Source organism: Manacus vitellinus, unplaced genomic scaffold, assembly GCF_001715985.3.
Source record: "Manacus vitellinus isolate BGI_N305 unplaced genomic scaffold, ASM171598v3 scaffold_9_pilon, whole genome shotgun sequence".
NCBI classification, from domain to species: Eukaryota; Metazoa; Chordata; class Aves; order Passeriformes; family Pipridae; genus Manacus; species Manacus vitellinus.
This window is the reverse complement of record NW_021940917.1, coordinates 18,678,119-18,819,242: the sequence shown is the minus strand read 5'-3', so window position 1 is coordinate 18,819,242 and position 141,124 is coordinate 18,678,119. Positions and strand designations below refer to the sequence as shown.

Here is a 141,124-nt window from a genome sequence, read left to right as displayed (position 1 = left end):
TCATAATTAAAGACAAATCTGGATGAGAGGAATATTTAGTGTAGTTAGGCCACCACACTGATTTCCAGTGGAAGAAAGTAATCTGTAGTTCTTGAAAAGTCACATAAAACTGTCATATTTATCCAAGGAACAAGGCGTTAAGGGAAATGGATTTACATGTGCAAAAATCCCAGTTCAGCATGTGTTTGTGGATTTACTGTGATTCATCAGTCATTCATGTTAATTGACTGTACAAATAACAACTTACATTTTAAATTTAGTATTTGTACTTGGAGTTATCACTACTGTGTAACTCATCATGGTATTTGTGGTTTCTTTTGTGCACTTATTTATGAACACTTGGGGTTTAAATATAATGAAAATCATAAAAATACAAACAAATAATCACAAAAATATGACAATCCCAATACACAGAAATGCAGTGGGACTCTTGCAGAACTATTTAGTTTTCTTTATTAAACAAGGAAACAAACTCTGAAAATAACAACAAAAAAATATCACATAACTTCATGTAAAACGGGATTGGGAGAAAACACACAAATATTTAAGTACAAAAGGTTACACTTGCAGAAGTGCTCACCCGCTCCCATTCCTGAAAATGAACACCAGACCCACTGGATGCTGAGTGCTGTCAAAAATCTAACCACTTCACTGAAGAGCCTAACTGGGAACTGAACTGCCTTTGTAATCTGATCCATTTGGGACATGTGGCATACCAAATTCTTTGGAAAGAACTAGATCTTATCGCTGCCGTTCCTGAATTAATAAAACACAGTTGAAAGAGCACTTTGTGCAACATAAATAATTTTGATAACAAATTTGCATACCGCAAAAACAAACAAGCAAATGAAACTGTTGAAGAATCAAAGGTTTTATTTAGCAGGTTGTCCTTACATTTGATAGGGGACTTCAAAACAGGCAGTTGGGTAAATCCCCTTGTGCTTACAAAGCCTGGGCACTTCACTGGACTTCTCACTTCCCTGACCTCCAGGGCTTCTTCTTCCCCTCATGCACAAGAGCAAAGGGACCGTGCTGGAGACTGTAATAACAGCTCTGTTGATTGCTGTGCTGTCTTCCAAAGGATGGTGCAACCATTCCTTCAGTTCTGCCATCCCTGAAGTTGGTTTGTAAGGAGAAGCCTGTATTAGACCCCTCTTTGAAAAGCACTTGAATTCAGCCATACCACTGGAAATGCTTTCCAAGCAAGGTGTGCTACCAGTCCCCTCCATCACTCCAACAGATCTGTCTGATCTCACAACTCTCATCATCATGGCCAGGCTTCATGAACGAAGATTTAGGAAGGTTCTATCCATATTTGTTGCAAGCACGCTGGTGGCTAATGAGGCAAATACGAGATAGACATGTCCAATTGCAAAAGGCACAGCAGAAAGACTCCTTAGGTGGTAAATTCTGCAAGACATGATTCTTTCTGCGTTGTCTTTTCTCCTCAAGGGTGATCCTGCTGTGTTCTCAAAGGCATCAGCAGCGTTAGAGATGGGGTGTCTCCAGAGCTCCCGATTGGAGCCCAGAGTAGACCAGTTATGGTGATCAATATGGCCAAGGCTGAGATGCTGTTTCAGGCAGTCCTTGTATCTCCTCTTTGGGGCTCCTCTCTTGCAGCAGCCGGTGGCAAGTTCACCATAAAGCAGGATCTTAGGGAGGGGGTGGTTGGACCTTCATCCTGGAGACGTGCCCTGCCCAGCACAGCTGTGTTCTCAGCAACATGGTCTCAATGCTTGTGACTGCTGCTTGTTCTAGAACAGATGGATTGGTCACATCATCTGACCAGTGGATGTTAAGGATTGTACAGCTCTAAGCAACAGGAAACAGAGATGACAACGACTGTACTTTCTTGTCATTCTTAGGTCCTTATCCCTAATATTGTTGGCGACTGATCACCCACTTTAAAATGATCACTATCTCCATCCATCTCATTAAATCTATCTTCTACCTATAGCTCTTCATTTTGCTCTGCTCTCCTACAGACTCAGTTCATTCTGCATTTTTTCTCAGATCACAGTTCTTACAATTACTTCTGCAAGTGTCCTTCCTCTTCCTCAGCATCACAAAAGTCTGCATTATATTTTCATTGTGTGACAGGCCTTGATTCTTGAGGGTCACAAAAACTGCATTTGCAAATTCCTTGATGGCTACAGCAGAAGCCTGTACACCACCCTTTGTGCTGTACAAGAAACAAAATAATAAAAGCGTCCATTGTGCAGCAGGAACTTCATGTTCACCTTTTAAAGGATTTGCCACCCTTATGGAGTTAATTTACATTAACATAAATATTCCATTAGTAGAAATGTTTATAACATGCTTCTCTCTCAAGAGGCATTCTGCAACATGATTCTTCAACCACTTATGTTTAACTAATGTGTGTCACATTTGAATAATATAAAAAGACAACTGAGTTAAGTGATTGAATGCCTGGAGAAAACCAATGTTAATTTCCACTAAAAGCAAAGCACATTCCCTTCATTTTGCAGCTTAATTACTGCAGTATTTGGCTCACAAATAAAAAAACGGTTGAAGAAAAAGCCTCCAATAATAGGTTGCTGAAGCTTATTTTTCCCCTCCCACGTAATTCTAAAAAGTATTTTTCTCAAGCATTATTTCAAGCCTCTTCCTGTGACGCAGATCAAGGCTAGTACTCTTGAATACCTGCTTCCCAATATGTTGTTAATGTAATCTGACACCCTTGCAGGAGTTTGGCCTGGGGTGGCTTCTACATCCCAGGCTACATTACTGCCAAAAATCCACACAAAGAATTTGTAAAACAATGCCCTTCTCCTGAATTCTGATGGGAAATTCTCCATGGTTCTCTGGAATTTTTCAGAATCAAATTTGAGATATCAGCTGATACCCATGCCAGTCTGCTACTGAGCTAACTTGTTGGCCATTTGCTTTTAGTAATAGTAGCAGTGACTTCCTCAATGTAGTTGGTCAAGACAAAGGACATACTGTGTTTCATATAAATTTCACCTCAGTGATATCTAAAATAGATTAAGTCAGTTTTCCTGCCACATAAAAGGTAATCTTTAAAAAGTTCCACTAAAATGAACAGGAGACAGAAGTAAGTCAGTAAGTAAAGATAATATTAAAAAAGCTTAACAAGCCTTCTAGTTTATGCATGGAAAATGTATCACTGACAAAGTTCAGAACAAACTCATGGACACGAGCGGGATTATTGCTTTGATTTTGGTAAGAAGAGGGTAATTTACTATACCTGGAATACAGTAGTGTCCTGATGTCTTACATTATTGCTCAGTGAAGTAGTGACCCAGATTTCTACTCCAGGCAGCTGGAAACTTATCATAAGGGTCAGTTAAAGTGTAGTTATTCCTCCTTTATCATGGTTACAGAAAGTTGACTTGCTTTGTGCTGAAATTCTGTGAAATTTCTAAAACCCAGTTGGCTAAAAATTTAGTTCTAGAGAGTCGTGTTCAAGCAGTCAGATGAGTACACCACAGAAAAACAGAGAAAGATTTATTTGAGCTTTGTAAACCTTTTGTTCCTTCTTTTAATGTCCTGCCGGTTAAGTATCTCTTTCTGTAAGTAAGTAATAAAATCTTTGATTCTCCACCAAATTATGTGAAAAAATCTGCAAAACGTCATTAGCAGGAAGAGTGTGTTTAATTTCAACTCAAGCTCCAATGACTTTTAAGAGCAGAGGGTATATTTCCCTGAGTAAAACATATGATCTCATGTGCTCAGCCCACTCCGATTCTCTAGACTCTTAACCCTGTGTCCAGAGCGCACACAAATGTACCATTACAGGACCGTCCTTTCACCCCAGTGGACATTCACCTTCTAGCAAGACTTTTTAAATTCCTGAGACATCTACTGTTTGTGGTACACTGAGATGGCTGCCTTATGACTGATTTCTGTGGACAATGTGTAATTGAGAACTGGCAGAATGGCAGGTCTCAGAGGGTTGTAGTCACTGGCACAGGGAGAAGTGACACAGGATTGTAGTTGGAGGCCTGTCACTACTGTTGTCCCCCAAGGTTCCATACTGGGCCCAGTATTGTTTAATTTATTCACCAATGACTTGGATGAAGGGGCAGATGCCTCCTCAGCAAGTTCACTGATGACACAAAGCTGGGAGGAGTGGTCAGTACCCCAGAGGGCTGTGCAGCCCTGCAGAAGGACCTGGACAGGCTGGAGGGAGCAGCAGAGCAGAAACACCTGAAGTTCAACAAAGCAAGTGCAGGGAGGAACAACCCCAGGCACCAGCACAGGTTGTGAGCTGACCTGCTGGGAAGCAGCTCTATGGAGAAGGACCTGGGGGTCCTGGTGGAAAACAAGCTGTCCATGAGCCAGCAGTGTGCCCATGAGGCCAAGGCCAGTGGGATCCTGGGGTGCATTAGGAAGGGCACTGCCAGCAGGTCAAGGGAGATCCTGCCCCTTTACCCACTCCCAGGGAGAGGGTGGAGAGCTGTGCCCAGTTCTGGGCTCCTCACAATGAGAGAACAAGGAGCTCCTGGAGCTGGTTCACTGGAAGGCAATGAAGATGATTACCGGATTGAAGCCCCTCTCTTACAAGAAAAGGCTGAGAGAACTGGGCCTGTTCAGCCTTGAGAAGAGACAACTGAGAGGGGACCTCATCAGTGTCTGAAGTATTTGAAGGGAGGGTGCCAGGAGGATGGAGCCAGGCTCTTCTTGGTGGTGCTGAGCAATAGGACAAGAGGCCATGGGCAGAAACTGATGCACAGGAAGTTCCACATGGTCATGAAGAAGAACTTCTTCACTGTGTGGGTGACTGAGCACTGGAACAGACTGTCCAGAGAGGATGTGGATTCTCCCTCACTGGAGATATTCAAGAAAAGCCTGCATGAGATCCTGTGCCATGTGATCCAGGATGACCACAACTGAGCAGGGAGGTTGGACCAGATGCCCCACTGTGATCCCTTCCAACTTGACCCATTCTGTGACTCTGTAATAGACTTATGCAGCATGGGCATATAAAAAAGGGCACAAGGATAATACCCTCAGGGATAAAGGACCGATTAGAAACAGTGCTTCAAGGACTGCCTTGAGGATCAGCCAAACTTAAGTCATTGTATTTGAAGCACAAGAATGAATGTTAAAAGCATAGCTATAATTTTATTGCAAAAGCCTGCCACTTCTCACATCTAACATTTGAGGTCATGATTAACACAAAGGCATAGGTAATTTAGGTATTTGCCTGTTCATACAAGGGGTCATTTGAAACAATCAAGCAGTGGTGAGAATAACTACTATGCCCACGGAGACACTGCCCACAACTGTGCGCTAAAGCAAAACACCTCTTTAAGGGGATTAAATATAAAGGTTACTCTAAATTATAGCTTTTGTGTACGTGAGTAGGAATTTTTTCTTATTTGTACAGGGTTCCACAAGTTCAGATATAATTCTTATCTCCAGATGTCATGCCAATTGTCTGCTGGGTGAAGGAGGTGCCTTATTCTCAACAGCTGTTATAGGAAACAGTTATACCTATGTCACACCTACTTGGTATTTTTGTCTTGGGCACATTAATCACATTGGAGCCCAAACCAGTTGAGCTGCTCTTCTGAACATTAATCCAACAAGGAATTTAAGTTTATACCTGACTTTATACATGTAAGTGTATTAATGAAAACTGCTCACATTTTTGAAGCTAGACAGGTACTACAATTCCTTATGTGAACCCAATTTCTTAATGATGATGAACTGAGACTAGCTGGGGAGGAAGACTTGGGTGTGTTTGTGGACGAAAAGCTCAATACATGTGCTTGTAGTTCAGAAAACCAACCACATCCTGAGCTGAAACAAAAGTAGCATGGCCAGCAGGGTGAGGGAGGTGACTCTCCCCCTCTTCTCTACTCTTGTGAGACCCCACCTTGGAGTCTGAGGTCCCCAAAAAAATGAAAGGCACGGACCTATTGAATGGGTCCAGAGGAGAGACACTAAGTTGTTCAGAGGTCTGGGGCACCTGACCTAGCCTGGAGAAGTGAAGGCTCCAGAGAGACCTTACAGCAGCCTTCAAGTACCTAAAGGGGTTGGAGAGGGACTTTTCACAAGGACAAAGGGGGACAGCTTTAAGCTGAAGGAGGGTAGGTTTAGATTGGATATTAGAAGAAAATCTTTACTGTTAGGGTGGTGAGGCACTGGAACAGGTTTCCCAGAGTTGTGGGCTCCCCACTCCTAGAAATGTTCAAGACCAGGTTAGATGGGGCTCTGAGAAATTTGGTCCCAGTGGATGGTGTCCCTGCCCATGGCAGTACCCATGTTTCATGGCACTTCTGTGGACTTCAGACTGTCAATCTGCTAGCGGGGTAGTAGATGAATACTGCTTTATTTTGCAACTGCAAACATCCTTTCTGCATCAAACAGAAAACACAGTTTCTCTAGTGATTACCAGACAAGTCACACATGATGTCCAAATTCACTTCCTCATCTTCTCAACCAGGAGTCATCAAAAAATGTTGCCCCAACAATGAACAGTGCTACTTGCACAAAACTTACGATATCATTGAAATTAAATAAAACCTGTGATGTGTGTTAAAGGAAATAAAAAACTGGGTTATAGAAAGGAAGAAGTCCCGAATCTGATTTGGTAAAACACAGGGCAGCAGAGCAGAGTGGAGGGACTTCTGAGTGTGCATGGAAGTAATCTGCATGAAACTGTTGTGGTGAACTTCTCATGCTTGGAGAGATTTCTAGCATCCTACACATCAGATCAGAAAACATGATGACACAGCAGGGAGCTGGGGAGGAATGATGTAGTAAGCCTCAGAAGAGCCGTGGGGCAAGAAGATCTGTGCCCACATCTCTGCACCATGAACCACACTCCCCCTTCCTGAGAAAACTAACAGTGAGTTCCCTGTCATAGTTACAGCACCATCCATCAGGTGTCAAAGAAAACACATCTGAAACATATAAACATAAAATAAAATGGCAATTCTAGTAGTTAAAGGGTACTGACACCTAATTACCTGTAACCTCATTCAAAACAATAAACTCCAAGCAGCCAGACATTCACAGTACCCTTGATCACACGGAGCAGAGAAGTAGTGTCAAAAAAGATGAAGCCTTCCAGAGGACTCTGTAAGCATGCCTGGTGAAGGATGCTTGCCACCCATGCCTGATAGCTGTGTGAAGGATTTAAGCCCCAAATTTCTTTCAACAGTGCACAGAGGTACACTGCTGTGAAAGTTCCACTCTTCCCTAGATGATGGGAATAAATGTGATAAAGCAGAAGCTACAGTATGCTGAAAGGACTACACACATTTGAAACCTCTATATAAGTATATGCATATATATATATATATATATATATACACACACACATATATATAACCAACATTATCATGTGGAGTCACACTCAGCTCTGCCCACAAAAGGAAAGGATAGAGCTACCTGACCTTCTTACACTTTCATATATCAGCATAAACTTCGCCACTGGAGAATCATAGTGTTAAAAAGAATCACCAAAGTGCCCTCCTGGACAACAGTATCTACAGGGAGATATCACCGAGAAGCAGTTATCTTCCTAATAGGCATATTTCTTTTTTTTTTTTTTGTTCTGTTTTACAGCAAAAATATATTCTTAGTATTCACAGTAGTACTTTTTCAAAGACAGGTTATATAAAGCAATACAACACACACACACACACAGAGGCACGCAAAAATAAAATGTGAATGACTCATTGCACTTATGCAAACTAAGTTGCGTAAGCCTGTTTTTCTCAGCTCTTAAAAAACCCAAAACAGCACATACACAACCCTAAAAAATGAGCTGAAATTCTCAGTTATGAAAGTTAAAACTGCTGAATAAAAGCAGAACTCCCTCAGCTTCTCAGGGTCCTTCACACCCACATCTGGTGTAGTGTTTACCGATGGATAAAAATAGAAAGTTGAAACTTAGTAGACCCTAACATTTATCACAATATTTAAGAGTCAAAACAGAAAAGAGACATTCACTTCAGGCAAAATAACCCTGAACAGGGAGACATCAACAGCTACATTTTGAAGGGGATCCAGTTAATCCTCTCTGAAATACCACTCTTAGGTACAGGGTAGAAAGAAAATAATCAGCTATATTTCTTCAACAAGTAGGTAATTATAACAATGCAAACTGAAAAGAATGTAATCTTTTAAAAAAATCTTGCAGAATTTCCTCTAAACCATTACATACCACCCATATTAATTGTTGGCAGATGACGTCACAGGAGTTGGCTTCTTTAGACGTGCATAAAATCCATCTTTCTTGCTAAAGAGCAGGAGTATTCTCTTATCTGACAGAACCAGCAGTCAACAGCAGGAATGATAGAGGTGGGACACGAGCACGTGGGACACGAGCACGTGTGTCACTGTTCAGGGGTTCAATAACCATCTGTGGTGGTTTGGGTTAGGCCTTCCTTGGTGACCAGTTTTTAAGCAAGGAAGGGCCCAGATTTACCCAGTATTCCCTACGATTTTTACGTAAGCCAGGCTATAAGAAGAAAGGAGGAGAGGCCTTCGCTCTCTTTCCTTCTGGTGGCTTGGAGGTGCAGGTTCCCTGCTGTTGAGTCTGCCGTGTTGGGGAGTGAGGCCTGGTTGGGCCTAGTGAGGTGTAGTGAGGCCTAGTGAGGCCTGGTTAGGCCTTGTCAACCTTGGGAGGTGGAGGTTGCCGGTGATCATTCCGGAGCTACTCTCGGTTGTCCCAGGAGAGTAGTGAGCTATCTTCTTTGCTAACTCTTTTAGTTGTTAGAGATTGGGTCACTAATTGGGAGATATATATATATATTATTTTAGTTTTGTTCCCTTTCCCTTCCCCCTTCCCTTTCCCTTGTGAAATTGTATATTTTAATTGTATATAAGTGTAAATATATATATCACTTTGGTTCTCTCTCATTTCAGGTTTTCTTAGTTTTTTTTCTCCCTCTTCTCCCTGAGGTTTTTTTTGGGGGGGGGGACACTTCTGGTGGTAAGGTTTGGAGACTTGGCAGGGAGCCAGCTTCAAACCATATCACCATCATCTATCCCAGGCACATGGCATCCTTGATCAGCCCATAAACAATAGGTCTTTGACTTCAGATTTGGAAAAGGCATCAATAGTTTGGCACACCAGCCTTTAGAGCTGCCAAATCATGCCTTTGAACAGATAGGCTGCCACAAAATTTAGATAAATTAAGCCCTGGATTAAGGAAGGTGTGTAGCATAAATGAACCTTCTAATGTCTTCTCAGAAGTGTGATCCACAATAATTTAAGAGAGCATTTGCAAATAATCCTTCTTAAATTGCAGTAGTAGCATTACTTCGGTAAATTATTCAAATCTACTGCTGATGAGATGATATCGGGCCAGAAAATTATATGAGTCAGCTAACACAGTCTTACAAGATCCTGTTCTCTCATACACAGCACACAGACACATAGGCAGGGCATGTGACTGCTCAGCCATTGGATCCTATGAGCACCTGAATGTCATAGAATCATAGAATGGTTTGGGTTGGAAGGACATCTATTTCCAACACCCCTACCATGAGCATGTTGCTCAGAGCCCCATCCAACCTGGCCTTGAACACTGCCAGGGATGGGGCATCCACAGCTTCTCTGGGAAGCCTGTTCCAGTGTTTCACCACTCTCATAGTAAATAATTTCTTCCTAATATCTAACCTAAATTTCACTTCTTTCAGTTTGAAGCCATTACTCTTTGTCCTATCACTACAGTTCCTGACCAAGGATCCCTCTCTGGCTTCCCTGTAGGCCCCTTCAGACACTGGAAGGTTGCCATGAGGTCTCCACACAAACTTCTCCAGGCTGAACAGCCCTGATTTTCTCAGCCTCTTTATAGGGGATGGTGCTCCAGTCCTCTTAGCAACTTTTTGGCCTCCTCTGGACCTGCTCCAACAGTTCCATGTACTTCTTGCACTGGGGGCAACAGAACTGGACACTGTGCTCCAGGTGGGGCCTGACAAGAGCAGAGTAGAGGGGGAGGGAGGCAGAATCCCCTCCCTTGCCCTGCTGGCCATGCTCTTGTTGATGCAGCCCAGGATTCCATTGGCTTTCTGGGCTGCAAGCTCATGCCAGCTCATGCTGGCAACCATCAACCATCACCCCCTAGTCCTTCCCCACAGGGCTGCTCTCAGTCATTCCTCTGCCCAGTGTGCAGGAGTGCCTGGGATTGCCCTGACCCAGGTGCAGGACCTTGAACTTCTCTTTGCTGGACTTCATGAAGTTTGTATTGGTCCACCACTCAAAGGTGTCCAGATCCCTCTGGGTGGCATGCCTTCCCTCCAGTGTGCTGATTACACCACACAGCTTGGTGTCATCAGCACTTGCTAAGGGTGCACTCAGTGCCATGTCCTGGGGATGGCTCACAAGCTGCAGCCCTGTTCAGTAAGAGGGAAAGCAGCAAACCTGAGTGTCCCACTGCTCGTGCCTATGCCTCCAGTGCTGAGCAGAGCCGTAATGACAAGGTGAGGCAGGAGGACCCTGGGGTAGGGTATCCCACAATGGGGTGGAACAGAATGGAAGAGAATGCCGCACTGGGAAAAGACAGCAAAGAACTGAACAGAGGAGGGAGGCTGGGGGTTGGCTCAAAAGGAACATGAGGCAGGGCAACAAGAAGTTCAAAAGGTCAGGCTGCTTTACCGAGGACACTGAGTAGGCACTAGAACAGTAGACATTATAAGTAAGAAGAAAACCCCTAGCACACTTTGAGTTAGAAGCTGCAACTCTGTCTTAGGGTTCCAGCACCTCCATTCCAGCTTTGTGACTAGGACACCGTGATGGTATCTCTCACAAGAGAAAGAGCTGCCTGTTCTGTTTTACATGATACACAGGACATGAGTCCTGGTCCTGTGCCCACTGCCTGTTACTTATTCAACATGACAGACACATGGAAAACAGAGCAGAGTATATTTAGAGGAAATAAAAGCCTAGACTCCAAGGCCACAAGATGCAGCTCAGTGGTTCTATAAGATATCTTTAGAAAATTACCATTTTCTGTGTTGTGGTAAATTAACAATTTCTATTTGAAGAAAATATTGACATTTTTCGAACTATAGAGTTGGTGCTAATGATAAAAAACCAAATTCTTGCTCTCTGTCCCAAGAGCAATCAAAGCAGCCCTGATTGATATCAGAGAGCTCATGGATGACCAGACTTCAGTTTGAAACTGTTGCCAGTACATCAGCTTTGAAGTACAGGTTTCGAGCATACTGGAAACCCAACAATCTGCCTGCTCTATTGCCTCAGCCACAGAGACAGACAGCATTCAGGAACCAGTTCTGTCTGCTCTGGAAGACAGCCCAAGGCAGAATCAGCAGTTCCACCGCCTTCAAGTTAATCTCAGTTAACACTAATGACGCCAAGAAACAGCTACATTCATGGACTCCACTTTTACCAAGATGCTTGTGGTGCTAGGGTGAAATGTCCTTCAAAACTGAAAAGTAGCCTAGGTTTGGCTTCAGAAAAGACTTCCAGGTATCACACAGAGTCAGCTGACGCATGGCTCTGTCCTCCACTCCATGACATTTTGGGTCAGTGCAGAGTGAGGTTGAGCTGGGGGAAAGTACCCCATGCTAGCCATCCTCAACACCAAATGTCTTGCTAAGGACCTATCAGTAAGACACTGATGAAACAAGTTTCAATATCAAAGCCACTGCAAAACATTCCATTCTGGGAAACCAAATGAGGACAGTTTGCATCTCTGACTGTTTTAACACGCTTTAAGTAAGTTGCTGCAGGTACCAGAAACTTCGAGCACTGCAGCACAGAACTTTGCATGGGTCATTTGTGCTGCACTGTGCCACATAAACTGGGTCCAGAAGTTATATAACCTTGTCAGCTAAAACAAACAAAACAAAACAAATAATAATAAAAAAAATCTGTTTGTTAAAGGAACTAAAGTGCATAATCACTGATAAATTCTGCTTGACTGCTATGAACAATACTATGGTTGAGAAAGACACAAGGAGGGGCTGAAAGAAATCATGTGACACAAACCTAAGACCTATCCTCTAATCTTAACTCTATCCACTCTGTCCCATCAGAAGTCATATAAAGTAACTTTCAGATCTGAAGATGCCTTTTAATTTTGAGGAATAAAATAAAGCAGAAGAAAGTTCCAGTCCTACGAAGTTTTATGTGGGTAGTTAACTCCATTTCCACAGTTTTTCAAGTCACATAAAGTCAAATCATGTGTAAGTTTTTGCAAATTTTCCCCTGTTAGCCTTTTCAGAAGAAGAATAATTTTGAATGCTAATATAAGCCAGAGTATTGTGCATCTACAATTAATACTACTTCAGTGCATTTGGATTTCCATTCAACCTTTGTCATTTGACAGAGCCATAAACAAACTAACCAGTTTATTTCCTGCATTCTCTCCTTCAAACAGAGGACAAAGACAAAACGCCACATCAGATAGGGCAACATGTACTATTACAAGAAGCTATTTTATTGAAATCTGCTAAAAATATCTACTTGGGTTTCACAACTTCATCCTGACCAGTGACAAGGAGCTCTGAATTCCACTGGAGATGGAGAACATTACATGCTGTTACTCCATAGTGTTGATAAATTTATTTTTAGGAAGCACAGACTCTACTTTCAGAAAGTACCACCACTACTACACCCAGCTTCTTTTTTAAGGGACAGGCAAGAAGACGTGAATTCAAGCCAGATTAGTTATGCCACTGATTCAAGGCAAAGGTAGGGATTTTTATCCTGTGTTCTTCACCAGTTCTTTACAACTTCCTGGTCTTCCTTCCTTCTGAGCAGGAGGATAAAGAGCAGGAGTATCTATCGCTTCATTCTTTGTGAGACTGTGTGTGTGATGACTGAAAAAGGAGGCTGGTAACAGCTCAGAAATTTTGTTTTACATATTTACAGAGGACAAAAGCATGCTTTCTCTGAAAATGACAGTTCAGCTTCCAGGTTACGCACAGGGGTTTTGCTGAGGCTGTAATTGATAGACTGATGTAGTTACAAATGTGAAATGCTGAAGGATTTGCCCAGGTCAGAAGACGGATATCCCTGAGAAATGTCAGTCTAAGTGAAGCCCGAGAGCTGGAATTCAGCAACTCACACTCACAGGGTTTCTGAACAAGAACCTGCGCACTGACCATATGAGACACTGATGTTCCAATCCAGCCAGATTAGGTAAATCAGCTCCTGATCAAAAAGCATCACTGCTGGGCACCCTTCTCGAGCCAACAAGCCCAAAAGGATAATGATGGGAACGAAACTGTTCTTTCAGCCCCAGAGGCAGGGCTGTGCCACACTGGCAGAGCTGCTCTGCAAAACTGGAATGACTCCTGTGCTGCCAGCCTCGGTGTTAATGGAAGATGCTAGGCTCAGCAATTACACCAGACAAGTCACACATGATGCCCAAATTCACTTCCTGGTCCTAACGAGATAATTGAAAAGTCAGAAACAGAGGCTGCCTTCTTTTCATTAAAAAACCCAAACATTTAAAATACTCTTCATGCGTGAGGGTATGATGAGCATACAGGCATATATGTGACTACAGAGATTACATATTAACAGAGACATATTAAACATATATAAATGTGGCATGTTTATGTGGTTTTCATATGTGTTTCACAGAATTACACATAATTCCTTTCCGTAATCACCACCTGAGTTATGCACACAGTTACTGCTCACCCAAAGAGTGCTTGTGTCAGTTCTTCTAAATTTACTTTGAAAATATTAGTGCTAAATTTAGGTATAGTTAATTTTTAACATTAATTATGCCATTCCAGATATTAAAGCCACTGATATCTGCTAAAAATACCAAACACTGTGTCCCATACAGCATTTATGTTGTTTAAACAGACCCTCTACCTAACAGGGAAGAGATACAAATGACACCCAAATGCTCTGCACAGGACACTTCTTCAGAGTACTGCTGGCAGCTCGAGCAATGCCATGCCACCTAAAGTTGCTTGTGGAGTTGGGGAGTTGGTGTGGACAGGTTGTGGCAGGAGGAACAACGACAACAGAGAAGACATCTATAGTCCAATAAAAATTTTCCATGAAACAGTGTTTGCTTAGCATACAACATAAGCACAGATGGGTCTGGTTTTTTTTGCTGTGCTACCCTAAGCCAGCAATAGAAATCTAGTAGCATACAGCTACAAACTGCCACATAGACAACTTGACCCATTTTGTAACCTGAGGCCTAAACTTTAGCTGTGGGTCTACCAAAATTCCAATATAAAATGACTTGGAGAACAACAGAACAGCAACAGTTTGTGCAAATTCCAGCTTTACAGTTATTAAATAGACATAGGCATATATGCATTGCCTCTGCAGACAGCTGCTATGTTACATGACATTTTGTAATATACACAACCTATTTTATTCTCATTTTCAAGGATGAAAACTCTGATAACATAAACAGTCGGTACAAAAAGGTGTCATCTATTTGACTACTGAAACAATTTTCAAGTGCAGCCCTACAAGTCAAAGCCCTGTGTCAAAGAATACTGCAAGAGAAGCCAACTCTGAGGAATGGCAATGAAGGGGGCACGTGCTGGGACACCATATGTGCTGCACAAACAAGACCCCTCTCAGCTGCTTCATCTCTCAGCTCCCTTCAGCCTCTCACAAATTAAGTCCAGCTGATTGCCAACTGCAGCTGCAACAGCAAGCAAGTTCTTTATCAGGACTTCTCTATTAGTAGCTACGGGCAACCAACCTTGGAGCTCTGCCTGCTCTCCTACCTGCAGAGGTATGCTTGTGTTTAAGGCCTGAAAAACAAATACATCAGGCTCCTGTAACCAGAAGTTTACCATTTTGATCCACCAATGCCAAGTGAAAATATGTCCTGCACGGTCAGACAGATGGAAGCCCCCTGCATTCTGAGTGGTTGGTCAGTCACATATTGTCTTACAGGCACCTGGAAGGGGCTGCAGGGGGAAGGCAGAGGGGGGACTCACAAGGTAGCAATGGTTACAGGATATAGATCAGAGACACGAGAAATACTTGGATGGCATTACCTGCCACACAGTTTAAATCTGTCAATATCATGCAGAACTTTCAGCTGTGCATCTTCTAATGTGTTTCACAAGAAGCCTGTGTTATGTGGAAACAGGTGAACAAGCACTCTGCAAAAGTAGTATTTACTGGTTTTCTTTGAATTAGAAAGCCTCAAGATGACATACAGGAATTGAGCCCTGTCATCTCTTTGGGGTGAAGTACTAGACTTTGCATATGCAACACAACAGTAAGCTCAGAAGCATCTTGCGTATCCTGATTGCTAGTGTCACCTGTTAAGCTCTAGGCCAAATCTACATACCATAAAGACCCCTTTCTCAACAGACATAGTTCAGCTGGAGGAGAAAGATGGCAGCAGAGCACACTTTTGATCCCAAGTCGCCTTACAACACCTGACCAAGAAGGGACTCCCTGACCTATGAGGGGAATTCCCCCAACTAACACAAAAGTTTCCATTCCACCAAAATAACTCCCCTGTTCCAGCTCAGCAGGTGAGACTTTAGGACAGTGGAACCATGAAAAAGAGATTATGTACAGCATCCCCCTGTCTGTCACCCAGAGCTTCCTCTGCCCTCTGAGAACACTCCCTTCTACTGGTGCTCCAACAGAGGGGTAGAAGACCGCAAGATAAAGGGTCCCAAGAAGGATAGAGGGATAGAAGGTCCCAAGTACCACTTTTAGGGTGTTGGGGTTTTTTTGTTGTGTTTGGTTGGTTGGTTTTGATTTTGGTTTTAGTTTGATGGTATTAATCCAGAATTCTGGAAAGATGAATGAAAAGCCCTAAAAGGCACTTTGAAAAATTATGTTTCACACCCCATGCATGTTTTAACTTAAGAATCTTGATGGTCCATTGCCACAATATGCTACATCTCCCACTGGTACACCAGACATCATTGTCAAAACACTCAGCCCTTGTCTGTCCATGAAGGTACCTGAACCTTTACAGGATTGTGTTGGATGTTGCACTCCCAAATAACATTAAATGTTCTCAGTCTAGCTGATTAGACACCTCATTCAGGCCCAAGTCTCAGTCTTAAAACACAGAAACCAGGTGTTCCTACTGAAGGGGCTGAGTCTAACATGTATATGTCAGTGCACTTCCACTCCACTCATGGGGTCAGGATGATATAAAAAAATAATAGACACCATTGTCTTTTTCAGCACAGCTGGAGCTGACATGGGTTTTACCCTGAACGTGGGACAATAGAAGTCATCGACTCTTTTCCTGAAGAGCTGTAAGTCTTCCTTCCACAGGAAAGCATCCTGGGTGCCTCAGCCTGGAGGGCTCAATTGTCAAAGCCACTGTAACTTCACTACTGACCAGCAAATTACTGGTGTGGATGCAGGACATGCATGAACACACATGGGAAAAAAATGAGCCTCCACAGCCAGGAAACTGGGACACCCACCTGAGGGTGGGGAATCCTCCATTTTGGTCACCAAATGGAGCATGGAAGCAATCATATGAGCAGGAGCAAGAACAACAGCCCTTTTCTTACCAGTCATGAAAAACAAAATAAAACTTTATACACTGAAAAAAAATCTCTAACGTGGAAGGAAGGACATGGGCAGTAGCCAAGTAATTGTGCTATTGCCTTGCAGCAAGACAGAAATTTGGATTTGAACAGAGGAGACAGGTAACTGAATTAATTTGTCTCAAAAGTCAGCAACCCTCTTGCAGTCTAGAGAATGCCGAAGTTTAACACTAGCGTCTGGGTTCCACTCAGAGACCCAAATATCTGCAGTCCACCAAAGTCCTCTGACAGTCTTTTACATAGCTGCTTCCTCTCCCAAAGTGCTGCTTTCCCCTCAAGTTAAGTGGTTCATATCACCCCAATAAGCTCATTATAACCAACTACGCTGGTACGTTCTGCATAGCTTCTGACATTCTTGTCTGCTGAAACTCCTCTGACCTCGGGGCTGTATCCCACGGATCCTGCTTTAATCCACCCCTACATTTTTCCTTAATGAGGTTCATATACCCCTATGCACCATACACAAACACACACACAGACAACGTTTTAAATAATTAGTAGTTTTCCCTCAAGGGTAAAAATGTGCTGTAATAGTATTTCTTTTTGTTATGAAATAATGTAAACGATCTTGGTGTGGTAATATTTCATAATAGGTCTGTGTTATGCAATTAAGGCTGTAGGATTCAGATGACTTACGTGCACCTGGAGATACTGACAGATGCTGGGGACTTGGAGCTGTTGAAAAGCACATATCCCTGTGCTTACATACACACACACATGGGTAAACACACGCACAAAACGACATGCATCATCTGTCTACATCCTTTTACAAAAAAATACTAGGTACAGTAAGGTATGTGTAGTTTAATTTCTGGTAATTTCCTGTTCTCTTCAAATGAAGATCCCTTTGCAAATCTTGTGGCCCTTTTTTAAGGAAGGCAGATCTCCTGCCTTCTCTTCTGTAAACCTTGTTGACTTCAGCAAGGCCAGGGCAACTCAAAATTCTCAACTTTGATTTTTACTCTTTTCCTCAGATTTCTGTTTAGCTTGAAGATAAAAATGCAGAAACTTGCCAAATGCTCATGTTTGCAAAGCAAATCCTACTGCCAAGAACATAATTATTTATTTGTTTAGTGACATTTTTCCTTCTCCTTTAACATCATTGGGTTAAGACAATGTGAACGACAGCATTCTCACGAAAAAGTTTCACACTTCATCTTCCTCTTTCTTTAATTCCAACAAAGGCAGCGGCTGACTTTGCATGACCAAAGGTTTATCTCAAAATCATCGCAGACCATGTGGTTGTGCCTAGAGAAGTTCACCATCCGTGGAGTTAAACATCAGAGTGTTGGTTGCCTCAGCACAAGCACAATCACATGCCTGTCGTGACAGCATCAGGCACTTTTTCACACTTTCCATCATCCCACAGATCCTTCCATCTCAAGATTGTGGGATAGCAAAACCGTGTAGGAAAGGTAGGCTTTTAATACTCACCAAGAAGTTGGTGTGAGAAGGGAAGTAATCTGTTACTGCAGGGACAGAACAGAAAGATCAGTGTCTGGGGGATAAGAAAGATGACAAGTAGGTTCAGGATCAGTCTTACTTAGAAGATAATACTGAGATAATGAGAATTGTAGTCAAAAAGTGTCAAGCCTATGCAAGATTAAAAGGTAGAGACAGGTTTTCTTGAAACAAAATTTTACTAGCTCACCACTCTAAAAAGAAACTGGGCTGTTTCCCTGTGATTTCCTTTTTCTCCTCTAACTCACAGTCTGCCCCATCAAGTCCCAGGGCCAGACCCAGGACAGGCCACAGTCCAATTCCACTGCATGAGTGAACACACAGACGTGGCTGGCACTGATTACTGCACAGTTACAAATCTGAAACACAGAGCAACAAACTGACACCAGAGCATCTATATGTACACTGCACCAGCTATGACCACTCCTGGAAATGGTCTGTAATCTACAGCACCTGCATGACCCTGGCACACTTTGCTGACATCATGCACATACAGCCTACCTGTCCTTGTAGCAAGCAACTTCTGTCTCCTGTAGGGAGGATTTCACACTGCACTGCACACTCAGTGCTGGACTTCTTGAGCTCAATCTGACACCAGGTCAGGGCACAGAGCAGGGTCTTGGGGCACACAGGAGGTAAGTGCATTACAGCAGTACACTACACTACAGTACAACACAACGGAGTGTAAATCTGAGGCTCCTCTCCCACCTGCCCTTTACATGATAGTTTGCATCCTCTAGAGCTTGTCTCCAGGAGAACTTCAGTCAATTTGGTTCCAAGCCCAAGGGATTCCAGGATTACTAACACCACACTCACGGGGAGACAGTTTTTCAAAGTCAGCCTCGCAAGTGAAGTTCAGTGGCCTTGAAGGAAGGTCTGCTGTGGAGCACATGCTGAACTCTCTGACAAGAAGTGCCACATTGCCTGCCCTAAGCATGTAACTTATGTGTGAATGAAGACCAAATTGGGGAGCCTAAGTTACCTCTAGAAGAAACAGAAAGGGGTTGATGCTGTCAGGAGGGATGATTTGGCACACTTACATCTATCTGGGCACCTCCAGTAGGAAGTGAGCATTCATTCCACTTAATCAGAATAACAAATTATTGGTTTGGGGAATTATTGATCCTGACAACCTCCAACAAATAATAAGAATCCTTAATATATCACAGGATTTGACCCTAAGGAGCTGTACCTCACATACACAAAATGACGCCAGACAAAATACTTTGCACTGGTATTAAAATGAAATCCCTACCTTAGAGACCTGGTTTTGGTTCAGCTTGCCGCATCTATCATTCTAGGATATGTTCCTGTGCTACAGAGATAACAAATACTACACCCCTTTACCTAAACCCTTACATTTCATCCTTAAGCCAACAGTTATGCCAAAATTATCCAAAGCTGAAAATACTTCTGAAAATACTGCACTGTCAGTCTTTTATGCCATTCACCTATAGGTGCATAGAGAATCCAAAGGTCTTTTTCCTTTTTCCATTCAGCAACTCTGTCAAACCACACTTTTAATCCAAGAAAAGGTTGTAAGGCAAACACGAGAACCCCATTTGACTCAGATGTGCATCAGCGATTTTTTTTCCCCTGCATGAATAACTGTCACTCCCATTTTCACTTTGGTAATTACAGAAGATGAGCTGATTTTTAATGTTTGTTCCAGCAGAGTTGAAGGTGTTGATTTCATTCAGACTTTAAAGTCTAATTCATGCAGCTGATCCACAACATTAACCGGAGTGCAGGTTTCATCAATTTGGTAAACTGTCTTCATAACAGCAGATGGTAATTTGTTGATACTTTAGTCTTTAAATGGACTCTGTTACAAAACCACTTTAAAAAAAAAAAAAACCAAACAAAAAAAACCAAAACCCAACAAAAATTGCCCCCTCCCCAGTGTTAAGATACTTTAACCCAAAGAAATTGCTGACAGATTTGTTTTCAGCCCAGAAGAGTAAAAAGCTGACAACATATTTTTTGCTGGATATGGTAACTTAGGTTTATTTTTAGGGTTTGGGTTTTTTTTTTAAAGTACACCAAAATAGCAGTGGGCTTAAAAATCACCATCTGCTTCTAGCAATGAAATAATTCTCTGAAGAATAGATAACAGGCATAAAAAGTCCACCCCCAACTCTTTCATTCTCCACAGCAAGACTGAAAGTCAAAATTATATATTACTTTGAAGCATTATTTATTTAATTAAACAATATTGCAGGGTCACAACACCCCTGTAAGTGTTCAATATACCTATTTATCAGTTATCACCAGCATAAACTGTTTACATTCCAGTCAGGATTAACTGATTGGCAAGTGCTACTGCTATTGCTTCCGTGACTTAGAATAAAGCTGCTAACATTTACAGCATAATAAAGACTCTCCCCATTTCTTTCTTTAACTTTGATTTAGTTCAGGTGGGAAAGATTCTAACTTGTAGGGAATTTTTTTTTTTTTTAATGCCTATTAAAGCTATTCTGCAATCAGTATTTGCATGTAAATAAATCTGAGCTGGTTCGCATCCAGCTAGTTCGGATCCTACTAACAGTGAATCAGTGTGTCAGTTCAAGATGGTGCAGGACCTGGACATTTGCTCGCTGGCTGAAGCCTGTCAGCACAGTTTCTCAACCCTCAGCAGAGTTAATGCCTCTGACAGCTCGAATGACTGCACGAGAAGACAAAGCCTGGCCCCCATGTCCTGTGCTCTATCCATGCACCAACAGCCTTAGAAAACAGTGTGGTATTACTGCTATCACCCTTGTGTCTTTAGAAATTTACACAATGTCAATGGGGCTCGAAAGAGGTGGAGGAGGATCCATCAGCTTTCCATGAAAATGGGTTTGATGAAAGAATAAATGCTCAAGTTAAAGTTCCTGTTCCACCTCCCTCGCAGAGGAAAACTGGCACAACTTGGTTGTCACGCGTCCTGCGAGGGCTCCAGCCACAAACAGCACATACCCAAGGTCAGATGGCACACACCCCCTCCCCTCAGCAGGTGATGTCAGGGGAGTGGGAGCACCGACTGCACGAAAGGATGCCACCTTGCCTTTGGTGGCAAAGGCCAAAGAGGAGGAGAAAACAGGTTTCACTGTTGGGAGTGGCGATGGGACTGTGTTCGCTGGTTCTGTGATTTCACCTAAGATGACAAATTCTCAGTTGCAGTAACTGCAGTTTAAAACATTTCAAGGTTTTGAACAACAGAACAGCATTTATCTTTTTAGTATCATTTTCCAGAAAGGTACTTCGGTTTGTTGTTTCCACCCCCCACGAAATTCCATTTAATAAACATCTTTTTCAGAGATTAAGATCAAATCTTCTGAAGATAAAAAATGAGATAAAACACTGCAAGATACTTCAAATAACACATAATATGAGTTATAAACAACTAAGTTCACAAAATGAAGAAGTAGTAGTGTTTAACAAGTACCATTTCTGACAAATAAGTCTTACTGTATTTATTTAAAATCAAACATCACAACAGAAACAATTCAAAAAAGGAGATGCCCATAGTGAATATTTATACTTGGTGGATCAGAATTTTTGTGAAATTAAGTGTCTAGCATTGAAAAGACCTGCTAGTGACCACTGCAGGAACAGTATTTAGGCTGACTTTCACATTTTGAGAGCAGAAAAATAATGGAGAAACATATGCTTTGTCATCATACCTTGCTTTGGCAAGGACAGAACTTCTTCACAGTAACATGCAAGAATCCTCTCTCTCTAGTAAACAATTAAGAGATATTTTATTTGTGAGGGAAATTTGGTCTTTTTTTTTTTTTTTTTCTGAGTCAGTAGTCAACAACAAGAGAAAGGAATTTCTCCAAGAAAGGGGAAAAAAGAAAGTAATTAAGGGAAGTGGTGGGTTTGGAAACTCTAGTATTCTCTGGACATTTTCAAAGGGGACCCTCTTCACTGAAGAACAAAAAAGAAAGAACCGACTATGAATAGCCAAGATTCCTAGTGATCTCACTGGGAATTACACATTTATTTGGAAGGCATTAAAGGAATAAAACTGCAGAAGCAAGATCTGATCCAAATTTCGTTATGGAAATGGAAAAAGAAAATTTTGTTTTCTTTTTGTTTTCTGAATTAAGCTTTTAGTTCCCAGTTAATGACACACTAGTAAAAGTAGAGAATTGCAGGGGAAGTGATGAAGGAGAGATGCCATTTTGGGTTGGGTTAAAGTTTTTTATATTACTTATTTAGGTTGCGATTTACTCAGATTTATTGTCATAAGACTCTCTCTCCTACTGACTACATCTCTCTAAAGTGGCATTCAGACACATGGGAAACAGGGCATATCACAGATTGTAAATGTTTCACTAGAGTCTGTAGGTGAGCAAAGAGTGCTGTATAACTGCACAGGATCCAGTGTTCATTCCAGACAACATATTCCTTTCTTCACAGTAACATACAGTTATGGCTGGTTCTAACTGTATTTCTCAGTCTGAAACAAACAATCCATAGAGTCCTCTTTCTTTCACAGTCTGGATGCTCTCATGATTTGTTTGATCCCACCAAAGTAGCTTTTGTTAGTGCATGGAGTCACCTAAACAGGCACCAAAATTATCTCACAAACAGGTTCTCCCATCACTGCTAAGAAACACTTAGGCCAGCTGGGCTCATCCTGTGCACACATATCCTTGCATCTGAACCCAACCCAGCATAAAGGATTCACCTTTTGTGCTGCAAGGTTCTGAAAACTCTCAGCTTTTGCTGGACCCAGAATGAGTTCAAGGCACTCAGCAACTGAGTTTGCATAGCAGAACCTTTCTAGCTGCATATGACAGGCATGAGATTTTTTGTTTCTTCTCTCAAGTTATAGGTACACCATAGGGGACTAACAAATAATGCAGATTTCAAGAAAGCAACTGATCCAATGTGATCTGCTATTTTTCTTTAAAATTAATACATTCAGGCCACGTACAAACCATCCAGTCATATCCTGTGAAGGTTTAAACAGCGAAACCACAAGGGAAAATAAACTAACATCTCTTCCCTTTTTATCTTAAAAGTGTCTGAAATGAATTGGTTGCTAAAGAAACCTGATATAATTGTGACAGAGTGTTTTGAAACCCTTAGTGGAGTTCATTTGAAACCTCAGCATAACAAGTGGCCTCTTATCTGCGTACTATTCCAGGAAGAAATGCATGGCATTTCGTCATCACAGCTGAAAGACTAGCTGGCTCTGCACGTAGGCTAGGCGAGAATAAGAGCCCTCAGCTATAATGAGGGCACGCTGGTAGCTAATGCTTAGTCAGAGGCCATTTCCTTTAGCCTTTGCTACTGCCTGTAGGAGCTGGAATGCAGGAAAAGGCAAAAAAAGTAAAGCGAACACGCTGAAGGTCAATGTTTACCTCTTCTACTTGTTCTCAAGCGAAGATTATTTCTGAAGAAGTGGCACGCACACATTAATGTCGTGGCATCCTAAACCACCCTCCCCCCCACCCCATCACAAGGACTTCAAATAGCTCTATTTAATGTGGCTGTTTGTGAGCAGGATTACTTACAGGAGAGAGGAGAATCATAAAAAAAAGCAGATGTCTTTTTTTTTTTTTTTTTCTCTCCAGTCTGACATTTAAAGGCAAATTAGTAAGTGGAAGTTTAATACAGTTATTTCCTTGTGAAAACTGATCTTGAATTTCCAAGCAGGCAAACCGACTTTTCTCCTGCAGAAAGCTGTTGAAACACAGATAACTTGTAGCAATTACTTGAAACCAGAGGATGAATTTTCATATGTGAAGGAATTTAGTAAGGAATAGTTCTTTTTATAGGCTTTTCCTCTTTTGTACATTCTGAAGATGATAACATGAGTGATGCACTGTCATCATGCTTTTTAGCATAGGAATCTGCAAAATTTGAACATGGAATGATTCATCAATAGAATATGAAAATGTTAAGTGTGAATGTGTAGCAATGTTCAGGCTGTATGTTTGCAAGACACTTCGTTCAGGACGACATTTTGCTTTCATACTGTGCTTGCAGAAACATCAGCTATTATTGGGAACTTAATCTGCTCTAACTATGCTGATTTAAGCATACAGTTGTATGTACTGTACTACTGAAGACACTGGACTGAGTCATTTTACATACATGCAGTTGCTGGTCTAAATAAGGGCTAGATTTGACTTGTTCTGTTTAACTCACTGGCTGAACACTGAAAATAGTTGGCACAGATTTTTCTCAGGAAATTCAAACTTACACAAGCAGAGGAAAAATATTGCAAATGAGATGCTGCTGTGTGCAAAAATTCTTCTTGGGCAAAACTTTAAACCCCAGAAATAAATCTTGTTTTCAGTTCTCACAAATAGGCTTTTCTATTCAACTCTGAAGGTTTAAAGCAGTTGTTAATCAAGTACTGTACACAGTACTAAGCAGGAAAGTGTTCAGTTATTTCTGAAATACGTTATTTTGAGGCTATGTTTGAATCTTCCATATTTATGTGATGAGAGTTATGTCACAAAGTTAATCATTCCCAGGATTCTAGCATTTGGGGTAATGAAAAACTTCTTGTGCAAGCAGTCATTAATCAGTGAGTCTAACATTGCATAATGCTTTCTGAAGCATGTGTTATGTGATCAGAGTACAAGGCTGCATAATACAGCAAAGTGTTTATGCCATATGCTGACCTTTTCTAAAGCAGAAATGGAGCCATGTGATGTGCCGCTCCTGCCAGCAGTTGCTTATTGCCAATAATTAAGTTTGATGATATGAAGAAACACAAACTTGTATTGCTTTAGAGTTCTAAAAGGAAGAAGCTTTGAAGTTTTTGGCACTGCGAAGCACAAAGATAGCCAACTTGGCCTGGATACACTACCGTTGTCCATTACAGGCACCGCCCATCAAAACTGGAATCAAGTGCCCTGCTCAAGTGGTTACTGGCATTTGTGTAAAGGAAAACATGTGCATCTTTACAGGACTGCTGTATTAACCAGAAGAGCATAAAGGTCACAGGAACAAAGCAGCCAAAAGCATGCTTGGTACCTCCAATCTCAGAACATCACAATAACATTTGATGTTCTTGTGCAATAAATGCTAGTAAGCAGCTATTACTTAATCTCCTACTAGTATTACACAAAAGTATACTTGTGAAATACTTCAGATAAATATGCTGTAATTATATGAAATATAAAAACATGTGTAGGACAAAATGTTTTTGTAACTCTAAACTCACATACCTATGGAGACGTGGGTTTAGTGAGCTATTTTAACAATCCTTTAAATGCTTCTGTGAACAACCTTAAAACTACGTGCTGGAAGCAGAGTGGGCACATGGACATACATTTTATACATTATGCATATGCACACACAGAGTGTGACCAAAAGCTTGTCCTGTACGCATCTACTTTGTGTCTGTTGGCAGAATCAGGCTACTGAGCTGGAATAACCAGCTTCATGTAACTTTTTTAGCACAGCCAACTACAGCTATGACCCTGTTGCTACACCACCACCTCCCCTCTGAATTGCTACTGTTCCCTTCTACCTCACTGATGACAGCCTGACTACTCCAGGGACACAGGTGGCTATTATATCCCTTGCTTACTTTAAGGAAGTATTTTCAGGCTTAACTAAGAATCCTAAAGAGCAAAGCAGATTAGAAGCACCATCACAAAATGCACACAACTAAGACATTGCTCTAGTCTAGAATTCAGATTCTCAAAATTCCTGCTGGCATTTGGCATCACAAAGTCATGATATGAAGCAACAGCACTTGGAAAGTGCTGTATCCAAGGCCTTTTGGGATTCATGAATTAAACCTTCCACACCTAAGGAGTCTGACTCAGTAGGCATCTTCATGTTTAGCAGACAGGACTCCACACAGTACAAAGGAGATTCTGGGGACAAGAGGAAAGTGAGCAGAGCTCTCATCCTTACCGTGTCATCTGTTCAAAAACCACTGTGGTATTTATGTGAAGGTCATTATCTCTATATATCAATAAATTCACTTGTAGAATAAATAATTAAAGTAGAAAAAATGAATCAGAAGTGACTTCAGAGTACCCATACAAGTCACTACTATACGAGAGTTTGGCTCACGTCAACCAAGTGAAAGGAGAGAGCAGAAACTGAGTTGCTTTGCTGTTTCATGAGTCCTTCATCTACTGAACAAATATACATATGGAGGGGCTGTAGCATATCCTCTTCACTTTTTCGAAAAGACTGATTTCAGACAAGACTTGTAAGAAAGGGTAAGAATCCAAGGTGAAGAGAGAAATTTCATTCCACCCAAAGTGGAAAAGAAACACGTCCATGTGTCCATTTACGAGCAGAACCCTCCTCATTATGGTGCTTTTGCAGCTCCCACCTTCTTTCATACGTTATATGTACACTCTAGGAATCATGTCTGGATGTTGTGAACTCTACTAGTCACTAGGGTTCGGGACTCAGGTGCTGTAACCAACCAACATAGAAAAAAACCACTTTGTGGAGCTGCTAATGAAGATACTAGAAATGACTGTGCTGAAGTTGACTGTGACTAAAACGGGCAGTCTGAACCCACCCTACAAAACCTGCTTCCTATCCACCCTTCCCAGACCCACTGCTTCTTGGAAGTGTGCTCCCTGGCTCTCTTCTCCTTTCACCACTGCTTGGAAGAGGAGGCTGGCCAAGAGAAGACAACTACAGGACAACGGGAACCACAGACCCTGAGGTGTCAGTAGCTGGGGATACTTACATAAGTTTACAAAAATAGTTCAGCTACAGACCAGCTCTGAAGACAACAGTCCCAGCATTTCAGACTTATTACACAAAACATAAAGAGTCAAACTCTTTCCATGCAACCACAGAGATGTACTATTAACGTTTATATACAATGAAAACATAACCTTCACAACTCTATCCTTACGACTAAATTTTTTACTTTGTCTTCCTAAGCTGGATGAAAGAGACAAGTTTTTAAAAAATTTGTACAACTGGCATCAGAACTTTTAACATGCTAGAAAGAATTGAGCCAAAGATGATATCACAAAGTCCCTTATGCTTAAGGGAAAATGTTAAATCAATTAGCAGTTGCCAGAATAAAGAAGCAACAATTTGACGTATAAGTTCCTTAAAAAAATAACACACTTTTCATGTTCTTCTGAAAGTGGCTATATATTATGCAACAAGAAAACTGTACCATATTCTCAGCTCTTTAATGTTACAAAAGCTTTATTAGCATATGCTTCAGAAATTATAATCAAAGGGTAGTAGTCACCAGCCAGAACTTTGAAGAGTTTATAAACATACATGTACAGACTATGCCTTAGAGGGTTAATGTACTATTTTGAACTCAAGTATTGCAATAGGACTTAGCTTTGACACAGAACGTTCACACCCTCTGTAATAAATTCTTTTAACATACTTCATATTTCTTCCCATGTGAATGAGTGTCCTTGGAAGAATTATCTACTAGATAAAAGCTGGAGATGAAATCTAAGTCTAGACTTATTAAGGGGGGTAGAGACTGATCTTATAATCTACGACAGTTGTTGATTAATGAGCTGCTCATGATTGCTGTAGGCCTCCCCAAGCTGCAGGAGCGAATGACACTATGGTACTGGGAGGAATGTGCTATCTGGATGCCACACCTTTGTTGAAACTTAAGAACTGCCTTTGACTCCTGCTACATTTATTCTAGCCTTGAACTACCACATGTACACACTGAGATACGGGGTGACACACATGCATCCCCTCACTACTTGACTGCTGCTTCTGTGGCAGAATTTCTGTGCTAGCAGAACACATGGCAAGTGTGGCCACTTGTAGCAGGCACAGCACATGCTGTGTGGGGTCAAGTATTCTGCTGGTAGTGCTCCTGCACAAACAAATTCAAAACTTCCTGGAGCAGAATAGTGGCATCACATCCTGAGGGCATCTGGTCTTGCCTGACAGTCTGGATAATTTTATTTATACGTATACATATGCATATGCACATTCACATACATATGCATGCATATGACATGTCAGTATACACACACATATAGAGCATAATAAGTACATTGTGAAAACACAGCAATCTGCATAACTAAAGAAACTTCTATTGAACTCTGCTTCAAAGTTGAAACTGAACGTGGTTTAAATCTATAATAAAAAGGTATATTACCCAATATTTAGTGATAATGTGGTAATCTCTGATTATATCTTTCAAAGACCTTTCAGGAAAATTTTTTAAACTTTAATAACTTTCCTTATAAAATGCCAGTGCTCTTAAAGTGAAAACAACCCATAGAAATTCTTCAAAGTATTCCCTGCACACTCACGTCTGAGCTTCAGACTCAGAGGAAAGAAAAGCTAAGAGAAAAAAAAAAAGGGGGGCACAAACAGAAAAACTAGCTACTGTAGTACGCAAGAGGAATTTCATTACCTTTAGCTGAACACAACTCTTCTTTTGGTTTATCTGCTTGCAATTATCCTTTTTCTCATTTTTGGAGATAGTTCTAAAAGTGTGCAGAAAAAGAACATCTTAAAATAACCACATCACCATGAACATTATCACACCTCGACTACACTGACTGCATCAGCCTCAGTAGACAATGAAGCCCTGTAGCTTTTCAGCACTGTCATAAGGTACAAGAACAAGGCTAAAATTCCACAAATGAGACAAGAAAGCACATCTTGTTCCATTTCCATGCACACCACGCGAAAGAACAATGATTTTCAAGTAAATCTTTTAAAACTGTAAATAAATCCTCTGTCTAATCTCAGCAGACACCTTTTCAGCGATTTGCGTGCATGGAAAAGGAACGAAATAAAAACTATGCGTTGATAAATTAAGATCTTTCAATTACTCTTTTCACTTTGCATCTGTGAGTTGGGTTTGGTATGTGAAGTGACACTAGTATCAAACCCTTTACTTTACTCCCTAGGTCTCCCAAAACCAGACTCCAAGCAGCATGATATTCTGCCCTCTTGTATGTTGTTCTCTTCAACAAATCTGACTATGATTAAATGAATCAAAGAGCAATGACTGAGTAAAACATGAAGCAGCTGAGAATGATACATCGTGATGTTTACTATTCTGAATGCAGCTGGTTAAAAGCAGTTCTAGAAAAGCATTGATATGAATCTTGGTGTAGGACTATGAGTAATGCCACACAGAATTTCAGCAACAATTGGGCACCAATGGCTCAGCAAATGTCACAGAAATGTTCCACCGAACAACATCTCCAAGAGCTCTTAACTGTGTCTTTACATAGCCTTAGAATAAATAAAACACCACTTTTCTTCATAGCAGGTGAGCTACTCAAAAGTATTGAACTGACTTAAGCCCTGCAGACAATCACGAAAACTTTATCCAGAAATTTAGTAAAACTACTAAGAATGTGAGCTACTTCAATAACATTGAAAATACAAATGGCTTGACAGACTAAAGGCTAAAATGATATGTGTTATATAAAGTCACACATTACCTTCTGCATGAAACTGAGAATTTCTAGGCAATTTAGTAAGTTAAACTAACACTCTTGAGATGTTATAAGCTGAAGGTAATGGACCTACATGTGTTATAACTTTTCAATACCCAACTCAGTGAAGTGCAGAAGAACTCACTATCTACTTGAGCTCAACAGAAGCAGGAGAAAAAGATGCTTCTGTGTAGGGACCATGAGATAACCTTTCAGAAAACCAGTGGGGACCAGCACTGATTCATCCATGGAGTGGATTTAAAGTGCAGAAAAGCACGGCTTTACCAGGAACTGAAAGAGTCGAGCGTAGGTGCTTGAAGGATGATTTGCCAGATCATACCTTTCACGTGGAAAAGTCAGCCCTTATAAGAGCATTTCTCTTACAAATCATCCTGTTGTGGAAGCAGAGTTCTAATATTGCTATTAATCATGAGCACTGCAGACATCATAACACGTCACTTAATAACAGAGATAGGGATTAACACATCTTTTGCTAAAATATTGTTCCTTCAGAACTGTTTCAACATCACTCCAAAGTACCTTTAAAAATTGTCTGACTGACACTCACTTTGTAATGATATTCAAACTGTTGACTTCAAAGCAGGGACTCAAACTGCTATGATATGACACTATCTCTTCCTGAGAAAAGGAATGGAGAGACCACTGCGACAGTAAAATTATTTTCTGAGATCAAAACTACGAGTTAAAGGCATGAATCTACACAGTCTTATGCCACAGTATTTAAGATTATTAGATGTTTTTAAATGGATATTCACAGAAGCTACTTAATCAGTGCTTGTTAGAAAAAGAGGCAGCTCGACAACCACACTGTATATCAAAGTTATGAAACAGAAATCCGTCAGCACAGACTTAATATTTTTTCTTTCCTATTAACATAATTATTTCCTAGTCAGTAAAAATGAAAATGACATGTTAGCATTTCAAAAACAGGAGAAAATGACCCTCTAGGCTTTATATGACTATCAAAACAAGCACCAGTACTTTATTTGCAAATTATTGTGCATGAAATGATCGACTCAGCAAGTTTACCAGTCAACAAAGTGTGAGCTCTACCAGTTATAATCAATTTACATGCAATGGTATGTCTAAATATGAATGTAAATGAGTTCTTGTCATTTCATGTTGATGAGCTGCTTTATCATCACAGATATGGACAGTGACCATAGTTAATGTTGCAGAAACAGCAAAGCAGTCACAAGTTTCATGAGCCAATGGTATCCAAACACAAATAAATTTGTTTTCATATAAAAAGACAGCCTCCGACTGCTAAGCCATGTTTATTTTCCAGTCAAGTTAACAAAAATACTTTCAACGAGGTTATTTCCAGACATTTGCTGCATATGTCATGTCCACTGCAAATACAGAGTATGAACCACAACCATTTTCTCACCTCGTAACCTACTGCATTTCTCTTTAGATATATGAAAAGAACTCTGAGGCCACCATAGAATAAAGAACGTTTCAGTATCATCCCCCTTGTATATAAATATACATTCCTAGAACCTGCAAAAGTAATATTTTGCAGATTAAGATAATTCTAGTTTCTTTAACAGTGCATTAGTCACATCCCTCCACAACCATCTTTAATACAATCATCAAAAAATTAAAATAACTGGCTCAAGTGAAATAAAGTTCCTTCACAGCTGATAGTGCTGATCAGATGACACATTGGAAGAATGCAAGACAAAGACAGGTTTAACATACAAGATGTATAATTAAAGACTGGCCTCAAAAATGTTTCATTTAATACAGTTAAATTAATATAATGGCAACAATTTAATCAAAAGGACACCATTATGTGCTGAAGTGAATTTCATTTTACTAAGGACAGTGTAAATAAGATCAACTAAGCTTAACATTTTCCAAACAATAATGCTTTTCATTTCCCTTAGCTTTATTAACAATGTACATATTCAGATAGAATACTCAAATATGATTTTTACTGATATACAGAATCATTTAAATGCATATTTGGTACAATTTCTTATTTTTGGTGTTCAGTAGTTGTCTTGCTTTGATAAAATGATACAGCATATTTATGCTTAACATCACCGATACGTTTTTGTCTATGTAAAGAATTTACAGAGCTTTGTTCAATTGTGGAATGGTATGTTTCACACACGCAAAATTTTGAAAATGCTGCATGAACCTGTGACCTTGCCAATACACAGATCAAAACCATGAGAAATTGTAATGAGCATGAGCTGACACACGTTCAGAATGTTGTAACATCTGTATGGTTTGCTGTTACTTTGGTGGCTGTGATATTCCAGGTGCAGATGCAAAGTGCACCTTAATGGTCCTCATAGAAGTACTTTTATCCCCCTGTGTTTTAAAGGCATCAGATTCTTTTATTCTCCCTTGTAGCGAGGAGGTCTCTTCTCCTTAAACGCAAGAAGACCTTCAATTCTATCTTTTGTTGGAATAGTCTGCAATGAGCAGAGTAACACTTCATTATAGACACCAAAAACAACACCAAGAAAAATATTAGCATACAAATCCTTGTTTTTCAACATACCCAGGACGACACACACAATACAACAGAAAAATTAAAAGCTGTCTAGTCAAGAGACAGGAAAGTACCAGACACTTCAAAGGCATGACATGTGGCCGTGAAGCAATTTGAGAGAAGGACTACCTTTTCTCCAAACAGATGTATGTAAGAAACTCTTTAGGGTTTGTTTTTGATGTTTCGGTGGTAGGTTTTTTGTTTTCGTGTTTGTTTGTTTGTTTTGTTCTGTTTGGTTTGGTTTTTGGGGGGGAAGGAGGCCATTAATCAGATCACCATATGTCTTAAACAAGCATCTAAAGCCGAGGTTTCTATTTCCATCATTAAAAACTTGTCTCGAAGGCCAAGAACATTCAATCTCAAACACATCATTCCCATGTTTCACAGGCAAGGAGGTTTGTCTTGATTTTCTGTTGGTTAGCACATATGCCATTAGGGGCACAGTAATGAACTGCCCTTCATGTTATTTCATGTCAAACCAAAACAAAGCAAAAGGAAGGCAGTTCTTGGACTAGATGCACGGCAATGTCTGACTGGCTTGTAGTCCCTCTCTACTTTCACCCCAACAGCCCTGGTAGGGACATGTTATTGTGCACCTCCTTCCTGAAATTCCTTACAAAATCAGAATAAGTAGCTGGAAAGTCTAAACACAATGCCAAAATGTTTGCAGAAGAAATCATAGAGCAATTCCTAGTTGAATTTCCATGTTTCATAACAGGCACCAACAAAGCCTATTTTCTGTGGGTTTTTTGGTGTAATCATATTTACATACCTGAGCATAACAAGCTTCTTCAATTGCTAAACCTGTTACTAAGTCGACCTGAGGAAAAGAATACAATGTTTTTTAAAGGAATATTTTTTACATTTATTATATATTATTTCCACATAAATACTGTGTTTCTGTATGCCACATACTATAACACCTCTGCAAAGTTCTTCTACCTTACTTTAACACAGAAATGCTACACTGACATATGGTGACAGTGGCTAGTATTTGTCTAACAGCTTCCCTATTTGGCAATACAATTAGTATGTAATACACTCAAAAAATGTATGCTCTTTGCTACAAATCATCTGGGTAGGCAACAACCATTAGCTGCCTGCACATTTGTAATAATTTCACTTACTACAGGGGAAAAGATGTAGTGCATGATTATTTAAAATCTGTTCTGAAATAAGTTATCTTCAAAATATCATATAAAAACACGACATCATGCCACAAAAAAATAGAAATTCGAGCTTAGAGGGGTTTAAAATAGGGAAAAAAAGAGGCCAATGGCCATTCTGCATCATCATCTATTTTTAATACATTTATTTTCTTTGTGAGCTGGCCTGAACAGTTGAAAAAGCTGAATTTTGCCCTCAATATTTCTCTGTCTTAAGCATCAGCTGCTGCAGAACTCACTAGTTCTCCACTTGACCACTGGAAGGACTGTGGCTACACACCACAAGCAATTTTCAAGGGGAGATAAGCTACAGGATAGGTTACCAAAGGAAGCTGTAAAATCTGTGCCATGGAAGTTTTGTAAAAATAGCTTAGATGCTCGTGTGCCTTGGTTGGTTTTAATAAGTAGATCTTTGTCTTGTGGCCTCAAGGTTGAACTAGAGATGATCACTCAGAGTCTTTCTAACCTTAATGTCCATAATTCTATAAACATCATAATTTTGACCTCTCAGTCCACTATATCTGGTAGCCAGACAATTTATCTTGTTGCACTCTGAACCCTGGGTACCACTGAAATAAATCCTGAATTCCATCATTACTTGCTATGGAAACCTAACAAACACACTCTTTGCACAACAGCATCAGAGTTTGGTTCTCACACCACAACTTACTGGTGGAACTCAATTATATTGCTGGTTGCTTTTGGGACTTTTAAGAAAAAAAAGGACCATTCTTAAATTTGTCTCCTTGGATTCCATGTTGCATACAGTGTGATACCCTTTTCCTTTTACCAGGCTGAGCTACAGGGTGTTCTGCTGCAGAGCTTAACTTTAAACATGGACAGTCCTGCTGAACTCAGCAAGAGGACCCATATGCCTTCAGTAAAACACATGTCCAGACGTGTTCAGGACTGGATTTTAAGGAGCTTTAGAGCTAGGTCAATAATGTACAAAAAGGAGTGGCGATCAGAATCAAACATGAAATCAAGCTCCAGATACAACTTTAACGCTAAGCTCTATTAAACTGTTAAAAAAAATACATGCCCTTCAGCCTGAAGGCTGAATCGAGAGCATTGACAGACTTGACAGAGTGTAACTTTGATCATTGTTTCCCACCTAGGATTTGAAATACAATTTGTTCATAGTAGTTTGTGTTTAGTTTCTAGTATTCATAATTAGCAGGGTGCACTACTCCTGAAAAGGCATGAGGTTACTAAGCTTTGTTACAGAAATCAGCATCTAGGGAGTCCGAGACATAATAAAACTGCATTTCATCCTTTGGAAAGTTTTGACCAAAGAGATTTTGAAAGACTATACAGTGAGAAACTAAAACAGTTCTAGAAAAAAATCACCACAGCAGAACTGTTGCCAACCTGATTTCTGCTCACTCTCATGGAAAGTACAGATCCTTACCTCCATTCCCTGATTGATAGCCAGTTTTGCAACTCTCATTGCTACTGGTCCCTAAAATGAAAGAAAAAGTTTATTCACATATGATCAAAACCTACAAGATGTGTAGCTGAAGAGTCTGCACCTCAGTGTTCTTATATCAGGACCTAGACTTTGGACTCTCATTAAATTTACAGTAATGGGTCAAATATCCTAGATTTCATCACTGTAGAAGACATTTGCTTCCAAACTGATAGGTTGAATACTGAGAAAAAGTAAAAGTACACTATTTTCAAAAGAACCTAATTAAAGCATTGTGTTTGGTTTATGTTTCAAAGGTGATGAATGTGCCCATATTTATCAAGCTTTGCCAATTCCCCTCAAAACAAGGCTCAGAAAGGCCATCTTAAGATACATCACTATAGGTCTTTGCAAGGTCAGTCCTATGACCCTCCTGTCAGGCAGTGGAGACACATGAACAGATGTGACAATTAATCAACATGTTAAAAATTTTATCATATTTTCATGTTTGTCTTTCTATGAGGGTGCTCAATACCCTCATATATAAGCTATAACATTTTAAATTTTCAATTAAAAATTTTAGCTGTTACACTTGTGATCCAACAAAGTGGTTTATTAATTGTTTTCTTCTTCTGCCTCCTACAGATTTGCTACCTGGGACCCTTTACTTGAAAAGCAGGTTTATCAAAATCTCCAAACTCACATTCCTACTCTGAACTAACAGCTTGCAGCCGATGGTAACAGGGAGCAATCAGCTACTACCATAAGGATCATAGTTGTGCTTCTTACTAAAACTTTTAAGTTCTAAAGCACAGGAATTCAGCAAATCCCACTACAATTCTTCTATGAAAGACTAAGATAGAATGTCACTTAGAATGAATGACAAAAAGAGCATGAATCTTTCATCAAGCATATTTACAAAGGACAGAAAGCAAATTTTCCACTATTAAATGGGCTTTGCTTTAATACTGAAATTCCATTTAGCTTTATGTTTTCAAACAGAAGTTACACTGAGATACATCCACCTTCATATGGACTTTTCTGCCTCTCTTCTGAAGTGTTCAACAGCAACAGAAAGACAATTGCTATAGTAAAAAATAAAACCCGTGCATTTTTTTTGTTTAAAACTTGAAAGCCAAAATGCACAACGAAAACACAGACCAGATCATGCTGAGATGAGGACTGATGGAAGTTTCTTCTTCACTATGAAATAATTACCAAATAACACCACTCAATACACAAAATAGAAAACTTCTGATTGCTTGCCACATGACTAAGCATGGCTTTTTAATACACAACTTCATGCCAGTTTTTTTTTTTAATACAGCTGTTTCTTTTTCTTAATATTTGGTAAAAAGTAAAAACCAAGATCAAAATAACCTGTCATACCTGAGGTAAGAATTCTTTTGCCAGAGCTAATGCTCTTTTGTATGCAGCATCCCCTGCTTCATTCTGTTCTACCACGTGGCTAATCAATCCTATTGATTTTGCTTCCTCACCATCCACAACACGTGCAGAGAAGATTAGTTCTTTTGCCAGTGACACTCCAATCGTGCGAGGTAATCTCTGTGTCCCCCCTAGAGTTTGCAAAAAAGAGAAAATGCAAGTAGTAGTTTCCCATTTATCTACACCACGAATGTAGATGCATTGTTCAGTTTAAGTATTTTCATTTTAGATTCCACAAACAATTACATGAGCATACAGGAATTAAATTAGTACGAAGTCGTTACCAAATGCCTTCCTCAGTTTTGAAACTACATCTAAGTTGAAATCAATTGTCCCGTTTCTTAGAAAGACATGTAAATAACTGAAAAGAGGTACTATTAATGGAGGTTCTGTTCTATTACAGACAAGTTACCTTACTCATATCAGGCAAAAGCTGAGTGAAAGCTACTTGCCAGTAATCAGCATATCCAAAACCTCTGGATCTTTTCAACACTGTATATTTTTATTATATCAATCACCACTTTCGAAGAACTACACTTAGAAAAGAATATGTACCTTAACAAGACTGTAGTCCATGCTTAAATTTGCACCTTAGGGGCAACATTTACATGAAAACTGAGATAAACTCATTACTAGAGAAGGTCTCAAAGAAGCCATGGTTTTGTCTCCTTACTTCCATATTATTGTTGCAATCTTAAAGCATGATTACAAAAACTAGGGAAGGACAATCAGCAGAGAAAGGCATCTAACTTTAGTTAGCTGTTCTTAGTACATTCAAAAATTCTCTGGCATATCAACATTTTCAGAAGGTCAATAAGCAGTAACCACATTAACCAGACATGAAGACTTCTTAGCTGGACTAACAATTAACTTTTGAGAACTAACAAACAATGAGAATGTGGGATTAATCATTATCAAAATGGAAGATGTAGATTCAAAATCACAGAAGCAGATGTTTATATGAATTAAACCAGTGGAAATGGCCTTTATCCAGAAGAAAGCATTTTTAAAACACACAAAGTCTACCATTTTGACATGGATCTGAAAGACATACTCAATTTATTCAAACAGTCTGTAAGTAAAAATTTCTTTCCAAATAGCTATTTCTGCAAGAGCATGCTAATATATTCAAATGTAAATATATGTATATATGCAAGAGGAGTATTTATAGGAGTTGTTCAAAGGGAGGTGGTACAACACTGAATAAATGTGTGTTCAAGCAGTAAAATATATTAATTTCCACTAGATAATGGTGGACTAAGTATTTTAATGAAGCCATTCAATAGAATCATCTTACTGATATTTCCTGAAAATACTTTAAATACATATCTGAGATAAATAAACCGACTGGGAAAAACAAAAACATTTTTGTGATTCAATGATTCAGCTTCCAACTATTGTTTTTCTGTGAACCACAAGCTGCAGTACTACTGTATTCCTTTCCACAAAAACAGACCTGCCTTTGAACATATTATATCACAAAAAATTGCAGAAGGTTTGGAGGATTTCTGCCTTGTACCTTTCTAGAATATTACAAGATCATTATCTATAGCAAAAAAACTGAGATGTATTTTCCAGGTAGAAACTGGAGGAATTAAAAAAAAAATGCTTGTACTCATAACAATTAAAATAAAATTTGTAGTACAAAACTATTAGTAAATACAAAAAAATGTGATACTCTCAATGTCCTACAACACCTGAGAGGATTATAGCAAGACTGTCCTAATGGTCAAGGGCAACAGGCAATGGCAAGAGAAATTCCTGTTCCATAAATTCTGCTAATTCTGCTGGTTCTCTAGAGCTAAGCTAGTGATAGTGCTAGAAGTAAGATTTTGCTAACAGCACAATTTACAGAAAGCCTCTACTCTAGGGACATTTTTCTGAAGGGGGCAGGGGATGCACACCAAAGCAACCCCCTGCCAAGAACACCAAAAAAAAAAAAGCTATGAACTCTTAAGCACAAGCCTTCCCATTAGCCTTGGCTGCCTCACTGCTGGGATTCATGGAGAATGACTAAAGCTGTATCTATCAAATTTACAACAGACCTACTTGCCATAAAAATGTGAGCTGTGCTTTCAAGAAACTCGCTACTTCTGATACTGAGCTGTACCACCATCATCACAAACATTTACTGGTTTTTTTACTTAACTACTGAAGATGTCTTTTAATTTCTCACCCAAATATGCTGTCACACTCTAATCAATATCTATTCTCACACACATTTTAAGCATATATCTGAACATGGCAAATGTCTATCCTTATTCTCCTTAAGAATACTTTAGTCAAAAATTATTCCTTTCACCACAGCCACGGGATGTAGAAAAGCATCCGGTTTGGCTTTTGATTAAAGAAAACTATTTGTCCGAATCATAAGACCTGAAATCATATGAGGCTGAATTTACTGACTCTGCACCTTCTGCTTCTTCCTTGTGTGCTATGCTCAGTATTTCTTCTACTTAATCATCTCCCCCTTCCTTTACTGTTTTATCTCTTCTATTACTGCTTTACCAGGAAATGCTGAAAACAAAATTTCATTGAGCAACAATATTTCATAACTTTGACCAAACAATGGATATGTTTAAGCATGAAATAGTGTTTATAGATGAAAAAACTGTTCTTGCCAGTATCTTACACAATAATGATTAAAGAGCAAAAAAAGAAGACTCGTTTGGCTGCCTCCTACACTGCAAAGCCATTAAGCAGAGGAGCATATTCTTTGATTAATATTCACAGAACAGAAGCCAACAGTTCACTGCATCTATCACATATATTCAGTAGCAGGGGTAAGATATATGTACACACAAGAGCAGCAAGAGCAAATTAATCAAATGCAAACAACACACTAAAATACACCCAACCCAGCAAAGTTGCATCCATTTATGAAGAAAAGACAGAAAGTACACCACAGACAAATGTTCTGTTTTGGTGATACACAAAGAACATATAATGCCTGCCAACTACAATCAGAGTTAGAGGAAGTAACACCCAGTCTTCAAAGACATTACTTAACCAAGGCATTTCATCTAAATGTAGAGCAGAATTGGATGGGAGAAGAGTTGTTTCATCTTCACAAATTTATTGACATGTCATTTCAAGGACTAGTGATCTGGTATTACTCACTGTGTTGATGAAAGTATTTAACATACAGTTGCAATGTAAATGTGTTCTTACCTGAAATGGTGTATAGTCAATGTTGTAATATTGTAAACACAGTTTTAGATGACACTTGTTCATGTGAAAAGTCAGTAAATCAAAGACTGCTAAGTTCTGGTACAAAAATTGTTAAACAGCATTTTTTTATTTAACAAATAGTTGATTTTGTATGAATATTATTTACTGTCAGCAATTCATCAATTACAAAATATGTACACAACTGGTTTGGATTAAGGGAGTTACGTGATAAATGCTCAAGAGTATATCCAGAAAGATGAAGCAACTAGCTTACTGGAAATAGATTCATCATTCTGGCACAGAGTATCTACAGTCAGTAGTTTCTCATAGCTGAGGGCTCTGTCAAAACATATTGGAAAAAATAGTGTTCTGACAAAAAATCCAAACTCTAATTCAGTAATAATCCTGTTTATTAAGTAAAAACCAGTCTTTCCTATCCTATCCTATCCTATATCCTATCCTATCCTATCCTATCCTATCCTATCCTATCCATCTCAAGCTTTGTTTCATTCACATCAGATTGACTTCACTGACAGGGATAAAATTATTATTTTAATATAAGACTTTTTAGTCATGTTAAGTCATATTTTAAAAGTCTCTGTAACAAACATATCCTCCACTTTTAAAGTACCTGCCATCTGTTGCTAAGTTAAGCAATTTTCAAAATATTAAACATGCTAAAAGTCTAAACACTCTACCTAGATATTATTTAACACCAAGTTTCCAACAGATTATTTTTCAAGGTCAGGCCTTGATCCTGCAATGTTGTACATGTTTTAGCTAGCTTAAATCCAAGCATAAATCTTTGTGGGCTTAGACATTTTGTCTCAGAAGAAAACATGAAGAGCCTTTCACTGGCACAAACCAGACAACTGGCTAACAACCAAAACCAGCTTAGACCAGGAAAGACACCAACAGATGCAAAAAGATGAGAGAGTGAAAACGTAATGGAGAAGAAAAGAAACAAAATATTATCTCTGCAAGGGGAAAAAAAAAAACCACTGAGCTGACAAAGAGCAGGTGGTAGGTGAGACCACTCTTATGTCTGGCCATATAAGTCCTTGTTTGGAAGTAGGCTGGAAATCTGAGGAAAGCCTGAGACAGCGGCCGGAGGCTGACTCAGAGGTTGCCCCAGGGTCTGTAATGACTGAGAAAAGTTGTTTGAGCCAGATTTCATAGTAGGTTGCCCAAAGAGCTCATGGAAGTCTGGCCTGTCAGCCAAGGCGAAGAAAGCCCCTCAGCCACATCAGAGACATATCCTCCCTACCTAAGGTCCAAGAGGCAGGATGGCTTGCTACCTATGCCAGCCTGGCTCTGGAAAACCCCATCTCCAAAATGGTCCACTTAATCTGCAAGTCAGCCTTTAACTTTCACACACCACTTTTGTTTATCTGTGTCTATGGATAGTTTTATTTAAAAACCTATCTGAAAAACACCAGAAATAAACCACACCACCACACACGGGTGGCTTGCAGGTGGCAGCTTGAATAAGAAGAATGTAGTACTTGGCTAAAAGATGTACAAATGCTTAAGATGCATGAGAGGAAGTGTAAAACACTTTAAGAATTCGCTAGCAGATAAACAATCACAGTTTTTGTACTGAAGGATGAAATGGGCATGTAATTTAGAAAAAAAACTAACTTATTTTCAAAATACGTAATTGTTTTGTAGATTGAGAAAGTAGAAGATGGTTTCCTAGCAGATGGCTGCGTGTGTGAAATGAATAGAACCAAAAAAATGCATCTGGAACCTGAACTTTGTAAAACGGACTCCACTTCAAAAGGGATTCTGCACCTGGAGCAAGGAGCTCGCTCCACATTTCCCTCACAAGCATGGTACAAACAACTCCACTGTCAGACCAAACACCATTTGAGAAGCACGGATCTGCATTACCACCCACAGACTCCCAGGGCTCGAAGGATTGCTAATACACACTGATAATCTGCCTTATTTGGTTTTAAATGGAAATCATTCGAGGGGGAAGAAGAGAAATGCCTAAGACTGCTAATCTACTTATTAATTTTTACATTAGTGTAAACAAATGCAACGAGCTTGAGCACGCACAGGTATTCAGTAGACCACAGGCTTTCCTATTACTACAGATAGGAACTTGGTATTTCATTTGAGAATGCAGTGATGGGAAGCCACCTTAAACGAAATTCAGAAGCACATCCACATTAAAATGTAAGTCTTCTTGCTGCAGATAGAAATTAATGGCCCATGAGAGGGCATTTTCCAATTTCAAAATTACACCCACACATTAATGAAGCCATTACTCAGCTGTAACAACAGGTAGGAGGTTTAGACCAGTGCTGCTGTGTAGGATCATACTTTACAAATCACGTGGGATTTATGCAAAATATTAGGTAAGAAGTTTTATTTGACTTGTATTTTAAATAAATAATGTTATAGTACATGTTCTTGCACTTTTGATTGACTATTAGAGCTAAAACTCATTTAATGTGAAAAATCAAGACAAAAAAACCCCCAGACATGAGAAAAACTATTATCATTACCTAGAGCAAGTGAAAGAGAAAATTAATTACCATGGTAGTATCCTATTTTTACTTACATTTTTAATGAGATCACAGTCTGAAATTGGGACAATTACTATAGTTTTTAATGGACAGAATTTAAATGAAGAAACAACAAGCAAAGCAAAAACCAGACTATTAAATCTGAAGTCTTCACTGCTTATAAGCAAGTGACTTGAATGTTTTCCTCACTTCAGTGCTCTCCTTATAGAAATCTACCATTTTATTCTTCCACACAGCAAAGAAATGTGCTAAAGCCCCCAAACCAATTCCTACTCCTAACCCTATTCTTTCTCCCATTGTGACTACTATCAAATTAATCTGCTTTCATCTCTTCCAGAGTAATGGGTTTTTAAGAATTTATGCTTGAAATTATTCATCCCTGAAATTCTCTGACTTGAGCAGCGCCAAAGAAAGGAGAACTGGTGGCTAATACAATGGGATCCCAGGGAAAACAGCAAAGCCAATGAGGCAGTGGGAGGACACAATCCCGCCTGGTTCAACTGCCAGATCCCAGGCAGGCAGAGCACTCTCCCTACTGATAAATAAATGTATTTAAAACGAACATGTACACATGAAGCACGCTTTCCGTTCCTGAGCAGAATGTCCTCCCTGATGAGGCAGCCATACACTACTGCCACACTGCACCTAGCCTAGCATTTAGGTTGTAACATAATGTCTAAAACAATTCTTGGCGGGCTTTGAAAAATACAAACTCTACCAAAAAACTGGCCAAATCATTCAAAGCTGGCATGCATTAATATAGCAACCTGCAATGAAGAAAGTAAACTCCTCTGTAAATCATTTGAGATAGCAAGTTTGATGCTCAGAAACACTCCTAACTTTTTTTTTTTTTTTGCCTGATCTGTCAGATTATCTAGGAGTGCCAGAAGGGCATTCTCTTCTTCTTACTTCCCAGACTGACCCTTCTATTTGTTATTTTACAGTAACAGTTGACATGGGAAGAAATAATCACTGTTGCTATTAAAAATTCTCTATGTCACATGAATAATTGAAATGTAATTTTTATTTGTGCATGTTAAATTTGTATTCTGAATGTTATATTATTTGCTATTCCTTGCAAGTATACCTATATGCAAGAATCATTAAAACCTACGTTAGAAATTAACAATTAAAATAATTCAGCACAAGTGTAAATATAAATATGCATTCAGCCTATGTTATAGGATATCCTCCATGTGCTAATTTTGATCACTTGGATATTTTCACATCTAGCTTGAAACAATGGAAGATTTATTTTTTACAGAGGTACAAACAGCCTTAGTGACTTCAGTTTAAGGTTTTCATGCTCAATAACTCTCAGCTGGCTATCAAAAAATTAAAATCAGTGAACTGCCACCTAAAAAATTGCAGTTTAAGTGATCTGAACACACCAGGTTAGAAGCCTAAGACATGGACAAGCTCCTCTTCAAAACCAGGATCATCCTTTACATACTCTATAGAAAACTTCTTTATTCACTATATAAATATGATTCAGTCCTTACTCAGCTATACTGAGAGCAGTAGATAGCCCACAAACTATACAAAAGATCAGGTATTCAAAGATTGAAAGGCTACAAACTCAAGATAAACAAAAGCAATTGGAAGAAGATCCAAATGGTTTATTTGCTCATGTCCTTATCAGGGGATCACATCTCTTTACTGCTTTTGACTGAACCTTTGTTCTATTTATTGCTGTTCAGGATAAGCTGAGAGAGGGTGGGTAGGACTAACACTATTAAAGGGCCAGACAAGAAATGGTATATTTAAAATCACTCTTCTCTCTTGATTGGTAAATACTATTTGATTCACATGGTTAACATTTTGAGAATCAGAGTTTCTTAAGACTTTACAGCCCAAATTAATAAAAAATGTTAAATTTAGTATGTGTATTATTTTGTAAAGATAGACAACAACTTTAAACGTAGATGGGATAGACTTTCTACTAGGATAGTTGATACAATGGTTTGGTTTGGAAGGGACCTGAAAGATCACCTCATTCCAATCCCCTCGCCATGGGCAGGGACACCTACCACTATCCCAGGTTGCTCAGAGCCCCATCCAACCTGGCCTTGAACACCTCCAGGGATGGGGCATCCATAACTTTTCTAGGCAACCTGTGCCAGTGCCTCTCCATGCTCATAGTAAAGAATTTCTTTCTAATACCACCTAATCTAAACTCACCCTCTTTCAGCTTAAAGACATTAAAGTAATTTCAGCTTAAGGTCAGTTCCTGTGCAACAGCAGACCTACCCCAATAAGCACAAACTGCTATTTTAACACTTTATTGTCTGGGATTACTCAGATGTTTTTCTTTAACAGAAAACTACAGATCTTCCATCACCTTCTAGACATTTTTTTAATTCTTAAAAGAAAACCAACAAAACCCCAGAAGTCAATAAGTGACAGGAAATCAACAAAGAAAGAGATTAAATAATCAATTATTCCCAAAGCTGTAGCTGTCAGACTGTTACAACACTAAGGAAATTAATTACATTGAGAAAACACCTTTTATGTTCCTCTTGCCTTCTGCTGTGACATAGCAATACAGAACAGAACTGTTTTTCACTGGTTTTATCATGCAATCTGAAATGGCTGCATGCAGCAGCAAGACTTTCCCCATGGATGGAGAAACTAGTGCTAGTTATATTCCTCTGTCACCTAATCAGGCACATGTGAGTTGGATTTCATGGACCTTTGCAGTTTTAAGGATCAAAGATACTAATTTTATTTTCCTTACACCCTACATCCAAATTCCAGGAAGGGAGACATTAGGGGCTATACAGGCATGAGGTAGTGAAGACACAAACCGATGTCAACTGCAACACCTAGGACAGCTGCCCTGCATCTGTGGGGCCCTGCACTGCAGTTATTAAAAGAACTATAAATATGTTTTAGTCAACATAAGTAATTAAAAATAGTTTATAGCAAACACTAAGGTTCAACAAGATAGGGAACATCACTCATTTCACACTAGCTGATCTCATCCTGCTCTTCAGGCAGGACCATTCTGATGTGAGCAGAGCCCGCTGCTGAACCCTTTGTGCTTCTAGGTTTGGCTGCTGCTCCTAGTTTCTAGATCTCTCAAGGAACTCTACATGAAGATCCTATGACCCTTATCTGGCAGCAATCCATCTGCTTGACCACAGAGTCAAGTGCTAGAGCTCTCCCAAATCCTCATCAGGTTAGGAACATTTTACTGAAGCCTTGAGGCGTCAAAAGCTCTATTTCTGCCTAAGTCCTTCAGAGAACACATGGTATATGAGCAAGAAACTAAAAAAAAAAAATAATTTCTTTAATAAAGAACAGTTTACCCTTGAAATCTGAAGAGAATCACAGAACCTTTAGGAAAAAATGCTGAATGAAACACCTTGTAGACTCCATTTGCTTGCAAGGCCAGAAATTTGACAAGCAAGCATAACCCCGTATCACCTTCTTGGCCTCAGTCTCTTTTCTCTTTCTTTCTCAGAAAAAATGTTATTTTTTAAAAGACTTCCTACCTCTCTTTCATTTTAAGCACAAGATGTGTTTCACCCTAAGTACTGTTAGCCTTCTTCCCTGGTCAGACTCAGATGTAACATTTATTCTTCTTGGAAGCTGACCATTGAAACGGCTCAGAAATGGAAAGCACCTATCGCACCTCCATGTTTAATACTAGTCAAACAGGGTTGCATCTTACTGTGCAAATACAATTTACGGTCACACAGCAAGCTGTAAGTGTTCTGTGCAGGTATCTGATAGAATACCAAAAGCAGGATAAGCCTGCAATGTGTTGTAAGCACGACCCTTACGCTTTTTTATGTTACAAATCACAAATATGATTTGAGAAAGTCTACTTTGCTATCTCAGTCTCTCTTATCCGGTTCCTTGTTCGTACATCTCTATTTCCTTGGGGTATTTTAGGATTCTGAAAAAACGTTCCTGGTGAAGCAAAAGAAAAAAAATCAATTTTAATCTGAAACAAAACATTTTGGTTTCACAACTTGATTGGTAATTTAGTTCAGCCATTGAACTGAGCCTTCCAATTTTTAACAGTGCTATCTAAACCCAGAAGTTTTTATTAAGGAAAATTTATCCTTCTTTTCTAGCCCGCTGCTTTTACACGAGCCACATACTATTTCACAGCAGTGAGAATTCGTGGGAAGGAAACACTCGGTTGTTTGAACTGACGAAAATAAAACACTATCAATAAAAATAAGACCATTAACATGATGGTGATCTCACATGGCACTCATGCTGTGCGTGTGGAGTACCCTTGAGCAGAAGCAATTTTAGTTGTTTTGCACTGATAATCTCCCAGTCCTGGTAATATGAACATCCTCTCCTTAGTGGTTCATAATGGAACAGAGGGGCAGGTGTGCAGCTGTGAGCTCAGGCTGGTAGGTTTGAATCCCACAGACAACCTCACCCTCCTTGTTTGACCACACACAGCCATGGGCCCCCACAATACTCTGCTTTAGCTCCCTAAATATGAGAGCAATGGTAGTTTCTTGCAAACACGGTGGAGGGGAAAGAAACAACTACTTCCCCCTCAAAAAACAAGAATAATTTTCTGCAGGTATAAATTACATATAGCTGATAATCAAGGCACACATAAAAGGGTATAGGTATCCCACACCAGGGATAAAGACCTTTTTCAAAGAAAAAACACTGGGAAACTGAGAGTAGAGCGAGTAAGCCTGCAGTTGCAGAGTGCAGGAAAAGATGACTGTAATTGGAAGCAGAGTTTTCAGTGACTTTGTACAGAGCTCCTATGTGTCTTCTTTTTGTGCAAGATCATCACTATATTTCCTAGAAACTGGGCAAATGAGGGTTTCCTTTAGCTTAGTTCTTCTCTAGAATCCTCTAGAAAAAAAAAATTCTTTGGCCAATAAATACGTTTTATCATCCTGCGTAATCAAGAAAGCCAAGAAGCTACGAGGACCTCAAAGGGCTCAAGCTAAAAGGAGAATTGCACTCCATTCATAATGAAATAACAAACAATCATTCCTTCTGGAAGGTATTCTTGATATTAGCATACTGAACTAAAAGGTCAAAATTAAACTAACTTCCTTCATCCTTTTATATTTTGGATAAATCAAATTTCAGAGTAGTCATTCCTATTTCTTGATGACCAGATCCAAAATAATGGTAAAAACATCCATCAGGGTAGGCTTCTGAGAGAGTGAATTCTTAAAGCACTCAATCTGTGTCAAGTACATGGCACTCTGTGTTCCAATTTTCTTCACAATATCACAAAACTTCTGAAGTAAGAATTAGCTTAGAATTAGTGAAGAGAAAATTTAGATTAATCCAGTCATCTGATTAACACTGGTTTCTCAGATGTCAATTTCATATTAAAATATAAAGTACATTAATATAGAGTTGTTAGCATGAAGTTCCAAAGGATTAATAGCTTTGGGGGCCATTTTCCTACAAACTTGTTTTCTGTTGTGTCTGAGAACCAGGAGAAAAGAAAGTCATTCTTGGTCATAAACTGAAAATACATGAAGAAAAATGGAGGTAAAGAAGGAAGGACAAGAATCTACCATTTCTGAAATTCAGAGATTTGTAACAGTTGGCTTAAATAAGTCTCCAGAGCCAGAGAAGTTCTGTGAAATAATTAAGGAAACAGTACTCCATAAATCATTTTGTCCAACTTGTTTTGTGGTGAACTAACTTGTGCAGCTGTTCTTCTGAGGCAGACTACACAATTGCCATTTCATTTGTTGAATTTTCTGGAAGCTGAAGAAAAATGCCAGACATACAGTGAATTCATTACGAGTTTGGAAGCTATTTCTCTTTCTCACATAATACAGTCATAAGTGAATATGAAATGGAAATAATTAAACTCTGTACTATTATTAAGCAATGACAGATCTCCAAATAGGTAAATTATTCAATTAAAAATGGAGTTACACTATTCATACAGATATGAAGGATGTATTTTTCACTTGCTTCAAATTTAACATTGACCATAAGTAGAATGGACTTTGTGTTTTGTCCTACCTTGGCCTGATACATTGATGCTACTTACTTCATGGCCCTGAACCCTGTGGCAACTGAAAATGTGGCCACAGTAAACTAGAAAGCTGTGCTATCTATCTATCTATCTATCTATCTATCTATCTATCTATCTATCTATCTATCTATCTATCTATCTATCCATCTATCCAAGAAACTACAGATGTTTCATTCATCCTTTACACTATCTTTACTGAGAGTTCAGGACCTGGCTTAGCTGTGTTTTCCAAGAAACCCTCCAGTGTTCTGTAGTGCCATGATGGCAACCATACAATATAATCACAATATTTTTTAGTAATTGCCTTTTATACATTACAGTATAAATGAAGCATGACTATTTTACATGAGTATCTTAAATTCACTTACTGAACATCTGTAAGAAATAAGCCTGATTACCTTTTAAGCTTAATCACTTGGTTTTGCTTATTCATTTTAGCACAAACAAAAGATTACCATTTTTGATCTGTTCCTCAAAACAGATTAATTGTATTAATTTATTTAATTTATTAAGTAATTTATTATTTCGAAGAACCAAAAGTCAAGCCTATTGTTTTTTATCTCCTATGCCTCAAAATTCTTGTGTAATAATACTTCTTCAAACACTGAAAGTGCCCACTTGTAATATTCATAAAGTAGTAGTTGGGAGGGTTGCTGCTTTAATTGACTTATTGACAGAAAAAATGCAAAAAACCTTGTAGTATGCAATAACAAAAAATTTTCTTCTACCCATTTCCTTCCCCCTTAGTAACAGTTTATATTCTTACAGCTTCCCAAGTGCAAAGACATGGATTTCTTTTGATCAAATGTTAACATTTTCAAATTCAAACCAACTGCTCTAGCGGTATGAAATAGGTTTAATATTTTCAATTTGCTCCGACACATTACATGCATATCTGAGAACAAGGGAAGTGAGATGCTTCAGAAAATTTTGTTTTGCAACCTCTGTGGTCATTACTAATCCAAGTCTGGTAGCCACAGTGCAACAGGCTAAATTGGTTTTTCTAACAGCACAGGCGTGGAACCCAAGATGAGATGTTACAGCAGATGCAGAAGTTTCTAAATTTACAAATCTGATTACACCTGTTACAAACTGCACAGCAAAGTATCTCAGTGTATCACAACTAGACCAATGTGATTTTTATTTAGAAAAGGAAAAAGTAGAGATTAATATTTTCTTTGACCGCCCAACATTTTCTCTAAAAATCAAGAACAATTAGGAGATGAAGGAAGCTGTTGTTTGCTGGATTTTCACTTTGTTGATAAAACAAAGCTATTTATATGCCTTCACTCCAATGAAATTTTGGAATAAACAAAACCTTTTAACATCACCACAGCACAGGTTTCTCATACATACTACTGAAATTTATTTTCATAACATTCCTGTAAGATGAAGTATTATCACCTGCATGTACTTTTATATGGAGAAAAGAATAACTGTGCCCCCAGAACAAGGCTGAAAAATGTGAAGGAAACAGGGAATGATGTTCATTTTACATAATGGGGAAACAAGATATACAAAATATTGTGTACTATCTCATCAAAGAACCATCTCTTCTACGAAGGAGAGGGTCAGTGAAAAAAAATGTGATGATGTAATTTGTCATGTTTCATAATCTATATGTACAAAGGAGATAATTTCGGTCAAGGAGCATTACAGTGACAGTCAAACTTGCTACAGTTTTCCTGATGATCATTAGAAAATGTGAATTCATCATTAAGTGTAGTATTCAGTATAAACACACCTGTTTGCACTGAGTGGAACACAGGTGGGTTTCCTGTGAAAGCAGCTCTGTTTCCTGCTGGCTAATATGCATAACTCCTTAAAGTTCACGAGACTCTTCACTCTCAGGAAGCTTAGCCATGAGGAGTGTCCAGTCCCAAGACTGAAGGATTGGCAATCTTACAGCTCTGCAGTGGACTGACCACGAAAATATGCTAGGGTTTAAGAGTAAAGAAGCATTAGGCTACCTGGACAGTTGGCTAACAGATACCAAGCTCCGGCCAAAGTGAATGCCCAAGGCCACCAGCCAGAGGAAAAAGCTGGAGAAGAAGCCTTCAGTGTTCTCCCAGCTGAGGCCTCAGGATCAATGGCTGCTAGATCAGCAGCTCCAAGGCCCCATTTAAGATGATTCTTACGGTTCAGATGTGGAGTGGGAAACCTGTGTAGGAGGCAGGAAGGCTGCATAAACAGCTAGCCAAGAGTCTAGAAACCCACAGACTTCATACAATTAATTTTTTTCCATTTTTCTTCACTTGCTACTTAGTAATTCCTGCCCTGGCTTTACGTGTCAAAAACTTTCCCATTCCTTTCTGCCATACCAGCAATCATTAAGTTCTTACATTCTTCAGTTGTCTCTATCATTCACCCCAAAACAGTGTATTATATGCAGCTTTAACTCCCTCCTGGAATTACGGTCCATTTTGTCTCTCATGTCTGATTTCATTATGAGATTAAGTTTCCCTTCTGTGTTCAGCAGGTTAAAGTTGAAGGTTAGTAACTTTCCTGAGTTCTGGCAATTTGTAAGAAATGGGCTGAGGCAGCATTTCACACCATACCACTCAGACTCTGTAAGTCAATATGAAACCTGTATATGGGGATCAGGTAACAGTAAGAGAGTCTGCAAAAGAGGAGATGTTAATTATTTCATGGCAGGAGGAGAAATAGCTAAATGCTACTTGGTTCAATTTTCTAGTACCCCCTGCAGGTTAATACAAAGGAGTAGCATTTGGCTTCAAAGTGAATGGCATATATATCCTGCCTAATTAAAATGAAAATAATACCAAAGGTCTTTTATGTTGCTATTAATAATTAATAAAATATTTCTAAGCTTCTGTGTGAGGAGAATACCAAAGCAAGTTTTGACTCTATTTCACCCATGTCCTCAATTTCAGGAAATGATAGTATCTTTTGCACAATACCATAGTACTTACTATTATTCTTGGGATTACACCCAATAGCCTTCCTTGTTTTCAGTTTCCTCATGTTCATATCAAGTTATCCAGACTACTTACCCTCCTCTGGTCAAGCAGACAAAACTGACTGTGCATTTAATTTAGTTATTTCAAGTATAAACTAATCTTCTTAAGAGGAATTCAGGATTCAAAAACAAATATGGAATTTTGTGAATTCTCTGAATTATAGTGTTCTATTTTTCATTTTCTATTGCACTGTCTAACAATCTTGCACTTTACACTATTGTGTAATCAGTTTTCATTTCACACCCATATTAATTTCCTTGGTATGAAACAGTAGGGTAAGCAGATTATCACAGGCCTCATCTTCCTTAAATCAAGTAATAAAAAAGTAAAAATCCGTCTAAATGTTAACCCTTAATATAAAGAATCTTAGCAATATTTATATATCTATTTCAGGCAGTGCTGCTAGTATGACCTTTATTATAAAATTTCCCAATGTAAAGTATTTTTTTATTTGAGTATACTCGCTCTTTGAGTGTAATAGCTCTACCCCATATAAGTATTATAAACAGCCCAGTAATCAGTTCATATTGCTACGTTATTCATGTTACTTTTTTTTTTAATTCAGTCAAAAGAGTTTAGCTGTACCCTAAGAATGAAACTCACGTAAAAATGCATTTAGCTCAAAATAAAATTAAAAAAAAAAAAACCACAAACCAAAAAAAAAACAAACCCAACCCAACAAACAAAACCAAAAAACCCTTGTTTGGAGCCACGCTAACATCTCTGCTTTGGAATACAGAGTTAAATTTGGCTTGCCATTGGTGGCAATGTCACTTGCAATTCACACAATATATTTGGGCAAGTTTCAGTCTTAAAAAAACTCTCATGAAAAGCACCAGTATTCATGCCCAGGAAATAAAAGAATATACAGAATAACGCATACAGAGCTGGCTTTAAACTTTGCAAGCTATATTGTGCAGTTTTGTGCAAAATTGTATGTAGTAGTTAATTTTTGTGTGCTTCAGTTTTCAATCACTTTCTGCCAAAATACATTTTACATACGTCTGCATAATCTCTGAGATCTGCCTGTGCTCCTGCTTTTCCAGGGTCCATATGAGGAACCATATAAGGTAGGCTATTTGAGGAACCATATATTACTTTCAGCTGCAAGGTCCTGGATTTCTTTGCTGCTAAAAGAGAACAGTAAAATTTTTGTACAGCAACATCAAACACCGTGTAGAGCACAGTGCATGCTGCAGTTGGGACTGCTGATGAAAGAAGAATAATATGACTTGCAGGATGACTGTATGGGAGCATTCTAAAATATCAGACTGATCTATACTGAAGTAAGAAAATTCCATTTCGAAGTGAATTAAAATAAAACAAGTTATGTCCATTCTAACTGAGAATCATTTTTGTACACTCTGAAATTAACACAGCTTAAGTAATACTTTAAACAAAATAAATTTTTAAGTGACCTCCCTCTTCCACCACAGTTAAGTCTTTAAAAAACACTGGCTCCATTTCCAACTCCGTACGGGATTGCATTTTAGCAGGTATAATAATTGCTGGTATGTTCCCTTCCAAACGTTTTTGATGTACCATCTGTTCATCTGGACACTCAAATTGTGCCTCGCCCTTTTTCCCATTTGTTTGTTGACTCATCAGTCCCAGCCCCCTCCTCAGTGTTTCAGCTCTTCAGCAGGCTCTTCTCTCTTCATCCTTAGCCACTGGTTCCTTAACATCTTGTCCTTTAAGTTCCAGGATCACCTACCAATTTTCTCCACCTAAAAAAACTAATGCAACTCTGACCAAATTCTCATTTCTTCTCCAGTTTTGCTTCCTGCTTAAGTACAGTTTCCCACTAAAGAAGTCCTGAGCTGTGTCTTCCTTCCACACTCTCCCTGTGAGCTGTGCACCTCTGCAAGGTGCTGGCGTGCACCACAGCCATCCACACACTCTGATGTGGTGGGCATTGCAGAAGGGTCACCAACAGTACAGGAGAAGGCCTAAGAGTTCTGTTCGGGAGCTTAACATCAGCCTCCCAATACAATGAAAATACTGCTCAGGCCCGAACAGAAACAAATAAATGTCATTGGGAAGTAGCAGATAAATCCCTGAATAATAAATCTCTAAATAGTACATGAAGATTCAACAATTTTTTTGCTTCAGTCTTGAATGGTCTTCAGTCTCTCTTCCCACACCTCTCAAGTGGACAGACCACAGGATAGGGACTGGGGGAGCAAAGTCTCTCCCACTGGAAGATCAGGTTCATGACCATTTGAGGAACCTGAACATACACAGGTATATGGGACCCAGTGAGATGCATCCCAGAGTCCGGAGGGAATTGGCTGATGTAGTTGCCAAGGCACCCCACACAGTACTCAAAAAGTCATGGCAGTCAGGGGAAGTCCCAGGTGCCTGGGAAAAGGAAAAATGTAACCATCTGGGAACTACTGACTTGTCAGCTTCACTTATATGCCTGGGAAGATCATGAAACAGATCCTCCTAGAAGTTTTTTTACAATGAGAGTGGTAAGGCACTGGAACAGGTTGCCCAGAGAAGTTGCCATTGCCCCACCACTGGAAGTGTTCAAAGCCAGGCCGGATGGGGCACTGAGCTACCTGGGCTAGTGGAAGGCATCCCTGCCCCTAGCAGGGAGCATTAAACTAGGTGATCTTTAAGGTCCCCTCCAGCCCAAAGCACTCTGTGATTCCAAGGATAATGCTTAGTCAGATTTTGGATACAAAAAGATGTCTCTTTAAACATAGGGCCCTCAGTAAAATCCTGCAACCTTTCCAGATCAAAAAGATAGCCTATTTTAAGGAAAAAAAAAAAAAAAAGCAAACCATTATGTTTTCATTGACATCCCCATTAAAAGTATCTGGAAAAAGTCAGATAGCATTAAAAATTTTAGCCCAAATGACTGGAACTTGTCAGTTGTATAAACCCATCCCAAGACCTTTGACCAAGGAATTCTTATGCAATCTGCATCTTCTTGGGAAGCCTCAGCAAAACAAGAGCTTTCAGAAGCAGATGTTGGCACTATGCACTAAATGGAGATGTTCATATATGTGTGTGTGGATAGATATGTGTAAGCATGTATAGACACTCACAGCATTGGATCTCTACATTTACTTAATAGAAACACTAATTATCACAAGTTTTACAAAAATGCTATTTACATCTTCCAGGGCCTCAACATACAGCACCCTGTACAACATATGCTACTTTAGGAATACCACTTTATGTCTCAAAGTGATTGAAGACAAGATGACTAATTCAGTGCAGATTTTTATTTTAATACTATTCAACAGATGTTATCACACACAGGTAAAAACTTCATACGAACAGAAGGAAGAAACAGACAAAGATCTAAAAGCACATCTTTCTCTAAGAAAAAAGCACAGGTAGCCAGCATTTTGGTATGCATATGAAATCTGCCTCACTACAAAGGACCTGCTGCAGGGATTCTTTTCCCATTAAACTGTGCTTAAACCCTTTAAGACATTTTAAAGCACCATAGTAATGAAGCCCCAGATACAAGTAGCCCTGGTGGATTTTAAATGCTGAAATCTATGACTACCCTGGTCAGATGAATCATACAACAGCTTTGCACATGCACAGCAAAGTCAGTGCTTCAGAACTATTGCATGTTCACAATAGAGTTAGTTTGGTCTTGTCCAATGAATCCAGCACAGCTGGTGTTGGACCAAATATTCATGAACAATTCAGCCACATTACTCATCAGGCAATTTTCTAGCAGTTGAACAACTGAGTTATCAAGCCTCTCAAGCTATTCAGATCCCTGGAAAACTAAGGAAAAAGATGTGTTCCACATGCTTTTGAGTAAGGCTGGGTTCTACATCCTGTAACACACAATGTTACCTACAGAAAATACCCATTAATTCTATCTATACTACAATGAAAGCCACTCCAGAGCTTCACACAATGCCAGAGCACTCACACCATCGTTTTTACTGAGGTGAAACTCACTACAGCTGAATTTCACTGTATGTCTTAGTCAAAGGGGTAATTTGAGCAGCCCACTGCCTTGCCTGGACTCTTTTTTTTCCCCCTCAAATCAGCTTACACATGTTAACCTCTAAGGCCACAGAGACACAAAAATTCAACACAGAAAGAAGAAAACTGATAAAATCAAAAGAGGCTGCTTAAAAGTGAAGATCTTTACTCTTACATAATTGATTACTACATCGTAGGATCTGCAAGCTTACATTGAAAACCATATTTTCTGCTGAAGTTTTTAACTAAAACATATTTGGCATGGTATAACTTAAACCTCAAAGTGCATAAAAGAAATACATTTACATTAAACATATTTTTGGAGGCCTTGGTGTGTGAAATATGGTAATATAGTTTTCCTCCTAGCTAAGAACAGCTCCCAGATGTTTTTATTCTTAAACAGACAGTAATCACAATACTTTTTTTAAAAAATAACCAGTAAACCAATGCCCTCATCTCTTGTATCTTGCATTTCAAGACACAGAGCAAGAAATATTTTCCTTCAACGAAACCACAACAATGAAATCTCAATGAAATGAACTGAGAGCTTATTAACTCAAGAGTACTTAGCGATTCTTCTCAGCATTTTACTCTTATTTGTTGGTTATCTTCTATTATTATTATTATTATTATTACTGTTGTTGTTATTATTTTCCTGGGTGGGGCTTGGGGGTTTTTTTAGCTTCTTATTTGCTGCATGTTATGATGTGAGAGGTTATCATTTTGAACAACTCCTACCTGAAGAGTTTTTTTAGGCTTAACTCTTAAAATACTCCATCAGACTGTTGCTTTCTTCTGGAATGTTTCAATTTTACCGCTAAGTTTTACTTATATTGATCACAGACTGATAACAAGATTATTTCATATTTATTTTTAGTTTAAATAAAAGTGCTCAGGCAGAAATGTAACCTGCAAATGCTTAGTTCATAATGGCACATATTAAATATTTAAGAGAACGGCATTGATTCCCCATAGATAGACTTACACTGATTAAAAGCCTCTACAGTGACGTTAGTACCCTCATTATCTGGAATAAATTTTGTCATAATTTCCATTACAATCTGTCGCTTTCAAGGGTATAGGAAATATGCAAAAAATAATTACTTATACTACATTTCCATGTAACATCCTAAAACTAATTTCTAGACCTACTGCAGATTTTTTTAATTAATATAGTTATATTTCTCAACATAAATTGGAACAATAGATACTCAACTTTATTCCTCAAAAATGAAATCTGGAAAAGCAGGCAGTCCATAATATGCTTCATATCTTTTAAGATTTTTGCAGGGAAAACTAACCAAGGCTTCTTCTCCTTTAAGAAAATAAACTGTAGGATGAGAAATTACTGGAGGCTAAGAAGTGACATAGAAGGCTGTGAATAACACTAATTTGTAGCTGAAGACAAGCAATTGCAAAGCTGCCAAAGGAATCTCATGTCCTCCTCTGAATATCTCAAAGCATTCAGGGAGATGCAAAGTCCACTCAAACTACTCTCTGTGTTTTTCCTTCCTTATACATTGGTTCTCTATCATATTGTTACCCACAGTACTGCTTTTTGCAATAATCTGCCTTTTTTAGAGAAAAAAATTGAACCATATCAATCTCTCTTCATCACTCACAGCACTGCAACCACAATCAGTGTCCTGACCTATTCTGTGAAACACCTCAACTCATATACATACTTATTTCATCATATCATTTTAATGGTTTCAGATAGAGAGAGTTAAAACAGAGAGAATAATAACTATTTCTTTAACATATTAAAAGTGAAATAAGCTTACTTTACCTGTAGTGTACTTTTCAAAATCAATTTTGAAACACCAGTGCCATTGAGATATTAGAAAATCTAGTTTGTTTTCTAACTACCTGAGGTTGTATTTCCAAGTTTAGAAAATCACAGCTGCAACAAATATATAATCTATACGCACATTAGGCATATACTCACATTTAAGTCACTTAAAGATAGCATTAATAATTAAGTCTGTAAAGAGCTCCTTCTGTCTTTCTGAAGTTTTCTGTGCCAGGAGGAAATTATAATTTTTGCTGACATTTATAAACAAAACATGATGTTTAAAGCAAATTAGTGAACAACACTACACAGAGAAATATAACATCATGTTTGTACTTGTTAAGGGCTATTACCCTTATCAGCAAAGTACATCAGTGTTTGACATGAGATGTTAGAGATGTATAGATCTATATTTCAAGGAAATCAGTTGGTACCTTATATTCAAAACAATTACTTGCCTTAGCAATTTGTTGAATTGAAACTTTAACAACTTTTTGTCCTCAACAGCACCATGGTTAAACCAACAGACTGCTTCAAAATGTGAACTTTATAGATCACAAATAACATAAAAGTCTTCAAATGCAAAATGAGGAAATTCTAACTGGAGAACTGAAAATATGGCAACAAATCCAGACTGTAAGGAGTAATTCTTTCTCCCTCCTGAGTAATCCCTCAGAGAATTTCTTCAAAAACCTTAACTGAAAAAAGTTCACTCTTTAATATGTAAAGATTCGTGTCCATTTAAGCATTTAACTTCAATTTCTGAAGCTGAGCTAGAACGATATGTTCCAAAGTTTTGCTCTCTGATTCAAAGCAAAAATAACACATGCTAACGTCACACTTAAATATATCATGCCACTGGTACAATCTTAACATATATTTATGCTAATAAAAACATGTACCTACTGGTACGATAACCTTTAATACTTGAATTCTGTTTGTGTCATAGGATTTGTCAGCACTGGGGGCTTTCCAGCTATTTTATTATTAAAGCAAATGGAAACGGAAACTTAAAAGGGCAAGCTCAAGATAACTTTGGGCACAGTGATACATACGTTAGCAGAAGATACTAAATATCTTCCAGAACAAGCTATACAAAGTGTATTTTCCTATTCGGTACAATCTGCAGTAACACAGTTTGATGATAAAATGTCATCCATCTGCATTCTAAATGCTCCAATACCCTCTTGCATGTCAAACACCTTCTCTTCAAACTTTTAGCTTCTGTTGACACTTCATTAGGGAACATTTTGAAAATCTCTTTGGTTTGAAATATACACATTTTGAAACACAGAGTGTCTGGAAGACTTTTAGCAATTCTCTCTTGGTTTTGGATATGAAATTTATCTTGCATCTTCTAACTCTAGCTTCGTACACATGAATTACACAGAAGTTCCCAATGGCAATTCAGTGAGCACCCTGGAGCCTTCCTAGTCTTCTGTCAAGTTATATATTGATGACAGAGCTGAACTAACAACTTTAAGGCCTCCAAAATCTATTCCTCTGCGAATTCTTGGAATACAATTTTTAGGCTTTTCATGGCTGAGGTGTCAAATTCAGCCAAATGCCCTGCTGCAGAGTTAAGAAATCTAACAGACTCTACTATGAATTTAAGAAGCATGTAAATTTTAGAAGGAAAAAGTCTTAGTCAAGCAGCCACGACACCTAAACAAATAATGGTGGATATTAGCTCTCACCAGGAAAAAAAACCAAAAAGTATCTGGGGACCAGCATCTTTGATGGTATGCTACATTTCAATCCAATTCTGATTAGGAATTCATTACTTTTACTCATGGCAGCCTTGTATGACATTGCTCATCTCAGAGCTCGGTGAAATTGTACAGGAGGGGGTCCCTTAGTGGCACAGTGTAGGTCAGGATGCTCAAGCCACACAAGTGAGAGCCTGTTTGGGCCAAGGTGAGGGTCAGGAATTGTGAGAATCCAGAACTCAGAGTTCTGCTGATAGTCTAAAAGCTTAATGCATCTAATCACATACCAGTTTTCAGTTCTCTGATAAACTTGCTGCAGCTTTTTTCTGTTCCCACAGATAATGTCTAAAATCATCATTTTAATTCTGATATATCATTACTCTCCCCACAATCATGTAAGATTTATAGCAGATACACTGTACATACTCATCTACTACTTAAAAACTAAAAGCAGTTTCTACAGAAAATCAACAAGATATTTTACATAGCTGTATATTATTTGCATTCTCTACCTATTGTTCTCCTGATCCTTACAATCCTTGCTGCAGCGTATTTTATATGCCTGAATGTAACTTCTAAAACTATTCCTGTGACTCCCAGACGAAATCAAATTAAAAACAGATAGGTTTTCAACCCAGTGACAGGATTGGAAGTGCTGCAACACCAACTGGAAGTTCATAGTGGCACATGTCAGTACTTTATCATTCATTTATGTCCTAACTCAGAAGTCCCTGAACGGGTGACTGAACAGTAAGATTTCGGTCACCAGTTTCTTTCTTATTTCATCTCTAAAGTTAACTTGCCAAAAAGAGATTTTTGTGGTACTTCAAAAAAAATCTAGTAGAAGAGGTTTTTGACCAGCACATGAATAAGTACATTTCAGGTTCAACCAGAAGCCACAGAATGAAATAGCATACTGAGGTTCTTCTTTTCCTCTTGTTACACGTCACATGCAATTTTCTATAACAATTACACTGTGATTATGTTTTGTTCCTTTATCACCCAAAGATCATCAGGAAAGAATTTCAATAATTAGTCTAACATGCCTAGATTACAGAAAGGACATGCATTTTAAAAGCCTTGAAACACAACACATCTGTTTTTAATAATAATAATAAAAAAACCTAAATATTTTTCAATTTGGGCTGATTATAAGGGCGAGATAAACCACTAAAACATGAATTACCTGAACTGCAAATACAACACAAAATTTGTTTCACTCACTCCTACAGACTTTTCAACATGTAGCACCACCCAACAAGTTACTAAAACCATCATATTCTGAACCACAAGCGAATCATCGTACACATTCCAACCCTGAGGATCAAAGCTAAAATTTTACTTTGTTCACCATGAAGTCATCAGAGTTTAAAACTCATTTTGCTTCACCACATAAAGCTTGAAACTGACACTAAACATTCTACATGTCTGTAAACTATTATATCAAACTGATTGAAAGCTATTATCTGTGCCTTCTGAACCCCTTTACACCAACAGAGCAATCTGACTTTTCAGACAAGTCATCATCTCATAAGACAATATGAGGAAAAGAGTTCTTTCAGGAAGGGCATGATTAAATGGCTTTAGATGCAGTTAAACTCCCCATTTAAAAAGCACTAGAGTTGCCCAATTTAAGACACTGACACACAGACACACACAAAAAAAGCTCTATACATCTTCATACATCATACAAAATGAAAAATACACAATTATTGTACATGATAAGTGCTGTAAACAAAATAACATTACGAGAAAATTGTGATCAGCTCATTAAACTGGTTAGTGAGCCCTGAGCTGTGTTAAACACATATCCATTACATCTACAGACTGCTGTAATTAAGCTTTCTGCATTTTATTGCCATAAAATAATTCTTCATGAACAGCGCAACATTTTATAAATTTCAATGAAATAAAATTAAATACGTTTGCTAATAAAACATGTATAATAACTGCAATCTTTGTAATTCTCTGAATTGCTGTTAAAAATAAATTTACTCATAACACAATGATTGATCGATTTATTTTTTTTTTAAAGTTAGCCATGAACCAGGTAATCAGAGGTACCTGTTTTTAATCGACTGTCTCAAATACCAAAAAAAGACAAGGAAAACTGCTTAAATACAGGCTTGAAACACCTGAATGCTATCTACAATGTCTGAACAAGGAGACAACAATTGCCTTTGTGCATGTTATGAACAGATCAAACAGAAACAACCTCTCTAAAAATCAGAAAAAGGTTAATTTCATTTTACTGCACATTCTTCTACATAAATTGATAATTATTATATGGTTTTGGACTGCACTTTAGCTCTAGTATTTCAGAACATAACACTTCCAGTACCACATTCCCACATGAGCTAGCAAGAGCTGACATTAAATTATGGAACACAGTCATGAGCATAGCCTCATGAGCAGAGACTTCAGGTTATTGAACTATTTGTTTAAAGATAGGTATTTCTCCAACTGAATGCAGATGAAATTGCTGCAGTAGTCATCAAATAAAAAAACTGAGCATGAAAAAGGCCTCATGATAAATTCCCTCTGCAAATACAAAAGCAGTAAATAAAACAGAGGAAAATGAGAAAAGAATGTTAGAAAGTGTATGTAAGGTGGAAGTGGGGTCAATCTATTTAAGAGGAATACAGAAACATCACATGAGCACAAGTGGAAATAAGAGCTGGAGTTGGAGGGGAACACGAAGAGCTTCCGTAAGTATGTTAGCACCAAAACTGAACAAGTTAAGTGTGTGGGTGTCTGGTGAACAAGGTATGAGACCAAGCAAAAGCTTAAATACTATTCAATGCCTTTTTTGCCTTGCTCTTCATCATCAAGGTCTGTTCGCTGGCCCACCAGAGTTCCTGAGCAGCATGGTGGCGTCTCTGGGACTGAAGTACTGCCCACAGCAGAGGATGACTGGATCAGGGAACAAATGAGAATAACTGGACACCTCCAGGTCTCAAGGCACAAGATGGGATGCATCCAAGGGTGCTAAGGAAGCTGGCTAATGTCCCTGTGATACAAGTCTCTTCTTCGGAAGGTCACATCAATCCCACAAAGTATCTGATGTGAAGACTATAAAAAGGCAAATGTCATATCCTTCAAGAAGGAGGATCAAGGGAACTACAAGCCATCCAGACAAATTCAAGGTCATGGGTCATTTGCACCACAGTGCAAATCCTCCTGGAAGTCATTTGTATTCACAGGAGTGGAAGTGCCTGACCAACCTGACAGTGAGATGCTTGACTCAAATGATGAGGGGAGAGCAAAGACTGTAATCTACCACAAATTTAGGAAGTTTCTGAAAGTCTACCACAGTGTTCTTATTGTTATCCTCAGCTAGTTAAAGCATAATTATAGAAAAGATAGAGATACACAACAGCCTCAGGAGGAAAGGGTACAAATTGCATCAAGTGAAATTCTAATAAATTACAATGAAAAAATTCTTCACGAGGGTGGTCAAACCACAGAACCGGTTGGTCAGAAAGGCTGAGGAATAAATAACCTTTAAGACACAAAAAACTTGGCAGGACGAGGCCGTGACTAACCTAATTTCAACAGAGAACTGGAGTATATGACCTCAAAAGTGCATGTCCAACCTAAGTTGTATCATTCTAGAATACACAAGAGAAGTTCTTCTTGTATGATATCAGCTTTAGTCAATCAGACAGGTCCAGCTGTTCCAATCAAACAGGTTACTTCTTCTCTAAACACCCCCCAGCTTCCTTCTACAACTGATCCCTGGACTCAGAATCAGATTCCCTGAATCTGCTATAGTCAAAATCAGCCTGGACAGCTGATTAAATTACAGCTCTTCGGTAGACCTTTTATTTTGACTATAATAAGGGTTTGAACAGGCTGCTCTGCAAGCAGATCTAAATGACTGATGACTTCTGGCAGGAGGGCAAGACAGGCAGCTGAGGGTAGGATAGTAAGCAGTAATCTCTTTTCTCGAAACAGCTGCTTGTAATATGCTGACACCCTTCCAAGTAACTATTTAAACACTTTAACCAACTACATCAAGAAAAAGTGCATCATGGCTAACATGATGCACAGAACTAACATTCAGTGAAGCAACTGCTCTTTGTCACGTAACACAGAAACTCAAATAAGCTAGTGTGAGTGAGGTAAGGAGCAACAACTGAGGGAGTAAAAAAATCAACAAAATGCATGAGTTTTGTCAGCACTTTCACTTCCCTTACTGCTCAGAGAATCCACAGTTGCAGACACTGGTAATGATGTAATGGTCATTTCAAAAAATGGCACTTAGATCATTCAAACATCACTTAAATATCAAGTCACTGTTAAATTAGAATCTACAGATCCCTCAGTGCAAAATCAGCTCAGTGGTACAAGTTCTGAACAAAGCTTGTAACAAAGCAGAGGCTTAAGGGAAGGGAAGATCAGACAAATTCATGGAAGCAAAATCCACCGAGAGTTATTAAAAATATATAAACCTCATCCAGCTCAGAAAATCCTTAATCAAAAAGACAGAGACTAGTTTCATTTATATACACTTGCCCTCTGGGAGACAAGACATGGGACTAGACAGACCTTTGGGGTATGCAATACAAGCTCCCTGGTTCTAAAGTCTCACTTGCTCAAATAATCCCAACCTGTAAGCTGGAGAATCATATGTGGAAAACTATAGCCTCTATTCACCCTTGTACTTGAAAGTTTAAATTTGAGCTTACAGACTTCAACCAGTTCTTAAACTTCTTTGTGGACCCCCGAGGACTTTTAGGCTGTGTGAAGATCAGGAAATAAAATAATTAACTCCAAAACATTTAGTCTATTGCAGTTTCACTAATAAAGCATTTTAAATTTTGTTTGGCTTAAAATTTTCTTCTTGTTTTAATACAGAGTAAACAAGACAAGACTATAAATTGTAAATCTCTGTCAGAAGCAAAACTTCTAATAACACCTTCATCTATGACTTAAGGGAATCGTTAAGAGCTTGGAGAGAAAAAGAAGGAGACCATGAAATGCTTTGCACAATCACCTCAACCAGCAGAAACGAAACACAAGAGATTCATAGCTCAATCTGTATTTACTCCATCAAGTGTACTCTTACTTCTTTAGTAGTTTCCTGGAACTTCTTTGCCAGTTCAAAACCTTATTTCCATAGTTTATTCCCACTGAGCTTCATTTGCAGCATCAATCAACTGTTCATCAGATCAAAAAAGGTTTGTCATAAAGATCAGAAATAACACATTGATGGAGTATTGAAGAAATGTTATTTTTTCTACATCTAGAATACCTTGGGAATGCCAATGGCAGTCTTTCTTAGTCCTGTTGAAAGAAACAACGTGTTCAGATTACGATGTATATGATTAGCCTTCACACCTTTGCTGATCAGTGTATAAGGATGAAACTTCAGCAAATACATCATTCTCTAAATGTCAGTGTCCCTACTCTGTTTCTGGTCTTGAAATCCCTCTCTCGGCATCTTTTGTTCTTTACTCTGCTTCTATTGAGTAAAATTTTCAGTGCAATACTTTCAGTTTTTTATTTTATTCTATCCATGAAGTCTCATTCTGTACTGAAAGATTGAATCTGCTTTTTGAACTATAGCAGTAATAGCAGTAAAACTCTACCATTCACTTCTCATGTTGTGAAACAAGCACCCTTGAGCCTTCTTCCCTCATGCACCTCATGCTGGAATGAGGTGTCTTGTGGATAAATTTACTATCTTCTTCAACTCAGGCCTTAAATTTTCTTTTACTCTGATGCCTAAGGAAAACTGAAGAGACTGAATCATAACTCAAACCATCACCTATCACACCAAATATTGCGGTCTCATGGCTTCCTTATATTTTTCATCTTTTCTACATTGCTTATTTTCTACATGTACAATTACACTTATATTGCAAGTATTTTTCATCAGGAGCAATTGCCTTGCTCCTCTTTGCACCTTCCCTTAAAAAACAGGCTTCTCATCCATTACCAGAGTATTATTGTGCTACAATAGTACAAAGAAATGATACCAAGTAATTTTAAAGGGACTCTTTGTTATTACATATTCTAGAAAATCTTCTCAATTACTTAGTTCTATACTTAGTGGGTTAGATTTACAGTTATCAGAAGAAAGCCTATCTTGGTTTTGTTTGGTTTTGGTTTTTGTTTTTTTTTAAATATAAAAACAACTGAGAAATTCCTTTAAATCACTTGTTCAAATACCACTAGAGATAAAGTAGGACATGCAAATATCTGGGGTTTGGGGAGGGTTGATGTTAAAAAAAAAAAAAACATATTCAAAATTGGAGTGATTTAATGAACTTTAAAGTAAGTGTCAAATTAACAGACTGCCTTCTATTACATCATTGCAGATCAATTGTCCAGGTACAAATATGTAATAATTTTCCAACATGTAATGTAACAGCCTAATTCTACTGCACTGGTTTCATAGTATGAATAATATGATATCCAAACACTGATTCATATGACTATAAAACAAGAGGCTGATGTGGACCACAGTTCAACGACTTTTTATTCCACTGAGACAAAATGATTCATATAATAGACATTTTCTAAACTCCTGAGAAACTATGCCACATTAACTCTTCCATAAGTGGTTACACAATCACATTGGCTATGTTCCCCTGATGCCCACAACACTGACAATATTTCTTTTTCACAAGATTTACAGGGGATTTTTAGCTCCTCCATTTCAGCACACAAGGTTTCACCTGTTAGATCTGACACGTGAGAAAACACTTTCTGTTGTTTTTGAGATTACTAAAAATCCCATTGAGGTTCTTCACTGATGGTCTTCAAGAATTCATATTTTATTTTTTCAGTGTAGTAACTGTTGCAAGCCAACTGGTGCTACCTATTGAGACCAATCAATTCTTTCTCCCTCATATTGTCAAATACTGAACAAAACTACTCAAACCTGAAGCTAGTGTAGAAAAGCAACATCACTGGCTTGGAGTGATCAGTAGCATGGACATTTATTACAGGTCAACTGAAAATGAACAACCTGCATGTCATAACAATGGTAAATACCACTACTAGCCACTAATACCACACTAATACCACTATCCTGCATGCAATGAAAGCAAATACTTTTACTATAATTAGTAGGTTTAAAAAAATAGAAAAAGAAAAAAAGATAAAGACAGATGTTTAACAAACATCAGTAACACTTTTGCATCTATTTATGGTTTGAAATTTTAGCAGGTAGACAATTAAAGACATACAAATATCACTCAGAACTAGACAAAACATAGACACTTTGCTAATCTTTTTGGATGTTTAATTGTCAAGAATTAAACAAAATAATTATTTCAACTTGTTCAGTGTCAAGAGAATCTGGTGCTGGTGGCTACAGGGCTTTGTTCCCTAAATTCTACTTTCTTTCTTAGCAACCAGATACTTACTGCTTTCCAAAGCACTCAATGAGAATTTTGGAGTCATTGTCATTTAGATTTTTTGAAACACAGTTCCACAAACTGTTTCTAAAGCTGGAATTGGGTTAAATTCACCGAGAAAAATACAGGTTTAAAAAAAAAACAACAAAACCAAACAAAAACCAACCAACCAACCAACCAAACAAACAAAAACAAACAGAAAGAGCAGAAAAATAAAATTACTCTTACAGCAGCTAGTGAATTATCATTCATTCACCTAAAAATATAAGTGTATGCATGCATGCACATGTACACAACACTCTGCACAAGGCGAAAATAAAAGTTATTTTAAAGTGTTAATTCTTACTTTTACAATGAATAAAAATGTATAGTACCAATGCCTTCAACCCCATCCTTTTTTTTCACATTTAGAATATGACACGAGCTGTTGCAGAATACCAACTCCAAGGGAGCAGCAAGACCTAATTTTATGCCAAGGCATTATAAATTTAAACTTTCACATATCAAAGAAAAATACCTAAGATTTTGTAGTACTCTCCATCCAGTTCTTGTCCTTTGAAGTGAATGCTATTTCTAACTAAAGCACAACACATTACACTTTGTTTTTTGCATGTAACACCTTTATACAAGTAAGTATGTCTGGAGTTCGGATGTCAAAAGTCTTTTACAATCTAAATGATTCTGTGATTGTATGCTTTCAGTAGGCATTCACTGAACCACTTTTCGACACCTCTACTTAAAGTAATTTGAAAGAGCAAGTACAGTAAGCAAGTCTGTAGAAGGAGCCAAGCATGTTAGGGCATGGCCCTAAGGCAGGGAACAGTTGAAGTTAGAGTACATTTAAGTATCAAACCATTAAAATTATTTAGACACAGTGTAACATTATGCATACATTTTCTTTACTGAGTTATCTTGTAAGTGTATATTTCTTGTATACATATATATACATATACAAATATCTTGTATATGTATATTTCATGTATATTCATGAAAATATTCACATCAACAACTATGGAATAAGCTTCTGAGAATTTAACCTAGGTTAAACAGTTCATTAAAATCTCTGTTCCAGGTAAATGATAGAGCCCTTAGTTGTGCGAAATTCCATCCTGATTATTTGGAATCATTCGTATTTGCCTGCTATCACAGGAGAAGTTTAAGCCATCGAAGTTTCAGTGTGGACTTTATAGTAGGGATATACATTCTTATTTACCTTATCTGCAAAGTTCCAGTGACAAATCATAATGAAGTTTCAGATGTCTGCTTTCTAAGCAGACTGGAAATAGATGACTAAAAATACACTTCTGCTATATCCTTTTTAATATTGTAAACATGAACTTGAGCTAGAATAATTAAATAAGCAGAGGACTTCAAGCTTCTTTATTTTCTTCGAGGTGTAGGATTTTCAAACTGATGTACTATTTCATTGTTTACTTTCTCCTTCTGTACTATTAAACAACAGGTATGATGGCAAAGCACTGTGAAATAGCCTTTGCAACAACAATATATTACCTCCTGTATATCAGGCTAGATTCCACCTAGTTTCATAATCAACATCTCATTTCTTCCCAAGAAAGATACAAAGAGGAATGTGATGCATTATCAAATCAATGTGGACTTTCCTTAACCACTCATTGTAAAAGATTGCCTTAGTTAAATAGAGAGCTTTGTATCTTTTTCAAAGTAGTCTGAGTCCTTAATACAATTAAATCAGTAATTTAAAAAAGATCTTCCCAACACCTTAAGAAAATTATTTTGTTGAAGTAAGTGCCTTTCTTAATTCTGGTTGTGTTTAAAGGTAGTCAGTTTTAAAGGTTTGACTTAATCAGTCACATACTTGATTATGAGACTAAGAAATGTGCAAATCAGCCCTTTTCACCATTAAAAGAACTTAGTATATCACAGTGAAAGATGACATAGAGATAATTTCCAGACTGACCATGGCAATAACTAACAAACAAGTGCTGACAATATTTGACTTCTCATAGGATGCAATGAAAATCAGAATAAGGCATATTATTTTTAATTTTTTTGTGTACAGAAATAAAACTTAGCAGGCCAAGAGATGGAATCAAAAGCAACTTCTGACAAAGAATGTCAATGATTACTAAAAATGAAAACATCAGTCATATGGAGGTGTATTCTATTTAGATGAAATGATATTCAAATGCAGCTAGTTCTTGGAAAACATTTTCCTCCTACACACATTCTTAAAGCTGACTTTTTCATTATGGAAATGATTACTACTATTACACCACTTCCATATTTCTACATTGCCACCTCAGTGATTGATGTAATTTACTTTAATCAGACACTCAAAAATCAATGAGCTACACTGTGAATAGTTTATGTTCCAATATCTCACTTCTGCAGTAGTGCAGATTAGTCTGGAGTTATATTTGCAATAGGCAAAAAAAAAAATCCCTACTCATACTATACTTCACACATATCTGAAAAACAAAAATAAATCAGTAACACTTTTTATTTTAAAAAATTTACATATTATCTAACAGTACTTTTCACACCAACAGTTTTCATAAGCTATAATTATTTAAGACAGAATAACTACGTTATTATACTTTGCTAAAGCTGATTTCTCATGGCTGAAATTCTTCAAAGATATTACATTCACCTGCATAAATCTCTAAATATAAGAGATTTAATATATAAGGGAGATTTATATATAAGGGAAGTAACAAGCAGAAAAATCAACACCAGTAAAGGGGCAGTAAAGATGACGTACACAACTGAGTAAACTGCCAGACCTCTGTTTCAATAAATGTCAAAAGTCATGTTTGGTCAGCCAATCAAACTCTACACTTGGTCTGTGCTTATGATTGTACTATCTATTCAACTAAAAATATATTATAAGTGTAACTTTACAATCTATTCAGCTGTGCACTAAAGATTCCCTGTAAAATACTATCTACATTTATCCTTTTATAAACCTGTGAGCCAATAATGATGTTACAGAAATACTGGAAATACTCATGATATTAATAAGCATTCATTTCTCTCTGTGAGAAAAAAAATCCACATAATCAAACAGAGAAATGATGGATCCACGATTTTGAAAATGCACTTCCCCTAAGCTAAGTGCTTATTGATGTGTTCATGTAAATGTCTAAAAGTGACACTGCTCCTGACAGAATTAGACTATGCACATATAAAAAAGAGATCACAACTCCTTTAAGCAAAGAAAATTTTACAATTGTATTGGTTGTGGGTTTTCTCATATGTATTTACTTAGGCATTCTGGATGGACTTCAGTTTCAATTCTTCAGCCAATGCAGAACTTTAGCTGTATCAATGGCTCCTTCAGAGAATGACAAAAACTTTGCAACAGGTAAACTACATCCTCTACAAGAATAAACAAATAAAACAAACAAACAAAAAAAACGCTCCTTTTTTTCCTGCATCTCAAAATGAAGCAATTCTCTCAATATTATTTTCAAAAGATAACCTTTTGGTTAAGATCATTCCGTATATTCTTTGCATCTGTAGAGACACAAGCCATATGCTGAAAGAAAGATTCCTACTCAGTGTTTGGTCCTAATTAGGAACAAAACTTAGAATAAACAACACAACACGACCCAGCAAAACCTGGAACAAACACCCAAGGCAATTCAGTCAGTGACATCAGACATGTTAGAGTATACTAATGTTCAGTTCAGATAAATGCTTCTTCAGTCAGACACGAAAGCTATGACTAGAAATTCACAACCAATTTTAGAATGCCTCTTAGCATAACATAAGTCTCTCTACAGTCTGGTGATACACTTTGAAATTAACTACTAGATCAATTTGATCCCTACATCTACATCCTCACACACACTCAAATCTGAATTGGATAAGGTACTGTGCTAGGGTGACTCGTTCTTTTTATATCTTCTGTCCTGCCACCCTCTGGGCCAAGAATCACTGTACCTCACTGTACCACTCTGTTCTCCAAATGTGACTGGTCACAATAATCCCATTTTCAATAATATACAGACACTTAAGATAATCTCAGAACATATTTTACTTTTAGAGCATGGAAAAGATCTCCAGCTAAACAGGCAAACTCACCTCAACCTGAAGTATGGCAGTACTATTACTTCGTTATTCTACATTTATTTGTAAGGATAACTCCATTTTCCTTTAAGTTACTCAAGTTGGCTTCCTGATGTGACAGCCTAAGGCAAACTCCCTTTGGCACTAACGCAGTAACTGCACACCTTACCTCACCCTTGGTCAAGCAGGAACACAACTATAAGTTCTGCACCAAGCCTATGAAAGAGACTTTACTGCCCACACCACACAAGAGAAGAAAGAAGGCAGAAATCACGAAACACCCTTGTGTAAAAACACCTCTCTTTTAAAGGCTAAACTACAAATCATATATTTAATGAAACCTTAGAAGAAGAGGTTTTGTCAGAGGTGATAATATGAAGTCCTATAACATCAGGAAACGAGAGAATGTAAAAGGTAGCAAATCAGAAAAATAGCAGGGGACTGCGATAATACTTTGTTCTATGAACAGTGTTGTCAGGAAATTTGACAATTTTTCCATTATCAGATCATACTTCACCACTGTGAAGTACTACTTCCCTTTTCTATGCAGGGGGCAGGGGGAAGGAAAAAAAAACAAACCAGATTTGGACTCACATACGCATTTAACATATTTCTCTATGTTGTGCTAGTACTTGTGCTTAAAACATGCTCACTTTACCCTGATTCTGAGAAGTTAAAAAAAAAACCAAACAAAATATGCTTTTCACTGTCTTTTGATACTTCATGCAACTGATAAAAGTCACAGAATCACTGCTAAGTTGGAAGGGACCTCTGGTGAACATCAAGGCCATCTCCAAATCAAGGAATTCTGAGGACAAGATTTTTCTGATGCAGTAGCTAGCTCCTGGATGACAGGATGAGGAAACAGACATCTATACAAACCTCCTAAAACGTATGGCACCTGACAATCCTGAAATAGATAATAGTCTAACAATTACTTTAGTCTGCCCACCAGAACAAGAAATGCAAAACACAGCTTTCACTGTTTTTTTTAATGTCTTTTCCCGTGGTTTTTAAGCAATTTTTAAAATTTCCCAGAGGAATAAATTTTGGGGGTTGGGGTGAAGGGGGCTTTTTTTTTGAGGGGTGTTGGGGTGAGTTTTTTCCAAAGCAAACTATAATAGAGAATTTTTGTGACTTACATTGGATCCATTATGTATAATCACCTCTTCTCTAGGAATAGAAAAGCATATGAAATGTTATCTTTGCAGACATTCAACCATAACAAACTAAATTCAGGTTTCATATAAAAAAGGTATTGTAAAGACAAACTTTTAGTAAAGACCAAAGTAAGGAGTAGAGTTCACTCATCTGGAACAAGTCTTGCCTCAAGATATTATATACAAATTGCAGGGAATTCAAGAGTATCAAAAAATCTGTAGCTACAATATATTACACTCCACAATCTAATTTAGGACACATCTTTTACAGAACATGGAAACACTTTATCTGGGGTTTAACTCATTTTAGAATGGAGAAGCGTGCAGAGCTCAGAACTGCCAACATATCAGCCTTTTCCACTATTTGGACCTTTGACACTTCCAAGACTGCATTAAGTGCTTCTTAATTCACAGGGGCTTATTTTTTCCCATATGAACAATGAGTAAGTTCAATAGCTGCTTCCTATGTAGATGTACTCCCAGTGTTTCTTTCTTCCTCTCTTATTTCTCACTTCAAGATTGAAGAAAATAAAGTTTTTTAATGGCAACAGTGCTATGGTCTGGATGACCTCCTATTCTGTTGAAGAGATGGATACCCAGAAAGATAGCTGCCACTTCTGAAGTGTTTAGCATGAAGACTTTTGATCATCTGTAGTAGTTATAAAGCTGGCTAGGTATAACATCTTCATGAACAACTAAAATATCAAAATTCAGACACTTTATTTCTGCCTCTAGCAGCAAACCTCAGAGAAGCAGTAAGAAATCTTTCACTACTACAGGTCCAGTCCTGTACGAAGTGACAGGCCAGCACATTTGGATTAAAACTGTCTATTAATTTCCTCAGTCTGAAGAACTTTACATATTGCCTTGCTTGTCAAACACATGACAACTAGCACATGAATCTAGCCACAAACTTCAGGAATTTCAATATAAGATCAATAGCTACCAGCTAAGTTTCAGGCAAAATTATTGTGGCAGAGAGCATTTGGTCTTCAAATTGTCACATTTCTCTTCCTTACTGACAGCAGTCAATTCTGTATCAACTCTTTTCTTTTTGACTTTTTTTAAAATCTTATGGACTGAACTGGGAAACAAAAGAATAAAAATATGAGCATTTACTCTGTTTTTATGACATATTACTTACTAAAGAGTTGTTACAATTTTTTATGTGAGCTTTTATATATAAAAATTCAATGTAAATGACTGGCTAAGGCCATGCAGCTTTCACTCATTAAATATTCATTCTGAAGTACACTTTTCCCTCTTAGGTTTTATTGGCATATTTATGATGGCTATGAACAGAGCTCTGTTGCACCTCTGTACCTTTCATTCACAGTATTTCATATTGCTAGGACAATCTGCAAAGTTTTCCTATTGCCTCTGCAAATGGACACATAATAATTTGCTACATTTGTTCACAGTTGTTGCATCTGTCTGAGTGTGTTACCAGTACAAATTACATGCATATATTCGTAAATTGCCTGTCCCTTCTAAGTAAAAAAAAACAAACAAAACCAACCAACAAACCAACCCCAACCAAACCAAACAACCCACAAACAAACAAAACCTCCTAAAGAAACAAAACAAAACAAAAAAACAACAACAAAAAAAATGAAAACCAGACACATCCATCTAAAAGAATGTAAAACCATAGTATGGCTACAGCACTATGCTCTTATGTTCTGCATTTCACAAAAAACTGCCCTTAAAACCTTGTGCACATGAGATTCAACTCACCACACCTACTTATGAAAAGCACTTTTTGACGTCACAGGGTACGTACAGCTCCTGCTCTTTAAAAGCAAGACCACAGAAGTAACCAGAGCCCCAGCCAGAAACCCCAGAGCACAGGACAGCATGTTTAGGGAGCTGAATTCCACATGCTATCTTCTGCTGGCAATAACAACCTTCGAGGATCTGTCTTAAGAGAAAGGTTGGCTTCTGCTTCAAAGTATGAAAATTCAGGAGCACCTGTGTCTTTCTGCTACTGTGTGCCTTTGTTCTGGTGTTTAAGATGAATACCTAGTTACTGGATGTCTGAATTCAAAATTGTCCTGCCATTTCCCAGGCTACAAGAGAGAAACTTTAACTTAAGCTTGCCTATATTTGAATCCAGGTGTGGTAGCACTCTCAGACTCTTCCAGAAAGAGAGTGGTAGGAATTATACTGAAAACATGAGCTTTGCAATTAAAGTAGCTACCCTTCACTGATCTTTTCTAAGAGGACAATTGCTCCCATGTTTACTGCTACGAGAAAAATGATGGGGTAGTCTGGGATCTAAGGTGAATTTCCCACAAAAATTTTTCTTCTGACTCAGCTAATATCCACCTAGCACCTCACTCCTTCATATATGCTAGAAGTTATTTTTTCCCTTGTGTTTACCAGAACAATTGTGAATTCACTGAAATTTTGGATGTATTTGAGATTAAGGCACCTGAGAATGGCTTGATGATTTTGAAGGTGAGACTTACAACATTAAAGTCCTGTAGTATACAGTGAAAATTCCACATGTAAAATGTTCAAATCTATGAACAATTTCAAGATTTTTAATTGGTTATCATCCTGCTGCTTTCTACAAGACCTACTTTTATTCTAGCTCTGTTGGGAGAAGTATCATCTGCTGACTCTTTACAAGAAAACAGAGAGCCAAGAGAGATATTTTCTTAAGAACTTTCCCCAGTAAAAACAGGTGAAAGAAGTGATTTAATGACAGAAGATGAAAACTGCACTTAGCTTAAGTTATTGGTAAACGCAAACCTTTGGAGAAAGTGTTGCAGAAATGCATCTGAAACAGTCAATTAGCAGATGCCAAGCTCAGCAAAATGAAAAAAAAGAGCCTGTCACAGTAATGACAAAAAAAAAAACCAACAGTGAAGCCTTGTACACTGACATTTTCAAGAACAACATTCACATGAACTTTTAGATGATTAAACTGCTCTATTTTATGCATCTTACAATACAGGTGAACTCGTCATTCAGGCTGAGGGATTTTCCAAACAGCCCAGTTTCAATGTTCCAAAACAACTATAAGTTTAGAAAGTCACCAAACATTAACACATTCCCTAATGTCATGCTGAAACACAAAAGTGAGACAACCTCATGCCCCAAAACAATAACCTGAATCATGACCACGTTATGCATTAATAATATAACAGTATAAGAACATTATAAACGATTAATGGAATATCCCTAAAAGTAATTGAAAAATGAATACAACAAAGATAATAATAAACAACTTCAATAATATGTTTTAAACAAAAACACTCACATGTCTGAAACACTGCAACATGAATCCAAATCATTTTCATTTGGTTTGAAAATGGCATGAAAAAACAAGTAAATATGTCCGGCTTCTACGTGATTTACTAGATCAGAATGTTGTTTTACATTGTTCACCCCCAGTTTTGGTTTTATGTTTTATCACATTAGAAAATGACTCATTGATAATTTACTTTGTTTTTACTCTCTTTTTTATGACAAAGACTTTGGGAGACAGTCAGCAGATGCAGTGAATAGAGAACACTTAATTTACTGTGTCACTTGAAAGAATCTGAAAACAAAGGAGACATCAAAAGATGAATTAGGCCAAGTCATCAGAATTTGCTAGCATTCCATACACTGAAAGACTGGATATTATGCAAAACAGCCAGACCTTTCCTTGTTTCATGAAGGGGAATGATATAGTTAGCAGTCTGATAAGATAAATAGCACAAAACAGAGGAATATGCAGTAGCTACAGTCCTTTGTATGTAAAGTCTCCATTGAAAATACTTGTTTTAGCAAGAGTCAATGAGAAAGCTGCTATTTTTTGTCCTGTTTTGTCCTTCTTCAATTAAAAAAATGCATTTTTTATTAGAGAAAAAAAAAAACAACTAACCTTCACATTGGATTTCATAAATTCTCTTCTAGCACTGAAGAGGTGTAGGATGATACCTCTAGGGACATGCAATTCATCCAAAAAAACAAGCGTTCGGCCCCCCTCTGAAGGGTTCAGCTACACTGCATAAAGTTGGAAGATTTAAAGATACTCTGTTTCAACGTCCACTTAAAAAAGATTTCAGTGTTTTCCACCCTCAAATGCTGCTAGACATTTAAGCAAGACTAACAGAAAACCAGATTAGAAATAAAAGCTGCCATTCACTTACACCAGCTTTCCAAGGCACTATGAAGAAGGGGCATGTTTTCAACTATCATTGCTCAGCCATGGAAGTTCAGGCCACAAGTTGTCTGAAACCAAAGTTTCGAGAAAAACACTACTGATCATGAAGCTTGAGACCAAAAAAGAAGCAATTCCTTCTGTGATTGCAAAGGCAATGACAGCAGATCAGCTATTATTGATCTACACAGTTCTGTTGAAAGTTCCATCAGAAATTTTAGTATCTCTAATATTACATGAAGTACCCTTGCTCAGAAGCTCCTGAGCTGTCTTAAATTAGACCCCAAAATACCTCAAAACCAACAAACAACAACAACCTCCACCCCCTCTTCATTATTAAGTTTTAATCAGTGACCAAAGATCAGTTTTGTACAAGTCTAGAAAATCCTTTCCTCATATATACCCAAGAGTAGGGTTTACTACATGCAGTGATGATGCCTGATACTTTAATCAGAGCCAGCTTATTGCTATAGGCAAAATTTAATTTTTCAAGATAGCGGATTAAGGGCCAGGATGCTGTGCAGTTTGTACCATGGGGAATACTAAATGAGGAACAGGAGAAATATTCAGATCAAAAGTAAGGCAAAAGGCTCAGAGCTAGGATGCAGACACAGAGGGGTATCCCTTTAGAGCTATGTTTAATGATTCTCTACTGCAGAAACAGAAAAACTGAAGATACCAGCAGCATTGCTGAACAGCCAGCTGTGTCACTGCACAGTAACAACTGTTTTATGATCACTGAACCCTCTTCCCTCAATGGCAGCAGCAAGCTTGTCTTTCCAGGGCTCTGGCCCATGCAAAGTAGAAAAGAGCTAACAGCTATTTTGGTATCGAGGACAACCCACAGCCACGAGCGACTGCCTGCCATGCCTGTGGCAAAAGACAATTCTAACTTCAACAGAAACACTGTGAGGGTGGGGACGAGAATAAAACTGAAACACCAGTAAATTCAAACTACTAATCTTCCTTTTATTTAGCAAGCATGACAGCAATATCATAATGTGTTTTTTCAAACAATTATGCATCATCTACACATGTTGAATTTCTGTACTGTTTCAAAGGTAACCAGTATGGTTGTCAGGTATAGTACTGTATAATGTGGTGCAAAACCACCACTTCAATCAGTTATCTCTCTCCAATAGTTACTTATTACCCGTATTTTCCTTTTGATTAAGTTGTTGCTTTGTTTTCATTAACAGTCAGACTCTTCTACATGATTAAAACAAAAAAATGTTGCATTGAACAGATATCCTATAACTAATCACCTGGTAGGGTGACCATGACTATTTCCAGATACTTCCTCAGCCTCTGTTAAGCCAGTGACAGATTGCAGTTATTAACAGGTCAGTGAATAAATTAATTCCAGGGCACTGAAAATTATGTTCATGAAATGAAAAGTGGCCTTGCTGACATTGCATCACTATTTCTAGACAGTGTGCTTGAACACCAAATAAATCTCACAACTTGGATGAGTGCCAAAAACTAGTGACCTAGTTTCATTAGTGTGGGAAAAGACTAGCAATTGGTCCTATGAGAGCAGATTACCAAAATAACTTCACACAAAAGCATTCCATAAAGAATTTTCTTTAAATCAGACATTTTCCAACCTAACAGATCACCGAAAACCTTGCCCTCCCCCCCAAAATGCCAGTCTGACATACATTACATTTTAAAGTTAAAATGCACTTCAATTACTCATACTGACATTCCTATACAAAATTCCAATTAGACCGAATAAACATTATCTTCTTTCCATCCCATTATCTCTTTCCATTTCATTCATAATAATTTAAAACTGTTTAAAATCAAAACAGCTCTTGCATTTTCAGTGAAAAATGTAACACTTCAGGCTTAAACAAAGAGTTTTACTAATATAAGTAAGTCTATTTTTAAGCACACAGTAATCTGCTCAGTAATCTTCCTTGATTAAAAATTCCTTGGCTTCTCTTCAAAAAACACACTGAGTATGGATGAGCTCAACAGCTGTCGACATAATTTTTAGGAACTTAGCAAGTATTGTTGCGTCTATACTAGCCCCCATTTATACACTCCAGCTGGTCCACCAGATCCCCACTCCCAGTCCTTCTCCCCCAGAAACATCTATATTGAGATGAAGAGATTTTGAAGAGGGGAATTTTAATAACAACACACAGCAGAAGACATTTCATCTTCTTTTCATCTTTCCAAAGCCTGTTGCCTTCTGTGAATTGCTTTCCATTCATTAATCCAGCAAAGTGCAGAAGGCAAACTGAAATACTATAAGAAAACTATTACAGCACCCGTAAAAATCCCAGAACATTCTTTCATAAGTCAGACTAGAACATGACATAAGTAGAGCAACGCAATTAGTTTCACCCAGCAATCCCTGCTTACACAAGTCTTTACTAACCCTTGCCAATGACAAAACCACAGCTCTTCCCTGTGTGCTGTGAGCAGTTGAGGGTCACTTGCACAATGGTTTATTTAATCACCTCAAAATTTTGGGGCTTCTTTTATCCTCCAGATTCCCTCTGGATTCACAACTACCGGAAAAAAAAAAGTACCAGAGGATGATCATAGATTTTGTAGGCTTTACTGTGGCAAACGCTGATGATGTCAATGGAAACTTTGAGCAAATAATGACATGGAGACCTGTGACTAAGTTTTGGAAGGACATACTCATCATTTAAAATTTCAAAAATGCTGTGGGAGTATCTGGGGAAAAAAACTGAACAGACTAAAAAGCTACATGGTTATGTTTCTAAAACCCATACTAATTATTTTAATCTTAATAAATAATTCCTTCAAGAGAATCAACAGGAAAATTTCAGCATCTTACTTCTTTCTCCTCAGTTACTAAAACTTATTAAGTCCTCATGTTTGCATCTCCAACCTGTCTTGTTTCTCTGCCAGTAACTTCCTGATCAGCATGCATTTTTTTTTTCTCCTTTTTATCTCCTACACCTTCTGTCTTTGCTTCTATGCCCAATCTCTTTGTAGGCTCCACCCCAAGTACTTGTACAGGCTATGGCAGTATCATAACTACATGCTGTCAACTGCAGACTTCACAAAGGGCAGGGATGGGAGACACATCACAGAAGCTGAGTCACTTTAAACTTAAAGGGTGGCTTATGGGCTGTTTGATTCTCACATATGGATGTTGCTTATCTCACCTGTGAGAATCATGCAGGTCTCCCAAACATACTTTTTATCTCATAACTGAAAAACACATTTGGTCATCACTTCCACAGAACTATTGGGAACTACTAAGGGATGTGTAATATGATCAGCTACATAACATTTGCATCCAACGTCTCATCTTCACCATCTTGCACTAAATTGTGTCTATCACTGTGCAGATTAACAAGCTTCTTAACACTACAAGGAGTATTTTCATCACCCTTTTTACACATCTCATTTAGTGACAAACCAAGAACTAAAATAAGAAGTCTATGTTTCTTGAGCTGTCAACGTACAGAGACAGGACAGCAACTAAGACTTCCAAAATTGCCTAGGCTGTATGAATAATCTTCTTTGCTCCTTTTATTTTGCTGTATTCAATTGCCCTGGTACGTTTTTCATGCACACATACTGAGAGTTTGGTAATGACATATTTCTGCTTGATTCTCTCACTGAGAGATAAAGTTAGATTTTTCCCTCGTCATCTCAAGGAATTAGAAAACAAGTTCCCAACACAGACTGACTGACTTACGCATTTTAATCTTCATTCATCATTGACTCTTTAAGGTTAATAATTTTCTCTACTTCACCTGCCTATTTTCTCTGTGTTTCCTAAAACTCCTAAGGAGTTCTTTCTCCTTACCACTTGTGCTACTGTAGACAGGAAGAATACAGAAAAAGCTTCATTAGTTTGTCAAATAGAGTGCATAAGTGAAGCTATAGGAAAAAAAGGAAATTATTGAGACAATATTTAATCTCTGACAATGAGCTGAAGCAGCAATGAGTCTCTATAATAGACAAACATGGAAAGGTAATCAGAAAAGTTAGCGAGCAATAAAATTCAGAGATGCTGACTGTGGAAGAAGCTGAGCCTAGAACTCTGAAGCTCAGTATTTTTGTTTTAGCCATAGTCCAACAGGAGAGGTTAAGACAAGTCAGTAGATATTAAGTTTAATTTGTCTAAAATGCAGCTTTTATTTTTCCAAAATGCAGTTCTTTTGAATTAAAAAAAAAGCAAAACCAAAAACAAACAAACAAACAAACAAGAAAACCAAACAACCTTCAGTAAGCCAACTTTTAAAAGAAAATTTAATGCAATTGTATTTTCCATATGCTGCAAATTTTTATGTTCGTCATGTCCCACTTTTCCCCAGAAACATCAGCTATTTTTACTCGGTCTTCTTTTTGTTCCCACATAAGCTTAGTAATGAGATATGGAAAGAAAATAATACAAAAACTTTACACGAAAGTGTGCAATTAGTTTTTATTAGGATTTTCAGTGAACAACAGAGCCTAAGATGGACACCAGATCCTGTTTTCAGGACACATTTGGGGATCACAAAGGTGGTCTTGTAACAAAGTACATCAGGTTTTGTACAACTTTTAAAACTAGTTCCAAACTGTGCAAGGGGGAAATCACATCATCAAAGGCATTCATGACTGATCCTTACGAGTGAATACAAAACTCATTCACCTGATCAGGTAAGTGTGTATAGAGATTCTTTTATCTTTTTAACTGACTTTGAAAAAATAAAGGGTTCCTTACCTAGCAGTGTTTTAGATCATTCTTTTATTCGTTTACTTTATTCTCTCCATGCCCTCTTCACTTGAGCACCCCAAGTGAATATAACCTCCTTTGCACCTATGCTACGAAACCTACTGTGAATTCCATTGATGTTGTTACAGACTGCCTAAACCATAATTTTATTTGGTGTCATACTATTCTATATATGTAGTAAGAAATATCAAGCTGCAAAAGCTCCAAAAAGTTTCTGTTTGCTTTCTTTTTAAACCTTCACTCCTTAGTTACCAACAGCACAGAAATGGTCCGAAAAGATACAAATGTGATATCCATGTTCACTGAAATAGCACCTGAACAGGACTTAAATCTGCATTATTTTAGGAGGATAAACAAATAATTTGTTGCATTCTTTTCATTTTTCTGGCTGTCATTCAAAAATGAGCAATCTATCAATCTCACAAAACAATTTTCAAACTCATGAAAGCACTCATATACCTATAATGAGGAAAGGAACTGAAACATCTCAGGTTGTAAGAACGAATTTTAATAAAAACAGTATTCAAAAAATCAATCTTGATATTAAGAGCAATGTTTTTATTCCCTCAAGACATGACAAAGGTCCAAAGAACATTCAACCATTGGTTGTTGCTACGGTTTGCTTTCTCCATTGGTGTATTTTACTGATCTCAGAACTTCTATGCTTTGCTTTCCAAGATCAAGTGCTCTTACACTTCCTCTAATGCTCAGCTTGGCTTCTGGGGCTCTCCTTTGTCCTTGTTTTACTTCTTCCCTCCTCTGCAGCATCAGGGGACTAACTAGACACAGGACATTGGAGATGCAGTGCTGACACTTATGATATTGAACTTTCTCAAACATTTGACTGTTAATTCTGATTTATCAACAGAACAGCTCTAAATTTAGGTCAGGCAGAGATGTTCTGCCACCTCTGCTAGAATGTCAGAAGTGGTCAATTTCTTACACTGAACTTGACATTCCAAATATCTCTACACAATTGCAGTCACTTGGGACACTCACAACAGCCTTGGATACCTCCTTTTTCTGTAGGAAGTACTAGCTGTGTTTTTAATATGGATTTGGAAAGTGTTCTACGGCTAAAATGCAAAGGGAAAAGCACAGATTGTTCCGAGGATCAATCTGTAAAGGTAAGTGTTGGAGATAACCTTCTTCATGCAGACACTGGGGGCAGTTCTGATGACACAGTTCCAGCACCTACCCTTCTGCTGAATGTTGCTACTACTTGTAAAATATTCTATTTAAAGAGACGAAATAATTTTGTATACGAAATTTGCAAAACATTAGGTTTATGTATGGAGCTTTTGCAGTGTTAGTATTGCAAGACATTTTGCAGCTTTGCCTAAACATCATTGCCATTACAACTGATCACAAAGCCTGGGGGAAAATGAGTCACTTGATGAAAATCAGTTAATTCTTATTTAAGAAAGGGAAACTGTAAGAACCACAATTCTCCTTAACTTACAGAAGCAGAACCAATTCACCCTCCTCTAGAAACATTCTATATATTGTGTTTAATTACTTTGAGGAAAAAGTGGATGTTAAGACATCTGTCTTCTATGCTATTAGCAATGTCTTATTTCAGGACATTTATTTAACACAACTCATAAAATAAACATTAAAACATATGAAAATGCAACTAGAGCTATCTAGACCTCAGATGACTGAAGAAAAACAGATAAACATTCCTGGAGAACTAATTCAGGAGGTTTACTGTATCAAATCTTAATAGGATTATTAAATGCTCAACAGTCACTGAGACCACAGTAAAAAAAGAAAAATTAAAAGTTTTTCTTAATTTTAAGTCAAAAAGAAGAAGAAAATGCATATGCTTGGTTTTTCCACAGTAAATAGATTTTTAAGCACAGTATTGATGAGATGCTGAAGATGTTGATTCAGAAGCTTGTCTTGTACTAGTATTTAATTTGTGAACTTTACAATACTAAAACTCTGACAAAAGCCTGACATAAGGAAACAGAAGAAGTAATAGAAGTCGAAAGAGACTTTATGGACTAACTGAAACAAAAAAGAAACAAACTCAAAGTTTACTGTTTCCTTTTGGGTTTTTTTTTTCCCAATCAGTCAGTCAGGACTAAGAGCTGAACTTTAAAAATGTAAGACTCTTACACAAGTGTCCTTATCTAATGCAAAAAAAAGTAGCCTATGTAAGAACTCAGGAGACCATATGAAAAAAGTAGAGAAGAAAAGAATAGGGTAGTGAGGGTAGGAATAAAGATGGACCAGACAGGTACAGGATTACCCGAGTAAGATATATAAGGTTATACAAAATAATCAGATTTTTCTAAGTATCTCTGTAATGATGTACTGTCATGTAGCACCCACATGCAGAAAAACTACACTAAATATACAGAAGCCTTTAAGTCCTACCTCAGACACTACCACAAACAGTGACACTGGAATTTTTTCAGTATTTGTCAAATGCAATTATTCCTATTCCTCTTGAAACTGAAGTATAGAAATCTAAACAATATCCTATCAATCTATTGTAATGTGCATCAGATTTCAACTTGAAATGTCTGACATTCAACTTAACCTTTACACTTGCCCGAATTGGACAATGACTGCTGTTAGCAAGATCAGCAAGATCACATTCTGTGTTTTTCACGTCTGGGAATTCCCTTGACATCTTTATCATCCAAAACAGAAAATTTTTTTCAACTCTAAAATAAATACTGCAACAGAGACCATAAGGTTGTTTTTAAAGCCAAGAATTAATACTTTCAGAGATAAGGAAAATACACTATGATTACGTAAATCTAGATTTCATTTTTACACTTATTTTCTTCCTGTGCAAAGAAAATTAATATTTCAGTATTCTTCCATTGGAGTTTATAATCTTATAATCCACAAGTACTATAATTTCCCCAAATGCAAGTTAAAGTTTAGAAAAACAGTCAAAGCAATACTGTTACCAAAGTGGAAAGAGAAGAACACAGAAATGCTTTCATTCCATCTCTCCCTTCTTCTACATTTTAATGACAAAATCAGTCCAGTCTGTTATGGCACGAAGCTTCAGTTTCACCTTTGGAAAAAAGGCTTCAAAGCAACTTTAAGATGCAGAAAGAAGATATAGCTTATTTACAAAGACTTTCTTAGAGTGTTAACAGAGTTGGTTTTTGTTTCTTTCCCTTTTTTTTTTTTTTAAGTCTTCTTCATAAAAAATGCTTTTAAATTGAACATTATCAAGGAAAACATGATCCCAGGGATTGTGTGTTGGGTTTTTATTTTAATAATAAAGAGTGGAAGACAGTTTGGTAATTAAGTAGTTGGATTTTTATGAGGAGCATAGAAGAACAAAGGCAAAATGATGATGAATTGAACTAAACCTTGCTAATCAAAATGCTTTCATAAACAAAACAAATAGAAAAAAAACAGTGACAGCTATACAAATGCAGGCCAGTAGCTACAGTTTTTATCCAGCAGGGTCAACTTATCTGCTGACACAAGTGTATTAATTTCAATGAAGTTCTATTATTTTATTCTGGTTTGTTTTTTTTTTTTTTTTTGGTGAAAACATAACTGTGGATTTATACCAATACCTTTACCTTACAGATGACACTTTCACAGAAATAAACTGCAAAAAGGAAGCACAAATTATTTTTTATATATATACCTGTCTTTCCCACTTCTTGTTATCACAGAATACTTTCCCCTGTCCAACTAATATCTCTCGCTCTGTTAACAGAGTAGAAAGTTTATGTATATCGTTTACAAGCATTTCTGTCTCCTCACCACAGATCCATTACTGAATGGTACATAAATAAGATACAAACAAATAAAAGCAGATCTGCCAGCAAGGCATCATCTATCAATTGCAGACTTAGTATGATATCCATTGTGAAAATCCAGAGATAAAAAAACAGAAATACATTATGGATGGAGACAGTTTTAAAAACTTACAAAGCAGAAAAACAAGGGACTTCAACAAACTAATGCTCCAAAAGACAATTTTTGGCTAAGGAGAAACTTGTCACTGAGAAACACTTCCTTTGCAAGTTGAGAGACATGAGAAACTATATTCAATTAATGACAGATGTTTGCTTTCTTTTTACTTCAGTTTGGGAAATAACAACAGAGAGAAGGAATACTTTTGGTTTTGTGCGCAAAAAAGACTCTTCCTACACTGAGTTCCATACAGACACAGAATTACACAGAAAATAACTTGTTTAAACAGCTTTTTGACTAAGAGATGAAAAAAATATAACTTCTTTTAGAGATGAACAGGCTTGAGAAAAGTTACTCTGACAGATAACAAGCATTGCCTCAAAATGCAAAGCTAATGAAGTCTGGTTTCTCATGAAATCCTGTCTCGTACAAACTCATTGCTATCCAGTGAGATGAGGATTCTGATTGAAACATTATCCACAGCTAAGACATGCATGGCACCTCCCTCCTGTGCTCTTTCTTTCATGCCCAAGAATAGGTTAGTTCATGCTGAAACTTTTTCATCTGAGGACAATAAAATTTTCCCTTCATCTGGCCACCTACTTGCAGTAGAATTCTAGGGACTGTCTTTTTTTTGCAGCCTCTAAACCACAAATTAGACCACAACGGGCTAACAGGCACCAAGTTCACAGGCAAGAAAATTGAGGAAGGGAGGGGATGAACAGCCAAATACACACTCTCAAGTACAATACAGCAGAGAAGAAACAGTCTAAGACATTCCTGGACTATGTGGAAGATAATTTTCTGACACAGTTGGTACATAAACGAAGAGGCAAGGTGCCTCACTGCTGTTTGTGAACAGAGAAGGATGATGTGAGGGTCAGAGGCCATCTGGGGCACAGGTGATCGTGAAATGACAGTTTTCAGTTCTCAGGGCAGTAAGGAAGTGGGTCGGCGGAACTGCCACCTCAGACTTCCCGAAGGCAGACTTTGGCCCGTTTAGGAGACTAGTTGACAGAGTCCCTTCAGAGGCAGTCCTGAACGGCAAAGGTTTTCAGTAAGGCTGGACATTCTTCAAGAAGATCCTAAAGGCACAGGAAGCAGGCTGTCCCCATGTGCCAAAAGAAGAATCAATGGGAAAGAAGACCAGCCTGGCTGGACAGAAAGCTTTGCTGGAACTCGATAAAAAAAGGAGATAGTAATAGTGTCTGGTAGACTTTCTTAAGAAAACAAAAATCATCAATATTCATTTTCCACCATCAAGTTACCAGGCAATTTTCTCTCTGTTACACACTTCCACTAGTTCTCTGAATCTTGACTTCCTTATTAGACAGTGGGATGTACTGAAGAGAAAAAAGAGAAAGGTTTTCTACTTTCTCTAGCTCACATTCTAGCAGTTAAGCTTTTTTCCATAGTGGAGAGAACTGGATTTAAATATCCGAAGGCATAAGAATAATCCTGCTCCCTCACAACCTGAACAGCTGGCCTGTGAACTATTGTATGTATGCTGTCTGCCATGGATGAATTTTCGAAGGAGATTCAACCTGCTCACCAATACAGTACCAGCAATACAGCATGCTCTATAAATGTCTGCTTGGTTGAGACCCTCAGCAGACTTAGGAGGAATGATTCATTTTGGTTCACTGCAATTCAGCCAACCACCACTCAAACTTATCCTTTAGAAGGTTGCAGTACTTCTGTGCTTATTCAAAAGCAAAATTTCCTGCACCTGGGATATTTCACAGAATCACAGAATATGCTGAGTTGGAAGGGACCCACGAGGATCATTGAGTCCAACCCTTAGCCCTGCACAGGACCATCCCCGAGAGTCACACCGTGTGCCCAGGAGTGTTGTCCAAGCATTTCCTGAACTCTGTCAGGCTTGGTGCTGTGCCCACTGCCCTGGGGAGCCTGTTCAGTGCCCAACCACCCTCTGGGGGAAGGACCTTTTTCTAATATCCAACCTAAACCTCCCCTGACACAGTTTCAGGCCACTCCCTCGGGTCTTGTCTCTGGTCACCACAGAGCAGAGATCAGTGCCTGCCCCTCCTCTTCCCCTCCCAAGGAAGTTGTAACTACAATGAGGTCTCCCCTCAGTCTCCTCTTCTCCAGCTGAACACACCAAGTGCCCTCAGCCACTCCTCACACGCCTTCCCCTCAAGGCCCTTCACCATCTTTGTTGCCCTCCTTTGGACACTCTGTAATAGCCTAATAACATTCCTATATCATGGTGGCCAAAACTGCACACAATATTCAAGGTGAAGTCATTTGTGTTAAAACTGGTTGGTCACTAGACAGCACCTCACTCAGTCTTTTGATGGCCACATTTCAAAATCGGATGGAATAAAACATAACGTACAACAAGGTCCAAAACATGTCCAGCTGATATGTCCTGAATCTATATTTTAATACTATTCTAGTAACATTCTTCTAACACAGCTTTTCAATTGTATCTTTGTAGGGCTTTAAAAAGCAGACCTCCCCCAAATAAATGTTTTGCATATAGCCTCAAATACTCACATTAATTATCACCCAAGTTAAAATTTTCACATCTATCACATAGTCCTGGCAGCTCACAGAACAGAATAAACCCCATAGTTTGCTATAGCATAGGGACCCAGTTCAAAGAAGCAACACAGTTTGTCAGAAGGTTTCAGGTGTGCTACATGGCAGCAGAAACCTATGGAGGCCTCTTAATGGCTCCAGCTCACTTTTCAGCTCCACTTCCCAGTTGTTTTGGCTCAGAGCAGCCTGAAGTAAACATGTAAGAAAACATTCACTGTAAGAAAACATTCCATTAACCCATGAAACCTGTGGTTCAAGTGTGCACATCTGGCTTCTCTACCTAAATGAGATATGCAAAATATTCCTTCACTCAGTCTTCACCTTCTGGTGACAAAAAGTATGATCAGTTACTCTTCAGATGACGAGATTTAAAAGGGATGAGCCACTGTGATTGCTCAACAGAACAGGACTGGTGCAAGTACAGGCTGAACAGGAAAAGGTTGTGATAAGCTCAAATGTAGTTGGCAAAAATAGTCGTAAGAAAGGCTGATATGAATATGGAAAAAAATTCATCTTTGAACATACCCCAAAATGTTTTAAGTTTAAAAGGCAATGTAACATGGCGAAATCTGTCATATTTTCAAGGAGCTGAAGACATATGCCAGAATCATTATTTTAGGATGAGAAAAAAAAAAAAAAGAAAGATTTTTCAGACCTTAGTCTTTGAATAGCAGTAAAATATTCTGAATGAAACTAACAGTGAGTCAGTTACCTAGCATTTTAAGGTAAGAGCATAGAAGTTTGAAACATCTATAATTAACTGAAGACAGGGAAACAAGACAACCTACAAAAGTTGAATAGTTTTCAACTTTTTCTCCATATACTGAGAAATTTGACCTGACTTTCTTGAATTGGAGCAAATGTCTCCAATACTGTCCTGCTGTTCTTAGAAGATGGAGTGGAAGGACAAAGAGGAAAAATTTTCAACAAAGATAAGCAACATAAACTCCTGTTTTATTCTTCACTGGGACTTATTGTCAAGGCATGTTACTTCAAGACAACACCACTACAAGGAAATATATCTTTAAAATCATCTGCATTATTATCTTTATCCACTGCTAAAAAGAGACCAGTCTTCAAGCACAGCTCTGTTTTCTTTATGTATAATGTAGCTCAGAATGGTATCTGCAATGGTATCTGTTAGAACTGGATATACTGCTTTCAGAATAGGTTCGACCCACTAGAAAGAAAACAGGAGTAAAGAAACAAAACAGAGTTCCCTAGAGCTTCCAGAAATGAAGGCCAAAAGTCAAAGGAATGCACTTTTTTCTAAATTATTGTCCTTTTCCCAGACCAGCAAATACCTTAAATAAAGTAAAACAATTTAGACACAAAATAAAACCAAAAGGTTTTGTAACACACAGACCTCTCTGAACATTATTTATTACACAACTTGCATTCACCCTGAGTCCAGGAAAAGCCAGTCAACTGGCCTTCCAAATATAAAAGAGGTCTTTGCCTCCAAAAATCTCAAAAAATTCACAGCTATACTATCACATTTATTCACAGATATACTTTCATTTCTTTACAACCAATTTAAAATCAGCATGAAAACAGAATTCGAATTCTAAAGCACCAAATGTTATGTAAAAGTGGATCATATTTTAAATCACTGCTTTCGTACACTGACAGGTTTTTTCTCACCTGACCTTTTACAGAATTTACAGAATCACCTGTCATTTACAGAATCACTCAATATTGACTTAGTTACTGAAGACTTTGTTTAAAAACATAATATGCAAGTGCTCCTCCCTGAAACCAAGAAATACACCTTTTAATTATTTTTTTTAAAATAATACCAGCACTAAGCTGGAAAACCTGCTATGATCCTTAATAGAAATATAAAAATAAGCAGAAACTCATAAACAGAAATTCAAAATACTAAGATCATGTGTTATTTAGTTATCCATGGTAGTAAAAGCAAAACACTCATACCTGCACCTGGAATGATTGCCAACTTCGTTTCAACTAGGCCCATTTTAGCAGAAGAGGCTAAAAAACAGAATGTGAAGGAGTTCTTACCATAACCATAGGAGACAAAAATCTATGGAAATATTATATATGACCTACAAGTTTGTTAATTTATTACATTTCCTTGAAAAAGAACAATAAATCACTTTAAAAAGCATTTGTTTACAAAAATCTTCAAATAGATTCAACTGATCTGCCATTAGTAAAAGATCCAACTACTTCCATCAAGGCAAGTTCAGTACCTTACTAGTTTTCATATAGCAAGTAAGCTATTACAGAGACTTGCTTCCAAATGTAAAATACTAAAAGAAAGAGGCTGCTATTACTTAACGTCTTAAAATGGGGTAGAATTCTTATCTGATTATTTGAATTCTTGAGGTGACAGAATATTCTGTAAGGTCAAATAGACCCCGAATTTCTGGCAACAGTTCAGGACAAAGTTTCCATTTACTTTCCATCAATTGGCTTTACAGTTCTGACAGCTTATTAGCTAACGGTGCCCCTTTTCAAGTGTTGCTGTCACTTTTGTAACTTAATTTCTTGTGTAATAATACTCTCACTAGCAACTTTTGCTTTTTGCCTGCACTCTGTTTAGATAAAATGAAATCTCCATCCAGAGCACTTCAAATTCATAAGAATAAATAAAATATGAAAATAATTACATAACCCTTCTGGCAATACTGATAAAATGAGGGTCATAAGAATGAAATAAACATGTAATAAAACCAATCCAACTATCAGTGATGTTTGAAATTAAACATTAGCAAGTACTTAGACAGGTTTCTGCTTAAGTCCTTTAAAACAATGGGTTATAAACAATGTCAAATACAAAGTAAGTTTTATAAGACTGTTGTCAACACATGGATTAGTCAATCCATCTGTAACACTAATAATTCTATATTCTAAAAACAGGATTCAGACCTACCTGCCACCCGTATATCACAGGCTAATGCAAGTTCCAGGCCACCACCTAAGGCTGTTCCATCTATTGCAGCAATAGTAGGTACAGGCAGATTGGCTGAAAAAGAAAGCATCAGTTAAAACCAGCCTCACAAAGAAGATCTCTGAAACACCATTTCATTACATTTCGTTCATTGTACAGTCATAGTATGGGAAAAAATTGTCATCAAACCAACTGTGATGAAAAATTGATTGATCAACAACGCTTTGGGAAAAAAAAAAAATTACCCCGCCCATCACTCCGTGGCTGAATAGGTTTGCAAGCCTTTTTCTCTGGCTTTGGCTCACTTTTTACAAAAACCTGAAAGTAAACTTCAAGAATGTAGATAGCAGAGCTAGACAAACAAAAAACAGGGGTACTTGGAAAAAGCACTCAGATAAACAGTCCCAGTTGGAAGGAGGTGTCTCTTCACAGCCACCTGCGATGCTGGCACAGCTGGAAGCTCTCTGTGCCTTAACACTCCCAGACCACCACTGGCAACAGTGGCCACCACTCTCACCCCTTTCCTCCTGTAAAACAGCAGCTAACAGCACAATGGAGGTGGGAAAGTCTTCAGTCTGACAAACAGATGCACGTGCTGTCAGTACACACGAGAGGCTCCAGAGGCCTGTGCAACCATGGCACGGTTTGTACGTAATTCATCATCAGTGTTCTGACACAGGAGAGTCATTCAAACATTAAGCCTAAAGTACTGCCCTTCACCTTCTGCAAGTTTAAGTTCTCTTCATCCTTCTTCACCACCAACTCAAAGTTTGATAAAAAATGCATTTTCACTTGAGAAATAAAATTGGATATTACAGTTTTAATTATATTTAATATAACGTTTACCACAAGCTATCAATTTTAAACTATACTCAAACAATATTTCAGTAGTACATTGTTCCTATTAAAGTTTCAAAGATAGTCAAAAGCAATTAATCAGCTGGACACTTGGGTGTGCAGCTTGTGGAAATGCTAAGCCAGCTCCTGACAGCAGTAGCTTTTTCTGCAGATGTTAAAACAATATTTTCTTTGTTTTAATGTTTCAATTACTTGAATTCAAAGACCAATTCATTCAGTTGGAAACTGAAATAGAAAAAAAACTTCTGTCAACATATAAATGAAAATGAAGTGTGAGAGACTTAATTCCTTTTAAAATCTAAAAGGATAATACAACAAAAGTGATTAATTTGATGTATTAATTACAAATAATACTTCCTTTTCATAGTGAACTAGCTCATTCTTAATTTTAGAAATTTTGCCACCTAGCTTACCTTTCTCCTTTGTGACAGAGATACTTCAGATAATTTAATTTAAAAAAAATTCCAATTAAATGTTAGTGTACATGAGCATGTCAATTAGTATACAAACCTAAAGTTACAGAATATACAATTAAATGAAGGCTATTTTAGTGGTAAATTTACACACTTTTATGATTAACAACTAATGAAATATCCAATTGTCTTTAAGAAAAGAACAAAAACACAGCAAAGCTTTTCAATATCGTAACAGATGCTTTAAACCAAAGTCCCTTGGTTGCTGGTTTAGATCATGATTAATAGTGATTATCTGAATCAATTTCAATGTCAAAAGAGATTAGTGACTGTTTGCAACACCAAGCTCTTCCAGTGACTTAAAAGAGCTCAAGGTATCCATTATACTTGCCATCTACCACAGAAGGCATAAGAGACAGAGGAATAGGAGTAAAACCTGCTCTTTCTCTATTCACTTCTTCTTAGTGATATGGAAAGGCCACTCTCATTTCCAGCAGGGCCAGGTTGCTGACAGAAACTAGTTAACCCCGTCAACACAACTAATCTGCCAAACAGCCCTGCAATCTTGCTAGCTGACACAGCTAGTCCTTCTCTTAAAGGAACAGGCCTTTGCCACAGGTAAATGGAAAATAATTTGCCTGAGTCATTGTTAACTGCAGCTTCCAGCAGTTACTGCCCGTATGAATGTTCCAGTTATCAGAAACTGGCAAACAGTATCTTGAGCACTATCTGCATGACTTTGCAGTACTCCAAGGCAGAATACTTTCCCTAAGATAAGCAAGTTCCAGAATTAGCTATGGTGCAATTCAAGTAGACTATTACACATGGAAATGAAACTTGGGAAATGAGTATTATAAACCGGCTTTGTTTCAAGAATTACAGCCAGCATTCCTTTAAGGAAATAATAAAAAATAATAATTCAAGGAGAGAAAAAGCAGTTTGATAAAGTATGTTAGAATCATCACTTCCCAAGAAGTGAATTTTAAAGGATCATCTGACGTGGAAGCTGACAATGAATGAAAGGCAAAATACAAATTCTTTGTAATAGCTTGGTGCATATCTCTCAAATGAATTGGAGAAATTAATCCTTTTAATATGTTCCTGTGAAGCATCAAAAAAAAGTAACACAGAAATAAGTTAGCAATTGCTCAGGACTGTAAACTGAGTTTCTAGGCTATTAGAACTTGTAACCAAGGGCAAAGTTTCTTGGAATATTAATATTTTGTAGCACAAGAGGCATTTTACTAACTTTAATACACAACTGCCAAATCTGTTGAGCCCATAACAAAAACAGAGATCATGTTTGACAAATAATGCCCTGTAGACTTAACTGAGTCAATGCACTCAAATTTTAGGAACAATAAATTATGTAAATAGACAAGTCAACCTCCAAAATTATTCTACGTGAAAACGCTCATTTGCTATGAGTGATAAAAAAAAATATTTAGAGCTTTGCCAAGATGCCTAGTGGTTTTATTCTTTAACATTCCACATTTTTGCCACACTTTGAATAACAAAATATAAATTTCAGGAAATTTGTGCACTACTAATCATTATTGCTAAATTCTAGATCTGGTACAGGTTTATCAATGTGCAATCATGAGCTGCAGAGTGAAGTCAAAAAGGAATTATATATATATATATATATAAAAGAAACAAATTAACTAAACTAAATGTGAGTGTACAATACACAGACAAGGGTAGACCATGTATATAGACAGATTAATGTTGTTGTTAGAAGTAATTAAAAAGACTGAGTAACAAGCAGCATTAAACTTTAGTCAGAGAATTTCACTGAGCTACCACAGTACATCAAAGTGTGGAATATGAAGAACGCTAAATAATAAGATAGTTCATTAATTAATTCATAAAAGATTACTTCACACATCTATTGTATTGTAAAACATGCTGCAAATTCTGTAAAGACACTTCCATTTTGCATGCAAAACATGTCCCAAGCAAAAACCATTCAAGACATTATCAGGTACAGTGACCAACAGGTAAATTGAAGAACTTCAATAAGAGAAACTACACTTCGTAACATTATATACCTAAACTAAACCCACAAAAAGGTCAAACAAAAGTTAGAAAATATTATATACAGCAATATAAAGAAAGGGGCCTGTTTCCTACTCTGCACTAACTGTGAATCTTCAGATCAGCTTCAGGACTACACTCCTGCTAAACAGATATGTCACATGTAGTTTTAGATTACGCTGACCAGCAGCATCTTGTAGACTTGGGATACCTCCTGCTCTCCTGTGACTTCCATTACTGAAACATATAGAATAGAGTAAGCTAAACTCTCCCACAATTTTGCCATCAGTACAGGATGTCAAAAAAGGAGCACTCTGCAGCTAAGTACATAAAAACACATGTAATGTGTTGGAAGTAATTTCAAAGAACTGGTTTTTCTGAAGCATGTAATGTTGTTTCACCTTTAAGTGGCTTTCCACAAGATGTCCACTGCTGGTGACTAACAAGGGATTTCCTTTCTGCTTAGAGATGATGATATGATGAACAACAGGCACATAAATACAGGCATCAGGTCTGGAGGACTTGACCACTAAATAGTTTCTCAGATGTGTGTCACAAAGCCCACACAGCTGATTCATATTACTGCGGACACTGATATTCCCCAAATAGAAAGCAGAAGTTGCCTGGATTCTACTAACCTGAATCATATCTGACTATTTAGTTCTCTGACTAATTCATTAGGAAAGTTCTTATAAAATTACAGCTATGTAAGATAATAGCTGAGATGGAACTGAACTACACGTGATACTTTCGCAGTAACTTTCAAGCAGCCTTTTTCACGATCTCACTTTCTCACTATTGACAGAAAATAAGTGGTCTGATCAACCAGGAAAAATCTACTTTCCACAGTTACTTAGGAAAAAGGAAGGAAGAAGTGCAAGGAATGAATACATAGAGTAAAACCAAACCAGCAAAAATTTATATATGAAAGTAGCCTTGCTTTTATGAAACATTATATACAGTATATTTTACATAACAGGCAATAAACACATTCTTTAGATGGTGTCCAAGGACTCAAAGGAAGACCTATCACCAATACTGGTCTCTTACTGATAGTTCCTGAAACAGGCATCAGAAAAATAATACAGTTATCCAGAATTCCAGACTTCATGATTTGTGCTCCTGGTCAACCTACATGAACTTGTCCAGACTGATTAAATTAAAATACATAACAACCAGAAAACAGAGTTACTGATGCAGAATGTGTCAAATTCAAAGAGACCAATCTTCCAAGAGCATCTCCCTTGCTTGCCAAGTAAATTTATACCTGTAATATTTTCTGTTAGCAACTGTATCACATACTCATATAAAAACAAAAAAAATTCCAGAGCGAGGCACAAGATATTGTGAGATGCAGACTGTTCGAGTACCAATGAAGTATATGAGAATCACACATTTGTAGCTTGGCAGCAGTTACAATCAACCTGTGGGATAACTGTAGTATTCCTTTCTTATAGCTAGGATATAGGAGTCATCATTGAAGAACTGAAGTCCAGTAGGCATAGAATTCAGTTTCTCCTAAAGTAAAATGTTTGCGCTGTTACTGCAGCAACAGTTCATGATTCCCATGAATCAGAAAATTCCATGAAAGCCCACTCAAGCCCTAACAATGCACAAATTCTATATGGTCCCCTAGAGACAATTAACTTCTATTTTTGAAGTACTCTTTTACAGATTAGGACAAATATATTCTATTCAACTAATTTTAACAGTCAGAATCTGGTATTTAGGAACATTCAAATGCAGCCCCATTTTAAAGCTTGCCTTTTTATGCATTTGATATGAAACACTAAAATAAAGACAGTCACCTTAACTTCCCTAGCTAATCCTGTGTTGTCCTATACCTGCATAATGTTCAAAAAAGTCCTTATTGTTCATCCCTCATCTTACTTCAGTGACCTCTGGCAATCAATCATCAGAAAGAACAGCTATTCAGACATAAATCAGAAGCTGGTTACTACCTCTGGTACCTACCAAACAGATTCATAAGCTTGACTTGTCTTTAATTATGAAAAGAAGAATTCTTTTTTTCTGGTACTGACTGAAAAGAAAGTAGTGAGAGTACTCTATTTGCCTCAAAAACTATGAGTGTCCAACTAAGACAGAAGCAGCAAGAGAATTCAATTTTACATGACAGTGGAACTGAGTTCCCACAGAACCAAAAAATAGATGGTCCAACCTATTTATTTCACAGGTGCGTTTCTGATTATTTGACAAATAAGGCTGATTAGTGAACAGCTTACTAGGACAAACAACATCAGGAGTCATGTCCAGCAGCTCATTTTTCCTTCTGAATAATGGATTTCCTAGAACATAAAGCAAGGAAGATGAATTGTCTAAAAATACCCTGCATACTGTGTGTATGATATGCATTACCGGAGGAAAGTATGCTATAAATTGAAGAACAGATTAAAAGTTCCACAATTCATTATCTAACTCTAGCAGATTGAGAAAGTGTGGCAAATATCTGCCTACATACATCTGCAGCACATGAGAAACCTTTAAATCACAGAATAGCTGAGGCTGGAAGAGACCTCTGGAGGTCACCTGGTCCAACCCCTCTGCTCAAACAGCATCACCTTCAGCAGGCAGCTCAAGCTCATGTCCTGATGGCTTTTGAAGATCTCTAAGGAGGAAGACTCCACAAGTTCCTTGGGTAACCTGTATGAATGCTCAGTCACCCTCACCCTCAGAGTGAGTAAGGACTTTGTGACGCTCAGGAAGAACGTCCTGTGTCCCAGTTTGTGCTCATGGCCTCTGGTCCTGTCACTAGACACCACCGGAGATAGCCCAGCTTCTTCTTCTTAACTCCTTCCCCTTTAGACATTTCTATATTGATGAGATCATCTCCTGAGCCTTCTTTTCTCTAGGCTGAACAGCCCTAGCTTGGTCAACCTTTCCCCATAGGAGAAACGCTCCAGAGCATTCATCATCTTCATGGCCCTTCACTGGACTATCCAGTAGCTCCATCTTTGTCTTCTGCTGGGGAGCCTAGAACTGGCCACAGTACTCCAGCAGTGGCCTCACCTGTGCCGATGAGAGGGAATGGATCACCTCCCTCAACTCCCTGGCAACACTCATTGTCAGCCCAGGATACCATTGTAGTTCTTTGCCACGAGGGCACAGTGCTGTCTCATGTTAACTTGGTGTCCACAGGACTTGCATGGCTTTTCTGTGCAGCTGCTTTCCATATCATTACCCCCAGCATGTACTGGTGCATGGGGTTGTTTGCACTTTCCTTTGCTGAACCTAATGAGGTTCCTGTCAGCTTACTTCTCCACCTTGGTGAGTTCCCTCCAAATAACAGCACAACCCATTCCTTATGCTTTTAAGCCAGCAGCAAACTTGCTGAGGGTACACTGAACCCTGCACTGGCCCCTGGGATACACACTGCTGGCTAGGGGCCTCCAAGCAGACTTCATGCTGCTGATGCCCAGAGTCTGCATCTATTCATTTAGCCAATTTTCAATCCACTTCGCTGCCTGCTGACCCAGTCCATCAGTTACTTTATGAGAATCTTATAAGAGACACTGTCAAAAGCCTTACTGAAGTCAAGGCAGAAAATATCCACTGCTCTTTCCCCACCTACGAAACCAGTCATTTCTTCATAGGTTATAAGACTAGTCAAGCAAGATTTCCCTCTCTGTGATTCCATGTTGACTACACCTCACAACTTTCTGGTCCCTCATCTGCCCAGTAGTAGTTTAGTTTCCATGTTTACTTGTTCCAGCACCTTTCCAAGGATGAACTTTATTCTACAGATAAGAAAGATCCCCCTCCATGTTTCTTAGTACATTTATTCAAATGTAGCAACAATAATGGAGCCTTCAAGTTAATAAAAGGAATGGTCACATGCCCCCAAAATGTCTTAATAGCCAGACAGAAGAAACAGAAGTCACATCTGAAGAGTGCAAGTGTTAAAGAAAGAATTACAAATTTTAGGTTTGTTACTACAAAACAATGTACTCATTTACATGGTCATTATTTTCAGTGTATATTTCAACTAGCAATAGCTTAAACCCACATAATACTGCAAGTCTATGCCTGATTCCTACACCAACAACACTGAAAGAAAGGTTCAAGACCTGTTACTTTACAGTCTCCTTATGAACCTTATATCTGCAAGTTTTCTGGATGCAAGTTAGAAAAGTGTTTTCAAAAGGTCACGGATGCAAATAGGAATTTTGAGTCAGCAGTAATGATTATTTAAAACCACACCCTAATTTGCATAATAACTGGGAACGGATCCTTAATTTGGCTTTAAAATAATTAAGTTCATACCTAGATATTCTTATCTTGTAAGTCAGAATAGACTTCTCTTCCACCTGGGCACTACATAGATTTTTGATCTCCCTTGGTGATGTGACTCTTCATTGTAAAAATTAAGATTTTTTTTTCCATTAAAAAAAAATTTAAAGGACATAAACTATGCACCTTGAGTGGCAAGTAGAGGTGGACCATATGCAATTTTGATAATTGCAATATTCTTTATAGTAGGAACATTATAATCACAAAATTACACTTACATATTAGATAATTTTTGTCATAGGAAATCAGAAAAATAATTGCAACACAATACTATATCTTGATTTCATCTTAAGGGACCTTTTCCTGAAGAAAAATAATAATGTTAAGATGGTATATTATCACTGGAATGTCAGGGTTTTTTTCAGGCATTTACCTTACCTTGCAAAATCTGTTATCAAGTCAGTGGCTACAACAGTTTGCTTGCATTTTCAGTTGTAACACTACCATCAAGAAAAGACCTTTCTATGGGGGGGAAAAAAGCTAACAGAAATCAAATACTTCAACAAATATTTTCATTCGTTCTGTAACACTAAGAAAACCAATCAATGAATGTAGCAAAATATGAAAGAGTCTGAGAGAGATTGTCAAATCTTCCTATAGGAAGTTTAAGGTAAAGAAGATTGGTCAAACCATTTTTTGCAAAAGGCAAGTAATTAAATGCTGCAAAGCTTTACCTCTCATAATTGCAAAAAGAATGAAAAAGCAACTACTCGAAGTAACTTACATGTCTTAAAATATTTTTAAAAAATGTATCCATCTGCAAAAACATGACCACACACTCTTAATTCTGAATAGGCTATGTATGCATTTGGACACACACAGCTTTTTGCCATTCATTTGCTAGAGTACAGCTGTGAAAGGCTTTTATCTACCCTCTAATTCCTGTGCTCTGGATAAGAAGCTTAATAGACTGCAACTGTTAGTAGAGTTGTTTGAACATCAGTGTCTTTGCTTTAATACCTTCAAAGTTCAGGCAGACAATCCACAGCAGTAAAGAGCTGCATAAAAAAAATGCATTTTTTTATGCATTTTAAAGAAATTTTGCTTTTTAGTTAAAAAGGTTACTGTGCATAGCTTACAGTTGATTATTAAGCAAAAGATATTAATAAAGTTTTTCTTCCCTTTATTATGACAACAGCTAAAGCTCCTCACTCAATCCCATTAATTTCCCAGTTTCCTCCAGTGATTACTCACTCTGATATATGACCTAGAAAAAATATTTTTGAAAGACAAAAAAACCAATCAAAACAACCTTAATATAGGAGTATTAGGAATATTACATTCTTATTTTTTAAAATTTTCTATTTGCTACTTTATTGTGGACAGGTAATAGAGACACTGTGTTTTACAGTCTTGATAATAGAAACAGAAACTGGGAAACTAAATGGGAATGAAAGAGGTGCTTTAATCAAACCATTTAGCTACAGTTTGCTATAGCCAACTCTTCCATTATTTTCTTTTTGCATTATATAAAATTATTTGCATATTTCATTCATCTTCTGTGACACACTTCAGTTTGATAAACAGATTCCTCAGTTTCTTCATATTTCCTAATGTTCCACCTTCTAGTCTCGTTCTGCCTTCAGCAAGACAATAACGAAGTAAAACCCAGGTGATAGAATCTACTTTCTGTGCAAATGAGTAAAAGCTTTGGATAGAAGAAAAATTAAAATTATTTCTTGTATTTCTTACCCTTACTAAGTACATTTAAGAATTTATTACTAACACAAACAGCAGAGCACATAATCAAGTAGTGAATTTATAAAACACAGGGGATAACACCAATGTTAAACGAATTCAGTTACATTTTTACATTCTACTTCTATGTAATTTTTTTTATTTCCTAAAGCTCACACAAAATAAAACTCAAACTACAGTCTCTACATAATATATACACACAATACATATGCACAACTATAGTCTCTAATATAATCTCTACTAAGAAAATCAAAAGGGATATGTTTTTCTTTTTTTCTTTTACCGTCTACTTGTCTGATTTACAGTATGAAGACAACACAAGCATCCTTGTTTGATTCAATGCATTGCCCAGTCTAGTGCTAAATTACCTTTATTTCTAAATTACCACAATGTATCAAACAATAGTTTCAAGCCCGCTCATTCATGGAATACTACAGAAGGAACGCTCCCTAACATTTAACAGGAAGCATAATTTTTTTTTCATTAACTAGCTTGGCAATATCAAGCCAGTGCATACCTAGGCAAAAGGTGTGTGCAACACAAGACTAGAACATGCTACTCTGAAGTCAAAGCCTCATGCCTGGGCCAGGCAATGACATTTGGATTTCTTAGACAGAAGGACAACTTTATGCTTTCAGTACCACGCCAGGAGTGCTGCCCTTTTAATACTGATGCGTTCTAGGAACAGAGCCAGAGACCAAGACAGGCAAAGAAAAAGAGCTAACAAACTATTCCTTCTCACTCAGGGATTTCAAACCTGAGCAAGGTGAGGAAGGGGTTGAGTTTTCCAGGGCATCAAACATACAAAATGTGGCTCCCTAGAGAGGGAACAGCCGCTCTGGACAGCAAGTCATACTGGAGGCCTGTTCTAACAGAGTGCAAACTGGCTGTGTTGATCTCAATAGACCATTTGAGCAAGTAGTACCCTCCTTTTGGGTACAGTTACTTTTTGTGGAAGGAAAATTAAAGAGTCATGTCCAGAACATAGACTCTTTTCCTCATAAAGCAGCACTTGGAATTACTGCCAGTAGGAAAACTAAACTACTGCTGAGGATATGTTGATTTTTTGTCAAGGCTGTACAGCAGCACCAGGGATCAAAGCAATGAATCAGCAATGCAAAGCCACCTCTGATCTTCAGATATACACAGAAGGAAAATCAGCTTATTCTAATATTCAGGTCCTCTATTTCGGCATTTCTTTTGTAAGTTTTTAGAAGGTTATTATTGGGGTGTGGGGAGGGAAACGTATCAGCAATTGTGGAAGTACTGTTGTCATATAAATAGCTAATAAACATCTTGGTAGAGAAGTTTAATATTGCATTTATTGTCTCTAAAATGGTACAGAGTTTAGAATTGTGGTTTTTAATTAAAACCAATCCAGTGCAATTTGACAAAGCCCCTAATTTCCGCTCTGCATGGACAGAACTGTCTGTTTAGGAAACAGGCAACACTTTGTCAACAGGTATCTTAAATTAATTCAATATTAAGAGAAGCAGTAAATCTACTACTGGAAAGCAACCAAGAGCTCAGCAACACACTCAGAATGCAAGCAGTCAAGGACTGCATTAGCTATGCAGTACACTTAACCAAAAAGGCAACCACACAACACAGCAAGCGGAATACTGTGCCCTGTGCCAAAATCTCCCTTTCACGGTGTCAGCAACACAAAAACACCATGATGCCTGAGGCAAGCTGCTAAGCATGGCTCTGCTAGCTGTACATTAGTCCTTTTTCAAATCTGATAGCCGTGAAATTTCATTCAGCTTTCCAGTAAACGCCAGTTACAACCTGTATCCCTCTTCCCTACGAGAGAAATCATCAGTTCTTACCAAAAGATTTCCAAACTAGAGTACTCTGCCTTTGATGGCCAGATCCGCCTCCAGCAAACAGATAAATTGGGTAAATGTTACATAAGGAGCAGTAATCAGGCTTGGAGTGTTCATTACTAAACCAGGATTTTAAATGCTAACCAAAGCTCCACAGAAGCACCAGAAACTCAAATAGCAATATAAGGCACTGCACTGACCTCATCAGTTATTACTCTTGCTTACTTTTGAGAACTCACAGTGGGAAGGTGGGGTAGTAGTTGGCAGACCAGAAAACAATTGAAATTTTTATAATCCTGATATCATTCTTGGGATTTCTGAGAGCTTGCATCCGAAACTGAACTGTAGAATGTAACGTGGCACAAAGAAAAAAACTCCCAAGGATGCATGATCTTCAATAGTCAAAACTGGAACTTTTTGGAAAAGAGGATGTAGTCCAGAAGGATGAACAAGTGCATTCTTTTAGGTAAGTTAAAAGTTTGGTGATGACTGAAAGAAGCCAGAATGACACAGAAATTGCTAAGGAAGGGAGGGAAAAAAAATCTATATAGAGATGTATCTGTCTTGAATAAAAAAAGCACACAATAAAAAACACAAGTGCAAGCAACTGACCACAAGGTGCTTTCTGAGGATGATCTCATTCAAACTATGTTAAAACTAACGTTAAAACTAATCATATCTGTAAAAATTATGTATAAACAAAGTTATTAAATATCACCACTTATTGAAGTTGTATCACAACTTAGGTATCAAAATTAATCATCTGCCTTTCACAAAGTACTGCGAGGTTTGTTATAATGCAACATAATCTACAGAAAACAAGTAATGTCAGTATTTTATTAAAAATTTCATTCTTAACTTAGTGCAGATCTAGGTTCCATTAGGCCATGAGTAAGGTGTTTTGTCTCCAAATGTGAAATAAAAAACAAGCTGACCACTCTTTAATCTTAAAAAGCAACCAAGAAAGTCAGTCTCCAGTTTTTATTCCCTGCTTGTGGGATTTGGGTACGTGCGCCTATGTTCTTTGGAACAGTTTTGCTAAACAGTAAGTTTCTCACTTATTAGAGGCTGGGGCCAAATGTCACTCTGAGTAATTACATGTATTGGCTGAGTTGAAATTTTTTCTACAGCTTCACTTTTTCTTTCTGTTGAACAAGGTGTTTTTATGGAGGAGTGTGGTTACTGCATTCAGCCCCATACATAGCCTCAGTTTGTTTTGCAACTGAAATCCCAACAGATAACATACCTACAACAATAATATCACAGCCCAGACATGGACTTCATGGGAGTCATACTATAAAAATACATAATGAAGATCTGACCCAGAATGATAGGGGTTTTTTACCCCCCAAAGCATCAAAAACAAGGCTTCTGGAAGTCAGTGTAATTTGATCAATTTAGGCAGGCCTGTCTTGTTGTGCACGGTTACAAGAGATCTATTAAGGCTGTCTCTCCTTGTTTCTTGAGGGTAAAGACAGTCTTACATCTGCAGTGAAGTGCCTCAAGGCAGAATATAGTAATGGACAAGTACTCTTACAAATTCTAAAGAAAAAGAAAAAATACAAAAACCCCAAACACACACAAAAAAAATACCAAACCCCAAACAAACCCCCACAATTCTGATATAATCTTAGCAAAAGCAACCACTGCTAAAAATAGAAGCTGTTTTGATTCCCCTCCCCACAACTTAAAGATCTTAAGTGCTGCAACTAATGGCTCAGTTCAGTTTTTTCAGCCCTTTTATGTGTTTATTTTTAAACCAAGTGATATTTACTGCAGTCTTACTACTTCACCCAAATTTAGCAAGAAGTTATAAATTATGCCCATATAAACAAGTGCAGTATGCTTTTAATTTCCAGAAAATTCTCTTCTGTAGCTGTATTCCAAAATGATACTTCAGCTTTTTACAAAACCACTAGCATAAGGATTTTAAATGTGATGAAACTGACAGACACTAAGGAAAGCCTAAGCATGCTAAAAAAGCTAAGTTTATGCAGTTGTTTGAGACATAATTAACCTTTAGTGTATTTTGTCTCTAAAGGTAACTTAATGGTCTTCTTTCTGAAAATATAGCTAAAAAGAAGTATCTCCTTACTAGGTCACACGTCTGAATACAAATTATCAAAACATGACCTAGTTCTGAAAAGCAAAAAGTAGAATACATTTTAAATGAGATTAAAGCATTTAACTCAGATAGAAAAAGAACAAAGTAGGAGATTGGAAATATTTTTCCCTGGCTATACAACATTCTCAGTGGTAAATACTAATTTGAAAATGGTTTCTCCTCATTAACCACCTCACAACATTCTAGTTGTTCCCAGGCAGGAAAAATATCATTATCATTTTCAATATACAGATTCATTGCAGTAACCAAATGCAAATAAAATGTCCCCATAGTTCCACAAAAACTACATTCTGTAATGACAGATCACTTCTTCAGAAAAAAAAAAGGAAAAGAGCTAAGAGCCTCTGACTTGCTACAAAATTATATTCACTTCTTTTCATAAGGACATCACACAACAGGACATCTTGTGCAGCCATCTAATCTAAACTCATAATTTTTGTTTTATATTCTCTACTAGTTCCTGGTATAGGGAATTACACACAGACTCCCCACTGGACTACTACATCCAGCTCTGAGATCCCCTGCACACAAAGGGCTTGATCTGTTGGAGTGAGTCCAGAGGAGGGACACCAAGTTGATTAAGGGGAGGGAGCACCTCTCCTGTGAGGAAAGGCTGGAGCATTTGGGATTTTTCACCCTGGAAAAGAGAAGTCTTTGGGGTGACCTAATTGTAGCCTTCTAATACCGGAAGGGAGCCCACATGAAAGATGGAGAGGGACTTTTTACAAGGGCATGGAGTGACAGGATAAGGGACAATGGCTTCAGACTGAGAGTAGATTTAGATTAGATTTTAGGAAAAAGTTCTTTACTGTGAGGGTGGTGAGGCACTGGAACAGGTTTCCCAGGGAAGCTGTGGATGGCCCATTTTTGGAGGTGTTCAAGGCCAAGTTGGATGGAGCTCTGAGCAACCTGGTCCAGTGAAAGGTGTCCCTGCCCATGGCAGGACGTTGGAACGAAATGATCTTTAAGGTCCCTTCCAATCCAAACCATTCCATGGTTCTATGTTTTTTAATTGCTTTGCAAAGACCCTTCAGAAAAATGTTAGAGCTGTTCTATAACTACATCTACTGCTGTCATTGTATGTTCAAAAAAACTATGCATCAAAGATGTATATACTGGGAATACATCATGTGACCTAAAAATTAAAGCTACTTATACAGTATGCATGTTTAAACATACATGATATGATAATTGACCAGCAATATTAGAAGTGATATCTCAATATTCTTCTCTAGTCCTTTAAAAATTAACTAGGAGAACCTTGTAGTGACTGTTCTGTTTATGTTTTAAAGTGGAAATGGCAAAATGGGGAGAGGGAGGGAGTAAGGAAAGGGGAAAGGGAGAAGGGAGAGAAAGAGGCAAAAACGAGAGAGGGGAGAGAGACACAGTCAACCTAAGCAAAAAGTTTTGTTACAGTACGAGACAAGGGCTATGGGGCTTCTGTTTTTCAACCAGAGGCATGTCTAATTGCTATTACATCCCCACACAAACCCTCCTGTCTAGGTACTTCAGTGGCCTGGGTTCTCAAATATTAATTCCACTCCCTCACAATTCCAGGCTTCTTTCTTGAGAAAGAGACTAGAGATCAATGAATAAAAGCACTCATAGAGGTTTCCTGAACCTCAAGTAATTCACTATAACCACAATGATCCAGTGTAAACCTTTCAGATAACACTGAAAATTTGCTTACATATTTAGTGGTTAAACAGTCTTACAGGAACCTTAATGAAGATGAACACTACCAAATATTTTTCTCAAAGTTTTTTTCAACTCTGAGGCAAAATAAAGCATCGAATCACTGTGAATATTTTCCATCATTCAGTGCAGAATGCTGTATTCAAATACTTCATGCTTCAGAAATTTTCTCACTTTAAAATCCAAAAATAATTGAATTAAAAAGCTCCACTTTCTAATCACCGGAAAATCTTGAAACCAGTTGCCCCTATTTAAACATTAACAGCAGCTCAAAGTGTTTCCAGTAACTTCAGGCCAAGGAAGGCTGAAAAAATATTAGTGCTAAGGAAGCCTCCCAAAATTCTTACAAAATCCTGAACTGAACAATTTGTTGCTTGGCGTTCCAACAGAAGGACAAACACCAGCATGATATACAATATTAGCTGCAGGAAATTAATGATCTAAAATTAATGATTCTAGGCATTTCACAGATTTTACTTATCTAAAGAGCCCTTACGGTCTACTGTCATGTCAAAGACATGACATTCATTTGAGGGCACAAGTTTCTCCATGAAGTACCTAATCAAAGACACATTCTTCAGCAGTTTGTCATTTACCTGAAAAAACATACTGGTATCCATTCACAACATTCTGCCAAACCAATATCTGACACAGTGTTCTTAAGGAAATGTATCTAAAAACATTTTCTGAGAAATTATTTATTCCTCAGAGTTTCGTGCCAAAATTTCAAGTGGCAGAATATGTTTCATACGTAAATTAAATGCAGAAAATTAATTGCTTCGAACTTGGAACACTATACTTCTCTTTTCAACAGAAGATACTGGCAATAGCCTGTTGAAAAACAACTATATTAAAACTGATCATCAGAGATGTAAAAATATGATTATTTGATGGTGAATTCATAATGTAGAACTTACAGAGAAATTGTACCTTAAAAACTGGTACAAGTCCATTAAAATCTCAAACTATTAACAGGTTTTACTACACCAGAGCAACTGCATATCAAGCAAAATTTAAGAAGGCTTAGTAGCTAAATTTCTATCAGCAGTCGATGTTTAACATGTTTCTACAATATATTAGACCATACTAATTATACCAACCACAAGAATTCAACAGTGAAAACTAAACTGTAAAGCACTTGGATGTCACTGAACAATCCATCCTTTACAAAAACAGAAGGGAAAATCACCTCTATTCCCATTGAGATTTAGCTTTTCTAGCATCCTTTAAAAAATTCCAACTCATTTTGGAACATTTTAAAAGAATAAATGCATGATGATTCATGTTTATCAACACACTCCATAATCCTTACTGAGTGCCTTCCAATTCAAGATCTGTGATGTGAAGTTAAACAGTTATGGGTATCCTACTACCTGTCAAGAATTAACCATGCATGTTTATGTTATTCCTCTGATCTAATGCTCCTCAGGTTAAAGTTACAATAACATTGTTCAAGGGAGAGGTTACTTACCCAATTCATTAATAGTTGCTCTCGCTCTTGAGACAAAAGAACTAACTTCACTTGAGTGCATTTTTGCCCTTTCTTTAAGGTCAGCACCTGTAAGTGACATTTCACACACACGTTAGCAAGCTCTATACAGTATTGTTAATGTATTTTCAAAAGTAAAATATTCCTTCATTCATAGAAAATATAAATCTACTTTTAGACGAGGAGTTTAAATTGGTCACATAAATTTTCCACAGATTTCAAGGAAAACATGACCTATTTATCCAGGAGAAAAAAAGAAAAACAACAAACCAAAGACCAACCAACCAAACAAAAAGATAAATTATCATAACCAGATTTTCAAGAAGTATATTCTTCCCAGTGACATTTCTTCTTCTCATATTAAAATTGAGCATTTATGCTTATAGTTCATCTGACATACTATTTTATTTTCCCAACTGTGTCACAAAGTCTGATAAATATGTGGTTTTCATATTGTGCTCTTGTTATTCTTTTATTGGTAGATCATACAATACCTAAGGTGCATGGTTTTACATTAGCAGACAATATTTATCTAAATAAAAATCTACAGTGGACCTAGTTCCATTTTTCAACTCAGTTTCAACTCATTTACTGAAATGTATTTTTGAATAAGTTACATACCATCATCATTTTTGCTTATAAAAAATGCCACAGCTTGAAAATTTTTATCTATTTCTTTATGAATATATGAAAATTATTCTGTTTAACAAGCATACTGCAACTAGACATGGATACAAACGTTTTTAAAAATTCACTTGTAGTATAACACTGACATTTTCTCTCATGAGTATGTAAAAAAAAATAACTCAGCAGTAATAATAGTAATAATAATAGCTAGATAGAGAAGCCGATCTTTCTTACAGAGGAAGAATACATAAAAGAGACAAAATCTGCATAGACACATTTATTCTCCAAAGAAGTGAAACAGTTACATGGCAACTGCACATGTATTTTTTCTGTTTGGTAAAAAGTAACCTATTGAGCTAGTCTCTAGGCATATGGCTAAATAAGGCAAATAACCAATATTAAAAAAAAAAATAGTTTCATGTTTTTCTACCCTGAGAATCAAAATACTATCCATTCAGGAAAATGCACTGAACTCAGATTAAGTGAAGACTGTAGATTAGAATTAAGTTACACAGTCATAGGTTTCCCCTTTTACCTTTCTGGACATAACTCATGTTAGGCACTCTTGAGCCTCTTCATCAAACATAGTTTTAGACATACTTTTATTGACAGCATTAGTTGTAACTCACAACTCTAGTCTAGCTCTGTGAAAACCAGTCTCTCTGATATTTTCTGATGGACATTCAGCTGTTGATTTACAGTACCAAGCCCAACAATTCAGCTCTACATTTGCCCTTTCTACTTCCATCATAGCAAAGCTCCTTATTTCACCAGGATTTCTGCTCTCCTTTTACCCATGTCAATAAAAAAACAATGAAGCATCAGTCCTGGCTGCAATTTGCATGTTTCCCACTAAGTAAAGTCAAGTTTAATTTACACTATAAGGCACTTTGCCAAAAAACTTCCACACAACCTTCTAGGATGTGCCCCAGCTGAAGACAGTATGACAGGATAGTTGACCAGACATAAAAATATACGAGTATAAAACAGGAATTACTATGGTCAAGTCTGCACTGCAGCAAAATTGCAACTGCTACCTTGGCAATTCACAGTCATTGCACAGAGAAATCTTGCCAGGAACCTGGAAAGCAAACACAGTTTGCATCCATAAATCTGGATAGAACTCTGATTCACATAAAACTGCAAGCAACTTTCACAAATGCATTTATAAGCTAAAAGGAGCTTCATGAAACTTCATGTCAAAACCTGCTTTAAAAGTTATGTCAGCAACTGTGTGAACAAAATATATCATCTATTTTTTATCAGTTAATGTCTGGTCTAGCTTCTACAACTCTGGCCAAATCATTGCCTTTATAAGAACAACACAAAACTGTGTGCTTTATTAACAAGAAAACTGTGTAATCTGACTCAAAGCTTCCACACACTGAAATCCTGCTTACTTGTCATACCCTTGAAAAGAATTATAAATAAAACATCTAGTATTACTGTTAATAAAATCTTCTGTCAATATATGATTAAGACAATTTTTAAGTTTTGATTTATTCAGACTAATGGAAAAATGGACTCAATCAAAAAACCTCAACCCTTCTAAAATAAAAAAATTAACAAACTGCAGACTTCTTCCTTCAGTTAGAATATACATTTCCTTGAAGACCTTTACAGAAATCTATTAAATTTAAAAAAAAAAACTTGTGTAGGAATGGATTAATATGTACTTTCTAATTTAAAATTAATGATTTTAATTACTGTAAAGAAATATCAGATCTTAGTGCCATAACCAACTTTTGTAATCTAACATTTCCCTTTTTAAGTGTTTCTCCCTTATAAATGCCAAGGAAGTGGAAAGAGTCCTTTCGGTAGCCCTTTTTCTATTTTAGCTCTCCAAAGCATAATAATAGTAACTGTAACTTTCTGAGGGAAGAATTTCAGTCAGAAGCCACTCCAAAAGAACACACGCCTTGGCATCCTCTGGTTCACAGGAGACAGAACTGCCACAAACTTAATACTTTTGTTACTGTTGTAAAGATTTGACTTCTGGTCAAAGAATTATTAAGAATTCTGTGACCCAAATAGCAGAGAACTATTCAGGTGTTTCTTCAAAATCTGTTCTCAAGTCAGAAGCAGAAAAGGCTAAGTTTCTGAAGCCAGCCATGAAGGGGACTGCAGATTCAACCAGAGACTTTGCTCTCTCAGCTACAGAAATCAAAGACCGCTCCTCTCACCCCAAGTTTTCTCCTTCAAAGCAGCTGAAAATAGTATTTGCTCAACTGCTGAGAGCAACAAAGTAGATAGGCTTTTCAAACCACAAAAACTCTGACACAACGAACCTCTGCAACTTTCCCATGGGCCACAGCTGAAATCTGTGGGCACGATTGACCCAGCTGCTTCCCCCTATCCACTCCCAAACGACTCCAGGGGCTGTACTGTGGGTCTATTGCTCCCACCCACATTGAACACAGGGCTCTCTAAGCCCTTCTACCCAAGAAAGAAAGAAAGGGCAAACCTGAGCTACCAGTGAGCTGAGGCAAACTAACTGTTTCAGTTTTGATTACACACTGTAATTATGTTCCCACATCCATCCGGTTTGTACCGGAGCATGAATCATTGTTTTCTGGCGCTTTCTCGCATCTCAGTGCTTCGTCCCACTAATTGATTCTCATCTGCTCAGAATACTAACAAAAGCTAGTCAAAACCACCTGTGATTTTAGGAGTCATGCTCCCCAATTCTCACCTTCCTGCTCCCAGCACTTAATCAGCTCTTTTCTAAAGATTATAAAATGCCATTTCCAAATTACTAGTTGCTAGTACAGGACAAAAGAGAAGTGCCACAGTGAAAGACTACACTGTCAGTGCCATCAACCACTTCCTCCTACAGCTACATTAGGAGTTGGTCAGGTACTCTCCACTTGTGAATAAACTCCTATTGAACCAACTTAATTCACCGAAGTATCACTTCCAAATTTACACAGAAGTTCTCTCTGGTAGGAGAGAACTTCCCTGCAGACTTCCAGTGAACAGATCTGTTTGAAAAACACCAGTATAAACAGCAGTCTTTAGGACGTCTGCTGTGCTGCAAGTACATACACTGGTCTTTCCAGATCAATTCTTGAAACTGATGTGAGGAAGACGCATGCTGTTCTAAATACCACCTACACTTCTACTGAAGTTTGTCAATCCAAAAGGTAGAAATGTCTGTTTGATTTTGATCCATCACTTTCTTATTCCCCTCCTCCAACACTGGCAGAAAATAGGAAGGTTGGTTATTTTTTTTTTTACCTTACTTCCCCTAAATATGAAAACCCCGTCGGAATAACTCTCATTTGCATGGCTTTAAACATTACCCTACTCAAAAGTTAGCTGTTGTACACTGTCAGTTGAGAGAGTTTTCTCAGCATGTGCCTGACTTCCATTTCACAACGATGCCAGAGAAAATGTTTATTTGAGAAAGCCAAGGGCAAGCCAGCAAGATGAGCACGTTGCTGTTATTCACCAGCATTTTTCCACTTGCAGGTATGTACGACAAGGATGGCTATTTAACTCAGAGAACATACCAAAGGAAACCAAGTTTTACAGTGATTACTCTGACCCCTCTTGCCTTTTTTGGATATTTTCACAAACTTTCTAAACATAATTTATATACTGTTGAAAAGCTATGTGTTGTGTTTGAAAAATACGTTCCAACATCTTTGTACAAGCCTCACTTTTTAAATACTGTAAATGCCTAGAAATCTTCTTGTACAGACTGTTCTATACTACTTCCAAAACACACCACAAAATCTCTAAACTAGAAAGGCATAAAATTTAAAGGTTTATACATGATACTATAAAAATTAACTTTGTAAATAAATATTTTTCATTAAAAAATAAGTCCTTTAGAGAGTTCGCACACCAAAATTAAACAGTGAAGTTACTCTACCAAGTGTCCTTTGTCTGAGACAATGCTACTACACTTTTTCTAAGAGAATTTCTTTTAATTTAGTGAGAGAAATAAGACATTTTGGCAAAAGATTTTACAGGAGTAAAATACAACCAAGAAAAGCATTTCACTAAAAGATTCAACAAAAAGACATAGTTCACAGAAAACACCCACTACAAACAATCAATATACCAGCTTTAGTAAAACACAATTCATTTAAGTTATCCACAAAAGGAGGAAAAGAGTAAAAGAAGAAAACAGATTAAAAGAGGAAAGAAAAAAGGAAGAAAGGAAGAAAGAAAGAAAGAGAGAAAGGAGAGGAAAATAGTTACCAACATCTTTTTTCTCCAAATTTCTAAGTTTCAGAAATAAAGCTTTTACATCCTGAAATCTATTTAGGACAACTTAACTCCCAGTTTTGAACAGCAACTGCAATACTTCATGAAACAAATATATTTATTTAGAGACAGTGTCAAGTCTAACCCAAGTAAAACTTTGTTAATACAGTAACAGGCTATAAATATTATTCTATTGATATATATTTCCAGTTTATATCCATAAAATCCTTTTAAAAACCCAAAAAGCAAAATTTGAATTTGATTATAACAATGTCACCATGTAGATTAATGATTTTTATTTTGCTTTCAACTAACATCTTTCTGTATGTAAAGCTATATGCTTGACAAATCACAGCACAAACAAAGTCAGTGACTACTGAAATCTCTAGCCCATGTAAAAGAAAAATGTTTTATGCTTTGCAGACAAAGTATCTTGAATACAAATTAGTTCAGTCTGCTCAAACAAGAACAGACAGAATGCATCATAACTATGGACTATCGTGGGCAACCTTCCAAAAAGTAACAAAAAAACTTATCATCTGTTTGGTAGAATAATAGACTAAAGTCTAAACTGGAAAGAATCTCTAGAGAATCACCTGGTCCAACCTTCTATTGAATGCACAGCCCTAAATTAGGTTATCCAGGCCACTCTATACATCCTTGCAAACAGAGTACTTTTCTCTGATACTACCAGGCACAGGATGACCAGTTCTCTCTCCCTCCTCAGCAACCTCCAGTCCTCTAATCACCTTATGCTGGCCTGCTAAGTGCTGAGTAGAATAAGCATGTCTTGATCCGCTGATGGTTTTCTTCCTGATGCAGTCCATGACACTGTTTGCCTCCTTTACTGCCACAGTACACTACTAGCTCACGTTATGCTTGCTGTCCCCCAGAACCCACAGGCCCTTTGCAGCAGAGCTGTACCCCAGCCAGTCAGTTCCCAGCCTGTCCTGACACTGAACTTTACTCAATTCCGGGTGCAGTTCCTACTTATCTTTGTTAAAAGTCATGCAATTTTTGTTGGTCCAATTTTCCAGCCTGTCAACATCTCTCTGAGGGAATGGTGGCTCCTCCTTCCCATGCACTTCCCTCCCCTTCCACTTTGAAGTCATCTGCAAACTCAGTGAGGGTTTGATCCTACAATTAGAACATCTACAAAGATATTGGATAGCGCTGCCAGAGCCCACACTGATCCTTAAGGAACCCCACTCCAAAGACCACCTGACAGTTTGACTTTGAGCCATTAACATCACATTATCCTTTGATCTTTACAGGTGAGCCCAATTCCATGGTCTGTATGTCCAGACTGTAACTTACCAACTTGTCTACAGGAGGAGTACAGGTGAACTCATCAAGTCCCTTGTTAAAGTCCAGGTAAACAGCATTCATAACTCTTCTTTCATCCACTGAACCAGTGCTTCCACCACAGAAAGCATCATGTCAGTCAGGCACAATTTATCCTTGGTAAACCTGAGCTGGTTTTTCCCAGTCACTTCCTTGTCTTTCACGTGCCTGAAAACAACTTCCACAAACACCTGTTCCGCCACTTCCCCCAAGAAGGAAGTGAGACTGACTGGTCTGCAATTTCCCAAACTTTCGTTTTTGCAGATGGGTAAAATATTTGCCCTTTTGCAGTCACTTCAATGACCTTTTGAATAAGATAGGTGGTGGACCAACTCAGACACATCCAAACAGTTCCTGTTCACATGTGTGTGTCCAACTGGTACAGCTGGACTTTAATTCAGTCCTCCTCTACTGTCAGTGGTTTGCCATCTACTTTGTTGTTGCTTCTTGGTACAGAGACTTGGGACCTGACCTTTCTCAAGCAGACCAAGGCAGAGGGAAAATGGAATATTTCTTTCTACTTTTCCTAAGTTGTTCATAATTAAGCTGCCAGTCCCACGCAGCAGTGGACCTACATTTTCCTTGACCTTATGCTTGGTACTAACATACCTACAGGAGTTTTTCTTGTTACTCTTGACACCTTTTGCCAGTTCAAACTCCAGCTGAGCTTCTTGCATCCTAAGCATATCTCTGCATAACTGAGTGGTTTGGAAGTCCCATTTTCCAGGTGTAAGCTGAATAAAAAACTCCTCCAAAAATATAAAAAGGATATTCAAGAGATTAAAAGACAGGAATTTATTATTTTTTTTAAGAATGAAAATAAATATTCAAATCTAAATGCTTACAAGCTACAGAACACACAAAATAAACTTATAATTTATGGAATATATTTCAATGCATTCCTAAATATTTTCAAGATTTTAGATTCAAATTGACTCTGTAATACTTATAAATCAGTTACAAATTCAGAACACTAAGAAATGAATCATCATTTCATCAAGAATCATTAATTTTAATGCAGAGGTATGAGAGATCTGAAAGTTAAGGATAAAAAGTGAAAAAAGTAGTACCAAAATACCTACTGAACAAAGAAAAGCTAGCAACTTGCTTCTAAGGATCAACTTCTTCTTTGAGTACTACTGAGAAGAAAGACCTCACAAAGCAGTACAACTTACTCTACATTTTCTGTTCTCTGAGATTTTATATTTAAATTTAAAATCAAACATGTGCGTGTAACAGGTAAAATTTATATCAAAAGATCATTCCCTCAAAGATTAATCTCTAAGAGAACAATACATTGTTGGAAAAACATGGCTTTGTATAACACCTTTTTTTTTTTTTAAGTTTCCTTAAGGATAAATAAAAATCTAAGATTCACATTAACTTTATCTACACTGTAGAGCACTTTGAAACTTTTCAATGAAGAAAGAATCCCACAACAGTCCCCTTTGATAAGTCCCCACAAAGTTTTATTCAAACTCTCACATCTTCTCACATTTAATTTTTCCTTTACATTTATTTTTTAATTTGAAGTTAAACAGACATGACCACCACTTTTACGTGGCAAACACGACTTGGACCTCTACATTTTAGTGCATTTCTGTTGTGGTTTAACCCCAGCTGTAACTAAGTACCACATAGCCACTTACTTACTCCACCTCCCATGCCTGTGGGAAGGGAAGGAGAATGAGGAAAAGGGTTAAGATCAATTTAATAATGAAAATAAAATAAGAATAATCATAATTATCATCATCACACCAACAACTGATACAACAAAAAAGAGTCAGAAATAAAACACAAGAAGAAAAAACAAGTGATGCACAATGGCTCTCCACTCGCTGACCAATGCCCAGACCATTCCCCAAAAGCGATTGGCAGCTCCCAGCCAACTCCCCCCAGTTTATATACTGGGCATGATGTTCCACGGTATGAAATGTCCCCTTGGCCAGTCTGGGTCAGCTGTTTGGGCTGTGCTCCCTCCCAGCTTTTTGTGCACCTGCAAAGTCCTTGACTTAGGGTAAGCACTAGTTAGGCAACAACCAAAACATCAGTGTGTGATCAACATTATTCTCACACGGAATCCAGAACACAGCACTGTACCAGCTACTAGGAAGAAAATTAACTCTGCCCAAACCAAAAAAAAAGCACTTTAATGATTCCAAGAAAGGTAGGAAACAAAAAACACACAGTAAAGAAGTCAGAAATATATCACGAAGTATTAAGCAAGTACTGAAAATCTTCTCATATAAAATGGAATGGAGAACTCCAAAAGTTACATGTAAGTATTCAGAACTCGGTTTTCCAGATGCACAAAATTCTTAGCAAGTCAGCACACTGTAAAAATACAAAATTATTTGAAATTAATAAAAATAAGGGTACCCATGCTCCCAGGCATTAGGAAGAAATTGAGTATACAATGTACTTATAAAAGTAAAACCAGTGCAGCACCACGGGACCCAGCCTAACAGTGAACAAATATACTAAGGAGCTGGCTCTGAACTGCCAAAGAGATATAAACTAGCAGTCACTGGCTGAGAACACACATCTTGGTGCAATGCCTACCTACCTGGGTTATCTCTCAGCCTTTGGTGCAGTTAGTTACACAAACATACTATGGAGATTATGACACGCTTTTCGTAATTGCCTGTTAAATAACATTTTAGCTAAGAAATTAGTTCACAACATACGGTCAGCACAAGGTTTTCCAAGCATCTTTAGTAACCTGAGAGAAAGCACGTTTCATAACTTAAGAATAACCACCTACTATCTATCATAGCCATTTCCTTTACTGAACAGCAACCAATTCTGCCACACACTTGTACAGACACAAATCTTTGCAAACACCACCTGCACCATGTACAAAGAAAATGCATTTACATGCAACTGTGATAAAAAGCAAGTTGTATTCTAAATTTCAAAACAAAATGAGAAGGATGTTTGCTGTAGTCATTTTAACTGGGGGAAAAACAGTTTGGCACACAGGATGACCTGTATGTTTACTACATAGGGAAGTCATCTAAACGAATAAAACTATTTTATTTTTTTTTTTTTTATGTAAGACTGTATATTCCTGAAGTTCTCTAAATGTGGATACATGATTTTTGAGACAAAACTAATATTGTTGTTCTTCCATATAAGACTTACTTTCACAATTTATTAGCATGGCTTGATAACCTCACTTTTTACAAACATCCCCTGTGTGTCACAGAAACATTCCTGAGAATCATCAAACTGTGAAGAACAAACAAAATGTCTGCAATTCCTATATGTCTGAGCCTGTGGCAGGGTGCCAGTCCTAAACATTCCCTCTGGTAAGATGGCAGCATTACAGCTCCAGCACTATATGTTATCTTATATATCTTGCAATAATTTAGACACAGATCAGCATATTTAAAGCACTAGCTGCTATATCAGTCCCCATAAATAGGATATTTCAGAAAGTACAACTTCGGAGGCACAGGGGAGTTTTGCCTTTTTTTTCTATTTCCTTTCAGCTTTTCAATTCCAAACCTTTGTGAATGGCCCAGGTGCTAATTCACACAGGTTTCCACTTCAGATCCAGGAATCCTGAATATAAATTACTAACTTCATATACAAAAGTTCTACAATCCCTTTCCAATGCCTATGCAAATTCAGACCAGATATAGATTAAAGTCAGCTGGCTCTTTTTCCATGCTGTCTGTCCAGATCTAAATTTAGACACACCCAACAATATTCCTCCTGTTAACCTTTTCTACTGCAAAAGAAAGGCAGCATTACACCTCATATGCCTTTCCTGAATTCATCTTCACTTGAAGGGGGGAAAAACGAATCATTATAAAGATATTAACCTCATCTCTTCAAAATAAAGTAATTTTTTTTCCCAAACACCAACCAGTTTTCTTTGTGAAACTTCCATCATCCAGTCACTCTCTAGTCCCTGTCCTCTTAACAGCTTTGTCACAACAGGGTTTTATGCAGTTTCCTCCCTGAAACATGAAAGAGACCAGTTGTATTGGGTTTGGCCAGGGTAGAGTTAATTTTCTCCACAGTGTCTAGTATGGGGCTATGTTTTGGATTTGTGCTGAACACAGGGTTGATAACACAGAGATGGTTTTGCTATTGCTGAGCAGGGCTTACACAGAGCCAAGGCCTTTCCTGCTTTTCATACTGCCACGCTGGGGAGGGAAGCTGGGGGTGCATGGGAGGCTGGGAGGAGACACAGCCAGGACAGGTGACCCAAACTGTCCCAAGGGATATTCCAGACCAGGTGACATCCTGCTCAGTATATAAAGCTGGGAAGAAGAAGGAAGAAGCTGGGGCTGTTTGCAGAGATGCTTGTCTTGCCATGTCACTCTGCCTGCCCATAGGAAGCAGTGAATTAATTTTTTGTTTTGCTTTGCTTGTGTGCATGGCTTTTGCTTTTCCTATTAAGCTGTCTTATCTTAACCCATGAGTTTTCTCTCTTTTACTCTTCTGATTCTCCCTCTGATCCCACCGATGAGGGAGTGAGAGAGCAGCTACATATGCTTAGTTGCCACCTGGGGTTAAATCACAACACGAGTACTGGTGGAAATACAAGAATGGTACAGTTACCTGTTTCCAAACAGGTAAATTAAGACAATATTAATTTTGGTTCTGTGCTATGTCTCACTTCTAGTGACTTCTATCAGGCTAACAAATCAGGACTAGCAGAAGACAGGCACAAAGGCTGTGTACGTGTAACTATCATAAAAAGGCTGTGTAATTTTTGACTCTCAGACAGATACAGGAGGAGGAGAAAGTGGTGGCAGTAGTGAGTGGCTACGAACCACAAAGACAGGCCTTTAGAACAATCAAATCTTGAGAAACCTATTTGCCCCAATCTTAGAATAATACCCTATAAAACATCCCAACTACAGGACAAGACTATGAGTTTACATCATGGTAATGCTAAATATCAGCATTTAAAAAATGTTGTGATTATTATTCAATACAGAGCATTTTCTTTTTAAACAAAACAACCCCCACCACAGAAAAAAAAAAAAAGTAAAGCTATTTCCTATACCACTTTGATTTCTATGTTATTTCCACAACAAGATCACAGAAGTACTTCTTTAGTTATTCTGGTAGTCTGAACAACCAACTTCCTCAAATCACGTTTCGTTTTCAAATTCAACCTTCACTAAGAGAACTCCTACATTCAACATAACTGAATTCTTACACAGAATGGCAAAGTTCAAATAAGACAACCCTAAAAGCGGCATTTTTTACCCTATTATTTAGCTCGAGACTAATGGTGCAATCGTTAATCGTGATTTCTATTTATACCTGCCATAAGAAAATCCTCTGAAGAGATCAGCGCCAGAGTTCTTGTTTTTTAAAGAAAGATCTAAAACTAATTTACTACTGAAAAAATAGTATAAATGTAGTATTGCACCTCAAGTGTATCAACTGCAATAGCTTTGCAGTGAGTCTGCTAATATCTAACTCCTATAATGACAACTGACATACAGTTTTCTATCTTCTGATTCATAAGAAGGCGTTCCTAAAACTTGATAATGCTGAGATTCTTCATCCTTCTTCTCAAACCTTAAAAGAATATTCAGACTGAACATTCTTAGTAAGCAGTTATGAAGCCTTTCATCCCAAACATGAATGCACCCAAAATTTTCAGCAACCCGCTGTTTGTTCCACTTTGATTTCTAATAAGTTCAGTACTCAAAAGAAAAGACATCTTTCATAGCACTATTACAGATGACTGACTCAAATATTTTGCATATACCATGTATCTGACCACTGCTTATATTTTTTTTTAATGTTAAAAGGAATTGATACTGCTGGGTTTATCTATTTTGAATAGCAGTAAGTACAAAAATAGTTAACTAACAGCACACCCAGTTTTATGAGCTGTAAATAGAAAAAGAGGAAGTGTGTTATGTGGTAAAAAAGAGAAAGTCAGAATTTCTTCCAAAGAAGTCCTGAAGCCAGTATTCAGGTATAAATCCTATTAAAAAAAGGAGGAGTTCTTCCTGAGAAAAAACACAGATTGAACTGTTACATTACCTGGATGCAGACAAAGGCATGGGTGAAAGCCATTTTCTTCTTTCTTCACTACCCTTAGTTCAATCCCTTAATCTTGAAGGCATCATCCAGTATCTCTGTGGCAGCCTTAACCGCATTGGTGTATTAGCTGGAAACTTCCAGCAGGTCAAGACTCAATAACGCTGGATTCTGTGCAGCTATGCAGCAAGTGATATTTTCAATGGAACATTTAAAGAAGCAGGTAAATTATACATACAGTATATGAAAATATAAAATCATCTTGTGAAGGATATCTGCAAAAATCATCATGTTCTGCTGCCTCCCAATTACAGGATGATAATTTTTGATGCACACATCAGATCACAAACAAAGCTGAGGAAAAACTTGAAGTAATGGCCTTAGAAAGACTGCCTGAGGTGAAAACTGAGTTTGACTAGAAACCTTTTCAAGCTATAGCTTGATTTTTGTGGGAAAACTCAAACTGGAGAAGAAAAGTCTTCTAGGTTAAAGGTTAAAGACATAGAGCTCGGCTTTGGCAACTCAAAGTCTACTCAGAAAGCGTAAATCTTGAACTGAAAAAAAAAAAGCATTAAAACGGCTGGCATTGCTGCACAAACATCTCTAGCCCATATTAACAGTGGGACAGCACTCAAGGCCAAAGTCTCGCCATTCTACACAGTACTGTGTGAAAGTAACAACTGGTATGTGAGCCATGAGTAGGAACATCTCTTAATTATCCTTTGTTCACACAAAAGTCAGACATGAAACCAGCAGCTGAAATTCTATTTCTCACAACTCACAAGCAGTACTTCCCCTTATCCCCTGTGTCCCCAAAGGCTTCAAACTGACTCAGAAAAATAAATCAGAGTGCTTTCAAACAGCAAAATTTCCCATCCACTGAACATATTTTGAGCACCAATATTGCAAATTCAATTCTATTTTCTAAGGACTTGTTATTTTAAAATACTTCAGAGATATTTGATCTCTTCTATTTTTAAAAGACCATCCAAGAGACTTGTCAGCAAACTACTTCAGAGAAGAAAAGAAAAAAAAGGAAAGGAGATACAACACTGGAGTATTACCTGCTATCTAGAAGGTTTAAAAATTATACAGATTGGTGATATTTGTGCCCAGAGCTCAATCACTTAAAAACCACGTCCATCCACATGCATTCAGTAAGTTCCAGCTGGTGACAGGAATTCCACAAAGAAATGGTAAAATACCAACAAAATACTATTTTAGATCTAATTTTTTTATATCCTACAAAACCCTGATGCTTCACTATTAATATAAACTTTCTGCATTACATTGGAATTTTGCTGAGGGACAGTGCAGACAACTAACTACCTACCTGCAACTTTTTACCATTAAATAATTCGGAGGGGATTGTATTTTGTTAAAATAGGCAGGATCTGACTAAAGGTCACAGAATTTCTTTTACTTATTGGAAGTTTTTCTTCATATTTGACTCAATTAGCATATATATATATATGTATATATATAGTTGCATTTTGCCCAATTCTATGCCATTTATAAAAGCAGGTATGAAACTAACTGTTAAAACTGTCTTAAGATGAAAATGCCACAGATTCAGATATGTCTAAATACCTCTGCTACACGATCATTTTATTTATTCTTTTCAAGAGCAAGTGGAAAAGAATTCTTTACCATGCAATAACTATTTTTTCCATGTGTTGCGCACATGTATTCTATTTCCAGGACACGTTACCACCAAGCGCATGAGATCAAATTATTTTTGCCAGCAGGTTTTCTCAGCCAAGGATATAAATGGCAAAGCAGGCTCAGTTCCCTCGCCAATAAAGAAATCAGGTGCCATAGGCACTTAGTACACCAAAGTAAAGGGTTATTTAACTCACACAGTGTACAAAGACAACCCGCCTCAGAGAACTGTGAAAAAACCTGCATCACTTCTTCACAAAGCAACAACAGACAGGACACGAGTATTTCAAATGGAAGTGACTACTCAATTTGACTTATTACTTATGGAAGAGATCTGGACCTTAAGAGACTGCAGTGGGAAAGTCAAATGTTGATAACAGAGGTTAAAAAGAATTAAGTTCTTCATCTAGGAACAAAGGCATTTACCAGCAATGTCCTGGGTGGCAAAGGCCTAACCAAAAGCTATCCTTATCAATTTAGTTTGATCAGGGATAATCAATAATCTGTATCTTTCTGTTAAAGTGATCTTCACATGGTTTTAGTCACTTTAAAACCACAAAGTTTTAAACCATTTTATACAGAGCACAAGATGAGTGAGTTCAATTTCTGACAAAAAAAGCATCCATGTGCATGCCCTGAAACTGCAGCACAAGCTCTAGCCAACACCTGAAAATAAGCTTGCAGATTTTAGGAAGGTGTAAGAGAGTCTATGACAGACTTGGAGTTTATACATAATCAAGATGCAATTGCTTTCTTTTAACTAGGATTTGAAGATGATGAAAAGAGTGAAAATTACATGAATTAAAATAGCTATTCTCCACCACAATCATGTTAAAGTGGGTCTGGTATCACACAGTCATAGCATCATTTAGGCTGAAAAAGATCTCCAAGATCATCGAGTCTGATTGTTCACCTAACACAGCCATGTCCACCACTAAACCATGTCCCAAGTGCCACATCTACACAGCTTTTAAACACCTCCAGGGACCCTGTTGGATTCAATCAAATTGCTGAACACCCCTAATAACCTGTTACAATCACCAAAGCACAAACAACTTGATACTAAAAAAAGACAGAACTCTATCCAATAAGTCCTATATGTTTTCTGGGCAATAAATAAAATTCTATTTCAAAATATGCAAAGTTGTCTTCGGAATCTAAAATCATATTTATTACAGAGATGTGCAAGTAGCTTGGAAAAATAAAGTTCCTGAATTGTCTTAATGTCAGTTAGGATACTAACCCAGCTTTCAAGAGATCTCCCAAAAAAAATAAAAATAAAAATTTAAATGCATAGAGAGAACTGTTTCTCCATCCCCAATGGGGAGACTTGAAATGAAAGGCTTAAAGCAAAAACATATTGCCAATGCAGGCCTATAAAGAAACACAGTCAAACAACATTTTGTAATTTAGGAATACCTCTCAAACTCATAATCTAATACCTAATACTGTAAGGTGCTGCAAATTCCAGACTCCAGGATAAACCTGCAACTGTTCACATGTAAAGCAGCGTGAATAACAATCCCCATAAATCATCTCCTAAAGTTTGTGCAAACTGCTAACCATGAAAGGCTAGAAGTACAGAAAGATTATTTTCTGAAAACCTGTGTTTCTACCTGGAGAGTCCTGAAGGTACTTTTGGATTAAAAGTAATTCAGGAGCACCTCCCTAAATGCCAAGTTCTTAGCTGAGAGTTCACCACTGCACTTTGAAAATAGAACAGGAATAAAGAATAACCCTCTAGGCCTGCAACACCTGCTGGAAAAGGCTTGAAGTGACTTCAAGCATCCCTCTAGAAAAGCTAAAAAGGAGTAGGGTAACATTAATGTTGGTATTCATCACCTTACAGGACATTTTTGGAGCTAACCCACCTAATGACTACAGATTTCATTTTTGATGTCACACAAAACCACAGTTCTGTACTGCAAAACCACAGTTTTGACACAGGATGGCAGATAAGCCCCCACTCAGCTGCTTTCTCACTCTGCACCAGCAGGATGGACAAGACAAAAGGAACAGCAAAAGCAAGGTGGGGACAGGGGGAGAGGGATGAATGGCTGTGTGGAAAAATCACCTTGCAGGTTGAGATAAAGACAGTTTAATAAGTACGGGAGGAAAAAGAAGAAAACAAAGGATGCAAAAACAATCATTCACCACCAGCAGACCAATGCCTCTCCAGCCCTAAGCAAGGTCTACTTTGGAAAAACAACTACCCAGTTTTACTGCTGAGTATGATGTCATGAGTCATGGAATACTCCCTTTCACAATTCCAGCTGGCTGTGCCAGCTGTGTACCCTCCCAGCCTCTTGCCAACCCTTGACTCACTGGCACAGTGAGAAGCAGAGGGGACCTCAATGTTGTCCAAGCACTGCTCAGTGACAACTAAAACACTGGTGTCTTTCCACCACTGTTTTGTTCACCAGTCTATAACACAGCACCATATGGGCTGCTATACGGAAAATGAACTCTGTCCCAGCCATGCCCAGTACAAGTCATAAAGACCACTAGTACTTAAGGCATTTGTTAATGCATACGTCAACCACAAGCAAAACAACCCAAATAATTCAAAGCACCTACAGAGAGGTACAGAAAGATGACACATACAAGGATATCAGAAGACTCAGCTGAATTGCCCTGTGGCTTCAAAGAGCCAGAAGATACCAACGATGACTGCACAGATATTCCTGTAGCTTGAAATACTAAATCAAAACTCAACTAGCTTTAATACACCTGCAGGAATCAATAGAGCCTACAGCTTGCTTGAAGATGACAAATTATGCCACATTAAGGACATGCCCTACCAAGTGAATCTCAAGCATACCAAGACAACTTTATTCACTTTCACAGAAATAAAACTGTTCAGTTACAGCATCCTACCCACTAGTCTACCCTACCAAATCAAAGACTTTAGCAGCACTGAATCCTGCAGTCCTCACACTTTGATCCAGGCACCAGAAGCGGTCCAGTGATGGTTATGCAAGTTTCCAGTTAAGTCCTGTTTTATGACAGTCAAGTTCACCTACACACCTCTAACATGCAGGGTATTAGAGAAATTTCTTACACGGTGTCATGTGTGCCAACAGTCATCTAATTTCACGCTTCAGTGGTACAGGATAAAAAAGGGGGAAAACAAAAAAGTGTGCAGCATTTCAGTGAGTAGCTGTATGTGAAACTCAGCACTACTCTGAAGCAGTCCTAAGCAGTGCCACAAGGACTATATTCCAAAAGTCAAATCCAACTGTAACACGTACATGAAATGCAGGAATTCATCTACCCATGTAACCTAGAAAACGTGGGTTTGGATAAACATGATAGAAATACTATAGAACAATTTTTTTAAAATCAAAATTAAACACATTGCAGTTGCACTACATACATAACATAGCCATTAAAGATGTATTTCCAAGCAACAAAAGCTGCAATAAACTAGTGACATCACCAAAGACATCTGTGGACCAAACCCTTCAGAAGCATATTAAAAAAAGAAGACAAATACAGAGCAAAACTATTTCTGATTAAGCTCTAAATATTGAAATAATTTTTTTAATATATTTTATATCCAGAAAGCAGAGTCTCTCTATAGGAGCAAATGGGAAAACAAGTTGTCCAACTACCTAAGAACATTAGCTGCCAAGGAGTTTTCCCAGTATAAAATGTTCTGCATCCATCTGGTATCTTTTCCATTTTAATTTAGTCTATTCTGGTAAAATCCACCTCAGAGAAGTCTTTACTATTTGAAAGTTTATTACAGCACTCTAAGTAAGGTCTGTATGTATGTTTCTCTATTCAAGCATTTCTCTATTCAAGGTATTCAAGCAAGGTACCTTTCACTGCTTCATAATCATCTTGACAAGATGTCACTTTTATTTAAATTCTGCTTTATGCTGAAGGTCCTTCTCCCCAGCTCCTGCCTGTGTCGAGCTTGCACACCAAATCACTACAGATTTCTACTCAGGAGACTTCTGCATCATTTCTGTAACAATCCAAAAGATCTTGAGCGCTGTGTCAGATTCAAGCATCTCACAAAACTGCAGAAGTTCTCCAGTCGTTCGGGATCATATTTGACTCCCTTATTTGTAAGCTATACGGTTACATTTATTCTCATTAATTAAATGACTTCCAGTCACTTGGGTATAAAAGTCTCAGCTCTAAAGTTAGGTTCCAACTCTCTATTTTCCATTAAAAAAATAAGCTGCATTTCCAAAATTTTTACTCAGCTTACTCTAAATGAGATGTAGGAGGGGAACTCAAAAACAGCCAAGTGTTCCCTTCAGAAATTTGTCTCCCTAGTTTTTCCATACAGCTACTCAAAAGAGAGGACACCCTGAGAACTACTCTGACTGCCAGACACAGAATTGAAACAAGTAAATTTCTCTTATCACCAGTATATTTATGCTTTGTGACTACTCCTCCAGAACATAACAAATTATTTTATACCTAATATTTCAATGTAATAATTTTAAGTATTCAATTTGATCAATTTTTTCCATGCTTTTGTATTTTTTAATGGCTCTGGGAAAGTCATTCCTGTTTCCTGTTACCCTCCTCAGGATAAACTAAAGAACTAATCAAATGCCACTCCCTCAGAAATATATCTTTTACCTAGAATTTAATATTTTTAATATTTTAGGTGGCTTTCACTGGAAGAAATATTTTCAGAAAATATTGCATTGTGTGCATTTGCTGTAATGGACTAAAAGCCTAAGACATTAAACTATCAGAACGGAACAAGTTTTTAAAAAATATATTATTTTTATGAGCAAGTAAAACTTACCATAACCTCACTACGTTCTCCAGTATCCAAAGATGCACTGTTTTTACACTTCCCAGCACACTTAAACCAGATGGATGACACCAAGTATAGTATAGCCCTCTGTTGCTCAAAATTAGTTCTAAAGACAGAAAACCATCACATAAAGTAACCCCACACTTCAAGTAACTGAAGAAGGTGCTGTAGTTCCAGGTGAATGTCCAGCCTTTGGTGAGTATTATACTAGCAAAGTCACCGTGCACAAACATGTTGATTCTGTTTGGCAAGGCTCACCACATAACTAGAGGACCAATTCAGACAGATTTGGGTCTTTTTAGTAAATCTTAAGTAATAGCATGGATCACAAGTTCAAAGATGGCTTCAATTCTACTGAGGAAGGAGAAAGAAGAATACTCATATTATTGAAATAAATACATTTCCATTTCTTAACCAGATACCACAAGCCAGGCAAGAGAAGGAATGGACAGATGTTCTGTTTCATCAGGTTGAAAAAGTAAATATCAAAATTATGTCAGTCAAGGGAAAATACTGCTAAAAAGATAATTCCCTAGTTGGATTTCATAATTTATTTTTCATTAATGGTCTGATCTTAAATTTGGTATTTATTTTGTGCTCACAAATCACAGTTAGCTCTGGTCTACAGCTCATTCAAGACCAAAAAAGGAAGAAAAATTGCATGGATATATCCACAACTAGCATCCCCAGATGAATACACCCAATTACCAGAAACTTTTCTTTTTTTTTAAGTTTTATGCTATGGCAATATGAGCTATGAATAACACTGTCTCTACTTCCACTAGATCCTAAGAAAAACTCTGACACAGGAGACAAGTCCACGGTGGCTGAAAGTACTTTCAATTCAAATTGTTTTCATTCAGTGGAAGAATGGAGTCCCTCTGAGACAGAAATTTAATATTTTTATAAATTGCTCCTGGTACTAAAGGAGTAACTAACCTAAAGATGTCATTAGAGAACTTCAAAACTAGAGAAGGACACACAGCATTTCATAGACAAGGCTTTAGAGCACACAGTGTTGCAAAAGAGAGACATCTAAACAGATGTCAAGCCTGATGAAAAGAGTCCTGCATCTTATGTAAGGGATGGAGAAAAGAACAAAGCAGCTACAGACATAGTCTCTTCAGATGGAGTTATTCCACTTCAGCTTCTGCACAGTACTTATTACACAGTACTGGTCACTACTCACTCATCTGGAGAGAAAGATTCCTCATTACTTTTATTTTAGCCCTATTTTTACACAAGTTTCTCTTGAGACTCCATATAACCAGTCCACCCTCGATTTCATAGTTCCTCAAGAATAAAGGTGTTGCCTCAGTCTTATTTTGGAAAACCCATAACAACTGTGTTAACTTAGGCCATCTGTCTAGTGCCACAAAGACAGTCTCTCAATTCCCTTTCTCAATAAGACAGGAGAGAAAATACAATTACAAGCTCATGGATTGAGATAAGGACAGGGAGATCACTGCCTTGTTACCATCGTGGGTAAAACAGACTGACTGGACTTGGGAAAGACAAATTTCATCTACTGCCAGTAAGACATGGATAGCGAGAAACAAAAACCAAAATAAAACCATCTTGCCCCTACTCTTCCTTCTCTCTTGGCTTAACTTTACTACTAACTCCTCCACCTCTCCCCACTGCTGCGCCTCACAATGGGGATTGGGAATGGGGCTTGCAGTAAGACCATAACACTTGCTCCTCAGAGGGCTCTTATCTGCTCCACAGTGGGTCCTCCATGAGCTCCAGGGGAACAACCTGCTTTGCCATGGTCTTCTCCTTGGGCTGCAGGGGAACCTCTGCTTTGGCACTTGGAGCACCTTCTCCCCTTCCTTCCTTCCTTCCTTCCCACTGATCTCAGTGTCTTCAGGGCTGTTCCCTCACATTTTTTTCTCACTTCTCTCTCATGGCTCCTGCACATGGTTCTCCACCATTTCTAACTATGTTATCACAGAGGTGCCTCCGAACAATCCTAAACATCCACTGGTCAGATGATGTGACCAATCCATCTGTTCTAGAACAGGCAGCAGTCACAAGCATTGAGGCCATGTTGCTGAGAACACAGCTGTGCTGGGCAGGGCACGTCTCCAGGATGAAGGACCAACCACCCCCTCCCTGAGATCCTGCTTTATGGTGAACTTGCCACCGGCTGCTGCAAGAGAGGAGCCCCAAAGAGGAGATACAAGGACTCCCTGAAACAACATCTCAGCCTTGGCCACATTGATCACCAGAACTGGTCTACCCTGGCCTCCAATCGGGAGGTCTGGAGACACCCCATCTATAATGCTGCTGATGCCTTTGAGAACGCAGCAGGATCACTCTCGAGGAAAAAAGGCAATGCAGAAAGAATCGTGTTCTGCAGAATATACCATCCAAAGAGTCTTTCTGCTGTGCCTTTTGCAATCAGATATGTCTGTCTCATATTGGCCTCATAAGTCACCAACGTGCCTGTAACAAATGTGGATAGAGCCCTCCCAAATTTTCGTTCGTGAAGCCCAGCCATGATGATGATGATGATCATAGAGGTGTCACCAGCATCACTTAAAGACTGAGCTTTGGACAGTCATGGCTCTGTTTTGGAACTGGCTGCAGCTCACTATGTCCAGTACCAAGACAGCTCCTGGTCTCTTCTGAGAGAGGCCCATGTGAACTCAATACACTGGTTTAAAAACTCTTCCCCACTAGAGAATAACATTCAGAAAGCTGAAAAAATTAAAAACAAATTCTATAGTTCGCTCAAGCAAGGCATTGAAATGACCAATGAGAAGGCAGACAAGTGATTCTTAGCTTAAAGTTTCACAGCTGGTTAGATGCTGATTTAAGGACTGCACTATTGAGAACATTCCCACCTAACTTCCAATCCCATTCCTTGTGTCTGCCTCCTCAACAGGAACAGATCAGTCTTTTGGAGATTAAAAAAATAAACACAGTAAATTAAATTCTCATATTCTTAGTGAAAAACTTCCTGGAAACCTCCCACTTGTATTTTTTCTGCAGCTAAAGGATGAATGCATATTTTTTTATTTTTGAAGCATAACTTAGCATGCAGCTATTTACTGTGCCACCATTTGCTGCCTTAGCTAAAAGCGATTTTTATTTGCTAATTTCCCAGTAGCTTGTTTTCCAAGGTAACCACACGGTTAAGGTAAACTTATGCAAAATAATATGGATGACATAGCATGCTGAACCCCTCTGAACTACATTCCAATATCAGAATCATGTAAATGACCAATTAGGCACATAGCAGCTCTGCCATACTGAGGGCTGAGAACAAGCTTTTGTTTAAGATTGACTTTTCTAGCTCTCATTCCAATTTCATCTGAAATTCAGTATGCGTTGTCAGCGTAGAAGGTGGAGGAGCATTTGGAGTTAACTGAATGAGGTACTTTCAAAAGAAAGACATTTAAAACAGCTTTTCTTATTGGGATTTTTTTTCTGTATAGACCTGGGGATTAAACCACAATCCTAACTGCACTCTTTATTGGCCCAGCTGTTCCACATGTCCTCTAGAAAATCATGACAACAATTTGTTCTTTCAGAGAAACAACGACAAAATTAAGAAGTACAATAAATGATGTCAGACAAATGCAATCTGTAGGATCCAAACCTAACAGATTACTATGCACACAGGACAGAGCTGACACACGGCTGACCAACCTGCTGCATTTCACTAAGTGACGCTGCCCCAGGGGAAATGCAGCCGCCATTGAGCCTAACAGTCTGCAAGCAGATAGCACCAGTTTGAATCTCAACATTGGTGCAAGCCTGGAATGAAAAACAGAGGAAAAAAACCTAGCTACAGACTACATATGAAGGCATTTATTTTGAGGAATGAAACGTATGTACAGCAACAAAAATATTCAGGAGACACTAAAACATTTTCATGTGTGACCTCAATCCTCAAAAGGGAACAACGAAGTAATACACAAACTCTCTTAGTGTGTGTGCAGGAGCTGGGATCTGGAGGACAAAGTATGCTCAGAGAAAATTTATATTCTTTCCTTGCCCATTTAACAGAGACTGCAGGGCAAAAGGAGACTACACCCACAGTAATACCTCCCTACTACTCCTGCTAGTTCTACAAAAATAAGAGTAGGTCAAGTATTTGAGAGCTATAATGGAATTCCTCTCCTTCTTCACTTCAAAACCTCATAAACAAAGAAGTCTTCAAGGATCTGCCCTAACAGGCTTATCTGCTTCATAAACTTCTGCCAGGAAAACTACACCAGCTGGAGGTGGCAGCCGGGAACCAGACACCATACAGCCAATTCAGCCTTGCTGGAAACATAATTCTGATGCAGACAATTTATGCCAACAGGAGAAGCATTTGGGTTGGCTTTACTCACACCACAGACTAAAATGATGAATTTTTGCTGGCAGAAAGATTACTCCTGCTTTTCTAAGAGAGGGCTTTATTGGCCAAGCTGAAGGAACTTTTAGGTTAAGTGGTTTTAAGAGTTCTAATACACAAATTTTTCAAATTGTCTTGAAAACCTCTTACAACAACAACAACAAAAAAAAAGTTCACTGTCTATATTCTGATATGTCTCAAAGATTTCTGAAATAAGGTCACCAAATAACAACATTTTTCAAATATGCCAAGAAAGCTCGCTCCCTTTTTGTGCACACATACACAAAGCAAATAACGCTTCAATCTCACAACCTCTACTTTGGTTAGTCCAGTTAACTTTGAAAAAACAATACAGAAGAGACTGCCCTTAAGACCTGTAGTCCAAAGACAGTCACCACAAAAATCTCAAGAAGTTACAAGTTCTTGTCCCAGAAAGCTCTCCCAACTCTGCCATACAAAAGGAAATCCAGAAGTAGTGTGTTCCTCTAGGGAATCACAGCATTTCATTCTTCTCCTTTATGAGGTGGCAACACTTTTTTGCATATCAACAGAGAAACTGACAATAACTCACATATGGACTATCAGGAAAGAAACAGTCTCTGACTGTTTGGGACAGCAAGAGTTAAGCAACTGTCCTGCTTGGCCAGTTGAAAACAGTAGCAAAGGGTTTTATTTATTAGCATGAGCTGTAAACTGAACCAATGGACTATGGGTCTGAGAACAAACAAATGAGGAATACATTTTTTTAATACATATGCAAGCACCTTCTTGACAGGACATGAAAAGAGGGCTGGAGGAACATGACAATCCTAAGGGAAACTATTTTTGCACAAAGAACAGCAAGTGAAGGTGGAAGGAAAAGAATATAATAGTAGTCTGTTTCTTTAATCACTGCAACCATCAACAGTAAAACTGTTTAAAAAGAAAAGAATGTTACCTGATCTCAAACATCCATAGTTTTCAATTGCAAAATATAGCATAATCCCCATTTCATGTCACTAATGCTGACAAGAGTGAGAGAGACAGGGGAAAAAAAATGAAAGAAAGCAGTAGGCTTCAGCCTGCAAAAACATTTCCAAATGTAAAATTCTATTAAAACTAGAAGTTCTACAAATATTAATTTGCCTTTTATTCAAAGCCTTGGGAAATCAAAAGCAATAAAAACTGAGGTGCAATATTAGGTTGTTCAAGTCTTCGGAGTAAAGCCATTATCAAACACTGAAAACCAAGGAAAGCAGATCTTGGACAACGTATTTTATCTTGGACCTCATGTTGTTAAAATCAGAAGAAGCTGTAAGACTGTCTCCAGAATGATCCTGCTGGAGCAGAGAGGTTGGACCAGATGACCACCCTGTAGTCCCTTCCAACCTGACCCATTCTGTGATTCTGTGAATACACTGCCACGCCAAAATTAGGTTTTGCATCAACTTCTGGATACTCCCTCCTCCCTTCCTCTCAGTACCATGTGTTGAAGGTGAAAAATCCTGAAAATCTGCTCACATAAAGTCCCTAAGCAACATCACTAGATGTTAAAATTACATTAATAATGAAAAATGAAGCTATTCAAACTGCCTATGTAAATGTAATTCGGCCCCTTCTGTGAACACAGCACAGCCCATGATCACTTTACCCATGGGACACCTGCCTTATTTCACGCACAAGACTGTGCCTTCCTCAACAATGGAACACTGCCAGGAAATAAAAGGACTCTTGCACAGACTCACCTGCTTTGGCTGCAGAACTGGGCACATACACGGGCCAGGACTAGTCATACATGTTCACTCCAGAAAGGGCAATACTTTACTTATTTGGTTTCAGACAAAGAAAGCAGCCAAGAAGTGACTCGGAGCCAGAGTACTTCTAATGGAAGCACAACAAGCCCTCATAGGCATAGTCTGCTCACAGACATAAGACATCCTTAACCCAAGCAATTCTTTGACTTCTAGGTGTCCCTTTTGATCAGTGCTAGAGCATTAATGAGGAACCTTCTGCGCCCGCAGATGTATGGAGTATAAAACAGGAGATACGGAGAAAGCAGTAGTAAAAGATTCAAAGTGAATTTTTATGCAGAAAAGAAAGGATGTGATTTCTGGCACACGTCTACATTCTTTTATACAATTCCTTTTTTTTTTCCCCCTCCCATTTCACCATGTGAAAATTCCATAATTTGGAATCATACCCAAATCCCAATCAGTCACCAACACAGTTTAAATCTTTTAACCATCCACAGTGTTATTTTGTGAAAAACAGTTGGATGTCATTTTTTGTGGACTAAGCCTTAGAAGGAAATAAGACACTTGGCCTGTGGCTTTCACAGATTTTTGTTGATAGCTGAAGAATGGCAAGATTTAATGATCTTGGACTTCTCTTCACACATAAAAGGGAACTAAATTCTAGGACAAAGTTTCTCAATATGCGGTCTGTAAAACATCAGATGGTGGTCCAAAAAATCATCACAAAAATGTATTTTTAAAAACATACATTCCCATACATGCAAGCAAGAAAACATGATTGAGAAAATACAAAAAAAATAAAACAAACATTCCAGGATTAGCCTAACTGAACAGCACTACAATGCCTAAGCAAATGTGACCCTTGCATTTTTTTAAGGAAATTAAGTGTTCTTGAAACAACACATTCTCCTTTAACATTTAAGTTTGAAAACACTTACTTCTGTTCTACTGAATTTCCTTAGTAAGTCCCCTCCAGAAAATGCCTTCTTACATCCACAGTTTCCCCCTTCATCCTACTTCCCCTAAGCTGTTACCTGTTTTTTCCACATCCCACTACACTTTCTCAGTTTTCATTCTCTGTAGAGACACCCCTTAAAGTCATCTACTGAAGGAAGTCATCCATCCACTGAGCTCTTTCTGCCTCTTTTCATTGACAAACTCTGCCTCAGGTATTCTGGTTCACCCTGAATTTCAGTTACCACTGTTGGAACATCCTTTATTTCAATGGTTCAGCTGCCAGAATCTCCTTTTTTAGGATCCTTGTTTAACCCATCACTTTTTTAAAATTACAGACACCTAGCCCACACCCTATCTCTACTCCCTGGATTAAGATCCAGATATAGCTATCCAGCCCTTGTCTTTCACAGTCTTCTTTTCAGGGCTAATTTTCCTTCCTAATGTCCAACAAAAACATCCTTGATCTTGTCTACTGTCAGTTGTATATACACACTTTGAGTTGCCTCTTTTTTTTCTAAGCCAGACAAACAAGAAACAATGACTATGTTAAATCTTGATACCAAAACAGCTCTGAATAGTCAGCCAACAAAGAATACTGGAGAAGCACTTGGAGCTTATAAATACAATATTAATAGCATACCTGAGATACTCTCCCTCGAAATCAGTATTACTGCTCTCCTATTTCCTGTATAACACTATCATAAAATTCAAGAATGTTAAATAAAAAAATGGTTTAAAAAACCCAACAGCTGGTAACAAATGCCAACTAACTGCCACCTTTTTATTTGAAGTACATAGTGCCTAACCTGAAATCCCATTTGCATGTGTTGCTCTGATGCTACACTCTTCATCAGTTTAAAAACTACAGTTTTAAAACCCTTTTTCCTGACATTACTAGTAACTGATTTTTAAAACTTTTTGTTTAACACAAGATATAACCTTTAAATTAAATACCCTGATTAATACATACACATTAACATAATTACATGTATTACCAAATATTTGATTATTCTGCCTTTTCAAGACAATTCTTTTCACAAGTCTTGTAAGTGACAAACTGTATCTGCATGAAAACAGACTTATTAAAAGCAATGAGAAATTTCAAACTCAACTAAAAGAGCTTAGGTAGGTACATATGCAAAAAATTGAAAAAACTATTTTGTATTTAAAACTGAAATAACTATGCTGTGTGGTGCTATCAAGCATACTGACTACGTAAATGATAGAAAGGAAAAATTTCAGAACTGATCTCTTTCTTGACAGTTCAGTTCTATTCGTATATTAGAAAGAACAAACTGATTTACTTCTGTTTTCAGTTTTAAATGGATTTAAATTAAATTTGAATAAGGTAGCAACCAGTTGAAACATTCAAAAATAAGAAGACTATTCACTTGATATCCACAGAAGACACTGTTGCGTGAATTGATCTTGATATGTCAACAAATTCTGTTTCCCAGCGTCTGGTAGTTGAGAGCTTTTGTTTTCCTGAGCACTTTGGCAAGACTCATGTGCTGTTGGATATGTGGGCTGGGGTGTGTGCTTTTTGTTTTGATTTGTTTTTAATTTGAGAATACATTCAGCCTGCAGTAACATGCATATTCATCATGAAATTCTAAGTTTACGTGCGTTTCTTTAATTAAAAATTCAATTTAATGTGTTTAAAATAGAGGTTTGATACAGCTTTCTACAAAGCCTCTTTATACATCCTCCAGTGTTATTTGGACTTTTTCTGACATACATGCAAGATTTTCTAGGAGTTCAATTAGATGACTTTTCACCACCATGAGTAAACTATTCTATATTTTGAAATACTTTATGACACAGAAAGAATAAAACCAATATTTGGTTCTTGTCAGCAATTGAGGAAAATCATACAAAAATGTTTTGTTTGCTACTGAGATGAATATATGAAAAAGACATGTTTCCTTGGAATCTGGGCCTTTTTTTTTTTTTTTTTTTTTTGTGCAATAAGAGATAGAGACTTCCAGCTTCTCAGGAAAATAAGGTTTGCATACCAGCACAGAATATCCCTGGGACTTCACTCCGGAATATAACAGTTCGTACTTTCTTATCAGATTTCAAAGCATCCACAGCTTTTGACATCTACAGAGAAAAGGAGGAAGGGGAATAACCAAACACTTTTTAAAGTGCTTCATTCCAATATTTCACCTTTATAGTAAAAACTATTCTTTTCACTTACCATTTTTACAAGATTTTTGCTAAGTGCATTCTTGGCATGAGATCTGTTTAATCCAAGCACCACAATTCCTGGAGGGGAAGAAATTATTGTTACAATGTAGTAAAATATGTATCATCTACGTAAAATATTATTACTCTGAATTACACAAGAGGAATCAAGGGCTGCAAAAAAAGCTTCTGAAAGAAAATAAACTTTCCAATACTCGGCAGAAATTACACGTTTAAAGAACAAAAACATGGCCCTGACACCTTCACGTGGAAACAGTGCTTACAAAGGCTGAGTGTGGAATTACACAATTGCATGCACAAATTTCATGTTTGTGAGTGAAGTGCTGACATGCAATCAGGAAAGATCCTTAATTGTAAAGCATATGTTTCCATATTTAGATAGCCTGTCTTCAGAGACTTCTTAAGGCATGAAGTGCTACCACAGCTAAGACTAGCAACTCAGAGAGGTAAAAGAGAGTCACAAACATACAAAGAATACCAACAATGGGAAACTTGTACTTTTGTTTAAAAAAGGAACAAAATCATACAAAAGTTCCCCCCCAAGACACAGAAACCAAGCTCAATCCTTGGTACACAGCTCCAAAGACACATTCACAGCTCCCTTTGTCCAGATAAATCAGTTGTCTCACCAACTGATCACGCTGGTTTGAATGTTGCAGCAGAAACACCACTTGTTTGTCCTTATTCAGCCCCCCTCAGCTTAACAGGTATGATTATCAAACAGGAAAATCCTGAAAGGTTTATTTTGCTAATGTCTAAGCTTACTATGCCTGTAGCAATCTTTTAGACAATCACTGCCTCAACCCAACACAGCTCCCTGAATTAGAAAGGCAAGCACACTGATCCAGCCCTGGTAAGGTTTTATCTATCAGTACCTTTTATGCAGAGAATGCAAGGATGAAGAGAGAAAAGGGACTAGGACAGGGACCACAAATGAAAGGCAAAAAGGGAGCTCTACCTTAAACAAAAATGTCCATAGTACTGCCATCAAGTTACAAGATAAAAAAAGAAATTCCAGAAACTCAGTATTTGCCCAGGTGATTACTACTTCACCACTCAGGTTTGAATGTATAACCTACATAAAATCTGGCCCTCGTACCCTCCACAGGGTGCCTTCCCTGTCATCTCAGTGCACACTACTTCTTTTATTTCTGGAAATTCTGTCCTCCCACGGGACTGACCATCAGTGCTTGAGTCCCCTTCCTCTGCTTCCTCCTGTATGTGTGCCTCTTTCTTGCTCCAAGGCACAGTCAATTGCTATGCATACCTCCAAAGAGAGGAGAGGAGCTGGCCTAGCCCAAATGACCTTCACTTCCTTGTTCTACAAACCTAATTTCCACCTCTTTATCCCCATGGGTGGAGGTATTCACACAGCACCATCGGCAAGGGTGGTTATTCAGCACTTACACAGGAATCTGTTTATGTTCTGTTAAGCAAAAAGGAGCTGTGCTGTAGCACTTCTCTGCTGTCGCTTCTTCAGGAGGATCACTCCAAATTCAAACATGTTCAATGCAATAGATTAGACAAATGCAACACCACACTTCAAAGAAACAAAAGATCCCTTGACCTCAATTTGATTTTAAACTTTCAGGCACATTACGAATCCCATGTTTGAAAAAACTAGAGATGCTATTATCCCAAACCATACTCCAGTTAGGAAATATAGTCCTTTTCAGAAGCACATTAATCTTTACAGCAATGACACTTAACAACACTTGAATTTTTCTTCTCTCCACTAGAGCCCAAAGACTGTCACTCCACCACCAACAATAATCTATTCAGAAGTAAGTTCCAATTAACATTAAAGCACATTCAATATTTTTTCCTACAAACAGATGATCCTTGAAGACAAATCCTACAAGTTGATTCCTCTTAGCAGTGTTGTATCAAGTCATAAAATACCATTTCTGCTTCCTTCTTCAGAAGCAAGAGATAAAGATAACACCCATTCAGCTAATCTATTTCTTAAGTAGGCAAAAAAAAGATGAAGCAAGAAACGCAACAGGAAAAGCATAAGAGGTTTGCAAGAGAAAACTACATATTGCATTGATCTACACAAAAGACACTCCTTGAATTCATGTTTCAATCAGTTTTGTTCTGATATGCCATTACGACAAGAGCTGAGCATCTTGAGGATGGAAGGGACCCTAAAGATCATCTAGCCCCAAGCCCCATGCAGTGATCAGGGACACCTTGCACTAGACCATTTTGCTCAAAGCCCCATCCAACCTGGCCTTGAACACTTCCAGGGACAGTGTACCCACAACTTCTCTGGGTGATCTGTTCCAGCACCTCACAATCCTCACAGTAAAGAATTTCTTCCTAATACCCAACCAAACCTGCTCTCTTTCAGCTTAAAGCCCTTGTCTTATCACTATATGGCATTGCAAAAGGTCCCTCTCCAGACTTCTCGTAGGGTTCCTTCAGGTACCAGAAGGTCACAGTAGGTCACCCTGGAGCCTGCTCTTCAGGCTGAACAATCCTAATTCCCTCAGCCTTTCCTCATAGGACAGGTGGTCCATCCCTCTAATCATATTCATGGCCTACTCTGGACTTGCTCCAACAGTCCAATGTCCTTCCTGTGCTGAGCACCCCCGAGCTGGATGCAGTGTTCCAGGTGGGATGTCCAGAGCAGAGGGGCAGAATCCCCTCCCTCACCCTGCTGGCCACACTGCTTTGGATGCAGCCCAGGACACAACTGGTTTTCTGGGCTGTGAGTGCACATTGCTGGGTCATGTCCAGCCTCTCACCCACCAGCACCCCCAGGTCCCTCTCAGCAGGGCTGCTCTCAATCTGTTCATCCCCAGCCTGTGCTGATACCAGGGGTTGCCCTGACCCAGGTGCAGCACCGTGCACTTGGTCTTGTTGAGCCTCATGAGATTCCCACGGCCTCACTTCTTGAGCTTGTCCAGGGCCCTCTGGATGCCATCCCATCCTTCAGGTGTGTCAACTCATCTGCACCACTCAGCCTGGCATCCTCTGCAAATTTGCTGAGGGTGCACTCAATCATTTAATCTGTCATTAATGAAGATACTAAATAGCACTGGTCCCAATACAGACTTCTGAGTTGCCACTGATGTCCATGACCAGGTTGGTCAGGCAGGACCTGCCCTTGGTGAAGCCATGCTGGCAGTCTTGAATCACCTCCCTGTCCTCCATGGGCCTTAGCACAGCTTCCGAGAGGATCTATCCCATGACCTTCACAGGCACAGAGGTGAGGCTGATGGGTTGGTAGTTCCCAGGGTCCTCCTTCCTGCCCTTTTTTAAAGACAGGTACAATGTTTCTCCTCTTCCAGTCACCTCGGATTTCACCTGACTGCCGTGACTTTTTGATAATCCCTTTTACATTGTCATCTGAAGCATTTAATCATTGTTCATTCTTTCTAAAGAGCTCACATATAGATGTGCTTTCCAAAATCTTTTAAAATAAACTGCTTGAAAAATCTACTCGTAGAAGAAAAAAACTACTAAAAAGTAATCATTAACACATATAAGTAGGAATAATAATAATAATAATCATGATAATTATAATAATGATGATGATGATGATAATAACTGCAGTATCTGTATGGTATCAGAAACATGGCAGATATACTAAGAAGGATTAAGCATTCACATAATGCTAAATATTAATTTCGTAGTTTTTCCTGGGAGTCATCCCCACATTTTTCTGGGACACACTTCAGCACATAATGTGCATCAATTAAAAATTACACCCACATACTGAAAACTAACTTCATCCATGCTGGCTAGGCTCTCCAAAAGATGATGATTCCCAATGTTGTCTAATATAAGCAGTCATACTCCTGTATACTACTTCCTAGCCAACCATCAGAGAAAAAGCATATGCAAATGTACATTATGTTCTCTGCTTACAAGTTAGCTCTGTCAAAAGAAAAAAACTGCCTGTGGTATAATTCTCAATGTTTAGGAGAATAAAATACTAAAGTAATGCATAATAAAAACAAAAAATGTCTTTTAGTAAAATAAAGATACATATATGTTTGAAAGATAGCTTCAAAATACCTGTAAATTCCCAGAAACACCCTGATTTCATAGCATTCGCTAAATTTAATATGTGTATAACATGAAGAGATTAGACCATGGTTTAACTACAGTTTTTATCAACACTCGGGAAATCTTACTTATAAATAATGATTTTTATCTCTTTTATCTTGTACTTTTTAGTGATCAAAACATTCATCCTCAATGTTTGGTAGAAATGCATTTATATGGTCACTTAGAAATAAATCCTGTCATTACACTCATGTTAGTAATTTTGTCAGAGCCAGAAAGATTCACCAACCTGCATAAAAAGTACTTGTAGAATTCTAAATTGTATTTATCTATTTGTATTAAATATACACACAAAAATGTAATCTTCCACAATTAAAAAAAAAAATATTTTTAAAAAGTCTGAATTATGCACTGAAAAATGGAAGGATGATCAAAGAGAGCTAAGTTACTTTTAAGTTGGTCTCACTTAGCTACTCAGATAAACCAAGGTAAACAAGTTGACAGATATTTATTATTCTGGGATAGTTTCTTAAGTAAAACAAGAACATATGGTGAGCATATCATGCACAATTCTGGTGGCTTCCATTAACAACCTTATCAAGAAGTATTTAAGTGCAAAATCACACCAATGTTTACTAGACAGTACTTTCTAAAAACACCAAAACACTCTTCAAAATCCCCATCTGCACCTGTTTCATCTCTAAATACCACTTCAAATTTTTTCTGCACTTCTTAAACTAGTAGATCTCACCTGCTCAGCCCTGCTTTAAAGATAGCAGGGCTAGTATTTCCAATTCACCAGCTAGCTATCAGTTTCCAACCTCTACTCTATGCAAACGACTTCAACTGAGACCATATTTGTTCTGCCTGTTCTATGTATGTTAAAATTCCAACTGATGAGGACCAAAAGCTGTCTTACATACTCTAAACTGAACTAAAACCAGCTGGAAAACTTAAGAAAAACAAGTCATTTTAGTGTAAAATCTAAATTTTACAAATGTTTATGTCACATTCCAGCAAGTGACACTGCAACACTGGCATCAAGACTAAGAAGATATTTCTACTAATTCCACCTGTAATTTAAAGAGCAAAAGCACTAAGCTCATTTAAATTTGTAACAGGATCACAAATGCAACTTGGCTAAAAGTTCTGAAATGTCAACAGCTGTAATACATTGCAGCCCTAGTGATAATCAGATAGAATCTCAAATAAAGTAAAAGATAGATACTTAATTAAAAAATACTAAGGCACTGACGGTCACCTTTACTCGTAGAAAACCAATACTAAACCCTTCAAAAGCTGCAATATGTGCAGAATACACAGGTGTTTTACAATCACACTCTTTCAAAAATCTCAACAGCTCTAGTTCAGCTTAAATTTGGAAGCTGGAAAGTCTTGAGTTAAAATTTTAGTAACCAGCCTTTTCAAATACACTACCATTTTATTTTAGGTTTAACGACTTCCAAAACCTGGGGTATACAAAGCCCGTGAAAGTGACATGAAGCAGAACAGTTTGCTACTTTGCCTGCAGGAAAAGATTTGTCTATAGTTACAGGTGCCTGTATGTCAGGCAGTTACTGTCAGTTTTCCTTCCTCCCCAGTATCCTCAGCCCTAAAAGCCCCTGGAAAATATATCCTTCTCCAAGCAACATGGAAACACTAGGCATGTGGAAGAGACCAACCACAGCATGAAAAAGCATCTGTGTGCTGTAAAAGGTAGTCAGAGGGACAGGGTCTGACCCTGGATGGAGTCAAGAAGTATGTATTGGAAAATTAGTATGGGGCCACAACACTGGAGTCCCTCTTGGGAAAGTCTACAACATGAAAAGGTAGAAAAAGGAAGGGTAGGCTGGAGAAGAGCAAGAAGGATCACAGTGGTGTACACAGAGTTAGTGTCCTCATTCAGCAGGGGTATTACACACCATCAGCAGATAAAGATAGATGAATCTGGCATACAAGGTGAGGAGGGGAGTGTGCAATAGCACTACAGGGAGAAAGTAGAGATATTTCTTCTGTGGAAACGTCTGCTCTTTGTGCTGCTGAAGGAGGCATATGAAATTTATGTCTCCTTCTGGTTTACTTCTAGACCTTTATTCTTATCCTTTTCTAACAGTATTTGCTTCTATGTCCTTCTGAAAGTTAATGCCAAAGAAAATTCCTTCTGTCAAAGAGAATTCATGAATCAAAAATACATTGACTGAATCCTTTCTTATGATAGCCACAGTTCATTTTAAATACTATCCCCGTGTTTTGGGGCATTAGGTTAGATATTCAGTACAAAACACCTTCATAACATTACAAAAGCAATGATTCCTAGCTGATTCAACAGTTGGAAACCAACACCTAATTCTATTGTTTGTTGTGTTATAGCAGAAATAAAAACTGATCCTCTACTTAAAATAATCCTGAAAAAAATCAAAATAGATGTTTAAAACTAATTCCATAGTTGGTTGGAAAAACACGACTACAGTACACCTTGAAGGAACTTGAAAGAGCTGGGAATAGAACTACAACTAAGACAGATGGTAATTTCAGGATCAGATTACATCATCTTTACAATCAACTCTTAATAATGACAAAAAACCTACCCTCAGATGAAAGCAAAACCTCAGCTTTCCCTTTAAAAAAGGAATAATCTTCTAAGCCTCATGCTAAAATTTGAAGTTTTAGTTACCTCTCTGTACATGCATACAAATCTATAAGCAGGCATACTCAACTCACAGGTATTTGCCTGAATTTGCAGCAGGTCTGAAATAGCTGAGTTAACATGCTGAAAAGACATAAACTGCACTGTGCACCTCAACACGTGGTAGTTTCAAGGTATGCTCTCCATATAAAGACATACATGTGCTGCAGATGAAGAAAACTCTACACTATTGCCCTCTCCGTAAAAGCAGGTATAACATCATGGCTATGAAAATAAACCCTCAGGAATGGAGTTTGCACTTACTCCTTCTCCACCACTCCCAGCCCTGCTGCACCGAAATGGGAAGGAAGTGACAAACACCAAGGGAGGTGAAACACCTCCGAAGGAAGAACACCTGCAAAATCTGGAGAGCAACAAACCAGGAGAGGAAGCACCAAGTGTCCGTGCTGTGATGCATTGGCTCCAGACTATTACGGAGCACAGATTTTCTTTCCCTGTTTAACCAAGGGGGTTAAAACAAAACTCTTGGTAAAGTTGAGCAGACTAAGGTCAGCAGCAGCTGACAACTATAAAAGCAAGGAAGAGGGTAAGATTATTAGGAAAGTGGCATGAGATGAGAGAATACAGAAGCCACACTTTCTGGTACAGAAAACATTGATACAAATTCTATGCCCTTGTATGCCTCTGACCAAAAGCAGAAAATGGGTGTGAGAAGCAGCACCAACTTTGGCAGTTTGCTGCTAAACTTCATTTTCTTCCAGTTGGAGTGTCCAACAGATGACAACTCAGAAAGGTGCACCTCGCACACACAGCACCTGCACTGCAGTCCTCTGAAAAGGAACGGTGGTAGAGGGGACACACCTGAAGGACACGATGCCATCCAGAGGGACCTAGGCAGGCTCAAGAAGCAGGCACGTGGGAATCTCAGGCAGTTTAACAAGACCAAGTGCACGGTGCTGCACCTGGATGGGGCTGGGGGTGAACAGATCGAGAGCAGCCCTGCTGAGAGGGACCTCGGGTGCTGGTGGAGAGGCTGGACATGACCCAGCAATGTGCACTCACAGCCCAGAAAGCCAATTGTGTCCTGGGCTGCATCCAAAGCAGCGTGGCCAGCAGGGCGAGGGAGGGGATTCTGCCCCTCTGCTCTGGGACACCCCACCTGGAACGCTGCATCCAGCTCGGGGGTGCTCAGCACAGGAAGGACATTGGCCTGTTGGAGCGGATCTGAAGCA

The 141,124-nt window shown here is 37.9% G+C and overlaps 1 protein-coding gene across 1 annotated transcript; it reads right to left on the bottom strand.

Annotated features, from left to right (window-relative positions):
* Window positions 1–30,311: 30,311 nt before the first annotated feature.
* AUH (AU RNA binding methylglutaconyl-CoA hydratase) lies at window positions 30,312–136,162 on the bottom strand. Its single transcript, XM_029965462.1, has 10 exons — window positions 136,078–136,162; window positions 133,221–133,288; window positions 133,036–133,123; window positions 105,307–105,393; window positions 88,858–88,950; window positions 87,897–87,953; window positions 35,830–36,017; window positions 34,444–34,494; window positions 32,639–32,686; window positions 30,312–31,786 (listed from the first exon to the last, which is right to left on the bottom strand). Exons 1-10 carry the CDS (start codon window positions 136,160–136,162, stop codon window positions 31,709–31,711), a joined length of 843 nt encoding a protein of 280 aa, XP_029821322.1. The 3' UTR covers window positions 30,312–31,708.
* Between the last annotated feature and the right edge of the window lie 4,962 nt (window positions 136,163–141,124).

Bases quoted from the DNA above. Each gene is read 5' to 3' on its own strand.
- AUH (XM_029965462.1), bottom strand. From the start codon at position 136,162: ATGGGATGGCATCCAGAGGGCCCTGGACAAGCTCAAGAAGTGAGGCCG. The intron at 88,951-105,306 runs GTAAGTAACCTC...TTTCTTTTTCAG, and splicing joins AGCAACTATTAATGAATTGG to CCAATCTGCCTGTACCTACT. The intron at 31,787-32,638 runs GTATGTAAATAT...TGCTCATTGCAG, and splicing joins AAGAAGCTTGTTATGCTCAG to ACTATTCCAACAAAAGATAG.